Source organism: Dipteris shenzhenensis, chromosome 27 (genome assembly GCF_047967505.1).
Source record: "Dipteris shenzhenensis isolate YYH24624 ecotype China chromosome 27, Dip_SZ_1.0, whole genome shotgun sequence".
Classification (NCBI taxonomy): domain Eukaryota; kingdom Viridiplantae; phylum Streptophyta; class Polypodiopsida; order Gleicheniales; family Dipteridaceae; genus Dipteris; species Dipteris shenzhenensis.
Window position 1 is genome coordinate 2750839 of NC_141622.1, and position 131894 is coordinate 2882732.

Below are 131894 nucleotides of genomic sequence, written 5' to 3' on the forward strand. Positions count from 1 at the left end.
TGAAGTCAATATAAGCGAGAAGTATGTACAGACGGCCAAAGTAAGAAGGTGAGTGATCCCGATCAAAGCGTATATCGTGGTAGGTGGAGTAAGCCCTGAGTGGGGTGGAAGGTGTTGTGCGAGGGGAGGTGGAGATGCGAAAGAAAATGTATGTGTGATCAGCCCCTGGGGGGAGAGGTGCTACAGTGAAGTCAGTAATGCGAGATGTGAAGACAGGGGATCCCATGATGTAATCAACAACACTGGAGGCCCCCCCATGTGGAAAGCATGTGAAACCACCTGAAGCGGGCCATCTGTCAAGACCATTATAGATAATGAGATCATGTATTCTGCCCAGGTCTAACAGGGCCTGCCCATAGGATGAAAGTGGACCTCGCCTGTCAGCCGAAACCCATAGCATACTTGCCTCCTCAAGGTCAACATCTGCCAGCAGAGTGGAATCATCTCTGAAATCAAGAAGTGGTACGTGACGGGTCCTTGTCCTCGCATTGAAGTCCCCACTAGAAGGACTTCTCCGCGGCTAGAAAAGTCAACAATGGACTGATAAAGGACAGCAAATGGGGATGTCTCATCATCACCTCGAATATCTCTGGCAAACAAACAAATCCTGGCTATCCATGTGTCATATCCGGATCCAAAGAAATCTGGAATGTGTATCTCTCTGCTCTACTGAAATGATCCCCCGAAGTGTGAATCTAAAAAGGACTGCAACTCCACCTGAACCTCGAACTCCTCCTATACCCCTCGTCTCATCTCTGTAGGCAGACTCCCATGTATATCCGTTGACTATTGGGAGAGGGCGCTATGGACTCTTATGTGTCTCTGTATAGAAGACTATGTCGTGGCCTGTATAGGATTCCGAGAAGTTCCCTGGTTCTGACCATAAGGTACCATTACAGTTCCAAATGATGCAGGACAGGGTCTCGGATATCTGAGTCTCATAGGCCCCGCTTCCCTATGTAGGGGAGGGGACATGTGTCCTACGGGGGCCTGTAAGAAGTCGTCCCTCTCGTACCACTACCCACTTCCCCTCCTTTCGGGCCTGATCCCACTGCTGCAGCAAAGAGCGCCTCTCCTCAACCTATAGAGGTGTGAGATCCTCATCCATAGAGATCGCTGGCTGATCTCGAAGGACTGATCTGCGTCGTAGAGCTGAAAGTCGTGCCTGAGTGTCATGAAATCGTATGATCAGGGTTGCTCTCGGTTGGGATCTCTCCCCACCCGCCATGCCCTCTCTATCCTGTGCTCAGCCACACCCAAGGTAGCGATCACGAACGCAATCGCATCTACCATCGGTGTAGCCTCAGTGCGTGGGATCCCGCGTACTCTAATGTTGAGAGCCTTACTGGCTCTCTACTGCTGCTCCATGAGGGTAGCCGAAACGGTGACCCTTGCGGATTCCCGTTTGGCCACGTCAACCCATCTGGAAGTCTCCTCAATAGCAGATTGCATGCTCGCAATCTGTGCCTCGACCACCGGGGTACTCCCTGGGACACTGTGTATGACTGTGACCTCCTGTCGGAGCTGCATGATATCGTGTCTAAGTCCCTGAATAAGATCCGCCTGCTCCCGAATAGCCCTAGCCTGCTCCTGTATGATACGGCTCTACTCCTGTTTGAAGCGGACCTGCTCCCGCGCGAAGCGAGCCAGCTCCATCTCACGCTCACGAAAATTATGTATCTCTGTGAATAGGGTCTCACGCGCCTCTGGTGTGTCAGTCCACCCATGTCCATGCTGAAACTGTGGTACCTGTGGCATGAAAGAGTGGGACTGAGTCCGAAAACTGAACGGTGGCTGAGTGAGGAACGGAGATGACAGTGGAATGGGTGAGGCAGTCCCAACACGGTGTGGGAGGATGGGCTGACTGAGAGGGAGAGGGGAGAGTGAAGCATAATGCGGCACAGTGTATGACACCTCGGAAGTAGGTGTCAAAAGCTGTGTGAGAGTTGTAACAGGAGAAGAGAGAAAGGGAACGACAACCGGCGCCATGGACATGAGTATGTCACTGATCGTAGATGTAGATGGAGCTGAGACTAGTACTGGAGCTGGGCATGAAGCGGGGACTGAAGTCGAAGTAGAGATAGAGATAGAGGGAACTGAGGTTGGAGCTGAAAACAAAACTGACACTGTAGCGGGAGTTGAGATTGAGGTAGAGATAGATGCTGAAGAAGCTGAGGTGGGTCCTAACTTTGCCTTGCTATTTACCCCGAGTCCACTTCGGTTGTAACGTGTGTTCACATCCTCCAAATTCAGTTGTCGTTTGCTTTTTTTTTTTTTGTTATTTTCGTCTTTCTTGGCTTTGTCCCCCATTCTCTTGGGGTGCGGATGCAGATCGTAGTGTTAATGTTCAACCGAGAGCGGGAGCAGCAGTTTCCCCCCCCCCCATAATGGGAGGCACGTCCAGGCTTCCGCACTACCTCTCCACCATCTCGCACTGAAGTGGAGAGGCAGCCAAGAGGTGGTGGAGGAGGAGAGGCTTTTTTTTTTTTTTTGCCCCTTACGAAAAAGAGACTTTTAAAAAAAAAAGGGTAGCGGGGAGCGAAAGGGGGGGGTGCGGTTAGCTGCAACTGCAACAGCGCCCAAGCGAGGGGGGGCGGGGGGGGGTAGCGGAGGGCTGAGCGGGGGGTAGTGGGGGGGCTGAGCAGGGGGACTGAGAGCGGGGGGGGGGGAGGGGGGGGCTGAGCGAGAGGGTTGAGGGAGGGGGTGAGCAGAGGGGTGAGCGAGGGGCTGCGGGGGCTGAGTGGAGGGGTGCGAGGGGTAAGCGGGGGGGCTGAGTGAGGGGGTGAGCGGGAGGGTTGAGGGAGGGGGTGAGCGAGGGGGCTGAGTGGAGGGGTGAGAGGAGGGGTGCAAGGGGGTGAGCGGGAGGGCCAGGGCTGAGAGAGAGAGGAGGGGTCCAAGGGGTGAGCGGGGGGGCAACGGAGGGGTGAGAGGAGGGGTGCGATGAGGTGAGCGGGGGGGCTGAGCGAGGGGCTGCTGAGCGTAGGGTGCTAAGCGTAGGGAGGGGAGCGTAGGGAGCTGAGCGTACGAAGAGAGAGAGAGAGAGAGAGAGAGAGAGAGATTCCCTAATCATAGTACAATATATTTAGTTTAAAAACATGTGAAAAATGCCAAAACTTCCATCCAAGTCTTCCCTATCGCACTCCTTTATCAAGGGCGTGCTAATAAACATTGACAAAGGTAGGCATCAAGACACAAGTACGCAAAAGAAGATAAAGTTCAAGAACTTGAACTTGGCTAGTATCCCAAACATATGCTGTCATGTCAAACACAATCATCAACAATTTTCTCATAGGTGACTTCTTAAATACAAAGACTTTTCAAATTGCTAGTTTGAATGTATGAAAACATTCCATCAATATGAATTGTCCTAGAACATGACATAAAGGCGTTCACTAGTTAAAGGTAATGCCTCGAACTTCTAGGGCTGATTTAAAACTTTGTAGCTTTGAAAAATTGCTACAATTGTACATAAGCCTCATGAATTTCTCTCAGTTCTAATTCAAGGCCCATTATAATTGATAACCAAGTTGTACATTTGAAGCTACACCCATTGAGTAGGAACCTCTGTATGGAGCTCCTTGCTTTTGAAGTACAAGCATTAGGAGGTATCACAAAACTTCAAATGTACAACCATCAAACGCAATATGCAAAAGGCCAAAGCCCTTTTAGGAACCTTGCTATGAACATGCACCCATGAAACCCTACACAAATCGGACAAAAAAACAGAGTTAGACTTTAGACTTTAAGCATGCAACTAGACTCAAAATAATTTTGAAAAATGACCCAAATTCAAGAGGTAGAAAGCACATGTACATTCGTGAAGGGCATTCACACATATGAATCATATTCGCATATCAACAAAAGGTCTATATCAACAAACAGTCTTTATTCTCATATTCTAATTAGTCACTTGAAGAAACAAAAAAAATCATAATTCCAACTCTGACTATCTTTTGTAAAGAATGGTGGCTCATGCGGGTACGTAATGCTGTTAAGATAATTGAAAATATTATTGCTGAAATTACATAGGACCACATCCCTTTCATAAGCTTTTAAATTTTATGTTTCAGGTCACTCAGTTAGGAACACCAATCCACCCTAGCCCCAGATTCTACACAGCAAGTCTTACGATTTTGCGCTTTTGTATCAGCAGTTCATAGACTTGCCAATGTACTCTTAATAGCTAGTCCATATCGTTGGTGTTTCAGAAAAACCTATTACATAAAATAATTGAGCTTTGGAGCTAGGAAAAAAAGCATACGAATTTCAAAGACATTGTTCAGTCCATTTTCAGCAATTGTTTGCCCCATTCCGGATAAATGACATGCTTGAACATGCTTCTTCAGCATGCTCACGAGCTATTGCCAGATATGGATGTAAGAAAACATTTCCATGAGAGGTGGTCCATGCAGAAGCAACTTGATCAAACAGAACTTGGCCAACTAAAAAATACACAGTGAAAGACTATAAATCAACACCGAGTGGTCCAGCAGGAGATGGAGATACCAGACTACAGAAGGCTTATGCAGCTAGTATATTGATGTATGCAAGTTAAACGCCTCAAGAGGAGGATACTGAATTTATAGTGTTGCCCATACTAACACAGCTTTGATTTCCGCCAAATTCATTAAGCTGACATTGTTCAGGGGCCCTTTGAAATATAAGTAGTTCCTCTTTAACGTTTTCTCTGCAGCCTTAAATCACAAATCTTAAGATGATTGTCCAATCAGCCGTAGCTGTGGAATCATAATGATAGTACTCCTGCATTTGTTTGCATACTTCTTTTTGCTTTGCCATGTGCAGCTTGCATGTTATTTTTGGCACATTGCAAAGCACCAGACAAGGGGCTCACAATCCCCATCCCACAGCTGAGCATTAGCCCTCAGAGCTCCCAAAAGAGATCCCAGAGGGCGGATCCCTTCCACCATTATATCCAAAATTCACCAAGCTACCACTTTGTTTATGAGACAATTAGTCCCCAATGCCACATGTACACAACCATCTAAGGGCCCTAAGCCCCATTACATCAATTAAATAATAGACCCAAAAGGTACCCATATTTCCATGAGGAGTTGGGCCACACATGCTCCAGCAGCCCCCAATGGACTAACAAATTATTGCAAGTCATCCACACAGAGTCAAGCTCCAAATTCAAGTAAATTTGACCAACTATCCAACTGAAATTTTTGCTTGGCACAAACTCATGTAGATAAAGAGCTTAAACTTTAATGCGACACACGGAGTTGACATATTTGCAGACTTCACTCAAAGGGACCTGATCTTTGTTGGCACAAACTATACCCCGAATACTATTCAAAAGGTCTAATACTTTCATTCAAAAGTCTCCATCAAATTGCAATAAGTTGCCAAACTTGTTTTGCTTCTCACGGTACCCTGAAGGATGGGCTTTCAGGTCATCATTCCTTTAGTGGTGAAGATAGGGGACGTTTTCCATAAGAACCATTTAGTCTCCTTGTAAGTCACGTTAGGATGCCAACTCTAATGCTTAAAATCAACTGAACTATGCAAAATGAAGATACAATTTGAGATATGTCTACATATACAATTGACCTTGATGACATTTGCCTATTTGAAAGGGTTGATACAAGAATTCATATTGGAACCACCACACTCCACAAACAAACACCTATCTCATGAAACAAAAGATATTTTTCCCCTATAATAGTGATAAGGCTTGGCATTTCTACAAAGGGGAAGCAAAATTTTCTAACTTACAAAGCTAATATAAGACCTACTCTTAGACCCATCATATTCCTCGATAAAGGTAATGCCTGCAAGCAGCAAGAACAGAAAGTATTGCCAAACCTAGAGCAGCAATTTTTCACTTATCAGCCTGCTTAGAACGCTTTGCTCTTTTATGTCCATGACCACCATGACTTCTGGCTGCCTTCGCAGGTTTCTTGCTACCACTGCACACTCAACAAGAGGTACACAAGCTGAAACATTTACAAACACTCAAAATTAAGTTGCTTCTTCTTCAGCTATGTAACTTTGACTACCTTCTGACCTTGTAGAGAATTACTGACGGTGCTTTAAAAATTGAATTACTCACCCACAGAAGATAAGAAAAATAGCCATAACAGGCAGCACCAGTAAAGCTGAGACCTACAGTTCCCAATCGTCAACAGCTGTATCTTAGCATAGTTAACAAAAAGCAACTCATATCCGCAAAACATGGAATATTAAAGAGTATAAGCAGATTTGCAAATATGGCAATCCCTACCAAGAACCATACAAGCTCCTTGCTAGCCAATGGTGCTAGAAAATCCACGTTCTCTAGCCTTCCTTGAACTGAACCTTGAAGCTGTCAGATCAAAGAATTAACAATCAGACTACAAATGCTTTTGTTTGAAAAGAGAGAAGACAAAGGAGAACCATCGGCTGTCATGATGATTTTAGATAGTAAAGCAAGAGTCCGCTTGATAAATATATTAAAAGAAGTATCTTTCTAGCTGTTCAGCACAATGCTGCTTATGCCTTGATTTTTTCAATCTTTGCTCAGTGAATGGTTACATTGACTTCATTCCAGAAGGTCTTCGGGTTGGTGACCATTTTGACAGAATGCTAGCACATATTGACGGTAATAACAACAAACTGCTGCTTTCTTTTCCCAGAGAAAAGAACAGCCTAGTAGACAGCTTTTACAGACAATACAGATCCGCAATCCATGGGACCATTGGCCAATCTGAAAAGACGGAAGGCCGGGATCCTGTGAAGCAGGCTGCTATGCTGCATAGGATCCCAGCTAACTGCCTAGAGTATCCCAGAAACAGGTGCCACTCCCTCGCACGAAACATATTCAAATTCACTATCATTATGTCAGAGAGCGGTTAAATGTAGGGGTAATCAGCCTGATCTTTTGCTCGACACATCACCATGTGGCCAATTTGCTCACCAAGGCAATGATTCGAAAAAAGTTTGAGGAAGCTTTAAACCTGTTTCTATTTGGTGACTAAGATCACACCTTGTCCATAGATATTGTCACTTCAGGGGAGGAAAGGTTAGGAGCATTTCTTCCCCCATTGAGGCTTCTTTCCCTTAAATCATGATTAGTGGTTGAATTACTGTGTTAATATGGGTCCTAACACGCGATTTGGGTGTAATCTTGGGATTATAGCATTGTATACCCTTGTACCTCTTCTGTATTCTCATTTGCAATACAACAATTCAACGAGCATTTCTAATTATCTTTATGCACCTTGCCTCTATTTTCTCACACCTAGGGGAAGTCTTTGTCTAGGGTGTCATCCTCAACTGCTACCTAGATGGGCATGTCTTCTGTGGTTGCCCTCCAATGGGGCAATCCACGGAGTTTGTAACTGAAGAGGCTGTGGCACCTGACCCTAGAGCTGGTTCCTATCCCTCCTACCTCCTATTTGTTGGGATCAAGCCCCAGCTCATTTGTTCATGTGTGCACCAAGTATGTGTGAAATTCGCGTGCACCCAGTATGTATGCAATTCGTCTGTGTTTTACAAAGATATGAGAGATATAGTGTTTTGAGAGTTTCAAGGGTCAAGTGACCTTTGAGAATGGATACGATCATATAGATGATGAAGTATTAAGAGAGCTAAGAAATGATGCAAATTGAGGCCATCAGCAGAGGCGGTCAGGCGGGTATAGTTCCAGGGACGACACTTTCCGACCATGCGCCTGTGCTCTTATCATTAGACTCGGCAGCTCAGGCCCTTCCCCCCCGCTCATGCCGGATTCCCGACTCCATTTTCTCGAGGGAGGACATGCGCAGCAGTATATGCAGTCTTTGGGACAGAGACTGGGGCAAGTGCGTGGATCTGGTTGATTCGGTGGCGCAGGCTTTGCAGGAGTCCAGCCAGATCTGCCAGCTCGCAGCCCTACAGGTTCGACAGGAATGGTGGGGTAGAGAGAGAGCTCTTCGGAGGGACCTCGCCTCCATTCAGCGACTCCAGCAGGCATCCCCGGGCTCGGAGGAGCTTCGGATCCAGGCCCTTCGAGCCAGAGCCCTTCTTGAGGAGACACTCCAGTGTCGCTCAGACTTTTCCTATCACGCCTCTCTCTCCTTCTGGGCTCGGAAGGGTGACCGGATGTGCAGGGAGTTCTTCAGGACGCATGGCCAGAGAGCTGCAGGTGATCAGCTTCGGAGTCTCAGGACAGCGGAGGGACACATCGTTACGGATCCGGGAGAGGTCTTGGGGTTGGCCACCGACTTCTATAGGTCCCTTTTCCAGCAGGAGCCGCTTGCCCCTCGTACTCGACGTGCCCGTGAGGAGGTGTGGAGGCACATTCCATCCCTGGTCCAGCCTAGCATGCAGGCGACGTTGTTGGCACCGTTCACCACGGATGAGATGCTGGAGGCCTTGATGGCCATCAATGGGCAGAAATGCCCAGGTGAGGATGGGCTATCCCGGGCATTCTTCACCTCCTTCTGGGACCAGATCCATCAGCCCCTCCTAGCAGCTCTTCAGAGGATTTTCAGCAGCGGTTATATGCCAGAGAGCCTCTCCTCGGGACTGATTTGCCTCATCCCGAAGGGAGGAGATAGACAGGAGATCCGTCAGTGGCGACCGATCACTCTCCTTACCACTGCCTACAAAATCCTCGCCAAGATGATCAGCGCCAGAGTTCGGCCTCTACTCCCAGACCTCATTCATGACACTCAGACAGGCTTTGTCCAGGATCGCGGTATCCTGGATAATGTCTTCACCTTTTCAGAGGCGGCGGAGTGGGCTCAGCACAGCGGATCACGCCTTGCCATCCTACTTCTCGACTTTGAGAAGGCCTACGATCGAGTGGACTGGTCCTTTCTGGAGGGGACTCTGGAGCAACTAGGTTTCCCAGCAGGTTGGATTCAGGGTATTTCAACTTTGTACAAGACAGCTTCTAGCAGAGTCATCATTGGCGGCAGGATGGGTGAGCGTTTTAGCTTGGAGAGATCAGTGCGTCAGGGCTGCCCCCTTGCTCCTTACCTGTTTCTCTTCTTCACCGAGGCTATGACTTACTATCTTCGGGCGAGGTCTACAGGGATCAGGGGTGTTCGCCTTCCACTCCGGGAGGACACGGAGCTCTTGGACTCGGAGTACGTGAATGACACAGCCCTGTATGTCCAGGACGATGAGATGATGCTGGAGAGGGTGAGGATGGCCCTGCAGGTCTTCTGTTCGGCTGCTGGTGCGAAAATCAACTGGAACAAATCAGTTGGTTTTCTCACAGACCCCGGGGCGTGTTCTCAGTGGGGGAGGTTTTTGGGTTTCAGGTGATCCCACGGGGACAGACAGCTAGATACCTTGGTTTTCAGGTCGGCCTGGACATCACGCCAGCTCAGCAGTTTCTCCCGGTGCTAGATTCCATCCGACGGAAGCTGGCTTTCTGGAGCACTGCTAAGCTTTCCCTTGCAGGTCATGCCCTGGTAGTCAACCAGGTCCTAGCCACGGCTTGGTATGTGGCTTCCTGTTGGTGTTTCTCGAGATCCAGCGTGGCACAACTTAGGAGGCTGGTTCGAAACTTCCTTTGGTCCGGGGAGGATGGCCTCAGAGATACCAGAGCCAGGGTTGCTTGGCAGACAGTCATTCTTCCGCAGGCTGAGGGTGGCCTGGGGGTCATCGATCCAGAGCTTCAGAGTCAGGCCTTGTTAGGCAAGCTAGTCATCCGCGGTTTGACCCCAGGGGGGCAGACGTGGAAGATGCTACTTCAGCAGGGGGTCGGTTCTTGTGTCCCGCGCCGAGGTGGAGAGTGGCTCCCGTCCCTCAGGTGGATCTTCACTTCCGCCCCGCTCACTCAGCCCCGTTCCCCACTCATTCGTAGCCTCCTCATGGTTTGGAGGCGGCTCCGCCTCAGTCTCATTCAGTCCCCTCCTAGCTGTCAGGAGGAGATCGATCGCCAGTCGCTTATCTGGAATGATCAGGTCAGAGATGCCGAGGGCCTTCAGTTGCGGGAGAGATCACATATCAGGTGGGATGGCTGGATGAGGGAGCCAGCCCGGTCCCTTCGAGTTTGGAGCGACACGTACAGACATTTGGAGACGGCTGATCTCGCAGACGCAGCTGGAGGTGCACGTGGAGCCCAGGCGAGACGCACGGAGATCGACGGCGCGATCCCAGCTGATTGGTTGGTTCCACCTGAGCTTCAGATCCTCATGCCTGGAGACGACCGTTGGCTGGGACAGTTCACCCCCCGTGGCATCCCACTGGTGGTCGCAGGACGTTTGGACGACTCCTCTATTTCCTTCTTCGCGGTTATGGGGGATGGACGACTCAGGAGAGAGGATGCGCTCATCGACCCCCTCCTCCCATGGCAGAGGGTTCGGGTCGTAGGCCTTTTGGGGAAGGTCTCGCGTACCGATCCTAGCATTGAGCAGGATCAGATGCAGCTTTGGCGACTCTGGCTCTGGGAGGGGCGGGCCTTGTCAGAGCTTGATTGGGACCCAGGAGAGTGGAGATGGCTAGAGATTGTGACGGGCGGACGGAGGAGAGGAGCTAGCAGGGAGCAGCGAACAAGGCAACAAACTGCACTATTATCACGATAGTCTAAAAAAACAATGAAGAGGTAAAAATGGTATGGTGCCATATGATTGTTCTGTTAACAAAGGGAATACAACACCTGCAGGGTCGAAAACCTCCCATAAAGTGTCCCTTGGACATAAAATGATCAAAATACTTTCACTTTCAACCTCTCAAGCTACAATTTCAGAAACACCATGGAGCTTAAATAGATTAAGAGAACCTCATTATGGTACTTTGTGGCAGATGACAAAACGTTCTTGTATGTCTTGCATGCCCTTTCAGTATACGGTCCTGTAATTGTTTGAATTCGCTTGAAATGTGGCCGCACAAGACCAGCAACTTCTTCCACATAAGGTCCGCATGTCTCCCTTGCAACCTACTTTTCATCCAGAATTTTATTAGACCTAGAATCTGTCAAAAAGATACATTGCATGAGAAATACGGAAAAGGGCATTCATAAAGGAAAACCAGATGCTATTATGAGAAAGCTCCTATTATACCAGATGCATTCCTTTCTCTCATTTTTCATTGGAGGAGTGAATTCAACTATTACATATAAAGAAAAGCTGGCAAAAGGAAAGGACAATAGTGCCAAAGCCACACAATACCCAGACATCATCCCTTTGGTTAAGCAATCTTCAACTGCAAAAGAAAATTGGTATTAGATATGAAGAGGAGAGACACAAAGGTTAAAGACCTGAAAAAAGGCCAAGCCTTCAATCTCGATCTTTGTTGGCTAAGATCTAGACCTCGATGGACTACACTTTCTCAAGGCAGGAGGTTAACTTATTACACAACAAATGCAAGTTTTTGCAAATGCTTAGATCTTATTCCTCTGGGTAATTTACATTTACAGATTGCTATCTAGGATAAACAGAAACAACATGAATAATTGCTCTTGCTCTTGCTCTTGCTCTTCCTCCTCCTCCTCCTCCTCCTCTTCTCCCTCCTCCTCCTCTTGCTTTTAGTGCTTCTCTTACTGCTCCTACTTCTCCTGCTCTTACCCCTCTCTTACTGCTCCTACTTCTCCTGCTCTTACCCCTCCTCCTCTTGCTCCTAGTGCTGCCCCAAATTCTCCTTTTCTCCCGCTGCTGCTTCTGCTTCTCCTTGCTGCTGTGCTGCTCTTGTTCACACTCCTGTTCGTGCTGCTGCTCCTCCTGCATCTGCCTCCTGCTCGTCTGGCATCTGCTTCTGCTTCTCCTCCTCGTGCTGCCGCTGCTTCTTCCTCCTCCTCCTCTTTCTCCTTAGCTTCCTCTTCTTCTTCCTCCTCCACTTCCCATGCCACCTGATGTTTCTCGCTCTCCCTCTCTTCCTCCTCCTCCTCCTCTTGCTTCTCATTCTCCGTCTCTCTCCTCTGCTTCTTCTTCTCCTTCTCCTTGTCCTCCTATTCCTCCTCTTCCTTCTCCTTCTTTTCCTTCACGTTATTACTCTCTTGCTTCTCCTTATTCTTGTTGCGTATTTTTGGAGCTTTTCATGTCAACAAGGTTATAGCTTTATGTGTCACTGTTAAAGAGGTTTTAGCTTTGTGACATGTTTGGTAGGTGTAAGTGGTTTGGTGTGTGTCACATCATCTATGATATCCATGAAATTCTTTCAGCTCACATCATCAGTGATATATGTGTATGTGTGTATGATATCCATGAGATTCTTTCGATCACATCATCTACGAGGCTCCCTCTGCCTACAAAAAGAGGCCCCCTTGCACTTGCAATTATCTCAATCTATTCAGTACTTTGCCTCCATAATTGTGACCATTGTGTAGCCTCACCATTCCCAACATGGTATCAGAATTCTTTTAAGTAGCTGGACATTTTTCTTCTCCATCAGTGCCACCACTTCCACTTAGCAGACAAAAGTGCAATTACTTCTCATGCAAGAATGACTCTAGGAAGTTGTCATCGAAGAAGCACAGTCAGGAGAACACCAGAAAATATGGAAACAAAACAACTAAGGAACCATAGCTGTCATAGGGCTTGGACTTGCAGACTCACTAGTGCATCGTGTCGACTTCAAGTCCATAGCAAAGAAAATCTGGGAAAGAGTGGAATGTATTCTCAGGAATAAGATCACTAATTCTAAGGTTTTCTTAAAGCTTAAATTCCATGAACTTAAAATGAGCGATGGTGAAGAGCTAAGTGATCATCACTTATCAAAGTTTGGATCCTAATTCAATAACTAGCCAATCTCAAGTAAACCTAATGATGACGACAAGCTAGGAGTACTCATCAAGAGTATGTGAGGGATTCGTTGCTTAGAGCAAACTATGAAAATCCTTCGTGTAGTCAGTATTGCCTTTGAAGAACTGATGGCTTCGCTACTTGAAAAGGACAAAAGAAACAAGGAAGAACAACAAGACAGCAACAATCCGTTTTAGGAGCACAAAAGTAGAGGACCCATACGAAGCATCAATGCAGATATTGTAAGAAATAGGGCATAAAGAGGCCAAGAGGCCAATGCTTCAAAATGCTCTAGCAAAAGCAAGAGAAACATCATGCAAATACTGTTGTTGAGGACAAAGAAAAACCCACCGTTGTGGAGGAAATAGTTGCACGGACAGCCCAAGTTCACCTGGAGGAGGTAAACGAAGAGTCTGCATTCTAGCTACCTTTAAGCTGTCAGTCCATAAGGGTTCTCTATCTTGGGTAGTCCCCTTAAAATGATTGTATTTGTGTTTGGTGTGTACGCCTTGGTTCTATGAAAGGGATCTAGATTTATCTAATACCCAAATAGGAGCCACAGAGGTGACTAAAGTGTAGGCATTGCGATCTCGGTTTTGCGGTGTCTACTTAGAAGACTATCATGAGACGATAGTTTTGCATGATGAAATGGCTTTGACACATCTGCCATGAGACTAGTAGATAGTATCTTTGCAATGGGCAGATTGGAGGAAGGGGATAGAATTGGCCAGAGGGACAGGGAGGAAGGGGGAGAAGAAGTGACAAGCACAGAGAGGAAGAGAGAGAGAAGGGTGATGGAATCAGAGAGAGGGGGAGAGAGTGTGTACGCAGCACGCAGGAGGAATGAAAATGGAGTAGATAGGATTAGATGTCACATCAAAAGTACAAAATGAGGGGTGGATGGGGACTTCTATAGTCCCTCCCTAATTCCTACCTAAAGGACCACTAACATAGCCCTTTTCCCCTTTCATTACAGTGATCCCTTCCCATAGAATTTTGCCCTCAAAATTACATGTATTGGCTGCTATGCAAGGGTGTTGAGACATCCAAGTAATGCAGCCCGCTAAAAGATAGGGGTACCCCTAGACATACTCTCTAGCCGCCACGACTGTTCATTCTATGGGAGCCCTTTCCATCTTATGAGGTACTCAATCTATACATATTGGGGAGTACTCCATCTCTAAACATTTAAACATCATTGATGTTTATAATGCAATATTTTGGGTTACATTTCTTGTTTTTCATTATCATGCACATGCACCTTACACCCTTTCTATGTTGTAGTCTTGTTAATGAAAATGGGCACAACCAACACCATGTGTATCTCCCGGTTGTAACTTGCATTTCTCACCGGTCCAAGATTCTTATTGGCAACCCACCCACATTACCCTCTATCTCTTGCAACATACCAACATCCTCGATAAGCGAGTCATCTTTCCTTTAGAAATTGTGTTAACGAGTAACATGAAACGTAGGATGCTCCTTACAATGATGTGGCAATTCTATTTTATAGGCTACCTTGCCTTTTTTTTTTGGAACCAACAATGGCCCATAAAATCAGCAAATGAATCAACACATTGTCCTATTGTTGACGACTCTGTGTGAAGGCACTCTGGAAAAAAAAATATCCTTCCTTTAATTCTCTAAAAGATCTTTTCAAGGTTTTACTCCAACTTGCGTTAGATTTGTTGGTCTAAACTCATAACTCAACTGAAATGGGTCCAACCTTGTGGATGAATGTTTTCTATCATTATAGATAAAATTCTAGTAATGCTAACCACTTGTTCATGTACCTTGCCTTAACAAAACATATGCTCTCAACATATCTTGCAGAGTTTGCTTGACACTCTGCGTCTAACCATCCATTTCAGGATCACTCGTTAGTTACAAAAATAGCAAGCTCAACATCTGCATAAAACTATGAACCATGTGGTGCCTCCTTGCTTTCAACACATGAATCCCAACATACAACTCTTGCTCATGAGTTGGCCAATCATGTTACAGCGAGAAATATCTTGCTTTCAAAGGCTACTAGCCTTCTTTTTGAAGTAAAGCCACTCCTACCGCATGGCCACTTTAAGAAAAACGGTTTATGCAGATTAACAAATCTTAATAGAGATCCTTTAGCATCTAACTTTTTTTACTCATCAAAGATTTCATTGATTATTTTTCCAAATGAAACGCATTTTATCTAAGGTCAACTCAATTAGTAGCCACACAATATCAAAATATCATTTGATATGTTTTCGACAAAATTAAACAAATTTTAAGAATGATCACAATAATGTTACAATCTAAGCGACTAGTCATACTAATATAGTAGCCACTTTGTTTGGATCCATTTCTTGGAGTAATAATGAAACCCAACCATGCATAGCATGGTTTTCTTACGATAAACAAAAACACTAGCCTTTCTCAACGTATAAAACAAACACTTTTCATAAGTTTTTACGATGCACATCAACCATTCTTTGCTTTAAAATCACAAAAGATTAGAAACTAGGTTGCTTCTGTCCCAACTTAAGCTGTTTTTCTAGTTATCTTTGCACTGTAATCTCTTTTCTAAAACTAAACCTATAAGGTCGCCTGTTTATAGGTTCTACTCTAGGTATAAGGTTAATTTTACGTTGAACATTTGTTTTTGGAGGTAACTCAAAACATAACCCGTCCTTAAAACGATCAAAAAACTAATCATGAATTTGATCAGCTTTTTAGCCCATCTCCCTATCTTGCATAGCCGAAGAGCATTCTCGAATGACTCTACTTACATACTGCAAAGAGACAAAACCTTGCCTAGGGTTTTCAAATCTTGAGAGTCAAAATCAAAGGACCCTAAGGTAAGTTCTTTTTTCTCAGAGAACATAGAACACATCATTTAATTTGAATTGATATATGTGTTTCAACCAATCAATGACTTTTTTCTTACAATGCCAAGCCATTCAAGAGATACATTTGTGCAACTAGCTTGGGCATTTAAAAACCCAACTTCTCTATGTAGTTTTGGATGCGAAGTTCCAACTATGTGATCCTTTAGTCCCAAACCTCTATTGGACTTCCACCTACCATCTTGATCCTATATGCATGATCGGATGGACTAGTTTAAGTCTCGGTCTTTTTACTCGCTTGGAATTAATAGCATTGTGCATCACTGCGAAGTCAACAACACAATTACCTCATGATTGGCTACTTGTCATTGTATCTTTATTAATTCCCTTTTAGCGAAGATTGAATATCCCGTTGCTGTGGGCTTTAAAAGAATATCATAAAATGGATCTTCTACTTTCTTAGAAACAAAGAAACATATATATTAGATTCTCACCCAAACGAAGGCTGTGCTAGCTAGATTTGAAGCTCATCAATCCAACGATTTTCCTCCATATCTGCATTGTATTCCGAGATTACCATCTCAACCATGTACGAATCCTTATTTTTTGGGCAATCTTTTCACGGATGTAGCTGAAGATACACAAAACACAAATCTTCTCTACTTGCTTTATCTTCTGTTCATAAGTAAGAGAGAATTTTGACTAAGACTCTACTATCATAAGTAAAATTTTCCACTCCTATGGTGGTATTTGATTGGGACCCACTACCCATTAGCTTAACAAACTTGGCTTGACTATTGGTTTACTAGATGTTTCCTTTCTTCGTAAACCTCATCTAAAAGACCACATTGAGATGTTGGATGCATAAAATCCCCCGGTTTGCCTCTTACACTCTCAATGTTTAATACAATGGCAATCGGGTCATCCAAAGTGTTGTTGTACTTGCCTCTAGTTTCCATCTAGTCTTCAGAGGACGATAATATATTCTTCTTCTTCTTCTTCTTCTCTCTCTCTCTCTCTCCATGTTTCTTTTTTTTTTTAATGCTAAAAATACCCTTTTCCAATATTGGAAGAACAAAACCATTGCAAAATAGACCCAAACTATAAAGCAAAGATAAACAACTCCAAAACTAGCTACGATGAAAGAAAAGGGAAGAAGACTCCCTAAATCCAAATGGATGCTCTTTTCCTGCTTGTCTATCTCAGTGCTTCCCTTTGCAGCCTAAAGGTCCCTTGATTCTTCTTGTTTACCATAAATCCCCTTTTTTTTGTGCTTCTTATTACGTTATGATGATGAAACTTGGTTACATCTCTTCGTCTTGTGCATTGTATAGGCTTTGCTAGTGCCCCATTCTTTTTTTATTGATTTTAAGACACATTAAGACTCGACACATAAGACATGCTTCAAACACCATTGTCTAAAGTGTCTTCAAGATAAGATACTTAAGACACCTCATTTTATTTATGATTACAAATATTTAATTTAAAAATATGTATAAAAGGATACAAGTAAATGTAAGAAAACAATACAACGTCTGTGCTCAACAGATAACAGGATCTCGTATGCAAGAGATAAAAGCTGATAGTATGGAGAATCAAAAATTTCATTACTGTAAAATTGATACAATAGATGGCGTTGCCTCCCAACCGTGCGCTCCTGTGTGAGAAGCTTCGATGGCGTGCTGGAAACAGTAGAGGACGGAGGCTGGATGCTAAGGAATCAGGGTTGTTGTAGCCAGTGATGATTATGGGCTTCACGGGCTTGCTCTTATATAGCCACCAGTCGTAGTCGGTTAGGCCCAATTGGGAGACCGACCCAGTCGGCCCAAAACGGCCAACTGGAGGTCAGTCCCGAAATAGGCCACCGACCACACGTTAGAACCGTGGCGCAAAACAGAGCAACTAACCTATGATTTCGTTCGGCCCAGGGCCATCCGGGATCATCTGGGGCTCCAAACGGCCCCGCAGTTCGAGAGTGGACTGCCCCGAAAAATGCTCCGTTTACCCTCAGTGCGGTCAGTCATGGGATGCTTTCCCGCACTTGCATGTAGCCTAGTTGGCAGTGTGCCAACTCTATCTGAAGCCGTCCAGCCATCAGGCCACACATGGCCCCCATCTGGTGTCCAAACCAGGACCTACCGGATAACCTAGCTACTCAAATGCCTTCTCCTCATATGGGGGGCTTACAAGTAGAGTTAGCTGGTTCCCGCGTAGTTACACGAGAGTGGAGCATTGATATCTAACAGTAAATAGCTTTGGACCTTGGTTACTAGCATAGCTAAGCATTGTAATTAAAAGTCAAGACTCGAGACGTCAAAGTTAAGAGCTTACAAACTTTAAAATTAAAACTAAGAATTCATATTCAAAAATACAGATAACAACTTAACAAGAGCAAGGCTACATAGATGATGCATCAATAGTCACAGTAATCATGCCAAAAATCTGTGAGTCATATTTGACATGAATAAAATCTTATACATGTCATTCAAATGAGAATTTCGACTCTCAAGAGTCAAGTCTCTCAAGACACATCCTGCTTTGAATCCGCTACGTCATGCCAGTGCTGGATCCAAAATCATCATCAGTATTAGCGTTACCCTCACTATCATACTGTGGCTCCTCAAGCTCCTCCTCCTGCTCCTCCAAGTCTGCCCACATAGGTCTATCTTGAGAGATACAAGCCACAACCACGGCTCTTCTAGTGCCATATCGGATGGTACAACCACAACCTCGCGTCCACTGCATTTGCCTCTACCTCTGTCTATACCCTCGCCTATGTCCCTCAATACAAAAATAGCAATAGCTCACATGCGACATAAACAAGTAGCTCGTCTATCTATGGTCTCAAGCTCTCTATGTAGCTGTGCATATCTCTTCTCCTCAATAACTTCAACTCTAGCAGAAGTGGTCAGCTTGTTATGTCGATGCTTGTAGAATCCACCTTGTTTGATGTTGTGATTCTTATATATGTTTATTAGACCTGGCGAGTTTTTCAGCTTTCTTATAAGCCTTAAGTTTGCACATCAATATACTAAGCGCTCGAGCTGCTTGCATAACTTGTTCCTTATTTTCGTATGGATCAAGGAGTAGGAAGTCCAATTCCTCTCACATGCTCGTGTTGGCACATTCCTTTGGTTCCAAATCTCGATTGGCAATTACAAATCAAGATTTAGGGAGTAAGATCAATCATCATGTATGTTTACCAGATGTGAAATGTCAAAGACACACATCTCGACTCTCACCTAAGATAAAATCCTAACGTCCAATCTCAAGGAGTGGAGTAGCCATATGTCTCCCACCACTTAATCAGCTTTACAAATCTCTTTCCTTCTAGACGTGTCTGGAAAAGGAAAGGCCCACACTATCTTAGTACTAAGAAACTATCACCTCCAGATTGATTAGTCATCTTCAGTATGACTATTCTACTTTACCATCTTCAGCATGGTGTTGGACCTAGAGACCTTATTTCTTGCAACCTACATATTAACATAATAGATATAAACGATGGACATATGATTCATTATTCATTAATATAATAGACATGGATGAGAAATATTTACAAATTATCATTTGTACTTACCAGTCAGATGACATGTACTTAACGAAACGGGCAGCTATTCCATGAAATGATGGACCAGTGCAACTATTACATGGAGTGATGGATCAAGCCAAGAGTACTCCACTCCATATCTGTCACCCGTAAGATAGCGAATAAAGGAAGGAGAGCTTTCAATATAGCCTCCATGTCACTCCAAAATGAGTGATCTAAGCACATTCTTTGTACTATCATGTTCTCTGATCTGGTAGAGTCAAACCACTCTAACCACATCTGAGACACCACTGCCTATCAAAGAGCTGCATGCATTGCAAGAAGGCGCTCCAAAACAATATGCATGTATGCAAAGCGTGTCTTCAATGGTCAAACGATTTTCAAATAGCTGGCTGATGTCCTCCATGAGGAGGTCTAGGCGATGTGAAGCACGAGGAGTCCATACAATGGTAGGAAACTCTACCTCCACAAGCTCTCCCATCCTCATGCAATTACTTGCCTTGTCTATAACAACAAGGCCATAAGCTCAGGCCCTATCTCAATGATAGCCACTCAGATATGCTGAAAAATGAATTCACTTGTAATGCTAGCACCTTTACCTATATTAACAGCTTTCAAAAAATAGGTAACAAGCCATAAGAATACCAATAGTTAATGATGCCCCTCCATTCATCAGAGAGAATGCTGCAGTCAAGTTTCCTCCACCCCTCCTTGATAGGATCAAGAGTTCTATTAATTCATCCTCTAGGACAATGTCCAAATCGCAGCATACATCACGCCTGTCCATGTATTTGTAGGTCCCACAGCTGCCTGTACCTTGATCGTCCTCTTCTATTGTGATGTTTGCAGGACATTGAAAGCAAACTTGTATTCAAGCACAGTCCCTCCAATTCCAATATGTGCCACACACTATCGTTCTTTCTGCTAAGACTGTGTGGACAATGTACAAACCCTTTTCCTTGCATGAGATGCTACCAGCAATAGCACTAGAATCAGTATCCACAGCATCATCAAGGATGAGAGTGTGGGACCCCCACAAATCCTCCTCTTGCAAGGCGGCAACCACAGTACTACACTCACCGTAGTGTTTTGCATTCTCTCTTATAACAACAGCAGCAATCTCAATAGGAACAGAAGGACATGAACCAATTTCCCTATCACAAAGACCAAACACGTGGAGAATAAGATGTGTCTTTGAGCTCACAAACACCTCACCACAGTATTTGCACTTCCACTCTTTGTTTCTTGACACTGATGACACTGTGGGGTTAAATCATAGTGGTAAGGATCCCCCAAAGTCGACTTGGAGGTTTAGGTATGGTGAATCTCAGTTTGAACTGCAGATTCTGGACTCTGCTATGCTTCAATTCTCTGCTCTGCTGCTGTTACCTGTGACCTGTGAATCTCAGTTTGAACTGTAGATTCTAGACTCTGCTATCTGCTGCAGCCTGGGGCCTACTGTTATGTGATAATTCTCCACTCAGTGCTGCTGTGACCTGTACTGTTCATCTGGCATGCCCACGAATAAAATTCAACAGGTATTTAGGGCATGCTACATAACCTTGGTACATGCAAAATCGCAGAAACAGAACTTACAGAAGTACAGACTAGCTTCTCATTCCAAGCAGCAAGAAGAAACAAGTTCACGCAAGGTCCAACTTCCAAGAAAGTTTGCACTATGCAGGAGGAAATTGGAAGGCAATGGTTCAATGAAGTAGGACTCAGGAAACCTGAGCTGCAGGCTGTCAGCAACCAGCAATTCACAGCAACAGTGCAACCCAGCAACACAGCAACAGACTATCTATATAACCGGGCCGTACTGTTGTATGTCAGATTTGAAGCCTATATGGCAAGTACAGCCTCAGGTAGCACTAAAGTTTGAACAGCAACACCTCAGATGCTAGCAGCCAGGGTGCCCAAAAATCGAGAATAAGGAAGGCCAAGAAAGCTCTATGCTGTACGGGCTGCACGGCTGCTACTATGGCAGATTTTGAATAGAGGTCCAGATTTAAAGGATTGCTATGAGCGTCATGTCAGCTTTGGAGCAGCAGAACGTGTACGGAAGATTGTGACGTCAAACTTCAAAGGCTCAAAGTCACTTTTAGGGCTTTTAGTCATTTTTGAAGCGTGTCTAAACCTGTCTTATAGGTATGTACATGTCGAATGCATCTTAGCGTAAGACACGTAAACCTTAAATTCACCCTCCATGGAATAGGCACGCCCCTTCAACTGTCATTAAAATCTATCACTTTACCACACGCTGCCCACTCTTGCTCTACAGAATCACCTGATCGATGTCAAAGTAGCTGCAACACGCAATCGGTCCAACAGAACCCAATAACCAACAATTACATTTGCTTGTTGGTTCCAACATGCATCAACAAATTATCATTGAAGACCACCTTTCCGTCTGCAACCTATTCGTTCCTCGCTCATAACTGCTTCATCAAAACAAGACAATCGCTTGAGCGTCACTTCAACAAATATAAGGCTTCTAGTCTTCCACCTCAACTGCTCACAAACCTTTGCTTCAGGCTTGTCCCATTACTGTGTTTGCCATTTACTGCTGAAACTCAGCCTTGAAGTCGGCAATATGCTAAGTAGAAGATCCATTCAAAAGCACATCATCAACATGTAGAATTACAATCAGGAAGTCTGCTTCATGTTTGCAGACATAAGAGCCCTCTCTGTAGGACTGTTCTGAAAACCAAGTCTGAGGCAATGAGCATGTCTTGCCTGAGAACGCAGCGGAAAATGAATTGTACCATGTTAGAACACAGCAGAAAATGAATCGTACACAAATCATACCTGAGAACTCTAGATCCTACTCAGGATGTGCACACATACATGTAAATCTAAACCATGCTCACATCTGGAATAGACAGCAAGATATGACAACCAAGATTTGAAAAATAACATCCAAGAGAGGATGCAAAATGTATTACCAAAAGGTGCACTCACAAACTACACTACGTGGACAGCGGGATGCTGCCCACTAGTATTGGATCTGAGGCAACACCGTGTTGCCCTAATCCTTTTGCTGCACACCTCTGACGAGGACTTGAGTGAGGAGCCCAAAACTCTTTAGTATTTACCAGCCAGCACCCTTTCTGCCAAGAGATGGTCTGCTCCCCGGATGAGCTCTCTAGGCAAGCTAAGGCTCCTACTCCTGCTGTTGTTGCCGGTGCCTCTAGCTACTCCTGCTGTTGTTGCTGGTGCCTCTAATAAACCCTGCTGCATACCTCTGTCCCCACCTGCTCTAGTGCTCTGATGCACTCCTGCTGAATGGAACATCAGCCGGATCCACTGCCTTGCTGCTGCTGCCTTAAACTGCTTCCTCTAGTGTCTGCTGTACACTTCGGAAGGACTGGAACATAGCCTGAAGATGAGTTGGACTGAATGCATATGCTCCCCACAATGGGGACTTTATATGGAGGCTGGAATGCCCCTAAAACTGACTGATAGGGCCTCGTCAACTAGTATGCAGGTCTGCCAACCTCGCAGCCTGCTGTACACCCGACCAGCTCCCTTTGCTACACCCTGCTGCTACCTCTGTCTCCACCTGCTCTAGTGCTCTGCTGCACTCCTGCTGACTGGAACATCAGCCGGATCCACTGCCTGGCTGCTGCTGCCTTAAACTGCCTCCTCTAGTGTCTGCTGTACACTTCGGAAGGGCTGGAACATAGCCTGCAGATACTTGGACTGAATGCATATGCCCCCCACAATGGGGACTTTATAGAGAGGCTGGAATGCCCCTAAAACTGACTGATAGGGCCTTGTACTCGTCAACTAGTAAGCAGGTCTGCCAACCTGGCAGCCTGCTGTACACCCGACCAGCTCCCTTTGCTATCCAACCAGCCTAGCCTTCTGGCAGATCAGACCAGGGTTTTCTGGGGCCTATAAAACCCCCACTTGCTATGTCCTCTGTGCCTAGGTCCAGGACATAAGGCAGGCCCTTATGCCCTTCCAATGGAGCCTCCAATTTGCTACAGACCTGCCCTAAACTAGGGCCCATGGGTGGCCCAATGAGTGGCCGACACCAAGGTTGTGTGTACCAGGACAGATCTGCCCTGAAGGGTGGGTCAAAAGTAGCCCTAAGGACACCTGTATGCTGCCCACATGACAGCCTATGTGCTGCCCCATGTTGCAGCCTTTTCATCCATTCCCTCGGCTATATTTCTCTGCAGGTGTCACTCCCCCATGCTCTCCTCATTTGGGATCTTACAAACAAGGAGTTCACCCTATTCTCTGACAGTAATCGGTGCAATCTACTTTGCAAGTCGCCCCGAAGTTGGCCAAAGGCATGTGTGAAGCCATCAGATCTGAAGAAACTGAAAAGATGGACTAAAATTGGAACCCCACTTGACAATTGGAAGACTTGTCTGGCTCAGAGTCACCTTCCTCCACGCAAAGGTTTTCGTCGTTCAAATGTTGGAGTGAATCTCCCACGACCCTCTAGCTGAATCGAAGTCACCTTCCTCTCAAGCAAAGGTCTTCAACCTCACACAAATATCACCAGATCCCTTGGGCTCTTATCCCATTTTGGAGTCTCTTATCACATACAATGCCAGATCAACAAAAGGAACTCTCTTCTCAAGCCCTAAATGCAGCCCAAGCTTATGTTGCCTAGGATCACACAATGCCTCAGATCCTACACGAATGCACAAAATAGACAATTTAGACAGCACAATAGATAGCCAAAATACATGAATAGATTGGGTCCAAAATAAACACAAGTACCTCACTTAAATCACTTACATCCCAGCTTTTAGAGCTTACAGCACTAATAAACCAAGGCTGTTGTATGGCACCATGGGTAGTGTTTCCCAGGCTAGGAAAGGAGTATTCCTTCTATTCTGGAATTCATTGTATTGTCGGGAGAAAGCGAGCGGGAAAGTACCCATGGCAAACTCACATGTCACAAGACTTCCAAAGTGGCTAATTAATTTGGAATTGAAGTGGCTAATTTTCTGTTGAAACCTCACACAGCTACCCTTGATTTCCCCCAAAACCAGAAATATCAAGAAATAGATCAAAATTCCACATGGGCACATGGAGTCAACTGTATGTCCAATACAAGCAAGGGCATGGCACATTCCAGATCATACAAAATCACAGCCAACAGTTACAACAATGTTGTCAATTATTTGCTACCATGGCGTCAGATGAGCAGGAAAGAGAAATGGAAAGACAAGAGGATGCTCCCATCAATCCAAACCAAGTTGCAAAGTGTCAAGACTGAAATTATTAAGCTCAAGGAAAGCATGGCAGAACAAATGCAGCAAGTAGAGCTCCAAGTTTTCCACCTTAAAAACAAAATGATCCCAGTAAAAAGGTATCCGAATTCTAAGGCAAAACACCGTATGAGTTCTGCTGGAAGGACTATAAATACAAATTTAGAATCGAATATCAACACCGGGTGTGAAAATTAAATGGCTGGTATATTTCTAAAGTGGCCATTTACAATGCCTTGAGCTACTATTACACTAGGACAAGCAAGCTTCACATTAGCCATTTGCACACAAAAAATACCTGTAAATATGGTCCCAAATTTCCTTGTACATTTTCCAGCTGGGCTAATAGAAGATCCTTAGAAGCCTTAAAGCCTTCAGACACCTTGCATTTCACTGTCTCAAAATGTGGAGAAATGGTGGCAGACACTTTTGTCAGACTTTGTTTGATGACAGGATTCCACTTCTGCTGCACATGCTGGCCATGCAAGCCAATCAGAACATTACTAAGTACAAAGAAAACCAAATACTGGGGCACCATTAGCTCCAATTTAACTGTCAAAAGAGGTTCAGAATACCTACTGTCTTCACAAAATCAACATGAGGATTTGACCATTTCTGAAATGCTGTTGCTTTTTCTGATGCCTGCACAACATGGTCAGACCCAATCGTCCTCTGAAGCAGAAAGAGAGTGATAAAAATCTGTTTAGTGATGCCAGTTCTCATATAACTAGCAATGATAATAGCAGTCAGCGTTCATAAATTGCTTTGCATGCTAGAACACCAGTGTGCATCATCACTTTCAAGCCACAAAGCAAATCCGCTCTGAAAGTAGATTTGCAGTCTAAGCTGACAGACTTACCTTTTCTAAAGCCATATGTAAAAGAGGTTCAGCATATTTGGTCCAATATTCTGATATAGATGCCTGTATCGGCAATTCATAATATGAGAAAGTTCTCTGTCTTCCAAGAAATCCTATTCAAGAAACAGGCACTGGCACTGCGATTTTACCTGCATTTCAACTATCCGACCTGAAGTCCAAGGAGGCAGCCAGCCACCATGAACCTAAATCATGTAATCATTGATTATGTCAGAAAAGAGCTTATCATTTACCAAGCCTTTAAATAATACAAAAAGCAATGATATTCAAATTCCATTTGCCTTCTTCAAGACTGTGTTTCATGAGAACTTACCATACCGTTTGCTTACAGCTATTAAAGAAAACAGACAAAAAAACACTAAAACGATTCAATGTTGTAATTGTCATGATAACTAGCACATATGACTTGAATCAGAATGCCCTACATATTATAGTCATGATATACATTTATAAGACTAGAATTCATTGCTTACAGGATAAATGCCCTAGCCCCGATGTGCTCTTCAATGAAGCGGTTTGTACAGGCTTTCTACCACTTGAGTCTTGGACCCTTAACACCATCACCCCCATATACAAGGCAAGAGATCCCATGAGCCCAGAAAACTAATGGATCCTTATGATTGGACACGTCATGTCCACGATCTACGCCTTAGTACTCGACACAAAGGTTAGCCTGATTGCAAAGCTTCGAGGATTTAGAGCAAGTGGGCAAGCAGGCTTCCGTGTAGATCAGGGCACTATGGATCATATCATTACCCTCAAGGCGGTTATCAAGGAAGCTAGGGCATGGAGACAGAGGGTCTATTGCTGCTTTGTGGATTTCCCGCACGGCTTTTGACACAGTGCTGAGAGCCCGACTCATCATACGTTCGCCAAAGTTGGGGTATGATCAGGAGATCACTTGGGCAATCATGGCACTTTATGAGAGAGTATCGGGTAGGGTTTGGATTGCAAAGCTTCGAGTATCCTAATTGCAAAGCTTCGAGGATTTAGAACAAGGGGGCAAGCAAGCTTCCGTGTAGATCAGGGCACTATGGATCATATCATTACCCTCAAGGCGGTTATCGAGGAAGCCAGGGCATGGAGACAGAGGGTCTATTGCTGCTTTGTGGATTTCCCGCACGGCTTTTGACACAGTGCTGAGAGCCCGACTCATCATACGTTCGCCAGAGTTGGGGTATGATCAGGAGATCACTTGGGCAATCATGGCACTTTATGAGAGAGTATCGGGTAGGGTTTGGATAGGCGCAAGATGGACAGGGGAGATCATGAGCACCATTGGGGTCAAACAAGGTTGTCCACTATCACCAGCCTTGTTTGGTCTCTACATTGATGGACTTGAGACTTTTACTCGGACCCTTGCAAGGGCTAGTTGCTCTCTAGCTGGATCCTTGCTTTAGATTCTCCTTTACGTAGATGACGCGGTCTTACTATCCTCCTCAACTGAGGGCCTTTAGCGACACTTAGATGCACTCCACACCTTCTATGAGGCACATGACTTGAAGGTCAACCAAGGTAAACCAAGGTCACGATCTTCAACACGTCTCAGGCAGTCATGCACAGAGAGCACTTTACCTTGAATGGTTGCCTCCTACACATACCCGAGGGTCCTGTTCTCCATGCCGATCTTTACGATGAGACCATCCTTATAGGCTCCATTGAGCAGGGGATATGCTGCACTGGCAGACTCAAGCGACAGTGCTTTCATTCTCATTTTCAGGACCCTCAGACCAAGACTCTTCTCTTTGACTATTTGGTGAGACCAGCACGTATGTATGGGAGCCCGTGTTGGGGACCAGATCTAAGAGAGACAGATTGGGCCCATGTTGAGAGACTTCAAGTTCTTTTGCTTTCACAAATGATTCGCAGTAAGCATTCAGTCCCACATCACATAGTTTTGGTTGAGTTAGGAGCATCCCCACTACAACTTGATGCAGCATTCCAAGTCATCACATATCTTTATCGCATTAGACAGCATGGATCCCACACCACAGGGCGACATAGGCTTCCTTGCTTGGCCTTGTCCTCCTCCATGGTATAAGCAGCACAGGGTGACCAGAGGTGCTAGTATGCACGTACATGTAGATGGTTTGAGAGCCTGAGACTCTAGATAGATAGGCTGCCTCCCTTCCAGTACAGTGTTAAGGCCCCCTCTATCCCGCTCACCTACAACGAGGTGAACCAGGTCATCAGATAGGATCTCTTGCAGCTACACACATTCGGGACTTGGTTGGCACCTCGTGAGCGTCCTGTGAAGCTCTGCTTCTATAGAGACCACTGCCTACAGATTTCGACGGAGGGCTTCCAAGGTATACATAGATTTACCTACCTCACTCCTTCAAGATATCAATAGGCCAGTTCCGGGTCTCGTCACATCGACTCCATATTGAGAGTGTTCGAGCAAAGAGCATACCTAGAGAGTGTTTCTCAAGAGATTGAATCAAAGGAGCACTTAGCATTCAGATGCCCTGTGTACTATGAGATCAGAGGTCGCTACTACTGCCCTTTCAGAGATCGTCTTGGCTCCCTATCAAGTTTCCTATCCTACCCAGACTAGAGATGCCTGGTGGCCTTTCACCATGAGGTTGTCCGACACAAGGAGCGGTTGCTCACAACACGTAGGCGTGATCACGGCACAATGCGAGACCCCACGGAGAGCATGATCATTGAGTTTTTCCAACCAGACAGCACCGATCGGCACGACCCACGGAGATGGCGACCTCGAGGACCTTCCCTCCATGCTCACTGGATTGGGGGGCTAGCCCACAAGAGTGGCAGGTGGCACTTCTTCGCCGCAGGGCTATAGCCAGGAGACCATAGCGGACCCCAAAGGTAGATAGTCACCAGCGAACTATCACAAGTTACATGCCATCACATCAGCTTTGCACAACGATGCCCCCTCCCAGAGTTGATGCCCCTTATGGCTCCCATTTCGAGAGCTTGGAGAGTCTCTTTCTAGATACCGATGCTGTTATGTTCAGGACTTTTGGTTTCCATTTGTATTCGTCGTCGGTATTGGTTCCCGTAGAGTGGCTCCACCCTCAACTCATTATATCAGTTTCTGTCTAGTCTCATAGACCCTTTGGTCTCCAAAGACTTTTAATAAACTCTCTCTCTCTCTCTCTCTCTCTCTCTCTCTCTCTCTCTCTCTCTCTCTCTCACCCCTCCTCCCGGGCTGCCGCCCCCTCCTCGACAGCCCCCCCTCGCCCTCGACAGCCCCCTCGCCATCGCCCTCGACAGCCCCTTGCCATCATCCCGCCATCGCCCTTGACGCCACCTGTGCCATACCTCTCTCGCCCGCCATCGCCCTCGACGCCACCTCGCCCGCGACCTCTCGCCCGCCATCGACCTCGACGCCACCTGCGCCATCAGCCCGCCGTCAGCCTGCTCGCCATCAGTCCCGCCACCGACCTGCTCCACCAGTCCGCCCTCGCCGTGCTCCATCAACCCACCACTCACCATGCTCGCTATCAACCTGCCATCGCCCTACCCGCCATCAGCCCGTCACCGACCTACCTCGCCACCTGCGCCACCATCTACTCGACCTCTCTTGCGCCATCTGCTGCTCAACCCTCGAATACCTGCTGCTTTTCCCCCTGGCCGCCTGTTGCCTCTTCCACTCTAATCTGATCTGTAGGCCACAGCGAGCTGCAAGCTTTGGCTTGCCACTGGCCCTGCACAGGCCTGCGCACCCTACAGCAATGAAAAACGCGCCCTGCCTCTGCAGGAACCTATCGTGCACCTAAACTGGCCCACAAACCCAAACAATCTCCGAAGCCAATTGTGGGAGACCTCGCAAAGCGTATTTCCAAGAGTGGGCTAGCAATTGATAGCCAGCCAGTCCTGAAAACATCAGGTGCCATGGGCACCAATGTAGTTCTTTCTACCGCAGCTATAAGCTCGACTCCGATCACTGCTTCCCCTACCAGTGTACCCACTACCCCGTTACCACCGCCCTCAGCCTGCCCCCCATAGGAGAGGGTCACAGTTCCTCACTCCCCACACAGCTCCCTTTTTTCTCCACCACTCTTATGTCCCCTCTACCTCTCACTCAGCAGCCTTTCTCTACTCCCCTGCCCTATACAGCCAACATATCCCCCATGCCCCCCCAGCCATACGCCATGTCCCAATTCGCATCCACCCGGATCCCACCTGAGACGCTTGATTACATCTTTATGGAGCTGCATCGGCTACGGAATCGTACCGTAGCACAAGACCAACTTATCCAGAGCATGAGCCAGGAGATCACTCACCTCCGTCAGGAGGTGGTCTCCCTCACCGCTACAGTCACAGCGGTCCCGTGCACCACACCAGAGGTGGAGGAGCGGATCGCCACCATCCAGACCGCTATTGAGGAGACTACCAGATGGGTAGATGTTGCGAGACGGGCACCCAAAGCAGTAGTTTCAGCCACCATCACCGAGCAGGAACAGAGGGCCAGTAAGGCTCTCAACATCCGAGTTCGAGGTATCCCCCGAGCAGATTCACTTACCCCCCTCGTGGACGCGACTGCTTTCGTGACCTCTACCCTCGGCCGAGTTCCTGTAATCTAGCAGGTAGACTTCTAGAATAAGTCTCTACCTGTTGCACTGGCAATCTTGCAAACAATTGGGCGCAAGGATTTCAAGCTGAGAAGTATTGGTCAAGATGATGGAGGGAACCAGTTGGCTCGTACCTTCCAACAGTTTTGGTATGAAGGAGGGAGCCTTGTTTTTATCTTGAAGGGGCGGCAAGAATTGTTGATCTGATTATGCATAGGGAAGTTTTGGAGGACGCAGATTCAGAGGAAGAGGAAGAGGAAGAAGGGATCGAGCAATGGAAATCCCATAGCGATCGTGATGGTGGAGAGGAAGAAAAAGGACTGTCTTCTATCTCAGGGACCCATCATCTTGTGCAAGATCATCTTGATTAGACCGTAGGCTCCCCCCCCCAAATAGGGAGACATGGTCTATGAGATTCAGACTCAGCACACAGTACCCTTGGCATGCACCATATGGAACTATAATGGTACCCTATGGTCTGACCCTGGGAATTTCTCAGAGTCATACACTGGACGTGACATAGTTTTCTATACAGAGACACACCAGAGCCCCGAGCGCCCTCTCCCCTCGGTCAGTGGCTATACCTGGGAGTCAGTATTCCGTGAGGAGACCAGAGATACAAGGGGGGTCCGAGGCTTAGGCGGAGTTGCAGTACTCTTCCGTTCAGCACTCATTAGTCTGATATCCGTGGTCAGACGGGATGTTCACGCCCGTTACCTATGGCTCCGCTTACGACGCCCTTCCACACGCGACCTTTTTATTGCAGTCTGCTACTTCCCCCCTGAGACGTCACACTTCGCACGGGTGCTACGCGAGGATACGGGGATATCCCCCTATTTAGATCTCCACCCAGACATTGTGGAGTTTTCCAGACGCGGAGAGGTCCTCCTAGTTGGGGATTTCAACGCACGGACAGGCACACATCAAACATCCCTCCTAGATTTCCACTCAGATCCGGTCCTATTACCTGAGATGGACATAGAGGACTTGGGCTTCCCCCACTCCTCGACCGACAGTCGAGCCCCCGTCACTGCATATGGGCAGGCTCTTTTGGATCTTGGACGTATACATGATCTGGTTATCTACAATGGACTAGATCGGTGGCCCACCTCCTCTGGTTTCACATGTTTCCCACATGGCGGAGGAGCCAGTGTCGTCGACTACATTTTGGGATCTCCTGCTTTAGCCTCACAGATCACTGACTTCCGTACCGCACCCTTACCCCTAGGAGCCGACCACACTTACCTTTTCTTTCATCTCCTTACGCCTCGAGCCCCTTCCAGCCACACTCCGCACTACACCACCTATCATGATATACACTTTGATCATAACCTCTCACCTGACTACTCAGCCCACGTAGCCTCTCTCCTTAAACACATAGACACCATACCCTCTCTAGATCACCGAGCCGCCCTCATCACCCACTCTCTCCACAATGCAGCCCGCCACATCTTTCCTTACACTACTCGGTCTACCCGCCGCCCACCCGTTGGCTCCACCCCTTGCAATAGCTAGTATGATGACGAATGTAAAGCCTTACGCCGCACACTCCGACTCACGACCCAACGAAATGCTAGGGCTGACCCACACCTCACCCGGGAATATCGCCGCCTAGTCCGTCGCAAGAAGCTAGCCTTCCTGCGCCAGAATGAGGATACGCTACTAAACATCCTGTTCAGTAGCAACTCCAAGGATTTTTGGAGGAAATTTCTAGAACGCTGATCCCCTACCCCCCTCACAGACACTTCCCTCTGGCACTCCTACGCACGCACACTCTATGATATCCCTGATCAGCCCCCTCCTGACCTCTCCGCCACCCCCCGCCCCACATCTTGCACCCTTTTCACAACCGAGGGAGTCACCCACGCAGCGCACAAGCTTCACAACGGCCGAGCCAAGGATCATGAGGGCCTATGCACAAAGTTTGTCGCCTATGGTATCAAAACTCTAGCCCCCATCCTGGCAACGTTGTTCAATGAAGCTGTCTGCCACGGATTCCCTAGAGCCTGGACCCTGAACACTATTACACCCATCCACAAAGCAGGAAATCCCATGGATCCAGGGAATTACAGGACCATCATGATTGGACATGTTATGTCCAGGATCTATGCATCAGTGTTAGATGGTGAGGTCAGCACTCACGCAGAGATACGAGGCCTCAGGGCATCTCGACAAGCCGGTTTCAGGATGGATCACTCGACTTACGATCACATTTTTACACTTCGAGGAATCATTGAGGAGGCCAGACACAGGAGACAGAGGGTATATTGTTGCTTTGTGGGTTTCCGCAAGGCATTCGACACTATTCCTCGGGCCCACCTTGTCAGACGCTTGCAAGAGTTAGGTTACGACTCGGAGGTTATATGGGCAGTAGTAGCTCTCTATGAGAGGGTGATGGGCTGGGTCAGGATTGGTACCAACTGGACCACAGAGATCACCAGCACTATAGGGATCAAACAAGGATGTCCCTTGTCACCGACTCTATTTGGCCTCTACATCGACGAGCTCAAGACCACCATCAGGACACTCGGAGGTGCAGGCTGCTCTCTTGCGGAGGCTGTCATCCAGATTCTCTTATACGCAGACGATGTAGTACTATCCTCCTCTGCTGGTGGTCTTCAGCAACACCTGGATGGACTTCAGATCTTCTGTGATACCCACGACTTGAAGGTCAACCTTGGGAAAACCAAGGTCATGATCTTCAACACCTCCCGACCCGCTATGCACCGAGAGCAGTTCCTCTTCGCCAGCGACCCTGTTGAGATAGTCGACTCTTATACATACCTGGGCGTTGTATTCTCAGGCCCGATCTTCACGATGCGCCCGGCCATGCGAGCCAAGATCAGCCCAGGCTATGCCGCTCTTGCCAGACTGGAGCGACAGTGCTACCACTCTCACTTTCAGGACCCGCGGGCCAAGTCTCTTCTTTTTGATTCCTTGGTCCGCCCAACAGGCATGTACGGCAGCCCATGGTGGAGGGCCGACCTTTTAGACACAGAGTGGGCGCGTCGAGCGCCTACAGATACTGATGTTTGCTCGGATGATCCGCAGCAAACCATCGGTACCTCATTAGATCATCTTAGCAGAATTCGACGCCTCACCAATACAACTTGATGCGGCCTTCCAGGCTATCACTTATCTACACAGGGTCAGGGACTTCAGCTCCTCTTCCGACGGTCGCTTCCACCTACCCTGGCTAGCCCTATCCTCCTCTATGGCCTTATCCGTTGATGGGACCAGCGATGTTGGTATAGACGCCTTTCCAGTTGGTTCACCCGACTGGGCCTCGACATGGACCGGTTGCCTCCTTTTCAATATAGCCTCGACGCTCCACCATCCCCTTTCTCCCCCACTGACCAGGAGGTCAACCAGATCATCCGAGAGGACCTGCTCCAGCTTCACACCTAGAGGACTTGGTTTCTTCATCCCGAGCTTCCTGTGAAGCTCGATTGCTATCGCCGACACTGCCTCCAGATCTCACAGGAGGGTTCCATCACGCCCCCGGGCTATACACAGATTCATCTACCACATGTGCTCCGGATTTCACTCGGCCAGTTTAGGGTTTCGTCACACCGATTACGGATCGAGAGTGGACGAGCAGAGGGTATCCTACGAGAGGGCCGCATATGCCCACTTTGCGACCTGCAGGAGATCGAGTCGCAGGAGCACTTTGCTTTTAGATGCCCTGTCTATTATGCCATCCGAGGCCGGTACCACTACCTATTCCGCGACGGATTCCGCCCCCTCACACGCATGCTGCAGTTCCCGGACCAACGGTGCCTAGCCGCTTTCTTACATGAGATGACCAGCCACCGAGATGCATCTCTCCGGGCACGACAGCATGCGTAGCCCACACAGCGTGAGGACACTCAGCGACCCATCACTGATTTCTTCCAATCACGAGATACCTCTCCTCAGTCTAGCCGACGACGCGGACGTGAGCGAGAGCCAGAGCCACGACAGCTACGGACAGACTCACACATCCGGGTCCATGACATCCCTTCTATGCTCTCAGCACGCCCTACCGGGTCACCGTCGCTCTCGTTCTTCAACATAGGGCCTCCCGCCGCCCCCGACGACCGATTAAGAGAAGCATGGAGGAGTTGAAGGCTCACGCCCTTAGGCGGAGGAGGACTCTTCAGGAGCGTGAGCGGGCTTTGAGGAGAGACCTCGACTCCATGGAGCGGCTCAAGGAGCACGACCCTGGTTCTCAGTGGCTTAGCAATAGGTTCGAGAGCGCTCGCCATGAGCTCCAGGACATAGAGATTCAGCAGGCTGAGTTCTCCTATCACTCCTCCCGGGCCCGGTGGTTAGAGCAAGGGGACAGGATGACGAAGCAATTTTTTCAGACCACTGGGCCCCGATCGACAGGCACACAGTTGCAGCGTCTCCATGATTCACAGGGCATCATGCACATTGACCCACACGAGATTTTAGACCTGACCACAGGTTTTTACAGCCAACTCTTTCAAACGCACAGGATAACCCCAACTAGTCTTTTGGCTCGGGATGTAGTTTGGGATCACGTTCCGATAGTAGTCTCGCAGGATTTATGCAGCAGACTGGAGGAGCCTTTCACAGATGAGGAGCTTTGGGAAGCCCTCAAGGCTCTCCCGACCCAGAAGTGTCCGAGTGAGGATGGCTTGACTTCGGCCTTTTTCCGGAACTTCTTGGAGATTATCTCCACCCCTTTCCATTTAGCTTGCCAGAAGATTTTTGACACAAGCTCCCTCCCTCAGTCCTTGAGTAGGGGGTGGATTTGTTTGATCCCGAAAGGGGGAGATAGGTCAAACATTCGACAGTGGAGACCGATCACTCTACTTGATACTACATACAAGATCCTCGTCAAGGTCTTGAGCTTGCGGTTACGGCCCCATCTTACCGATATCATTCACCACACACAGACTGGGTTCGTCTAGGAGCGTAGCATCCTGGACAACATCTTCACGTTCTGGGAGGCAGTGGAGTGGTCCAGGGAGGAGTCACAACCGCTGGCCATTCTTCTCTTGGATTTTGAGAAGGCCTGCGACAGGGTGGAGTGGTCCTTCCTGGAGGGCACTATGCGGAGATTGGGTTTCTAAGACAGATGGGTAAGAGGAGTTTATGCGCTTTATGCGGGGACCTCTAGTTAGATGCTTATCGGAGGACACACGGGCGAGGCCTTTCCTCTCTTCGCTCGGTCCGACAAGGTTGCCCACTGGCTCCCTTCCTCTTCTTGTTTGTGGTGGAGTCTTTGGGCTATTACTTGAGATCACAGGTGGCGGGCCTCACAGAGTAGAGGATCCCAATCAGACAAGAGGAGAAGCTACTTGACTCGGAGTTTGCACATGACACGGCCTTGAATGTTAAGGGCACCACAGCGAGTCTGGAGAGAGTAAGGGGCGCCTTGACAATCTACTGCGAGGCTTTGGGTGCACGGATCAACTGGACAAAATCCATAGGTTTCTTCACAGGCTTTAAGGAGACACAAGAGATCCGTGAGTGGGGGATTGACTTTAGCTTTAGATGGATACCGCGACAGCGAGATACCTCGAATGCCAGATTGGCTAGGTGGAATTCTCTGAGACTCTTACATGCAGAAACAATATACCTTCATATGCCTAGAATACAAATTTGTTGGAATTCAGAGCTTATAGTACTTACTTAACTTACAATTGAATAGTGTGATGCTCACATGAATATAAGAAGCCTTGAGAGTCTTCGGCACAAGCTTCTCTACTGGAGCTCGGCCATACTCTCTCTAGCAGGGCACGCCTTAGTGGCAAACCACGTCCTTCTGCTTGGTATATCGCCTTCTGTTGATGCTTTCACAAAGGATGCATTGGGAAGCTCCGATGGTTGGTTCGAAACTTTTTCTGGGCAGGTCCGGACGGCACGAGGAACAATAGAGCCCGGGTAGCTCGGCAAATGGTGAGCCACAGGCACTGGGAGGCTTGGATATCATTGATCCGGAGATGCAAAGCAAAGCCCTCCTAGGCAAGTTGGTTGTTCCCGGCCTCACCTCAGGTATAGAGCCTTGGAAGCTCCTCTATGCAGAGTCTTCAGAGAGACTACACCTTGGGGATGGTGGCTTGGTTGACCGAGGGAGGACACGCGTTTTAGATTGACGAGATCTCCCCAGCCTATCGGATACAGGGTCAGAGCATCTAGAGGCTAACACTCCAAGAGGCAATCCCTCCTCACAGCCTAGCTCCTCCTCCTCCAGGGAGGACAGCGTTTGGGAGGTGGTCGCCAACATCACGGCGTGGAACATTTGGGTGGCTCGTTGCAGTCTCGTGATGGGTGAGCACCCGGTTCCACCCTTGGCTACCCTAGTCGCCCTCTGGGAGGACATCATATACACACTAGAAATCAAACTGTCTTTAACACATTTAGATATAAAAGCAGTGTGAGAGTGAAGGAGCAAAATACAAGAATGAGAGCAAGAGCAAAACGTTAATGTGCACTAGAAAAAGATAAGATGAGTACAATTTGAGCATAGTTTTATCCAAGCGACAAAACTATACTCACCCACTAACTGTGGTTAGGGAAAAAAAACCTCCTAGTGAGGGAAAAGTGCCCTGAACTCATTAATTACATTGGCCACCGCCTAGAATATGCCACTAACTCTAACACCCCCATGCAGTGCTAATGTGATGTATAAGGAAGTGATCAATCACCAAAAGGAGATAAGTTCAAGGCACTGCGAAATGCCTCAAACTTCTCACTTCGAAGTGCTTTGGTGAAGATGTCTGCAACATTGTCATGTGTTGACACATAGATCATATTGATCTCCTCTGCATGCAACTTCTCTCTAACATAATGATAATGAACCTTAATGTGCTTCGTGCAAGCATGAAACACAGGATTCTTTGCCACTGCTATAGCACTCTAACTATCAGTGAGAATTGGAGAAGGACCCTCCAATAAGAGATGAAGAACGACACAGCCAAACACATTCAACAGTCGCTGTGAAAGCTGCCCTATACTCAGCTTCACATGAGGAAGTAGCCACTGTAGATTGTTTCTTGCTCAGCCAAGAAATGCAAGCTTTTCCCAATAAGAAACGATTGCCTAATGTCATAGTCTCCAACTGAATCTGAGTCACTATAAGCATGCATCTACAAGTCACCCCCTTGGGAAACATCAAGCCATAAGACTTTGTGCCTTGCAAATAACGGAAGATGCGTTTTACAGCCTGCCAATGTGTTGTCTTTGGGCTGTGCATATACCTGCTCATCTAAGATACCGCATACTGAATATCAGGCCGTGTATTGCACAAATAAATGAGGCATCCAACAGCCTGGCTGTAAAGTGTGACATCCACTGATTCACTTGGATCATACATAGTAAGCTTCAGCCCCGGCGCCATGGGAGTTGCTATAGACTTACAATCTTGCATGTTGAATCTATCCAACAGCTTTTGCACACACTTGGATTGAGACATAACAATTTAACATGCCCAAATCTATCATGTCAAATTCAGCTTTCAACTCAGCTTTGAAATCTGCAATTATTTCCTCATTTGAACCTGTGAGCAGCATGTCATCTACATAAAGAATAATGACCAAAATATTCCCCCCATCCTTCTTGATGTAGAGGGTGCTTTCCGTGGGACTATTGTCAGCCCAAGAAGGCATCAATCTTGGCATACCATGCACGTGGGGCTTGTTTCAGCCCATATAAAGCTTTATTCAGCTTGCAAACTTGAAGTGCATTGCCTGAAAGTTCAAATCCAAGAGGCTGTTTGACATTAACCTCTTCTTGCAAGTCCCCATTAAGGAAAGCTGTTTTTTTGTCCAACTGATGGACATTCCAAACAAAATTTGCAGCCATGGCAATAACTGACCTTATGGTGGTCATCCGGGATGTAGGAGCAAAAGTCTCCTCATAATCTGCCCTTTTTCTGAGAATAGCCTTTGACAACCAGCCATGCCTTGTACGTATCAATGGACCCATCTGGCTTTCTTTTCACTTTGAAAACCCATTTGGTACCAATGGCATGTTTCCCTGGTGGCAAATCCACAACATCCCAAGTCTGATTTTTATCAATGGACTGCAATTCATTGTGCATGGCATGCATCCAATGCACATTATCCTTGGCTTCTTCAAAAGAGTGTCAGGTTCTTCTTCATCAAGAAGAGTACCCGCATAAGCTGTCTACACATAAAGAATTCCCCCTGTGTGCCTTATTGCACTACGAGTCCTGCCAGGCAAAGGTGCCTCAAGCCTACTCTCCCTGAGAGTCTGTAGCAACCAATTCGGAACTGTTTTGGCTGTGCGTGAATCTCTTGAATCTCTTGCCTGACAACTTTATCCACACCCTATGGAGGAACAAAATCAGCATGTGGAATCAGCAAACAGCTCCTGGAAAGGCCCTGATGGATTGCGATTTGATCAAATAGCTCCTGGGAAAGGCGCTTTTACAAGCTGGGACCTCGCAAGGCTCCTGGCTGGTAGCAAATCAACGAAACAGACTCTTGGAAAGTGTGGACAGCTGGGGAGCGAGAAAAACGAGATTCTCATCTGAAATTGAGCAGAACCAGCCCTGGCTTAGCCCCCAATCCACTTGAGCCAAGAATAGATGACTTTGCCTTGCCTTGCAAGTTTACCCCTCTCTAACCCTTAAATCCTTTGCCTTGGCCCATGGAATTAATTGCGCCAAGTCAGTCACTGTAATTCCTAAAAATTAGGAATTCACGTCCCCGTGACATATTCCTATGGAGACATTCCTCAGGTTTAGCTTGCAGGGACTAGCTGAGTGGAAACATACATGAACAAACAAGGAGAACTCAAGCAAGAGAGATACAAGAGATCTAACTAGCTATAGTACATTGCTTTATTTATACATAGTTGCCAAATTGGCATACAAACTGTGCTGAGACCACTCCAACTACGACATGCGGGACATGGAACTATACTGCGGAACTAGGACACCCAAACCTCGCTCATACGCTAGCTGGAAGCGCTGCTAGAGGCTTGGAGCTGAGTCCTGAACTGAGAAAGGCTGAGTGCGTGAAAAGAGGGGCTGAAGGCCCTTAAATAGGGCTGGGAACCAGCCAACCTTGGGCCAGCACAACCAACTGGCTGGTCGGTTTTGGCCGACCAGGCTCGGTTTTGTTGTTGGCCCTTGCCTATAAAACCAGGCCCTTTTGGACCATTTCAGGAAGGCCTTGGGGCTGCCTATGCAGGGTACCCCTCTTGCCCTCTGTCCACACTGTGTGCTGCCCTTGGGAACCCCCAAAGCTTGCCAAATATGCTGCGATTTTGCTGACTAGGCAGCCAGTTGTCACTGCCACCTGGGCTTGACCCTGGTGCATGTGACATCAGGCCCAGTCGGAAGTCTTTTATTACTGTTTCTAGTTTTGAGTAGTAGCTGTCCTACATTGGACAGCTATGAATGTATATTTTTCTGAATTAAATATCCCTTTTACAAAAATAAATTTCCAAATATGCTGCGATTTTGCTGACTAGGCAGCCAGTTGTCGCTGCCACCTGGGCTTGACCCTGGTGCATGTGACATCAGGCCCAGTCGGAAGTCTTTTATTACTGTTTCTATTTGAGTAGTAGCTGTCCTACATTGGACAGCTATGAATGTATATTTTTCTGAATTAAATATCCCTTTTACAAAAATAAATGTGTGTGTGTGTGTGTGTGAGAGAGAGAAGTGTGTGTGTGTGTGTGCGCGCGCGTGCGCGAAGTGGTGTGAGAGTGTGTGAGTGGTGTGGCGATGGAGCTCTCTTCCTCTGCGCAGCCAGCTTCGTCTCCCTCTCTGTTTCCGTCTGTACAGCCCCCCTCCATGACCTTGCTGCCTACCCGTTCTTCCGTACAGCTGTCGTCAGCTGTACGGCCCTCCGTACCCCTTTCGTGCAGTTCCCTGACTCCCGTACAGCGTCCCCTGCAACCTCCAGTACCGCACCCTGTACAGCCCTTCGTACAGCCCGTACAGCATCCCGTACAGCCCGTACAGCTTTCCCTGCAGCCTCCCGTATGTTTCCCATGCTCTGTGGCGCTCCCTGTACAGCCCTTCATCCCTGCTGTACGGCCTTCCGTACAAGTTGTACGGTCGACCGTACAGCCCGTACGGAAGACCGTACAGCCTGAGCAGTCCCCTGCGCAGCCTCCTTCCCCCTTTGTTTTCTCCGCCTCAGCACCTTGCCTCTGCTCCTACTCGCGTTTTTCTTCGGCGAAAGCATGGTGGTCTGCCTGTTTCCCCTTTCATCAAATCGGCAAAGCTGGATGATTCTGATGGCCCCTCTTCTTCCCTCCAGCTGGATCTTCTTCGCCAATTGTGCTCTGCCTCTGTCACAGAAGTCCCTTCATCGAGTTTCCCGCTTGTTCGTTCCTTGGATTCTGCCCTTTTGGTTTCTGGTCTTCGACAGGCTCAGAAATTTGGAGTCTGCCTCTATTTCATGGGCAGGATTTTATCTTCACCTCAGCTCCATCATTGGGCTGATGTTGCAGTGGGTCTGGACTGTATTTCTTCCTTTGTTTTTTAGGTAAAGGATTTTACTATGCCCACTGCTCTTCGACTGAGGTGGTAGAGCGCCTTGTTAATGATGCCGGTGTTCCTGGAGCTGGTTTCTTCGCATATGTTATGCCTTGGGATCCACTTTTCGATCCTTCTGCAACACTTCTGACTCATTGTCCAAATTGGATTACTCTCAAAGCGCTGCCTGTGCCTCTTCTTCAGCATCTTCCAACCCTTGCAGCTTTTTTGGGAAGGCCTCTCCATGTTCCGAAACAGGAGTTCTTGCAAGCCTCCCGTGATGTTCGTCTTTGCATTCTGTGGGATATGACGCAGCCCGTGCCATCTACTTTGGATCTTGATTTGGGATTTGCTCATCCGATGCGCATCAGGCTCCATTTTGCATCTTTTCCCACTGCATGTTATCGGTGTTTGCCATCCTTCTATAAATTCTTCATTTTGTGCATGAATGTTGTCTATTGCCAAAGCCATAGGGGTCACCACTTCTTTCCTTTTTTCTAATTCAAATGGTCTTAAGTGGATCGAGCAAGGTTACTCTCCCTTCTCCTCCGGTTTCTGCTATGGTTTCTTTGGCGAAGCCCTCTACTGCTCCGAAGCACTAATGGAGGAAAGTTGATAAATCACAAGCAAATCCCCCTCTTGCTCAAGAAGCTCAGGATTGCAACCTTGTTGAGCACCATCAATCTCCTTCTACTCAAGATATGGATGTACCCCTTGCAGAGAGCAATTTACAGGATGATATGTATGCTCTCTCTCAAGATACTGCCCCTGCTCTTATTCAGACTGATCCTCCGAATGAAGCTCAAATGCTGAATCCTACTTCATCAAATGCAACTTTTTCCTCGGAAGATACAGATGTTGATTTAGCTTCTACGCCTTTGATGTCTGTGCCAGAGTTTTCTTCTGTTAGGGATGCAGAAGTACCTTTTTTACTGGAATCTTTTCATCCCATGTTACAACAGGTTTTTGTCCCTCTGATTCAAAAATTTCGAGTACCAAGCTATATCAAGAAGAATCACAAGAGCAAAAAACAGCTTGTTTTTATTGATGGTGTGGTTTCATCACTCCATCAGTTTTTACAAAGCAACAATTTGAAGCTGGAGGATGCTGTGTTTGATTCTCCTCCAGCTTGATATGTAACTTTTTACTTGGCTACCTCATGACTTTTGCTCAGAGGTTTTACTTGTAAAACTTTTTCCTTGTACTTATTGGTGGGTTTTTACCTCTTTGAGGTTTCCCACACAGAAATATAAAGATTTCACTTTTTTTTTTTTTAAAGTGTGTGAGAGAGAGAGAGAGAAGGTGGTGACGGTGTGTACTGATGTGCGCGCTGCTGTGGTGTCCAGAAGGTGGTGACAGTGTGTGCTGCTGTGTGTGCCTCTTGCAGAGCCTTCGCAACGCGGAACCTTTCGACCCATCATCAAAAGCATTCCACCACTGAGTTGCGCTAGGTCCCGGCTGCCCACAATATTCCTGCAAGTCCCGTGCCCTTCTGTCAAGGTCCCGTGCCCAGCTTTCCTTGCTGCAAGTCCGGTGCTCCGGAACTCACTTATAAAATGAAGTTGCCTTCTCTTGTGCATCCTCTGAAGCAGATCTCTCATAGTGCAGTCATCATCTTTTTCCCTGGGAAATTACCATCGGCTAATGATGTGGGACAATGGGTAAATTCCCTATTAGGTGGCTGTTATGTGGAAGGAGTATATTTTGCATCTCGAGGGTTTTATGAAGTTCATCTCTTGGATGCCTTGACAAAAAAAAAAATGCTTGAAATGTCCCCTTTATTTTTTGGCTGTCAGATGGTACATATCATGCCTTGGTCTCCTAATAAGGACTATCAGAATCTCATCAAGCGCCATTGCCTAGTATGGGTTGAAGTGGTTGATTTCCCAAATTACATGAGGACGGAGCTTCCTGGCTTAGCAATGACATTGGGACAAGTGATCTGTCCCCCTCGTCCCACAAGTAATAAAAATCGCTTTTGCATCTTATGGGATACTGATAGACCAACCCCTCCTTCTATTGCTGTTGAGATTGAGGGTGTTAACTTGGGAAAGAAATATTTCGCTTTGAAATGGGAAATTTTTGCCGGTGCTTGTTTTCCTTGTCACAAGTTTGCACACCTAGCTTCTGAGTGTCCCTCTATCCTTCATCCTCCTCCTCCAGCTGCCATTCCCCAGCCATCTAATAAAGGAGGTCAGAAGATTTATGTGGAAAAGACAGAAGCCAAAGGGGCAAAGCCTTCAATTCATACAGGGAGTCAAGTTATTTCACCTCAAAATAAGGATAAAGGAAAGGGCAAGCAAGTAGAAAACAACTCATCTTCTCATGAGGGTTGGCAGACTGCAAAGAAGACAGTGCCTCTCAAACAAAGACCTCTCCAATCCCGTAATTGGGATGCTTCTGCTCCTTCTCCTGGACAACCATCCACCTCTTCTGATAACCCAATCTCAAAGGCATGGGTCAATGCAGTCAAGAAGGGTATTCCACTTTGTGAAGAAGATGATCTTGTCAGGGAATTGGATTCTGAGGGTCAGCAAGACCCTGAGGCAATGGCAGAGGCCTAATGCCTCCCTTTCTTTTTTAGGATTACTCATTTCTTGTACATATTTTCATGCGTGCTTCTCTTAAATGTGTTTCTTATAATATACAGGGCCTCTGCAACCCGAATAAATGGAGACTCCTTTGGCACTATATAAATACAACTCATCTAGATGTTGTGTGTCTGCAAAGAGCATAATCAGTATTCTTTTGCTGGCCAACATGGGTTCTTTTCAGGATATGATATATTTTATGCAAGCTCTGATCAATTCTCTGGGGTGTGCATTCTAGCCAGACATGATTTGCAGCCCTATGTAGCATATAATGATCTTTGTGGCCAATGGATAATTATCCAATGCATGATCAATGGAGAGATTCTTGAAATTGGTTCCTTGTATGCCTCTCAAACTTCAGCTAGTAGAGCTTGGATGTGGGATTCCATAAAGCAATATCCTTGGTCTAATAATGCTATACTTTGTGGTGATTTCAATAATTCTCCTCACTGGAAGGACAATACTACTCATAAATCCCATATGCTACCCTTTGAAATTCAGCAATGGGAAGATATGATTTCATCACTTCATATCGCAGATTTATGGACAGCAACTCACCGCTCAGTTTTGGGCTTTACATATCATCATAACGCTTTTACAGAGTATTGGGCGAGGCTTGACAGATTGTATCTTATTCATGCTCAGCAATATGATGATTATACATGTCAAATGTGGACTGACTATTCTCAACAATTGTCTGATCACACTCCTCTTTGGCTGAACCTTTCATTTGGTATGCCTCTGGATGATATGCTGCTCTCTCCAGTCAGACACTTACAAGTCAATCAATTATATATTTCTCAAGAAAAATTCTAGCAAATGATTCGATTGGCTTGCAAGCCATTGTTATCACATGCTTGAGAGGACATTGACTTTGCTTGGAACTCTTTTGTGCATCGCATCCAAAATGTCATTAAGGAATATGGAAGATGGTACATGGCAGAAACCAGGCATCATATCCAGTGGGCAAAATCACAAAAGCAGTCCTTGGTACAGATTAGTCATCAAAGGTTCCTTTCTGCTTCTGAACAGAGTTCATTGTCTTCTGCTACTTCCATAATTGATGCCAATGATAAACGTAAGCTTTCCAAATGGCAGACAAGGGCTACAGTTAAGCCATTGCTAGATGTTAGAAAATACCCAACAGAGGGTACACGCAACGGAAGACTTATAGTAATGCCCAGGAGCTCACACAGTGTGCGGTGTGGGAGTGGAATCACAGACTTCTTTACTTATGTGCATACAATAGGTGTGCAGACTCATCAATAGACAATGAACCAACCAGATAGAGAAACCACCAAAATATATATTTCCGTCCACAACTATGGACACAATACAAGAGAGACAGATCCAGAGTCCCACCAATGGTGTGGTCCTCTGATCTTACCACAAGGTCCTTCTCCTATCTGCTGGCTATCTCTAGACTCGAGCCCGCGTGCTCCACCTCGAGCGTGAGTAGACTTTCCATCTAGAATGATCCTCTCCACCTTGCTGTCTGAAAACCAGCCTAGGTGGGCAACCTCCTACTAGCTAGGTCTGCAGCACAAGGTACTTCTTTCTCCTCCTGACTATAGGCCCAAAGGTAGCCCTGCTGCTGCTCCTTCTGCTGGTGGATTTGCTGCTCCAGATGATGAGTGATGAGGGCACAAAGGCCCTCCTTATATAGGCCCAAGAGCCTGGCCAGCCAACCGACCCAGCAGCCCTAGAAAGGGCCGACTGCTGGTCGGTTCAGCCCCCTGCCCCTGGCCGACCAAACCGACCCCACAGCTCCCCATTTATGGGACTGTGGGCTGCCCTTTTGGGGCTCTCATTACAAGGGCCCTTGGCCCACCTTTCAAGGGCAGATGCCCTACTATATATACAGGGTCCAGCCCAGCCTCTGCTCCCCCGCCTTGCCACGTGGCCCTGCGCCACTGTTTGCCTCCATGTGAGGCCTGTTCCAGCCTGCTGTGCTGACCTGCTGTCATTGCGCCTTGTCCAGGGCTTGCTGCAGGTCGAGATCCTGCCTGCAACCCTTGCCATCCGGGTCGCCTATTACGTGACTGCATCCTGCCATGAAGGCGCCTTGAGCTGCCTCTGCCAGGCCCTTCACTAGCACTTGGGTACCATGCTTTTGTGCTTAGGTTCACCCCCCCCACGCTCTCCTCATATGGGGGCTTACAGATGGGGAGGTGACCTTTCCAACACTAGATAAGGACTGTTCCTCAAAATCTTTTTTTCGGAATTTACATGCATATAGACAAAGTCAATCTATCACAAGAGTCAAAGAATCAGATGGTATTTGGACCCAGACTTAATCTCAGTTAGAAAAAAAATGTCTAGATCATTTTCAGCTTCTCTTTTCTCAGACATCTTCTTCTACTTCTCATGTTAAATTGGCTTGGAGCAAATTTATTGATCTTGTCTCTCCTATTGTTTCTTTGCCAGAAGCTTCATTGCTGGAAGTGTCTTTTTCAGATATTGAATTGGATGATGCTCTCAAACATTTGGGTTAACATAAATCCCCTGGCTGGGATGGTTTGACGATTGAATTTTTTGTTGCCTTCTGGGCTGAATTAAAGGGTCCAATCTTGCAGCTCATTAATGTCGCTTGGCAGCGTCAACATCTTCCTTCAGCTTGGAAGTATGGTCTCGTCAAGCTTGTGCCCAAGAAACTATTATGTGAGACTATGGCTGACTGGAGGCCCATCACTTTGATGCCTGTTATATATAAACTTATTGCCAAAATGTTGGTTCACCGGATAAAGGATATTCTTCATGATGGTCTTCATCCTAGACAATATGGTTTTGTTCCAAGAAGGCATATACATGATACTATCTCGAATACTCTCATTGCAATGGAATATGCTAAATATTCAGCACAAGATGTTTTGGTCATGCAGGTGGATGTGGCAAAGGCATTTGATACTATACAGTGGGATTATGTCTCTCAAATCATGTCTAGGCTTGGTTTTGGCCCAAAGCTAGTTAATGTCATTTATTGGCTTTACTCAGATTCCACTGCTCAATGCTTTATAAGGAATCATTTGTCTGAGTCCTGGACTCTGGGACAGTCAGTTCGACAAGGATACCCTCTCAATGCTTTGCTCTATGCTATTGCTTCTCATCCTTTGCTTCTTTATATGGATCATCTGGTAGATACTGGACAGCTTGTGGGGCTTCAAATTCCTGGATCACGGCCTTTCATTGCACAGGCTTATGCAGATGATTCTTTTTTCATGCCAAAAAATTGTCCTCTGGAGCTTCGCTTATTGATGGATACCCTTCTGATTTTGGATTGGCAGCTGGTCTAAATATTAATGTTCAAAAATCAAAACTCTTGCCTTTCAAGCATTGTGACCGGCATGCTCTTCTTTGGCCAGGTCAGATTATTCATCCTGAGAACATAGTAAGACATTTGGGTTACCCAATTGGCTGGAAAATCACCAATAAGCAACAGATGTCTTGGGTATTCAACAAAATTCACGACAAATTAGAATATTGGAAGATCTCCACTTGGCCTTTGCATGTGCGGCTTCGAATTGTCCAGTCCATTGTTTTAGCTTATGTCTGGTTTTACCTGCCTTTACTACACTGGTCATCTCGAGATCTCTCTTCTTTTATGTATCAAGCTATGGAGATTTTTTGGAAAACAAAGCTTCATAAAAAAGCTGAGGTTGCTCAAAATGGACCTGCATGGAGGTTTGAATATTATAAACATCAAATTTCATGTGTTGGCAAGAAAGGTCACTATGCTAAAGGGTTTTTTTCAGCAAGAGCAGCCATGGTCTATTATGTTGGCATTTTTGTGTGGCCAGATGCGCACAAATGCTTATGGGCATTGGTTTGATGATACATGGGAAGTAGTACTTGGCAAGTTTCAAGGTAAAATACCTGGTTGTCCATTTTCTACTGCCTTGATTCAGGATTGGAAGCAGGTGCTCTCTCGTATCAAATGGTCTCCCCATCCTGCTTCTATAGCTTCATCTCTTCGACTGGAAAGCCTTCACTGGAGTGCTGTTTTTTGCTCTCCTCTTGCTGTACAACAACCAATCAGGGCCTACAATCTCATGAAGTTCGGCATCCGGATCATTGATGATGTGGTAGATATTCACGGGCATATTCTCTCTTTTCCGGCAGCTTGTCAACAATACAATCTTGGGATGCATCATAGGTCTATATGGAAAGTTATTGCAGATCTCTTACTCCCTCTTGTTCCGATTCCACCATTGGAAGTAAGTGACAGGCTTCAAGATTGGCATCTTCAGTCTTTAAGTCCAAGCTTATCCTCTCAACCTTTGCATTTATTGACTTCCATACAGGCTTATAGATTGATATTACCTCCTCCATGGATTGCTCATCATGCAAATTCTCTTTGGCATCTGAATAAATCTTTATCTTGGTGGAAAGCAAAATTGAAATTGACATGGAAGTTGAAAATGCCATTAAAGCAGAGACTCTTTTTTTGAAAATGCATTGTTGGAATGTTTCCAGTGGGAGTGAAATTGGCTCAAAGAAGGATTGCTTCTTCTCTTTGTCCAAGATGTCATCATGTTCCTGAGAGTATTCAGCACTTATTGTGGTTTTGTTCATATTCCAGAGACCTTCTAGACAAGATATCCTATTTCTTATCTCTCAGATTTCCAGCACACAGGTTCTCCAGGTTATTCTAGATGTTTGGCACCTTATCAGCTTCTTTGTCTCAGTATTCTATTTTCTTCCATTGGATCAAATACTGGGCATTATGGACCCTATGGCTTCAGCGAAATCATGCAGTTTTTAATTCATCTCTTCAACACCCTTATGAGTTCTTCCGGGCCTCATTGCGCCAGTCCTTATATGATGCCCTGCATGAGGAGGATTTGGATGTCTCTTGTATTGAGCTTTTCTTTTATTGTTTCTGATGGATAGGCATTGGCTCTTTTTTGGAGCACTGCCCTGTTGTAAAATGGATGTTTCATAATATAATGTTCTTAGTTTCACCAAAAAAAAAAGTGTGTGTGAGTTGGAAGGGAGGGGGGTGTATATAGGGGGGGGGGGGGAGAGGCACTTTGGAGTCCGCTTGCTGCCCCAGCCTCATCTAGGTTCCCCTCAGCCACCACCCGCGTTCCTGCAACCTGTGTACGGTCACTTGTACAAACCATACGATCGTTTCATCTAGGCTTTTCCTTCCGTACAGGTGCTCGTGTGTAGTACGGTCGTTTCTGCACAGTCTCCCTCTGCAATTCCATACAATTTCGCCTGATGTACGATTTTTGTACCAGCTGTACGGTTTTCGTACTCGCCGTACAGGTCCTGATGCGCCACTTGCTACTGCACAGTTCCTTTCGCGCTTGGTCGCCAGCCCTCCTCTACTCTCCTTTTTTTCACTTCCTTTATCTTTTCCTCCCTAGTCCTGAGTGTGCTTTTGCTCTTCGCCTTTTCTTGTGTTTCTTTCCTTGTCATGTGCATATTTCTTTCCGTCTGCTATCATTTTCCTCTCCTTTTGGGTTTTCCTTTCTTGCTGTCTTTTATCTTCAGCTCGCCTTTTGTCATGGCTTTAGTGAAGACTTACTCGCACAAGAAGCAAAAGCAACATTTGGGTCAGGATGACCCTGCGCATGCCTCACTTGAGGCTCAATTGGTTTTTGATGTTATGCATGAGGGATGTGAAGATACCCGTAAAGATTGGAGAGACTCCGCTCCCACTGTTGGGATAATGGTGGAGGTTGATATTGTGGATCCGATGCGAGAATATGCTAAGCACGCAGTGATTATTTTCTTTCCAGGCCGTTTGCCAATTGCAACTGATTTGGGTAATTGGTTGACTAGCACTTTAGGTCATCGTTTTGTTTGCAAAGTGTATTATGCAGCCAGGGGCTTCTTTGAAGTTATTATGGTGGATGAGCAGCATAAACAAATGCTTTTGGAACACTCTGCACTTTTCTATGGACAGCAAATGGTTCATGTTCTTCCATGGTCACCCACCAAGGACTATCAAGCTTTGATTAGACATCGTTGTCCAATGCCTGGCTTCTTTGTTGCCAAAAATTGCAGCCTCTTTGGGCAAGGTGGTGTGACCACCACGGCCAAATAGCAATTCCAATGGGTTTTGTATTTTGTGGGACACCGATAACCCCACTCCAAAATCTTATTCTATTACTGTCAATCATGTTGCTATGGGCAGTGCCTTTTATAAGCTTAAATGGGGATTATTTGCAGGAGCTTGCTTTGAATGTAAGAAGTTCGGACACATGGCCTCGCAATGCCCTCTGGTTTTACACAAAATGCCTCCAGATGCAATGCCTGCTCAGATGTCAAATAAGGATACAGGTAGCTCTTTAGGGTCAAAAATAAGAGCAATAAACCAGTTATTGCATATCCCAAGATAAGGGGGAAACACAGATTGTTTCGAATGGGAATGTTTCTACTTTGATGCCTTCCACATCTCAATCAAAAGGAAAGGAAAAAACATTGCAGGAAGCTAGGCAGACTCCAAGGAAAATTGTCTCAGTTAGAAAACCTTTCATGGAATGGTACTTCATCTAATGGTCATACCCCTGAAGAAAATTCAGGTGTTGGCATTACTTGGGCTGCTGTGACAGCCAGTCATACTCTTTTCCCTGAAGAAGAATTGTGGGTTTGTTGTCTTCTCAATAAGCGCCTGTGTCACCTCAAGGTAGAGGCCCTCATCTTGAGGTGGATATGCAGCCTTGATTGAGCTTTACTTCAGCTGTATATAAACTGTAAATATGCTGTCACAAATCAATGTCTAACACTTAATGTGTAGGGGTTGTGTGATGCTAAGAATTGGAAGCTAGTTTGGGCGTATCTCAATAACCTGCAACCTAATATAGTTGCTCTACAAGAGCACAATCAGCATATGCATGTGGGACAACATGGTCATTTTGCTGGCTATGACATCGTTTATTATGGAGAGTATTCTTTCTCAGGTGTTGTCTTTTTGGCAAAGCGTGATCTCCAGCCAACTGTTGCCTTTATTTGATACTCAAGGCAGATGGATTATTATTCAGTGCCTTCTTCAAGGCGAGAATTTTGAAGTTGCTTCAGTTTATGCCCCACAATCGTCTCGTGGTAGAGGTATGATTTGGGATGATATGCAGCGATATCCCTGGAGACATCGTGCTTTCTCCTGTGGAGACCTCAATAGTGCCCCTCCACAGGGAGATGGTCATACTCATATCCTGGCCTTTGCAAGGTGAAAGGCATCTTTGGTCTCAATTATTGCTTCAGCTCAGCCTGGCTGATCTTTGGAAGGAATTGCAAATCTTCGCGAGTTGGAAGAATTTTATTACTGTTTCCCTCCGAACCTATTGCCCCTCTTATAAACTTGTGCACGCAGGGGGAGCACGCAGGCTTAGAGATCTAGAAGTGCTTGGCATCTAGTAGTAGAACCTATTGGTATTGTATCCTGTCCTACTTTGTGGACGGATGGAGATATAAAGAGTTGCTTCTATATTTGTCTCTGAGCATTGTCTATTTACTGGATTGCACATCTATGCACATAAGTTAAGAAGTTTGTGATTCCACACCCCACACGCACACTATGAGAGCTCCTGGGCATTACTATCAGCCTTCCGCTGTGCATACCCTCTGTTGCGTAATTTCTAACTTGGTATCAGAGCCCAAGTAGGAGGCTCACAGGTGTTGGAGCCTGAAGGCAGAGACCTTGCTGAAGGACGACCCTGATTCAGACGCTCTTGGGAATTGACTTCCATGACTGGAGGATTGTGCCCTTGCGAGAAGGAGGGTGACTCAGGTTCAGTCAGGTGCGTTCAGAGTTATGGTCTACTGAAAATTGAGTTCGGTTGACCTTGCTGTGTGGTATAACAGCAGAGATGCCGACCGCTACAGCCTCTTTAGCCCTCTTTAGCCCCTGCTCTCCCTTCCTCCTCCCGCAGTTTTCTCTCATTCACTATCCCTAAATTCGGAGAGTTTGGGAAACTAGACGGGACCAACTACCCGATCTGGAAGGTGAAAATCAAGAGCCATTTAGTGGCTCGGAAGTTATGGAAGCTGACAGCGGGAGTGGAGGCGAAGCCGGAGGACGTGGTCTACTAAAAATTGAGTTTGGTTGACTTTGATGTGTGGTATAACAGCAGAGATGCCGACCGCTACAACCTCTTGAGCCCCTGCTCTCCCTTCCTCCTCCCCAGTTTTCTTTCATTCACTATCCCTAACTTCTAAGAGTCTGGGAAACTAGACGGGACCAGCTACCTGATCTGGAAGGTGAAAATCCGAAGCCATTTAGTGGCTTGGAAGTTGTGGAAGCTGACAACGGGAGTGGAGGCGAAGCCAGAGGACATGGTGGACAGGCAAGGGAAGATACTCATGGCAGTTGACAGAGAGGAGCTTGAAGCTTGGGAAGACAGAGATGCCCATGCCCTAGCATTGATCATAGGGACTACGGCGGACTCTGTTCTTCCACATATCCATATGGTCGAGACGTCAGTAGAGGCGTGGGTCACTCTGAAGGATCTATACAAGACGGACAACACCTCTCAGATTTTGCTTCTTCAGCATCAACTCTACAATCTTGATATGGAAGGAGATACGGTACATAGCCACTTGACGAAGGTCAAGGTGGTGAGGGATCAACTAGCGGCAGTTGGTCAGAAGACAGACTCATGCCATTTGGCCTTGATGGTACTGAGAAGGCTACCTCGGAGTTTCAAGAGCTTTGCTACGATCGTGACAGCAGGATAGAGAACCAAACCTTTGACGTTTGAGGAGTTGGGTCCATTGCTGCTACGGAAGGAAGCTCGGGAGAAGCTCTACAACGACTACAAAGACGACAAGGCGCTGCTAGCGAAGGATTACGCTGGCAAGGGAAAGGGCAAGCCTAACGGTGGCAAGTCCAAGAAAGACGACTCTAATACGAGGAGACTTCCAAGAGAAAGCAGAAGAAGAAATGCTTCTACTGTGATACGCCAAGACATATTGCAAAGGACTACAGAAAGAAAAAGGCGGATCAGAAAAACAAAAGGAAGGAGTCCGACTCAAATTCAGAGGGAGAGGCCAAAGCAAATGTGGTAATCGAAGAGTTGTTCTTGGTGACATCACCAAGTGTTACCGAGGTCAGATATGTTGACCAAGAAATCACAATGAGGATGCCTGACATAGAGATGTCGCTCGACGAGGAGCCAGATGCCTTTGTGAAGATGAAGGACAGAATGGAGCGCTTGGTACCTTCCAGGTGTGTGGTTGTCGACACTGACACGAGGGTAGATTCCATGGAGGGCCCTGGGATCTCATGGTCAAATGGATGCTGTATTTCAGAAGGGGACAGCACAAGATTACACAAGCTTTTGGTGGGTGCCTCGATGAGATACACGGTTTTCTTTCAGAGCAAACACACGGGCAGTACAACAGTCTGGTCTGTACTTCATGTTCTGCATTTGAGCCTTTATAGCATGCTGTGGAGAGACTCTACTCTTCATTTGTCTCAGGTGATACGAGATTGGAAGGAATGGGCCTTCTTCGAAGGCAAAAGGGGAAGTATTGGTGCTTCTTCAAATCTCGGACGCAGATTGCTAAAAGGTGATGGACAAAGAGTACTGAAGCCAGAAGAGTACCTGCTCAAGAACTCAGCAAGAGTTCATGGTCCAGGTTATCTAGAAATATTCATTGGTTGCAGACCTTGCCAAAGGAAGGACAAGTTGAAACAGACCCTCAGAGCATGGTGCCTGGAAGACTCCAGGTTGTTCACTCATCATGAGGGGGACAACTGGAAGATTGTGATGGCTGGATTGCTTGAGTTTGAAGGCAGGGAACGTGACTGAAGAGAGTGGTGCCAGGATATAGAGAAACGATAGGGTTTGCAGTGGAGCGATCAAAAAGTAGACAATACTCAGACACAACTAAAGAACGGAACTCAGAAAACATAGTGCCCGTCGGTAATATGAAAAACTGAATACAAGAACCTCAAGCTGTCGTGTCTCAAGGACCGTGGCTGAGGTGAATCAGAAAGATGATTCCATGTAGAGAAACTGTAGAAAAGATAGCAGCAGAGGGAGCGTAACGCAGTCCTCCGTGTAGCTCGATGATGATGAAGATAAGGAGCAGATCTGGAGCAGGAGGGGACAGATCTGGAACAGAGGAACAAAAGAGACAGATCTGGAGCAGGATGGGACAGATCTGGAGCAGACGAAACAGAGCTGAAGCAGAGGAGCAGAGGAGCAGAAGTTGGGGCAGATCTGGAGGAGAAGATGGAGCAGCCAGGAGGTAGGAAGGAGAGGAGCTGATCTGAAGAGGAGAGGTAGAAGTGGAGCAGGCGGGGCTGCAGCAAAGCATGGAGGAGAAGAGGAGCAGCTGCAGGTCCTGTCCTGAGGTAGGAGTGTGGAGGCTTGTGCCTTTATAGGCCAGACCTAGCTAGTGTGGAGGCTTGTGCCTTTATAGGCCAGACCTAGCTGGTCGGCCAGTTGGTCGGTGGGCTTGCCAGCTGGTCGGTGGGCCTGCCAGCTGGTCGGCCAACTGGTCGGCCAGTTCTGGTCGGCCAGACCAGGTAGTCTTTCTGGCCACTTGTTTGGCTGAGGTGGCTGGCCTTTTGACTGGCCTGTGAGCTCTTAGATTGCCCCAGAAATTGGGGATTGTTAGTGGCTTAATACCCCCTCTCAATTGCCAATTTGGAGGGGCATACATTGTGTGCTTGGAGCTTCGTGTAGGGATGTCGATGGTGGTGCTAGCTATCCCTGTGAAATGCCCAAGAGGTGATCACTAGAGGAGTGCCCTTGCAAGGGAATTGTTCACTTCCTCAAGTGTCGGAGTTGCACGTATGATACCATATAGAAATAAGAACACTGTGAAGCTTGAGAGAATAAGCCACCCCCTCTCAACGCCGAAAGGTGGAGGGAAAAGCAAAGGTAAAGAACAAATATGTCGAAGCAGCACTGATAATCCAGAGATGGTAGGATTTCACCAAAGGAAGAGGTCGTAGCTGAACAGTGATCCAATGTGTGCCCGATCTTGAACCTCGGGAGAGAGGAGTCTATCCCCGCCTCCATGAATGTAGAAGACCTCGAAACAACAGTCATCAAGACACATCTGAACAGAAAGGGTCCCGCCTAGGGAGAACTTGTAGATCCTAGAAGTCGATGCCGATGGTGGTAGAGGTGAAGGATCATGACCCCCTCTTTCGAAGGAATGGGGAGTGTCAAGCCGGAAACCGAAAAGGGAGTTAGGGATGGGAGTAAAAGATGGAGTTTTGAAAGGGAGGGAGGGATGGGAGTAGAAGATGGAGTTCTCTCCCTTAGTGCGCAGCGGAATGAAGAGGAAACTGATATGTTCATAGGAGTGATGCTCCCTGTACCTATGGCCTCCATGAAGAAGTAGGATCTTTAGATCACCAGAGATCTGGGGTCTTTAGCTCACCATGGCTCTGATACCATATAGAGAAACGATAGGGTCTGCAGTGGAGCAATCAAAAAGTAGACAATACTCAGACACAACTGAAGAACGGAACTCAGAAAACATAGTGCCTATCGGTAATATGAAAAACTGAATACAAGAACCTCAAGCTGTCGTGTCTCAAGGACCGTGGCTGAGGTGAATCAGAAAGATGATTCCATGTAGAGAAATTGTAGAAAAGATAGCAGCAGAGGGAGCATAACGCAGTCCTCCGTGTAGCTCGATGATGATGAAGATAAGGAGCAGATCTGGAGCAGGAGGGGACAGATCTGGAGCACAGGAACAAAAGAGACAGATCTGGAGCAGGATGGGACAGATCTGGAGCAAACGGAACAGAGCTGAAGCAGAGGAGCAGATCTGGAGCAGAGGAGCAGAAGTTGGGGCAGATCTGGAGGAGAAGATGGAGCAGCCAGGAGGTAGGAAGGAGAGGAGCAGATCTGAAGAGGAGAGGTAGAAGTGGAGCAGGCGGGGCTGCAGCAAAGCATGGAGGAGAAGAGGAGCAGCTGCAGGTCCTGTCCTGAGGTAGGAGTGTGGAGGCTTGTGCCTTTATAGGCCAGACCTAGCTGGTCGGCCAGATGGTCGGTGGGCCTGCCAGCTGGTCGGTGGGCCTGCCAGCTGGTCGGCCAGTTCTGGTCGGCCAGACCAGCTGGTCTTTCTGGCCACTTCTTTGGCTGAGGTGGCTGGCCTTTTGACTGGCCTGTGAGCTGTTAGATTGCCCCAGAAATTGGGGATTGTTAGTGGCTTAATACAGGAGGTGCTACCAAAGATGGACCTGTGTACCAGGATGGTGTGCGGAAGCGGAACCAAACCTGGTGGAGCAAGAGCCACTGCATGAAAAGCCAGGAAAAGATTTCGACATCAGAGAGTTCCAAAGGACTATGACCCAGGAGTCACTGGAGCATCATCATCGACGTGTTGGCAATGGAGCCTAGATGTGTCGGTGAGAGGGAGTGTTGGAATGGTCACCTCCCCATCTGTAAGCCCCCATATGAGGAGAGCATGGGGGAGGTAGACCTGGAAATATTGGGGCTGCCACATGGGCAGCACATGAGCTGCCATGTGGGCAGCTGTCAAGACAAAGGGCAGGCCATGTACCTGCAATTGGAGGCGCAGCATGGCGACCTGTTTGAGCAGGCTTGTGTGCAGGGTTATTGCCTGCAGCAGGTCATGAACAGGGCGCAGACCTGTATGGCTGCAGTACGGCTGCATGGCGGGGGTCTATGGGCAGTCATAAGGCCTGCAAACAGGCCTGCAATGGGCGCAGGAATGGGCAAAGGCAGCAGCCCAAAAGGGGCTGCCAAAGGCCCTTATATAGGGCTGGTTGGACCAGCCAACCAGGTCGGCCAGCAAGCAGACTGGTCGGCCAGGATGAGGCTGTCTGGTCAGTCCATTCAAGGGGGCCTTGTGCCCTATAAAAGGAGGGCTTCCATGCCCTCATTGCACATCAATTGGAGCAGCCCTCAACCAGCAGATAGGAGCAGCAGAAGGACCTACCTTGGGCCTGAATTCAGGAGGTGAAGGTGACCCAGAACAAGCTGCAGACTAAGCTAGAGGTGCTGCCCACCTAGGCTGGCTTCCGGACAGCAAGGTGGAAGGGATCTAGATAGAGAGTCTACATATGCTCGAGGTGGAGCATGCGGGCTCAGAGCTCTCGAAGTGCTTGGCATCTAGTAGGAGAACCTGTTGGTATTGTATCCTGTCCTACTTTGTGGACAGATGGAAGTATAAAGAGTTGCTTCTATATTTGTCTCTGAGCATTGTCTATTTACTGGCTTGCACATCTATGCACATAAGTTAAGAAGTTTGTGATTCCACATCCCACACACACACTGTGTGAGCTCCTAGGCATTACTATCAGTCTTCCGCTATGCGTACCCTCTGTTGGGTAATTTCTAACAAGGCATCCTTAGATAGCATTGAGAGTCTCAAGTTTCTTATGTGTACCAACTACCACTTGATCGTGAGTGACCTTAATAAAATCACGTGCAGTCCAGAATCAAGATTTTGAGGGATGCGGTACCTCAAAGGTACATCCAGCTATGGGATCCCGTATCGCACTGAGAGTGAGCTTGCACGATTCTGTGATGCAGATTGGGCTAGAAGTCGGGATACATGGTGCTTGAAGTTAGGATATTACTTCATGCTTGCATCAGATGCGATATCACGGCTTAGCAAGAGGCAACTGACAGTTGCACTCTCTTCTATAAAGGTAGAATATAGAGCAGCATGCGAGTTTGTTTGGCTCAATGGATACTAAAGGACATGGGATTTCTTTATGAGGAGGTGACAATTATCATGTGTGACAATAGGAATTACATAGCGATTGCAAAGAACCTAGTATTTCATGCTCGTACAAAGTATATCTAGGTTTTGTACATATACCTAGATGAATCTACGCCCAACAGTGGGTATAGACCATAGTATAAAAATATGCTCTCACACATACAAATCCACACACCCACACATACTTTAGCATCCATTTATACAAAGGCATGTACGTGAGCCGTTGTAGGGTTTGACAATGGTTTTTGTGGAGGACGTGCTTCATCATGCAACACTCCTTCCATGGGTGCTCTAGATTTTTTTGTATTTGTGGATGAGAAAGAGGAAAGCTTTGGCTTGGGCTGTGTAGGAAGAGAAGGAGGAATTCTGCATAAGACAAAATTCTCACCCAATGGTGAGTCAAGAAGTGTAGACAAAGACAATGGTTGACGTAGATGGATAAACAAGAGCGTGGGCCAGCAAACCACAAAGAGGCTGAATGGGAGTGCTTGAGAGGTAGGCAAAACATGGTATAGATGCAAAGTTGAAGAAAGAGAGATTCACCCATATGCAAAGATTGCATATGGGTTAATTGGCACCTTTACAGGCAAGAAACACTTGCATGTGTGTCGCATATTCATGGCCTGCATACGTATCACATATACATGCCTGCTTTCCAGCACACAGGTTCTCATCAATGAACATATTTTCTTCTCATTCCCTCACAAACCATGCTTTTTATTTTGCCTCAAGGAAGCAAGCTCTCTTCCACAATAACATAACATGGAAATTGACATATCGTTGATTCCATGACTGTGGTAGAAGGATTTGTGCCAATGCATTGAATCACACTTTTGCACCACACCAAGAGGGCACATGAAGTTCACACAAGCGGATGTCCGCAAACGTGATGTGAATCACCCTAATTTTGGCAATAGGAGCTTGATACCAAATGAAATGTGCACCTAGTTCTGGGATAGCAACCCCAAAAGGGCATTATCGAGCACCATCCTCCAAGCGCCTACCTGCAAAACCACCAATCATTATAAGGACTAATTGGCAGGAGATTGACAGCTCTCCACCCAACCATAGATTGACTATAAAGGACCACCCTTCGAGCCTATGGTTAGTCAAGCACAAAACCACGTCTTTGGCTACAACCCTTGTGTCCACAGAGGTCCACCAATCTAGGTGTTCGGCTAGACTAAGCATAGGCCTCCTCTAGATCCCGAACTCCCCCTAGGATTCCACCTTGTCCACAAATGAGCCCTCAACTCATATGAGTAGACCTACCCAGGGGTGTCCCTAACTTTAAGGCACTTGTACACTTAGCATAGACATAAAGCTACATTTGATCCTTTGTAAAGGGTCTTGTGCTTGGACCTAATCTCATTACAATGCCAGCTCATGCTATGAACTTTGTGGTCATAACAGCTGGCTACTTAGTAGACTTAATATGCTAGTCTAATTTTTAAGTAAGTCGACGAGGTTTGACCAATGTCAAGCCTATTGATTTAAATTACTTTGAATATTCTTCCATGATGTTTCATTCAAGCTCGTAGCTGAAACTACGATGTAGTTTGTGGATGTGTTTGTAGGACGGTCACCTATTGCTTTAATTGCTTCTTTTTTGGGCAAGTTGGCTCATTCATGTGTGTATTTGTGTCTTCTTTTTTTGATGGAGATTTGTACAATGTGTAGCTCCTTGCATTTTGTGGGGCCTACTATGCATCTGATGAGAAGAATAAAAAGTTTATGCAACAATGCGATATTGGGTTGCCTGATGAATTTAGTTCAAACCAAAAGCGGCTTTTGTCGAGGATGGTCAGGATTTCTAAGATCTTGGGATAAATTGCTTCCAGAACTAGTAAGCATGTATGGTTGCTTTGTTACCAAATAAACACATGTGAAAAGAATCCAAGCCAAGATGATGTAATGTAGAGAGGCAAGCATAGTGTGAAGAGATGAGAGTGCATTGCTACGATGATCCTTCAAAATTTTACAACATCTCTTTAAGCAGTCAAACCCTAAACGAGACTAGGGAAATACTTTTCCTCGTAGACAAAGGAAATAAAACCAACTTACCATGTCAGTAGTGTCGGATCTCGAGACTCGACCAACCCCCAAATGCACGAGAGAAATTGAGCACTGAGGGCCTTGATCTTCAATAGACTTCTCTCTAATGCAACACTCAACTGTTGCTGCGACTAGACTCTTGAGCATGATGCATGCGCAGAAACAAACAAATGTGAGATCCAACACTAGTACACCAAATGACTCCTTGATTACACAAGGCTATCAAGTGCTTCACACAAGTCCGACCCAATCAGAATGTATAGCAATTGATGGATTGCAAGCATGAGATGCTGGTTGGGATGCCACTGCCTCCTCAAAGGTCTTCAAAAAAATCCTATTTGTGCTCACTTAGGCAACAGTAGCAACTACATTAGTATCTTCTAACTGGGAATACATTTGCCTTATCAAGTTGACTGTCCCTCACAGTTGAGCTACAAACCTGTACACAGTCATGGACATGGCGGAGGTGTCAGTTCCTAGCAAACTCTTGGAATCAATCCATTATTGCTACCCAGATGTTACTGAGATATACTTCTAACCTCTAGCAATAAGGTCAACCTTGAATCCATGCTCTAACTCATCTCAAGGTTGTACTTCCTGTCATCTGGTCTCGCTCGAGGAATCCTACTCTCCCGAAACCCGTTCGGAGAGACCTGTAAGTTTACCTATGATCTAGGTCCAACCCTAGACTACAGCCTTTTGGAGCCCAATCTAGGATTACGTACTCGAATGTAGTCTGGGTTATATTTGGAACCCGATCCCGATTCCCATCCAGATCCTTGTGCGGTTTACATCGGGATCCCTGTCCGGGTTAACCTCCGCTATTCTGACTCCACCATGAAGTCCGGATCCCATCACTTGCAACCTTGTTCTCCTCATATGGGGTTCACATGTGGGGCAATGATCTCCAACAAAGTGCAAGGGGCTGATAACTTATCCCTACAATATGACTTAGGCTGGAGGCTCCTCCATGTGGAAAACATGTGAACCCAATCTAAGGAGGGCCAGCAATGCAAGCCATTATATATGATAATGCAGGCCATTATATATGATAAGATCATGTATCCTGGCCATGTCTAATAGTGCATGCCCATAAGATGTGACTAGTGCCCATCTATCTGCGAAAACTCGAGAAATCCCAGCCTCTTCTATATCAACATTTGGTAGTAAGATAGAGTTGTCATGAAAATCCACAAGAGATACCTGGTGTGTACCTGTCAATGAAGCATGGAGTACTTTACTTACCTAAATGCTGCGTGGATCATGGAAAATTGACGATTTCTACATTAAAATTTCAGTAAACCATAGTTGAAACATCTCCTTTCTTTGTTCAGCTAGTCTACATTCAGCCCCCCGTTCAGCCTCCCTCCATATAATAGAAGTTCGAACTTTTAATCTAGTCTCTCTACTATTTATTGGCCACACAGTGACATTCAAATTTTGCTTCTAAGAATCCCAGCTTGTTGCTCCACAGATTTAGATCAATTAGATCTCAAGTATCATGATGGTGTCCAAGTCAGCCTGTGTGAATGAGTGAGACTCATCATCATCGAGAACATACAACAGATTTGCCGCATTTGCACTTTCTTTCTGTTGCTGCAACGAGGCTGATCTCCACTCCATTACTGCAATTAAGAACATCTTGGATTTCGGCATGCTGCCTGGTTTCAAATACAATTTTGACAAAACTCTTCAGCCCTCTTTCTAAGGCTCTTTCTGCTGCTGCTATGCTTTCTGAGCTGGCTGAGTTTGGTGTTCTGCAAAACTATCCAATGACTATGGCATAGAGAGTCATCCCCATCTTGCTATGTCTCATTGCCCCCAAAATCTCAGTGCATTTTTTAGACTGCAAAGTGGGGCTGGCTAATCTCAGTGCATTTTTTAAACTGCAACGTGCAGAGCTGGCCTTGGAGGTGTTTTGCAGGGAGAGAGGCCTGACAGTTAACCTTGGAAAGACCAAGGCTATGATCTTTAACACCTCACGGCCAGCCTACACAAACATAATTTCACATACTGAGGGGAGCAGGAGGAGAGTGTACATGCATACACTTACTTATGGCCAGTGTCTACCAGGCCAGCATTCAATTCATGCAGCCAAGGTAAAACTCACACAGGGTCAGGGAGCTCTAGCACGGATGGAGAGACTGCTTTTAGGCACGTTTTCAGGACCCCCTGAGAAAGAGGTGGCTGTTTGATACCCTGGTGCAACTGACAGCAAATGGATACAGGGCTAATCTGGACGAGTGATGTCTTGCCAGCTGAGTGGAGGACATTTGAGAGGCTACAAGTGATTATACTATTCAAGATGATTTTAAGTAAGCCCTCAATTCCTCACCAGATAGTACAGGCAAAGTTTGCTACGACACCACTTCAATGGTTGTGGAGTGATAATAATGTTTCTCTAACATTTGCAGCAAATACTATCAGCAAAAGTAGTACAAAAACTTGCTCCTTTCACAACTCAAGTAATATGGTAAATACCTCAAGAAGTTCTCGATCTTTAACATCTGCTTCTGCTTGCAACTTCAGCAAGGTTGCCTACCAGATACTTTCAATCAATCAATCAATATGTCTTCATTGCTAAATTCATAGACTCCTTAAATGTAAACAAACATCCAAGGTTTCTAGACCACATTCAAACGACTCACCTCAGCCGCACGAAGTGCATGTTCTGCTGTTCCAATATAGTCTTCTTGTTGAGTCACCAACTTCTCCAACTGCCACACAAGTCAACAAACACATGCATGGCATGATACAAAAAACCATAGAAAGTAAAATCATCTGGCATACTATAACCAAAATCATACTTAGGAAATAAACCACATAGAACAGATTCATTTATGTAGGATGAGCTCTCAACAGAAAGAAGCGCAAAGTAAAACCATTGTGCTAAACTATGTCACTATTCAAATAAGGCTTTATAGGAAGATATAACGCCAAAGCCGACTATGAGGCAAAATGAGTTTTTCCCCCTTAACATTATTACTTGAACGTAGAGGACACTCTTAGACATAGTTCACCGCCCAATGGTGGGTGTAGATCATAGCATAAACATACACTCGCACATACATACCCACACATACTTGTGTAGATCATAGCATAAACATATGCTCACACATACATATCTTTGAGCATTTATTTATCCAAAGGCTGTTGTACTAAGTTTATGTCAGCACTCCGAAGGTGAACAAATAACTCGGCCGTGACAAAGGCTAGCACTAAAAGAGAAGGCTAATCAAAAAGTAGTCCAAATTCTCTTCATTAAAGCTACAACCACTTGTGAAGACTGTACAATTTCATTTATTTTTGTCACTCTCAAACGAGCATTTCTATGCAAAAGTTGATTAGACAATCTTGATGGGATATCTCAAGGTGTATGCCCAAGGCACACCTTGGTTTCTATGTGTGTGTGCTAGAGGCACAGTTAGGTGCCCATAAGCACTGTTAGGTGGTGGTAGAAGCCACATAGGATGATTGAGAGAATCTAGGAGCAGATTGAGGAGATGATTGTGGAGCTCAGAGGTCATCAGTGATGTCAGTGATCATGTAAGAGGTGCCTACTTAAGGACCTCACCTTTCTTCATTCCATAAACAAGAATTCTCAGTTTGTGTTCACTCCATGCTTTCCTTTCAGTTTTCCAACATGGTATCACAGCCCTTTGATCCTCCTTGAGCCCATTTGTGCCACATCATCTTCTTCTTCTCCATCTTCTTCTTCTTCATCTTCACCATTTCTTCCCTTTCTTCCCAAATCTTGCTAAAGCTTGTTCTCCCTCAGTTCTCCGCCATTCTCTGAGCCCTTCCTGCTGGAGATACCCCTCGAATGGGCGAACCTTCACCTACAAGGAATTGAAGAATCAACGTCGCTGCTGGTCGCCATTCCACGAAAATCGTCGAATCTCTGTTCTGCGTTTTCTCTGTGCCTGCTCCACCCTTCTCTAATTCCTTTCAGGGGAAGCTTCTCCATACCTTGGGTTATCTTGTGTTGAAATCTAAGCAGAAATGGCTGCATATTCAAGGAGAAAACAAGCAAAAACCAGTCGATTTTGACGATGCTCCAGCCAGCAACATCGCGCGAAATTCTGTCTAACCTCTGCACCAGAAATTCGCCTATAATGTGAGCTTTCTTTTGCTTCAGAAAGCCCCTTTTTCTTTGCTTTGGAGAGTGAGATACAAGCCCTCCAAGTTCAAGCCTCTGTTTTGGACAGTTTTGACAAGGTTGTGAGTGTGATGCTACATTAGATGCTACTTTAGCATTTCTAATGTTTTAAAGTGTTAAATAGCATCAGTACAACTGTGGCTACAGCTTTGCTTGAGTTGCTACACCTGGATTTGCTTGGAAAGCTTTCATTTAGCCACCTCTATGAAGCATGCAAGTGAAAGCATCATTGATTTGTAGTATGAAATTTGGTCACAAGTCTTTGCTACATTAAATGCTTATACTTGGAAGCTTTTCAGTTGTTTTTCTAGCCTTGTAAGAGAGAAGACACTGCCCAATTCTTGGGTTAGACCCTCTCATGGCTACCATCTTGAATATGGATAAGTTCAAGGTAAGGGCTTTCACACATGGCAGATGAAGGTTAAGTTTACATTGATGAGGGAAAACCTCTGGGGGCTTGTCAAACCGGCTTCAACTTCTTCTTCAACAGCCTCCAATGCTGGAGAATCCTCAACTCCGACACGCCCGGCAAGAGATCCTGCTAGAGAGGAGAAAGCCTATGGCATCATTGCTCTTGCCTTAGGAGATGACTATATTCATCACATCTCTGATTTGGAGTCTCCTTCAGAAGCTTGGCAGAAGCTTGACATTATTTTTTGTGCTAGCTCTCACATCTCAAAATTGTCACTTAATATTACTTTCTTTGAATTGAAGATGGTTAGTGGCACTCCTTTGGCTACCGATGTCAATTACATGCAGAGTCTCATGACTCAACTTGCTTCTATCAACTCTCCTATCACTACAGATGATGCAATGGCAGTGTTGCTAAAGAGTATGCCTCAAGATTATGATCATGTTGTTACCACTTTGAAAAATCTTCCTAATCCTAATCTTGAAGGTCTTATCTCTGCTCTTCAAGAAGAAGAAAGGCACATGGAACTCCGGAAAGGCAATGACACAGCCTATGCCATAAAAATCCACAAGGGCAAGTTTTCACCTTGCAATCATTGTGGGAAGACTAATCACCTCTCAAGAGACTACTTCAAGATCAATCCATGCAAACACTGTGGCAAAAACAATCATCATGAAAAGTTTTGTAGAGCCAAAAAGAAAGCAACTTCAAAGTCAGAAACTGCCAATCTACTTTCAGTTGATGTGCCTCCACAAGATGAGACATCCTATGAAGATTATGCTTTTCGAATCATCTCCATGTATGCTCCAGATCTCTCTTTTGTTGAGTCAAGGTACTCAACCTAGATAGTCCTCCAAAATGAATGAAATAAACTATTGTGTGTTTTGTAAACACCTCTGGTCACCATATGATGTAGGCCATGTGTATGTGTTTTTGCTCCATGGTACCTCCTGCAGACATTGTGTGCATGTACATGCAGGGGAGATAACCATTGGAAGGTCTTTTATATCCCTTTTGTTTACTTCACACCCTTGGGAACCCGTTGCTAGCATGAGAACCTAGCCATAGATTTATCCTTGACCACCATGAGATGGCATGAGAAACTATGAGACTAGATGTATCCTTGACATAGCCTGAGGCATTCCCTTGAGGGGGGGTATGAGAGGATATCTCAAGGTGTATGCCCCAGGCACACCTTGGTTTCTATGTGTGTGTGCTAGAGGCACAGTTAGGTGCCGATAAGCAATGTTAAGTGGTGGTAGAAGCCACATAGGATGATTGATAGAATCTAGGAGCAGATTGAGGAGATGATTGTGGAGCTCAGAGGTCATCAGTGATGTCAGTGATCATGTAAGAGGTTCCTACTTAAGGACCTCACCTTTCTTCATTCCATAAGCAAGAATTCTCAGTTTGTGCTCACTCCATGCTTTCCTTTCAGTTTTCCAACAAATCTAGTGGGGCAACGTACTTCTTATCATAGGAAAGATCGCAATATCAGCAAGCTGCAAGATGGATAAAACCTAGAAGGGTGATGACCCAAACACTCTTAAGCAGATGCTCCAAACTAAAAGGCAACCCGACTAGCTACCCAAATGCCTAATTTGGATAAGTGATAAGCAAGCTTTGGCATTTTCTAGGCCAAGCAAACAAAAAAGAGTTTCAACTAAAGATGACGTACCACTCCAAAATAACCTACATAAGCTCTCCAAAAACAAGTACTACTTTATGATTGCCTAGCTTGAAACTTTCTTCAAGTGGAGCTATAGAGTGCACAAACGAGCATTGCTATCTTGAACACTCCCTCTCAATGTCCATTTGTCATGTCAATCACAAAAGAGCACCTTGCAAATTCTTGTGTGTCGAGCAATATTGAAACCCTATGTACTACGAGTACATTGCCACGTACAATAGTATTACACAACAATGTGCTTTGTCCATGTATAAGCCAAACAGCCGAATAGATGGTTAAGCATGTTGCCCTTCCTCTTGGAGATTCATTTCACAAATGTGAATTGCATATCCATCCCCTACGCTAGCCATCACTAATGTCTAACTAGGGCAATGAATCAATTGATCATGGTCATCCTAGCCATCAGAGCATGAGTCATAAGATGCTTCCATTTTTTGAGCATATCTAGTCTAGGCTTACATTTACCGAGACCCCCATCATATCTCTTTGCCTATAAAGCCAATTCGTTCCAATAAAAACCTCGATGTCTTCTTTCTCAACCAACTCCCTCACGATGGGTTCTTGTTCACGAAGCTGTACCTTGTAATGAAGGGGGAGAAAGGGCTATATTAGAGGGCCTGTTAGATGGGAAATGTGGAGGGACTATATCAGTCTCCATCCACCACTCTTTGTACACTTTTGATGTAACATCTAATCCAATCTACTCCCTCCTCCTTCCTCCTACGTGCTGCCTACACTCTCTCCCCAATCTCTCTCTATCTCTCTCTTCCTCTCCCTCTACCCCCTTTCCTCACTTCTCACTCCTTCTCCCCCTTTCTCTCTCTCCCTCCTACCAAGTCTATCCCCTTACTGCCCCTGCCTTCTTCCCTATGTTGGTATCAAACCTTTGCTTCTGTTTCCTTGCACTCTTCATCCCGCATTCTTCAAGCGCCAAGTCCCTTCCTTAGGCTTTATACCTTTCCCTCACCAAGAGCTTTGATGCCCATGACACAACACAGCAAAGAAGAAATAAGTTTTGAGCCATAGCAATCCGCACACAAAAGGAGACTCAACGTACTAGTCGGAATGGCTGCAGCGACAAGAACAGGTCATTCCCAACTGGTCAAACATCCACAGACTTGGTTAGCAATGAACAATAGCATTCGAGGGAAAGAACACATTGTTCAAGGGCTCCTACGATGCATGTAGCTTGAAGACACAGATTAGCTATGGGCTCCTTGATGAACGGGCTTGAAGAAATTGGGGGCCAGCACCTAACGTACACGGGCGGTAACTACTAGGCGACGACTGTAGGATCAAGTAGACGACGCTCACCAATCCAAACTAAGATTTAAGCTTCATATTCTGTATCCAACACAAAATGCAACACGACTCCGAACTACGAAGAGCACACCAGCGCAATGCCTGACGAACAACCCAAGACCGACCGGGCCTCACTACCAAACGACCAACTAGCTCTCCATCACGCCTCATCAATTGACGGTTTGCTTGTTTGCCACCCGGACGGGCCAGCAACCCAAGCCCATGCAACGATGCAGTACCGTATCGCGCCCGATACGAGTTCGTAGCCACAATATGAGTTCACCGCCACCGGCACTATGTCGCTCGCCTTCACCTTGCCCTGCAAAACTTAGCCTACAAAGTCTTACTCCCTAGGTTAGACTAACTGGGGCTAGCTAGGTTAGGTGTAGTTAGTTGGGTCAATTAACTAATATTAGGTTAGTGCCAACTAACTTTAAAGGTTGGGTTAGGCTAGCCTAAGTCAATGTCCTAACAGTCCTAGGTGACTTAGGGACCCCCCAAAAAAAAGGGGGGGGGGGGGGGGGGGGGGAGAAAAGAGGCCTTTTTTCACAGCCTCTTTTGAAGTCCTTCCATAGCTCCATTTCGGCTCATTGGGACCCCGTTTCGAAGCCTCTTCGACAACCTTCCTCCTGAGCTTCTCCATCGGCATCAGTGGTTCTCAGGTGCTCATAACAGCAAATTCTGATGTCTCTTTCTCTGAGTCAACTTCATTTCTTTGCCTGCATTCGTACTTGCTTGTTGAGGTATCCGTGTCTATCAAATTGGGAAATTCTTTGCAGGAAAATCCATACATTCGGGCTTCCTATCTCTTCCATGACACTCACCATTGCACCCAAGCGTGCCCCTCGTGAGTCACTTCATGACAGTGATGAGGCTGCTCAGTATGAGCAATTGCCTATCACATCCACTAGTGGTACAGAAGTTCCTACCACTCAACCTCTCTCTCCTACATCTCGAGAAGCACAGGTATCACATGCACAGTTTTTAGATGCCCTTGCTTCTATGCTCTAGAGTGCTTTCCACCAAATTGGACAGCAGTTACAGCCAGTAGCTTCCCACAGCCATGACTATGCAGGATACCGCTCTTGCCCAGATGGGACAGTAGATTGGTCAGCAGATCACATCCGCCATTGCGGATAAGGGTAAGCAGGCCGCACCCCAGCATGGGGATCAATTAGATAGCAATGATAGAGTTTTCGGGCCCACACAGAGGGTTTATGGGTGAGGCACGCCATGCCCATCAGCACCTGTTTTCTGGACACTTGCATGCACCCCAGCTTGGGGATTATATTGACTTGGGTGATGCCTTTTCTTTGCCACAGAGCACTTCTTGACAGACCTTTCAGTTCACAGTTTTCTGCTTCTACGCAAGCTGAGCCATCTATACTGGGCCGACCTACGGGTATGCATCCGTTCAGTACTGCACCCGTGAGTATGCTTGGATCTGGTTTTGGGTTACAAGGCAGCTGGGAGGTCAGTCCTCTTCTCAGGCTTTTACTGCGCCTCTTTTCAGAGGAATGCCTTTGGGAGCCAGACTCAGCCATGGCTCCAACAGTGAACATTATTAGCCAAACACAGAGTGCTGGAAATGGGCAGCAAGTGACCACGGATGATATGCTTTCAGATGCATTATGCTCTTACCAGGCCTAGCCTAAGGATGTGCGTGCTGAAATGCCTTTTTCTCAATATGTTAGTCTTCAGCGTGAGGATGCCTGATATTTTGGAGGGTACAACAAGAACTATGCAGCCAAGGACGTGAAGGATAAGATCTCAGTCCATAAGTTCAAAGGGGACACTCGCACTCAAGGAGTGGCTCACGAAGCTAGAAGATTATTTCCGCTTCTACCCCAAGACCAATGAGCACATCATCTTGCATAAGTATTTGAGCAGCCATCTTGAGAGGGCAGCCATCTTGCATAAGTATTTGAGCCAAAGTATGCCAGCAAGTATAGAATGTAATGAGCAGCATGCATGGTACTGCATATGAGGCTGAGAAGAAGCCTAAGCTGAGTGATTGGAATGATAAGAAATCTGCAGCAGCACCCTTTTCACGGTTTGCTACTTTTCACGGAGTAAGATGCCCTATGCCAAGCCATAAAGGCCGGCGTAAGATGCCCTATGCCAAGCCATAAAGGCCATCAGTTGCCAAGCCAAGAGCCAAGCCTACTACTTGAAATGTAAAATCAGAAATTCAGCAGAATACCAGGGCCATAATGGACAGTAGCAAGAAAGCAAACTTGTGCTTAAAGTGTGGGGAGAAATGGACCCACGAGCCTTTGGATGTGTATAAGATGCGGAACACTGGTTCAGCCAAGCTTAGCATGATCATTGAACTCTCTGATGAGGACGATTTGGTTGATGCCACAAATTCCTCGGATGCCTCTCATGATGAGACAACTAGAACACAGGATGGGGATGAGGCTCCTACAACAACTTCACAATCAAGAAAAAGCCAGCATCAGGTTATCCAAAATCCCAATAAGTAGAACCAGAGAAGTAAAATTCAGTGAAGGAGAGAATCATCACAGCGCCTGTGTGCTAGAAACCAAGGATAGAGTGCACGTTTTCAAATTCTACCTACTTTAATTGATTTGGAAGGGTCCAAACCTTCAATTCACATCTCCAATCATGTTTCCATCAGGACCTTGTGTGTGGACATTTTCCAAAGAGGGTGTGACATGACGAAGTTTTTCTCAAAGTTTTGACAAAGTAAAGAGAATGCCTCTCTGTTTGACACGTGTTGATTTTTTAGCTCGTTTCTCTTTACAAAGGTTTAAAAGTTGGTCAAAGAGAGTATTGACTTTAGGGTGGTGCTACTAATCATGATATTCATGGTATGCATTCAGCCAACTCGTGGCATGCGAGGTCGTAGACCTAGATCTTTTCTTGTGGAGCATAAGGTTGCTATGCCTTTATGCACGTGAGGATGCTTGTGGTAATGTTCATGTGGATGAAGAGGAAATTCATTGGGATACCCAGCCAACACTCTATGCCATCTCTCTTCATGCTTTGATGGGTGCCAAAAGTGCTGAAACTATCAGATTGAAAGGGATGATGAATGGCAAGACTGTTCACGTGTTGGTGGACAACCGTAGCACTCACAGTTTTATTAATTTCAAAACCTTACAGAAGGTGGGACAGATTGCTACTGAAATACACCATGGGCTGAGAGTAGAGGTGGCAAATGGGCAGCATATGATCAGCAGATATGGTTGCTAGGATGCAAGGATCAAGTTCTCTTATGATTATGAATTTGTGGGTGATCTCTTGGCATTGGATATGGGCCCAATAAATGCTGTCTCGGGATGTGATTGGTTGAAATCATTGGGCAAAATTAGCATGGATTTAAATGCTTTGTCACTCAGCTTTGTCCACAGGGATAGGTCTGTAGCATTGCATGGTATTGAAACCCCTAAATTGCAGGTCATTTCAGCAAGGCAGCTGGCCAAAGAGCTCAAGAGGGAGTGTGCCATGTATGCACTAAATGTGTCAGTATCTCAAGAGGGTGGCATACCCCGTGTTGAGGATTGTGATATGCAAAAATTGCTCTCAGCATTTGTAGATGCATTTGCTGATATGCCGTCACAGTTGCACCCAAGGAGAGATGTTGATCATGCCATAATACTAGAGCCTGGCAACCAGCCAAATAAGTCCCTATACCATCTCTCTCAAGTAGAACAAGAAGAAGTGGCAACACAGGTGCGAGAATTGCTTGAGAAGAATTTGATCTCTCATAGCACTTCTCCTTTTGTATCCCCAGTACTCTGGTGAAGAAGAAAGACGGTTCATACTGCATGTGCATTGACTACAAAGCCTTGGATAGGGCCACTATCAAGAACAGAAACCCGATCCCCAGGATAAATAACATATTGGATGAACTCAAGGGTGCTCAATTCTTCACTAAAATTGACTTGAGGTCAGGCTACCATTAAATCAGAATGAAAGACGGAGATGAGCACAAGACAGCCTTTCGCACTGAGAGAGGTTTACAAGAGTTCAAAGTGATGCCTTTTGGATTGACCATTGCACCAGCTACCTTCCACACACTCATTAACAAGATCTTGCAGCCTCTTCTTTACAAATGTGTGCTAGTATTTTTTAATGGCATCCTCATTTATAGCAAGGATAAGCACAAACACATCAGACATGTCAAGCAGGTGCTGGAAATTTTGAGGTTGCATCAACTTTATGCTAAAGCCAGCAAGCGCACTTTCATGGCAGAAGAGGTTGAGTATCTTGGTCATATTTTGAGTAGGGAAGCAATTCAGGTGGATCCACAAGGATGGAATTCGTGCGGATCTAGCCAAGGTCAAATGCATACGGGAGTGGCCACAGCCACAGAATCCCACAAATCATATCTAACATGTTCCTTCAAGTAAATGATACAATCTAATGAATCTTGTCGTGGTTGCAATGTAACTACTCAAAGGTTTTTTGGGTCTTGCTTCTTTTTACAGGAAATTTATTGAGCAAATGCAAAAGGCAAAGGCCTAGGGGCTGTTCTGGAACGAGCATGGAGTTATAGCTTTCGAGAGCAAGAAATTGGAGGCCAAGGAAATGGACTATCATGTTTAAGATCAAGAAATGTGGCTATCCTACATGCTTTCGAGAAATGGCACCACTATCTTCACGGTGGCAAGATTAAGGTTAAGATAGATGACAATACGCAGAGCAATTTATCCATGAAGCAGCAGAAGAGGTGGTTGGCTGCAGGTCACTCCTATGCTTTCAACATTGAGTACAAGAAGGGGAAAGAAAATGTGGTTCCCAAATCCTTGTCTAGAATGTGGGCTTGTAGTTTATCTACCATTTCTACCATCTATCAAGAGTGGATTCGTGGGATTCATGAAGAATATATGCAGAATTTAAAGGCAGCTCCCATATTTTTAGAGTTACAGGAGCCTTCAAGCCAAGGGCACACTGAATTTAAGCTGCATAAACTGCAAGGACAAAATCTATCCTGTGCTAGATTCACAGTATAGGCTGCTGGTTTTGCATGAAATGCAATCATCTCCTAGGCAAGACATGCGGGTATTACTAAGACATATGAAAAGATCAAACATAGCTTCATTTGGGATGGCATGTGGCACGATGTGGTTAAATATGTCATTGAATGCTTGCCTTGACAATAGAATAAGGTGGACAGCCAGCTACCCACAGGTCTCTTACAGCCATTATCTATTCTAGAAGGCAAATGGACTCACATAGCTATGGATTTCATCACAAGGTTGCCTTCTACACAGAGCGGATGGGATAGCATTTATGTGGTGGTGGATAGAATGACAAAACAGGCTAATTTCATACCCACTAAGACCTAGTATTGAGCATCACAAGCTGCTTGGCAATTTATTGAGCATGTTTTTAAGCATCATGGCTTCCCTTGGGAAATTGTCAGTGACAAAGATGCAAAATTTATGGGTCACTTTGGGCAAGAGTTATTCACAACAGTGGGTACTCTCCTCACACCTAGCACTACTTACCACCTTGAGACGGATGAACAGTTAGAAAGGGTGAACAAATGGGTGGAGGAATATTTGAGGCACTTTTGTCATGATACACAGAAGTCCTAGGATAAGTGGTTGGCTCTTGCTGAATTTTGTTACAACAATACCAAGCATCTTTCTATTGGCATGATCCCTTTTGAAGCAATGTATGGATGCAAGGTTGGGATGCCGCTTTTAATTGCAAACATGGCTGTGAAAAATCAGCAAGCAAGAATTGACTCGGAAAGAATGGATGCCTTTTGCAATTGGCTAAGAAGAATATGCAGTATGCCCAAGCCAAGCAGCGGAAGTATGCGGAAGAAAACAGGTATCTGTCTTCTGAAGAAGGACATTATGTGCATTTACACCTTCATAAGAACCGCTATGCCTCGCTGAAAGGTGACACCAACACGAAGCTCACAGGTATTACGGTCCCTACAAGATCATCCGCAAAGTTGGAGAGGTGGCAGATGAGTTGGAGCTACCCAGTATCTCCAAGATTCATAAAGTTTTCCACGTGTCCTTACTGAAGCCGCATGTAGGACAGCATGTCCAAGTTCTTCCTGAGCTACCACCTATCGATAAGGAGGGTCACATCCTCTATGTTCCGGAGCACATCACGGGTTTCAGAGACCATTTGCTCCGAAACAGGGTCTACATAGAGTGTCTTATCAACTGGCAGGGACTCCCTGAGGATAAGAATTCATGGCAACCAGAAAGCATTGTCCAGGACTACCCCTATCTCCTACCAGGCTGATTAGTAGTTGCTGTTTGCTGCACTTTTTTGGACAGCCAGCATGTCAAATTTTGAGGGCAAAATTCTATGGGAAGGGATGGTTGTAATCAAGGGGGGGAAAGGACTATTTTAGAGGCCCTTTAGAGGCCTTTTAGGTGGGAAATGTGAAGCGACTATACAAGTCTCATCCACCACTCATTGTACACTTTTGTTGTGACATCTAATCCAATCTACTCCCTCCTCCTTCCTCCTACATGCTGCTCTCCCCCAATCTCTATGATTATGGCTGATTACTTTTTCAGACTATGATGTAGGTATTCTAAATAATTGGGGTTGCTTTTGTACTCCATGGGAGCTGCCATGTGCCCTCCCTAAAGCAGATGTACTAGACGGTTTTTTGCTGTCCCATAGACCTGTTGGTCTCCCGTGGACATTAATAGACTTTCTTTCTTTAACTTCCTCTCACCCTTCTCTCTATCTTCCTCTGCCTCTACCCCCTTTCCTCACTTCTTACTCCTCCCCCTTTCTCTCTCTCCCTCCTGCCAATTCTATCCCCTTCCTCCAATCTGCCCCTGCCCCCTTGCCTACATAGCTTTTGTGTCTCCTTTGTGATAACCACATATGCTATACAACCCTGCTCGTTGGAGCCTCTCAAATCTCTTGAGAGCACATTTGCTAAACAAAGAGATATCATGCATGTACCATCTTTATAAACATTTCTTCTGTGGTACAGACGCTAGGACCATTAAGATTACCTTCCCACAAAGTTGGAGATGGGAAGGCACTTTGCATGCTAAAGTAAAAGACTGAATTCAGAAGCAACTGACGTGCGACAAAAAGCAAAGTGGAAGTACCTCTTCTGCCACAAAGGCCGCACTGAATTGCTGCTCACCTTGATGCAGGTCTTCATCTTGGACAGCAAATCAGAGACCCTTGCTAGGGTACAAACCATGGCTGTGTTTAGGAGTAACACGAGGAGACAAGGTGACCCCTTTAGCTTCCTGTAGACGCCTTCCTCGGGAACTCTATAGTGAACAAGCTTCTTTGATACCATTTAACAGACTCATTATACACATATGTGAAACTGTGAGCAGTTAACACAAGACTAGTTCGGAGGATGAACAAGGACAAAGGAGATCGCACAGGCAGCATCATCATGCCAGCATGTCCACATTTTGGTAGCTATGACGCATATTATATTCCCTTCTGCTTTTTGTTACACCAGCTCAGTTATTCTTTGTTTTTACATCGACGGTTGCACTTAGGTAAACTTCTCCATTATCCCCTGTTTTTGTGCGAGTCATTTAGCTTTCCACTATGCCATCTATTCAGCCTTCCATCTGATTAAATGTGCTCAGCATCTGTTACAAAAGCTCATTTATATATCTAGAAACATGCCCAAACTCACCCCTCTAAAAACACAACACATAGTGCAGTTTCAATCTCATGATAGTCACTCCATCACGCATAGCAGGGACTAGCTACTATCTGCACTGACGTCATCAGCGCCCAGATGAAAGATTAATTGGAGCCTGGAGGGACATCAAAAAATTAGGCAGAGGTATGGGAGTAAAAGCATCCCTGTTTATATATAGGTATATGCATATGTGGAGAAAGGATCAGGTGCTCACTGTTCCACTCTATAGACGACTACCTAGATCTAGATGCATAACATGTAAGAGCAGTGAGCAATAGGATAAGGCAGGTGGTTATGGACATGCAATGCATGGCATGGCAGTGCAAGGCATTTGGGGTTCATGAATGACCCCGGATTTGCAAGATCCAAGGATGCCTATATCACAGCCACACGTCAGCCATGTGTTGGGTGATGATGTTATTGGTGGTGCCATGTGGCACATCATCAGCGCCCCAATATGGGCACATGAATATGCTACAAGAGATGTCATGTGGGTAGTTTAGGCTGCCACATGGGCCATGTGTATCAGAAGCCACATGGGCTGTGAGAGATTGTGCAGTATTATGCAAGGAGCAGCCATGTGTATCAGAAGCCACATGGGCTGTGAGAGATTGTGCAGTATTATGATATGGAACTGGCTCTTCGAGAGTGCAAATCTGATGCAAGAGAGGCACCAGCCTTTGGGCAATTAGAGGCCAGTAATGGAGAAGGAAGGGGCATATTTATAACCCCCAGACCTGATCCACCTGCAGCAGCCAGCAGGTTGGCCATAACAGAAAGGTCTGTGGGAGCCAAGATAGGGGAGCAGGATCTAGGTCGGCCAGATCTAGTGTTGATCAGCCATATGCAGAAAAGTTTTTTTTTGTGTGTGTGTGTGTGGGGGAAGGGGGGGGGGGGGGGGGGGGGGGGGGGGAGCATCAGCCCTCACGTCCATAGGGGGTCTAGTCTGACCAGGTATATGAGCTGGTTCTGTGACTCTCCATTTAGGCACTGAAGCTCCAGGAAGAGCACACAGCAGAGGGAGAAGAACCAGCAGGAGTTGGAGAAGATAATCACCCATCCAGGGGTGCAGCACACTTGGCTGCAGATGTGAGGTACCCTCTGAAAGTTATTTTGTGACAACTTGTAGGTTTGTGTAAGCTTTATACACATTATTGTTTTGCTTCCGACACGCTGAGTATATCTCTCTATGTCTGTGAGTCTTTATGGTTGCAATACCTCTGTATACATGTCTTCCATTGGTATGATCCTGACTGCTACTGATTCTGGTTATAATTCTGCTGCAGTCAGGAGGCATCTACAGCCTGTGAGCATCTTGTGGCATTAGGCTAGCCACAAGGGTTGCCTCCAGCAGTAGCAAGCAGCGACAAATTGCCACATGGACAGACAAGTCCATGCAGGACTGCCCCACAGTGACAAAAGTAGACCGTCCAAAAACCCCCACATTGGAGTGAATGTGTACAGGTGGGCTATCAGGGCTAACAGCAGTAGCAGGTCTACTGTGTTGGCAGCTGAGTGCTTGCCTGGCCGAACCCAGTAAGCCGTCTCTTGCACATCAGCCACTATGGAAAAGGAGCAGTGAAACACTCCAACCAGGTCTCTTGCACATCAGCCACTATGGAAAAGGAGCAGTGAAACACCTCCAACCAGGTCACGTCGCTTCTAGCCTTCATAGGGCGTCGCCCTTGACCTAGAACCTTTACTAACCAAGACATGGAGTAGGAACCCATAAGGGTTAAGCTAGCAGCCCATCTCCCAGCTGTTAGGCTCACTATGTTGGGTCACCTCCGAGTCTAAGGTCTAGAGCACCACATGACCTTTCTCAGGCTACTGCTCTCGCCAACAAGGTCTACATCCACATGACACCTGTTTCCAAGATGGCCCCAATACCAAGTCCTCGTCTTGTATTTATAAGCCTAGCTTAGCTATTTTTAGCAGCTAACTCTAACTTGTGCTTCATGCATAAAGTAGCCCCTGCTTTTCCCAAAATCACTTACTTTACTTGCATCAGCTCTATCCATAGCTCTAGTCCCAAACTTAGTAACCACGGGTTAGAATGCACCTTAACCCCAGATTCAATCCTAGAGCTTAGGCTAGCCTAGCCTAACCCTAGGTAATCCAATCATGGTTAGGCCCTAGTTAGTCCGGTTAAGACATAACGTTCTCCCCACTTTAAACTAGAATTACACTGGCACAAATCAAGGTAGGGAATTTAATCAAGACTCACAAAATGTGTTTCTCATCTCGGACTAGGTTCCCAAGGTCACATCTGTAATATAGTATCTGTGAAGATCTTCGAATCTATTCAAATACAACCAAGGTATGATGAGAAGTATCTGTCTAGAAACCTGTAAGAAGACTCAAAAATTGATTACAACTTGTTTACTCAATTCTCATCTGAAGTAGTAGACAATACACCCTTGTTAAATATCTTAATTCTGATGGAATACAGGAATTGTATGGCTTGGTCCTATAAATAAATGAAAGGGATGTCCTTCAAAGTTGCAGTACATACCATACCTATTAGGGAAGGTTCCAAACTCAAGGTATGTGGAGCCTACAATACAAATCTAAAGTGGCATATTTTACAATGATCATCTAGTCAATCAACCAGGATAACCAAATGGTTTTTACTACTATAAGAATTCAATTTCAAAATAGTTGTGCGAAAGGGAGCCAGATGGAGTAGAAGATGACTTGCCAGATGCAGCACCGTTTTAAATAGATGTCCTCCCTGACTGGTATGCAGATTTCATTGGCTATTTAATGCCTGGAAGACGATCTCCTGAACTGAGACCAGTGGATGCAAGAAATTGATTCTAAACATTGCTCCCTAGCAGCCAATTGCAGGTCAACTATATAACATAGGCAGACATTAGATTGGAAGAAGATGTGTTATGCCGCCTGAGATCATGCCAATCATCACAGAAGTCCATGAAGGCATAGCAAGAGGACACTTTGTCAGTGAAGCCACATCAAGAAAAATCCTCTAGCACGATATTGGTAGCCAAAACTTTTACACCTTTGACTATGTAAAGAGATGTGATGTCTGCCAAAGAATGATTAAACCCCAACACAAGGATTTCAACCCCCTGACAATAGTTCTTGCTCACAAACCATTTGAAAAATGGGCGATTGTTTTTGTGGGACCCATACATCCAGCTGCTAAGGGATCCGGGAACAAAGGCGTGCTACATCATTGTGCATCATCATTTACTTGAGGCATTCAATCCTACGTGAGCACAAATTTGATTGAAAAACATCTATCTTCTGATCCCATTTGTGAACTGTGACAGAAACAAGAGGTGGGGCAGTGGGTGGGGCTCGCAAATTGGACTTTGTGTGCCTATGATAGGCTCATGTCTGTCTCCATGCTGAGCCACTTTTACATTCCAGCTAGAAGGTTGACATAACTTTGCACGTACTGGACAATCATACCAGAATATCCCTACCTGAATTTTTTAGAGAAACATAGTCTAGTATTCTTCTCACACCATTTCAAACGAAGGGATCACGACTGAGAAACGAACGTTGATGCCATTCAAAAGATGAAAGAGTCGAACAATGTCAAGCAAGTTTTCTCATTCGTAGGATTCCAAAGTTCTACCATAGCACCGATACCTTGATAGTGACTCCAAGCGGCGGAATTATATTGTGTATGGAATGGAAGAATCTAAGAACCAAAGGAAACACTGTAATTCAAACAATATGTGTGCACAAGCAGACAGAAAGAGCACGTAAGATCTGGAAGATAACACGCAGTATAACAGATGAAATCCTCATGTATAGACAGATGAATCAAATACAAAATCGGCACTTCCTTAAGTCACTACTTGCTGTCTGGTACAGCCAAGTATGGCACTCCCTTGTGCACTGGTAGCTGCTCCTACTGCTGTAGACCTCCTCCCCGATCAACATGTGCCCCTTTGATAGGCTTCAAGAGCTTGCTCTAGGGTGACCTCTTCAGGCTGCTCCCTCCTGCACACGTTTGTGCTCTCAACACAGCCCATATGTCTTCCCTGATCCAGGGCTTACAGTCAGCCCTGATTGCTGGACTGTGTTGCCACCCACGTGGCACCCTATAGTGCTCCCCATCTAGCTGCCCTGTGGATGTCTTCTCCTCCCATGTGCCATCTGTATCTGATGTTCACACAGCAGCCTCTCACAATATAATTCTTAGATTCTTCCATTGCATACACAATATAATTCCGCCCCGTCTAAGCAGGCACCCAACAATGATTGCAGGCCTATGCTCAACCTTACAACAGGGTTAGTCTGAACAAAAACAAAAACTTAAACTTTTGAGGGCAATAATGTTTCCACAATAGGGTTGAAATCAGTAGACCACATAAAATGACTAGGTTCTTTGACATCATGTATCAGTTGGCTCAGCTTTCTACAATCTTGGTTGAGCCTCAGCAGTGTGCCCGTGCTAACTTTACACAAATACTGTTGCCAATTAATATTACTAAGCTCCTGGCACTTCTGAAAACTGAAAATTTCTGTGCACCATGAAATATACAAGACCAAAACATGGTCCGTCTTGCATATCACATACTAGGAATGAAAATAGACGATCAACACCTAAATCACAATTACTTGATCTATCAGACAGAGTCTTGACAAGCTTTCTTGCTTCGATCTATGCTTGGAAAACAGAAGATTGACCTGTAACTCGCACCTCAATAGACCTGAGCATCGTAGATGTAAAGCACTTACCTCTATAATCTTGGAAGAACGTTGTGCTTCGGCTGCTTCAAGAGTCTTCACTCGATCCTTAAATTCTTGGAGCTCTAAGTCTTTCATTTGTACCTCAACCTCGAGCTGACTAACCTAAAACCCTCCCAAACTGAGATGTTAAAAAAGAGCTGATAACTATTTTACAAGATCACTCTGACGGAAGCATACATATGTTCATTATTCTGGCTTGGAATAAGCACAGTTAGTGTTGGCACAGAAAAATCAATTAGCCTGAAAGACAAGTAACCGACGACATGACCAAGAACCCACCATTTCAACAAAGTAATAAGATAGTCTTCTACCTTAGCCTCCAATTCCTTCAGCTCTGTATGTGCCATTTTGAGACTAGCTTCCAGCTGCCCACCTTCTGCTTTCTGCATGTGAGCAAAAGGGAGTACACACGTAAATATGTTTTTCCATAGCTGGTTTTTTTTACAACACGAATCCCCCGTTGCGGATTCTTCCACATCCTATCAAACTCGTTTTGCAAATAGTGGGGATAGTGAATATAATGCTAACTGCAATTTCACTGCTGCAAACTAAAAGACTCCCAACTGTCGCTACGATACAATGTCTTTGCTATGCGGGGAAGAGATACGTCCACTCCGTGCTTCCCAAGTCCAATTCCAACTTGTAAAGGCACAAGATAAGGATGGACGCTGCCGGTTGATCACGTTCTACTGGGCATATGAGTTCAACTAACAACCTTGTGATTTTCCAACTCTGCTTGGAGAGAGACGATCGCCTTCTCCTTCTCCTGCAAGCTTGAATCCTTCTCCGACAAACTCTGTTCTGCACGATGATTCGGAGGCACAAATGGCCACATTATAAGTCGGAAAACGTTGCACGATCAAAAATCCGAATCTCCAACATCGATGATCTGACCAGGCACACGGCACGCACCAAAAGTGTGTAGCTGGTTCTTTGCATGCTCCAACTCCTTGAGAAGGGCAACGGTAGGGGGTTCGTCCTGTGACGTCGCTGGTACAGAGGCGTCAAAGGATTGTGGATCGGGATCTGGATGAACGCCTACATCACTCAGTGCGAGCCGCGGAACTAAGGCAGTAAGGAGCAAGGGCAGAAGAAGAAGCGCAGCCATCGGGCTTGAGAGAAGTAGCGAGAGTGTGTGTGCGTGAGAGAGAGAGAGAGAGAGAGAGAGAACTTGGGGGAGAGGGAGGGGGCATCACTTATAAGTAGATGCTTGGTCGCGGAAGCGACATGGCACTTCAAATCAACGATGGTCAAAACATCGGTTTTGACGTGCATGTGAACACACCCCCATGCTCAATTTTAGCATTTCAGGTTATTTCTTATCCTTTTTGACTCCCCGATTTACACCGCTTATAAGTGTACTACCTTTCCTTCGTATGTTTGACTTTTCCAACTTTTATGCTTTAATAGATATATGTATGAATATGATGTCGTTGAATTATTTTCCTCCAATTTTATATAGCCTACCATGTACTAAAAGTAGGGAGTTTGAGATCAATTCTATGATTAAAGTTTCTCTTCCACCATTATGTCCCCCTATGGAACAAGTATTCAAATTTCAAAGTGGATGCCGCGACAACATAGTGGAAGGGCATGTGCGACGACTTGCATTCGAACCTTGCTGCGTGTAGTGTAGGTCTAGGGCAAACACCCTTGATAGGGATATTAATAGGTCCCCACTACATTGAAAAAATAGGAGAGGTGAAAAGGAAGCATGATTAAACTAGGAGAGAATGATGCGAATGTTCACAATCTGTAGTCACACTAGGTTGTGACTCTAGATAGCATGGGACCAATGTGTTTCGTGCATTTCTAACTAGTGTGCAACTTTACAACTTGCATCCGATGACAACGTATGCAAGCCTTGGGGCATGACATCTTGTGGTATCACTTTCTAGTCATTACTGACCTTTTATGCTTAGAAAATCTTATGGCAATGGCCATTGCTCGTGTCTAGTTTACGGTGTGATTGCTAGAATGTGCGTCCTTTGTATGCCTACCAAGCCCCATACTCAATGAGAGTAGAACTCTCGAAGGAGTAGATTCAACTACCATATATGTCCACCTGGTGCAAGTACTCTTGCTACAAGTGGTGACAACTTGGTGTAGTGGACTGCTGTGAGTCACTCCTCTAGATGGTTGGTTGCCATTACATTGTAGCATTGGTCGTTGGAGTTGCCTTCTATTAGACATTGCAATATAATTTTCAATTTTAGCAAGACAAGGCTATTAGCCCTAAGGTATTTCATGTCACTAAGGTTTATATCAATGGGCCCAAAGGGCTCAATCTTCATTGCATCAACAGCGATGTATGGTACAAGGGGATATTACAATATCCTATAATAGAACCATTATATTTTATTTTTTTATTATAAATAAATAAATCCTAGTCTGTGTCACCCCCAAAAGGGACCAATACACAATTGGGCCAACTCCAGAAAGTGCACATTTTGTGCATGTTATAATTATCATTCTAAATACTTCTATGCATTGATATGTCAAAAGCGATATCATAAGTTGATTGTTTGCTCGCTCCACTACTTCTTGATTTTGTGCGCTGATTGCTCCTTATGATTGGAAGAATTGATTTCATGTTTTTTTTTGTGTGTGTTTAATGATGCTTATATATATTTTGTATGCATCATGCCATGTGTTGTGTATACTCAGAATACATTTCTCAAAGTCCTTGAATGGCAAGTAGAGCAAGAAATTATCATGGTAGAATCACGTATGATCCTTGTGTTGATTGAAGTTGACAAAGCATATGATTTGTGCGTTCTTAAGCTTTATGTGTATGCTTTTGTTTGCGACACATATTTGGCCAAGCAAAGGTTAACTAATGCTAGCTAGTGCTTTGAAATTTTTTGTATGGTATTTTCAAAGAAAACATTCATGTCATGGTTGTCCAAGGCTTGCAGAGCTGCTTTGTGTTTTAGCAATAGCATTCTATCTTCCGCGTGATTAGCATTGATAAAGGTAAATTGGTGCGAGCGCAATATAAATAGCTTGTTGTGAGCTTAGCTGTTGAGTGTCTATGAGTGTATTTCCAAGCTTTCTGAAGCACTTGAATTGTGTTAAGATTATTTCTTATGCAATACTCGAATGCCTCCTTCATTGCCTTGCTCATTTTTGTCTCTACTTTTGTGATATAAGACATACAATATGCTATTGCAGTGTGTGGATTTATAATAAATTGGACATCAATGTTCGCATCCCAGAGACGAGATGACTTTAGGTTGAAGTTGTTGATATAGATGTCCTTTGGCTGTCTTTTCATGAAGATTGTTGGCTTGTTAATAGAGTATCTTAGTGCTTCAATGTACGTAGGTTCTATTGCCTTAAGGAATACTAGCCACTCATCGAACAAAATCATTGTGTCATGACCAAGATCATGGAGTCGGTTGCCCATTCTCTTTGCCAGTAGAGCTAAGTTTTTGAATAGCTATATTGAATCTCAGGATCAATCAGTTTCAAGATGCACGTTTCATGCAATTGTGGCTTAGGGAAGCCATATGTGCATTCCTTTGTGATTTCGTGCACCCTTGATGATGATGATGCATTTGAGCATCACCCAAATATGAGGGCAGCAGGTCACTAGATATGTTTTCCTTAATAAATGCAATTGTGTTTGTTGTGTTTGAGCTTGCAAGGGTAGGAGCATCTTTGATACATAGGAATCCATGGTCATGCTGACTACCTCCATGCTGAAACTCCTTGATGAAGAAGAAGTTAGAGAGCTTGCCAACAATCATCTCATCTCTTTTTAGGTCTTTATTGATTGCATTGAATTAATACACATATTATATAGCTGTAGTCAGAGCGATCAACCGGCAGCGTCCATCCTTATTTTGTGCCTTATGTTACAAATATGATGCCTCACTCTCATGGTCACATGGCTTAATATTTGGGTTGAGATTTTCCAAACATTTTAGCAAGCTTAGCCATTGTCTCTCACCACACGAGAATGTCACAAAGAATGTTGGCAATCCAAGTTGTCGGATCATTGAAAACATTTTTTCCCAACTTGTCTTTATAGTGCATCGAAGTCTTTACACTCAATCCTTGATTTGAGGAGCTTCTTAATGTTTGTGTCATCTTGAATATCCTTTGCATCAGGTTGTTGGCCTTGTAGTTTTCCCTTCCATAGCCTGACCCAACTAGAAGATAGAATCTTAGAGATCATTATTTTGACTGTTTTGAAGAAAATATTTTCTATACGTGTTCCAAATATTCTATCTTCATTAATTAATTCCCATTTTGTATTTCTTTGGTAGCTCTTCTTAGCTAGGTGGCAATATGCTATTCTGTGCCCGAAGTACAAATCTGGGAAAGATAGCTCCTCACAAAAATTATCCTTAAACAAACCAAGCAGTGGATAGTCTTTTGATGGCGTAACATGTACAATAGAATCATTTTATGGTCAACAATTTGCTATGATGCATACAATCCATGTAGTAATGGTGTTTGGATTAGATAATGTAACACTTATATTATCAATAACGGCCACACAACCCCCGTCATGTAACATGGTTTGTATGCAAGTCTTTGCTTAATGCCAACCACAAGACATGTGTTGTCATCTAAAAAACTTGGCAAAATTTTTTGTGCTTTTTGCAGATTTGCCATCATGTTAAGCACATTAACACATAACCCATATTGACCCTCATATTTCAGTTCACAATTCTACACAAATGGAATTCATATGGAGACCAAGCATGCCTTAATTGGATTAAGGTTTAGTTTTTACATCGATTAAATTGGCACTTTCATCTTGAATATTGAGCTTCCAAATAATCTTGGTAGCATCCCTTGGTTCAAACTCACTGTGCATCTCTTGCAAGCCCTTTTTTGGTCCAAATTGGAATCACTAGTAGCAATGTCCAAAACGGAATCATAAGTCGAAGCACCAATCTCACTCAACCCTTGTAACTGTCTCCTAAACATTAGACTCCCACAACAACAGGAATGGTTTGAGGGTGTGCCTAAAACATCATTGACATATCTTTGATTTCTTGTTTGGCTCGATTTACTTTGATGAGCAAGTTGGGTGCATGGAAGTTCCATTTCTTTTTTATTTTGATGCAATTTGTAGATCTTGCCTTGGAATTGCTTGTTCGAGAATGTTGTTGTTGGACAAAGTAGCTTGAACTCATGGATGAGCGTGAGAGGAGGAGCACTAATTTAAGCCTCAATGAGGTCTCGTAGGCAAGTGCTCCTCTTCTAGAAGCTAGCATGTCTAGACTTCTCTTCCCTGAGTAGAAATCCTTCTAATAGCCATTGATTGAACATGTACTAGAGACAAACCATTGTTTGCTAAGTATGCTAGCACATGAGCAAATCTTTATCAAAAGGAAATAGCTGCCAAAAGGCATAGTCTATTTAAAAAGCAATTATTTGCTCATGTCAACATATTCCCCAAGTAATTGTCTATGTGACTTTCCCACATGTCACCAAGGATTATAACGACTATGCTTAAGACTCAGCAAAAGATTACACATTCCCTAAAGGAAGCGAAAAATGGCACCCAAACGGTTAGGCCTTGCCTCTCACAAGGCCTAAAGTAGCTGAATAAACCTCTCATAAAAACACCTTTTGGCAAAACTTTGCTCATAATGAGCATTACGGTGTAATTGCAATAAGAGCTATGAAACGGCAAGGTTGAAGCAAGGGGAGAAGAGTAACTAGGATTTGATACCATGAATAAAACTAGACGAGTGCTCAAGTGGGAGGATGCTCACTAGAGAGGGAGGGAGAGATAGAAATGAAGGACCACACAATAGGAGCCAACACATCAAAATTGTATTAGCTACTATCACTTTGCAAAATGGAAGGCTAGGATGATCCACACCACACAAGGGGGGGTGACCACTGGCTAGAATGATCCACACCATACAAGGGGGGGTGACCATCCATTATATAGGAACCCTCGTCCTCTAATCCTATCCCATTCATCCACATTCGCCAATCATATGAATGTAGATTCTAACCTTTTTAATCATTGTGATGTCCAAATCTCAACACTTAAATATGTGACTATGTGATTTAGTACTAAACTTACAGCTTTGGATATTGCTAGCTATCCCACTCTGTCTACAAGCATTGCTCATAATTGGCATTGTTTGCTTAGGCTTTTGCTATGGAGTCACGCTTTTCGATATCATCGATTCCATTTGATGGTGATTCATCCTTTTCATTGTGTTGACACTTGATATCCCTGAATCATCTTATTATTTTGCTTTAAGAATAGGGCGGGGTTTTCATTTCTTTATTTTTAATTCTTGCCAATAAGGCTATGCTACTCAACTTCTTGATTCCCTTCTTTGTCTTTTGTTTTTCCCAATAGTGATCATGAAGTTGGGTTAAAGTCGGAGTGTTCACTCTATATGAAGGCATGGACAAAGTTATCCCATGAATTGAGTAACATTTTTTGAAGAAGGTCAACTACTTGTTGAGATGGCATCTTCTCACTAGGCACAAATAGCTGATTTTTGAATAAAATATAAACATCCCACAAAAGTTGACATTTTATGATCAACTTATGTCATAAATAGCACATCACTAAATACTAAAGGATATGATGAGTGTTAATCAAGGTTGACGCATGCATAGTAAGCATAGCTAAGCAACTTGCCATTAACCATCTTTTCCTTCACGTGGAGGAATTGATACTTTGGTCAAGTTGAGGCTTAGAATTTGGAGGGGAATAAATGCTAGGTGCCAAGTAGGATGGCATATGCTCTTCATTGTATATTGTTTGGCAATAAATTATAGGCGTGTAGATGTGAACAAAGGGGCAACAAATGAAAAATATATATCTTCTTTATATATTGTATGGCAATCTTTTATAGGCATATGCTTGTTGATGTGAACAAAGGGACAAGAAATATAAAACCTAAACTTAGCACAATACCAAGGAAATGGTTGAGAAGGTGCTTGCATCATTGAATAAGATGGTTAAACTATTATTTTCTCTCTCTTACGATGCACAAACTAAAGGGAGCCCAAAAGCATAAGAGGGGCGATAAGATGCCTCTATAACATATGATAAATTGTGTCACCTTTATGAGGAGCCCTGTGACACAATAATGGAAGTGTAACTAATATGTTACAAGAGCACATGGGGTTAATGGAAATAATAATGACCACTCAACCACCAATGGATTCAATATGTATAGGGTATCTAGTATGTGTTATTCTAGTACATGGAGATAGAAACAAAGACCATATGGAGCCTTAGTATGATACAATAGGCCCCCTTGTAACACACACATGACCAACTACAAGGGGTGTACTGCCTATGCCTATGCTGACAGGTAGTAGAGGTTACGAGAGAGGAAATCAAATGTGGGCAGCCAACTTAGGTGGATGAATGCCCAAACTGCTTGAGTTGCCGTTGCTTTGCTTAGAATAGGATAAGTGTTTTAAGAGCATAAGTAGGTAATGAAAATGAGTGAATGTGACTCAACCACCGTTGAATTCAACATGTCTTATGCTTATTATAGTACTCAGAGATTTAAGAAAATTAATTAATGCCATAATGAAGCAACTTGAATCACCTTAACAATTTGTCTTTGGCCTTGTATAGCAAAGCAAATAACGTACCAGATTTATATTTTACTCTTTGGTCTTTGCTTCATCATGCTTCTTGTGGTGTCAAGTTGTGGTGCTCTTTAATCAAATAAAAATATATATTATCCCAAATGCACACATAAAGCGAGCCCTGTCATTCATGCGTTAACATACTTTTTGGCTTGCCACTTGTTATGTGGTAGCCTAAGTAAAGGTGGAAATTAGTTTGTAGGGCTTTTTTGGCAATTTCGATATTCCACGTTTTTTTGGGTACTTTTTGGTTCTTTTCCCGTATCCACCATAGTACCCGAACTTTAATTACTTTCCATTTTTTCGTATCTTCTACATATCCCCTCTTTTATAACTTTCAACGTTTTGCCCCTATTTTTATTTACGCCTTATTTTTTTAAATTAATTTATTTATCCCTATTTCAAAAACTCTTAATGTTTAAATCCCCCCCCCCCCCCCCCAGTTTACATTTTTGGCCTGCCGAAAGGAAGGACTAAGCGACAACAAAGCGAAAATAGCAATTTTCAATTTCCAAAAAATCTTTAATGATTTTATAATCCACTTGGTATTATTCCCTCTCCACATGCTATTTTTCATTGTAGAATCCTCTACATTTTTAGGCCCCCTCCCTTCCCCCCCCCCCCCCCCCCCCTCTCGCTTGCTTTCAATTCATTATCTCCGCCCTCTTTTCCACACTGCACATCTTCCTCACTATTTTGAATCTAGGGCAGGCCTTGTGAATGATTTATAATCATTCAACTTGTTATGGTAGGCAACCTAGGGAGATGTTTGGGTTTTATCACACCCCCTTGAGCCACTTGTCATGAATGTAATCTCTTCATCCGATTTCATCTTATGCCCTTGATTTCGTTTGATGTAAAAGCTAAGCTTTTGACTAAAGCACTAAAAGCATATAGGTGCTTTTCAAAATAGAAAGACTTTTGATGTAAAAGCTAAGCTTTTGACTAGAGCACTAAAAGCATATAGGTGCTGTTCAAAATAAAAAGACTATATAAATGTTTTAAACCTATTCGATTTGAAGAGATGGTCTACTTGATTTGCAAATTTGGGCTTATTGGCATGTGAAGGTTTCGAGAGCCCTACTCTCACAAGCCTAAAAGCTCGACTTACTACATTGATCAAACTCCCATTTTCTTGAGGTTGGAGAGGCACTTAAGGCTGCCTGAGTGGAGAGTGATAATGTTATGTGCTCTACCTCGGACTTCCTCTAATGATAGTTGCCTTTTTGTGCTATCTAGAGTGTACTGAACGATCTGAACGTTGGAATCATCCTGCTTAAGGACTCACACAGATCCTCTCAGGGTCACATTGACAAGTTTTCGGGAATCGTCTCTTGATGTTCAACTATGATTACAACTAGTGACATTTAGGTAATATGCCAGTTTCTTATCCATTCGCAAGACTTATCCTTGACGCTAATATTCTCAGCGTTATCTCGACACCCAAGGAAGAGCTCGTTCCCTGGACGAGGGCTTAGAAAATGAAAACTTCCTTCTAGGCTGCCTACCGTAAAAAAGAGAATGAAGTAAAATTTTGGACATGAGACGCAAACATATAACTCTTTGGGGAAGGAAGCGCATCGCCTCCCCGCCCACACTATGTGTGGTTATCATAATTATATATATTATATTATAATATAAATATTTTTAATTACTGATCCATTCAAAATTTATTGTTTTCAATTTGAATTCTTACAACATTGCTCTCGTTTAATGCATGTTATTGATGTGAGGGAGTAAGGAAATCCAAGATGGATGCAAGATTGAAGGATGCCTACACCTTTATTGATATGGTTGTAGTCCATGTGACAATATTGAAAAAACTGCAATGAGGATCAATTATTGTATCGCCTTATTCATGTATTTGTTGGACTTTAGCTTCCAAAATATGGACATCACAAAATTAATAATAAATCAACACCTCTGACATTTGCAGGGAGGATCGGGTCCTAATGGACCCAAGCCATGTGTCGTGATTATAGGCGTTGATCTTTATGACGATCCAAGGGATTGAAACGTGCTTTCTAGAAAAGCAAACTTTTGTGAGGTCTCCTTAAGCCACATGTACAATTTTAGGCCCTTGATTTTAGATTGATCTAAGGGACTAAAATACTCCTTCCAAATTTGATCCAAAAGCATACTTTTTTATTCATTCTTCCCGCAAATTTATTATATAAGGAGGGAGATAATTGCATGTTTTCTTTCTTGTTATCACTTGATTGAGTAATTGTTGGACAAAGCTCACTACCTTGCTACTAAAACTCCAATTGGATAATAGTGAGGATTCAGGACCAATTTGGAGTTAGAGCCATGACGGAAAGGCTACCTAGTGCAACCTAGTTCCTTAAACAATTGATAAAATAGTAGGATTCAGCTTCAATTTCGTGTTAGTAGTTACTTGCTTCATGATGGAAAGATTGCCTAGTATTCTTTTTCGTTGAACTCGTGCACCCATTCACTCACCCTTTTTGGCCCTATCGGCTTGAAGAGTTGCGCGGCCCCCCCCCCGGGGCTGTGACACTTGGAGTGTGGGACGTTTTGAAGTTTGAAAAGCCCTTGTTACCGTGAAGGGGGGGTAGATTTAACGGGTACTCCGTCGCTCCTTTTTTTGTGGAAGTGCCGTTCCTTAACGGAAACACTCTCACAGTGCCTCAGCTCTCTGCTGCAACTTAAGTTGCTGATTCCATAAGAGCCACCTTTTGCAGCAGTAACCGCACAGCAAAGACCGAAGGGAGCATGATCAGTGGGAGGATCGGATATTGTTGCGCATAATGTAACTACGTGTACCCGTAACTCCTAGCATATCCTGTACAACAAATGATGCCCGCTTAGCTGAGTAGGCAGAACGTCTGCGCAAGTTCGTTATTGCGATTCCCTGTCCCGCGATCGAACCTTTGTTCTCGAAGGCGACATATCTGTTTCAGTAGCAAGGCGAATGTGATTCCTGTCACTGTCGTTACTTTGCGGAATTTGCGAACGCATTCCCTCTCCTCGTTCCAGGTTATTGCTGGAAACTTCTGCGACGCTGTCTGTAAATTTCTTGAGCTTTTGATACCCTTAATGTCCTTTGATCCTCGGAGTCTGCGACAGGCCCCGCGAATGACATGGAAATTTTGATATCAAGGTTAAAATAATTTTCTCAACGCATGTGAACCTCGCGTTCTGCTGAATGTTAGCATTTCTATTTTTGGCAGCCAATGGGAAAGTTGCGTAAATCCAAAGAAGATTTGTCTTTGGAGTTTAAAGCAGCTGGGGATGAGGACGACGCAAAATGGATTGTGGAAAGAGCATGCAACTACTTGAACAAGGGGAATTTTGCGAAGGCTTTATCGCTGGTGCAAAAGGCTGAAAGGCTTTATCCAAACGCTAAAGGCCTTCCTGAGATCGTAGCTGTCGCTGAAGTTTGTTATATGGCAAGTTGGAACCCTTGTGCTTGTTCACTGAACCCAGCGCAGCAGAAGAGTCCAGAATGGTACCAAATTCTGAAAGTAATTTCTTGACTCGCTTGTAAATTTCACGTTCCACTCTTTCTTCATCCTCCCGCAGACTGGCCCATAGAATTTGCCTTCTTACAAGTTTCTCTTCTTAAACAATGTTTGTTGAATCCGAAGTAATCCTTATATTGTTGTTTGTCCCCTTCTTCATTCTAAATGCTGAAAGAGTATAAAAGTTGTAAGTTGTGATGCGTGGCGGAGCAGAACCAGGACATATAGCATTGTTTGTCCATGGCAAATTTCCCACGGGCTAAATGTATCCAAATATTCTCGATGTTTTAAATGTCCCAAATGGAATCATTACAGACAGGAAGCGTGTACAGATTTTATTTATGTCTAAGAGAATTACAAGCCGTTCCAATTTTCCATGTAGCACAAGAAACGGTGCCAAACTTGTTGCTGCAAACAGTTGTTATTTTAAGTGAAGCATTGATCATGTAAACAGCTTTGCAATTCAAGATGCCTACATGTGTCAGCCCACTATCTTTGCAACAGCCCATGGGAATGTAGGCACAAGGAAAGCCTAAAAAGGTTGATCCAAAAGACACCGTACATACCGTCTTCATCTTTTCCTGTATTCATTGCATGACCTTTCATGCAAGAGCAGTTATTGCTTTAGTAAACCGTTTTAAAGAGACCTGCAACCTTGGTCATTTCCATTAAGCAAAATATAGCATCAACTGACGAAAAGTCTTGCGCTCTTTCTTTCATAAGGACTGATCCAAGCAGCTCCAAGGTTGAAATCTGCCCTTACTGAAAATTCAAAATACAACTGGATTACAAAACATAATCCCTTTCTTCTCTACCATTGCTCACTAAATTGAATGAATACAGGAAAAGATGAAGACGGTATGTACAGTGTCTTTGCTTTAGTAAACCGTTTTAAAGAGACCTGCAACCTTGGTCATTTCCATTAAGCAAAATATAGCATCAACTGACGAAAAGTCTTGGGCTCTTTCTTTCATAAGGACTGATCCAAGCAGCTCCAAGGTTGAAATCTGCCCTTACTGAAATACAACTGGATTACAAAACATAATTTCTTTCTTCTCTACCATTGCTCACTAAATTGAGCAGCGCATGTGCAGCTGTAGGTGCAGATGTACAACATCTTACACAATGCTTGTTAGGCTGCCCATCATTGACAACTTACAGTATGAATATGTTGCTTATGCTATTCATCTTATTTTTTAGAGTTGGGGTCTTTACCAATCTTAAGTCCTTCTACCATGCCAACAGCCAAAGCAATGTAGCTAACACTTAGCAATGTATGCTTGCTGAAAAGGGTGGTGAACGACAAGGATTGTTTAGATCCAATGTCGATTGAACACTTCAGATGTGACATTTCGGTGAGTAAATCTTACAATTCTTGTTTGTATAAAAAAGCATGCATGGTAAGTGAACCCTGATCACCATAGAAGAAGGCTAAATCTTGAGTGCCTCTGAGATTCTGAAGACTCTCTTCACTGCCTGCCAATGCTGTGAATTGGGTATGTGCATGAACCTGCTGAGCTGGGATATTGGATACTGTAAGTCAGGTTTGGTGTGGCACAAGTAAATGAGACATTCAACAGCCTGTTGGTAAGAGTGATATCACATGGTGGGCTCCCATCATGAGCTGAAAATTTTAAGCCAGGGTCCACTAGAGTAGAGATTGGCTTGCAATCCTCAAACTGAAAACGATCAAGGAGCTGTCCAATATACTTGGACTGTGACATCATAATACCCCCCTCAACATGAGCAAACTGAATGCCCAAATAATAGTGCAGCTGTCCCATGTTAGACATTTCAAAAGCTTGCTGCAAACCAGCCTTGAAAGCTGCAATATGCTGAGTATCAGGGTCAGTGATCAGCATGTCATCCACATATAAAATCAGCACTAAAAAATCCCACGGACATAAAGAGTGGGCTCTGTTGGGCTATTATGAAAACCAAGGGATAGTAAGTGTGCATGAATTTTAGCATACCATGCCGTGGGGGCCTACTTCAAGCCATAAAGGGCTTTTCTCAGCCGGCATACCTTGTTTTCAGAGCCAACAACCTCAAAACCAGGAGGTTGTGTCACATAAACTTCTTCCTGCAGATCCCCATGAAGAAAGGCAATCTTGATGTCAAGTTGGTGCACTTGCCAATGTTGATTGGCTGCAATGGCAATGACACATCTGATAGTATTAATCCTGGAAGTGGGAGCAAAGGTCTCCTCAAAGTCAATGCCTTGTTGTTGGGCATACCCTCTTGCAACAAGATGGGCTTTATGTCGATCTATGCTGCAATCAAATTTCCTTTTTAATTTGTAGATCCACCGGGTACCAATGGCATGCTTGCCAGGAGGTAGATCTACTAATTCCCATGTGTCATTTTTGGCAATAGATTTTAGCTCAGCTCTCATTGCATCCCTCCACTCTTTGCTATCAAAAGCATCTTTATGGCACAAAGGCTCTTCATTGCAAGCTGTAGCAAGGAGTGCAAAATCAAGAAAGTGACCATGCATCTGTCTATTCCTTGATCTTGTCTGGGCAGCAAGAGGTTGATCTTGTTTGCTGCCCCTCAATGTGTCAAGAAGCCATCTGGGAACTTGCCAAAACTGTCTATTGACAGCTCTTTCTTCAATCGCTGCATCATGAATATTGGGATCATTTTGTGCTGGAAGAGGAACCTGCAAATCAGCATGGGTATATGACTAAATAGACCAATCTGACTGCTAGAGATAGCAAATGTCAGACTCTCTCACTCAAATTGAGGAAAAAAGTACGCCAAAGGCCTTGTCCTTTGCAAAATGGAAGCTCAATGTAAAAAGTCCCAATTTCTAAAGGGCAAATTGCAGCCAAAGAAGGCTAATTGAGGAAAGGCTCCAAAAATTGCTGCAAATTGGCAATATTACATCAAAGCACTCAAAAACCCCAAATTTGGAATGAAATTGAGCCAACGAAGGGCAAATACTGCAAAAGCCGGCAAGCCCCAAATTTGACGACTGTTGCTATGCTGATTGCATAGTATGACGATTTGCAAGCAAGGATAACACCTGTACGACATGTTTCATGTAGAAATCGTCAACAGGCTGTTGTATGGTGACTTGCACAGAGATGGTGTCGATGCTTGCACAGAGATGGTTGAAACTCACGCTTGTGTGCAATGGTTGAAACTAACGATTGCTAACGGCATTGTGTACATACATGCATAAACGATGACTAACGAAGACACAATGCTGTTGGCAACAGAAGTGTCGATGAGTTGTTCCTTTGTGTGTGGCACTGGGCAACGTGAAGTAGTTGATGCAAATCTGTACCTTGGCAACAAAATTGTACGAGCAAGAGTGAACGTGTTGTATTGCGTCTATTATACGGAGTGTACCCTAGAAGCGTGTATGGATGACCAACGCTGAGCCACGAATCTGTATGACACTTCCACGCAGGGATGCAGATTTGCAACAGATTTGTACGTAGGGTTGTACGAGCTGCCGTGGTACAATTGACGCAGGTACATTGTACGTCTACGGATGACTACTGTCGCAGATGGAGTACGTACAGGGATGTATGGCGTGAACTTGAAGAGCAGCAGGGGTCGAGGCAAAGTAAGGGGAGCAGGTGCCTAGAGCAATGAATGTGCTTAGATACCACTGTAGGCTTAAGGAAGCGGAAGGAGATACAAACGTGGAGCAGAACCTCACATCAACTACTAACAAATGAAAGTACAAAGTACAAAATAAAGGAGAACCCTAGGACAGTGTCAAGCTACATGGCACATACCAGGGCCGAGAGGGCATCAATACGACTGGGAGATGATTTCCTACAAAGTAGGCTCAGGATTTGGGACAGCATCTGTTGGCTGTTTTGTACGCTCATCTCTTGAGCTTTTGTTAGCCCACTATTGTGGAGGAATATATCAGAATTTTGCTCTCTCTCTCCGTCTCTTTTAGTGTTGTTTGAGCTAGATCAGGAGTGTGAGGTGTGAGTGATTCTAACCTCTATTTCCAACAGTTCTGGAGACTACGTCCAACTCTCAGGTTTAGACTATGCAAGCTCATCATGTCTTCGTAAAAAATCCAACATTAATGGCTTGACAACTAAGGCTCACCCTCTATGCCTATTCTGAAGGTACTAGGAACTGTAGGCCCTATAAATGGTACAAAATCCCTTTGGATGTGTAGAGCATCTCAATTTGTTGAGGCCTGTTGAAAGTCAGAGGGTTATCTGGTAGGTAAAATCATTATACCAAATCCTACGGACCTACACAACCTTATGGGTCTTACAATTATATGATGTTGAGTCTCCCTTGTGGACTAGCGCCTAACATTTTACCGGAATGTGGTTGGTTGCTATACCTTTTATAAAGTGTTAGATATGGCTACTTTTACGGAAGGCATCACGACCATAGTAGGTTGGTATAGTTTCGTGGTGTATAAACCATGCCAAGTAAGAACTCATGCATAGATGTTAGAATGTTAAGGATCACTGACCCACATGTGGGCCCCATATGAGGATAGTGCGTAGTAGATCTAGGATTATTGGCAGGTTAGTGGGCAAGTACCTATAGGCCACTAGTGCAGGCCTCAGTGAGAGGCATGCTACACATGTACAAGCTGCATATAGGCAGCTAGAGGGAAGACAATCTCGCCATTTGTGAGGTTTGTTTCGGGCTTGATTTGGTGACCTGGGACAGGTCCAAATCTGTCCTAGGTTAGGTGCGTGTAGCTATAGTAAGGTCCCCAAGCCACAGTCTCAGCTTGGGATGTTATACCCTTCACATCGTCAATTCCTACGCTAGTGCAGTCACGGGTGATGGCACCTCATTTTTCCACCCAGCCAAACTCTCAGGATAAGATTCGTCATATTACGTACCTTTCTTCGTTATTATTTTTTTCATCCTTATCCCTGAGACCCACAATTCCCTAGATAGTTCCTGGCCACATGTCTACATTTTAGGCCCTTACTTAGATGCATCCATTTTCACCCCTCTCTTGGAGTTCCTTTTAAAACAATTGCCCCTTGGCAATTTGCACATTTAGATGCACCTAGGCCCTAGCCCTATTAGAACTATCTAGTCAATGCCATTACGCCCTCACCTAGGACCTTGGCAGTTACTTCTCTTGACCATTTAATTACGCACATTAATTATTACAAAAGTTGGTCATCTAAGAGAAAATGCCCACCGATCTATCCGAGGTCATGCTATCTCGGCTAGAGCATAACATTCCTTCCCTCTTCAAGCATCAGCGTCCTCGATGATGAAATCTGGGAATGCTCTCCGCAACTGGTATACGGATTCCCAGGTAGCTTCCGATAGAGGCTGACCATGCCATGCAACCAACACCGTGGGTATCTTCCGATTTCGTATCTGCATTGTTCCTCGGTCCAGGATTCTTGTTGGTTTGCGCCTTGCAATATCCTCTATCTCCTGAAACAAAACCACACCTTCGATTAGTGAGTCACCAGCATGTAAAAATTTCTTTAAACGTGAAACATGAAAAACCGGGTGCACCTTACACCCCTGTGGCAATTCTAATTTATAGGCTACACTGCCTATTCTCTTTAGAATTAACCACGGCCCACAGTATCGAGGTGATAATTTAGCACACTCTCCTGAAGTCAACGACTTCGAGTGCGAAGGAATTCTGAGAAAAACTTTTTCTCCTTCTTCAAATACTCTTATAGACCGATTTTCATCCGCATACACCTTGGCTCTATCCATAGCCTGGCGGATGTTAGCTCTCGCAAGTGCTAGCATCTCCCGCATCTGAACTACAAAGTTCGCGGCACTAGGCACTTTCTGAGGTACTCCAACTATAGTCGGATTGGCTGGTCTATAACCATAGTTCAGCTCAAACGGACTGAACCCGGTAGATGAATGTTTCCTATCATTGTAGGCAAACTCCAACAATGGCAACCACTTGTCCCATGTATGTTGCCTCAATGACACATATGCCCTCAGCATATCCTCTAAAGTCTGGTTGACTCTCTCCGTCTGACCATCCGTCTCAGGATGATCCCCACTACTCATTCCCAACTCAGTCCTTAGTGTCTCAAATACCGCTGTCCAAAAGTGACCGGTAAACTTGACATCTCTGTCTGACACTATGGATCTAGGCAATCCATGCAGACGAAATATATGTCTAATAAACAACTCCGCTACTTGCGGGGCACTAATAGACTCTCTAGTCGGAATGAAATGAGCCATCTTGGTTAGACGATCAACCACCACAAGGATAGAATTATACCCTCCTTGTGTTGCAGGTAGTCCTACAATAAAATCCATGGAAATGCTCTCCCACTTACTTAGTGGTATTTCCAAGGGCTGTAAAAGTCCGGGTGGCTTCACCCGCTCGGCCTTACTTACCTGACACGAGAAACACCGTGTCACATATTCATGAATATGTTTTTTCATCTTTGGCCAAAAGAAATCTCGCTTCACGAGATCATATGTCTTCTCGACACCTGGATGTCCCGCACACGGGCTATCATGGCACTGTCGAATGACTCTCTGCCTGAGATCATTCTGACCAGGTACTACAACCTTGCCATTTCTAACTAGCATACCATCCCTTATGGTATATCTTGCATAAGTTTGGCCTTTTCTGGATGCCAGGTCATCCTTTTCATTTTCCCCGGGTTTTAACACATGAGCCTTAGGCCATAAGCTCTGGACAAACTCGTCCACTTTTTGAATTTCTCTGATCTCGGTCATTAGAGCACTCTCTAATACCGTGAAACTCAGGTTGTGCATAATGCGAGACAACGCATCAGCTACCTTATTGTCTTTTCCTCTTCGGTACCGAATCGTTAGATTAAACTCCTGCATGAGCTCTGCCCACCTAGCTTGGCGGCCCCTCAAGTCAGGCTGTTTACAGAAATGTTTCAGAGTATCATGATCCACATCCACATAAAACTCTGAACCATACAGATAATGCCTCCATGTTTTCAAAGCATGGATAACAGCATACAACTCCAATTCATGAGTTGGCCAATTCCTTTGAGAGGGAGAAAGCTTCTTGCTTTCAAAGGCTACTGGCCTTCCCTCTTGAAGGAGGACTGCTCCTACCGCAATGCCACTTGCATCGGTTTCTAGGAACAACGGTTTCTGGGGATCAACTATTTTTAACACCGGTCCTGAGACCACAGCTTGTTTTATGGTGTTAAAACTTTCTTGTTGATTCTGTCCCCAAATAAAAGGTACTTTATCTGAGGTCAGATCAGTCAATGGCGATACTATTTCGGAATATCCTTTGATATGCCTTCTATAAAACTGGACAAATCCCAAGAATGATCGCAACGCGGTCAGACTCTGAGGGATTGGCCAAGTTAGTATCGCAGCCACTTTCTTCGGATCCATTTCTACCCCCTGTGGAGTAATTATGAACCCTAAGTACTCAAGCCTAACCATACACAGTATAGTTTTCTTTTTATTCACATAAAGACTGGCTTTCCTCAAAGTACTGAACACTATCCTTAAGTGTTCACAATGCTCAGTAACACTTTTACTGAATATCAAGATATCGTCAATAAAATGTACTACGAACTTTCCGATTTTATCAGATGTCTCCGAATTACAGAAGGTCCTGCTACCGATTATCCCACGTCTTCATCTGATTCGCCGTAGATCGTGCACGCCGCTCAATCCCGTATCGCGTTCCTACGCTTCATAGGCCATCTTGGATCTCCTTCGACGCTGGTCTATTCTAGAAGCTGCGCCTGGTTCTTTCCCATCGCTCCAATACAAAGCGTGATCTATACCCTTCAGGAACCGCGCTCTGACCTCGCTCTAAATTCCAGGCTCAACGACTTCCTTTCCCGCACAGCCTTGGTCTAGGTGAGGATGAGCCCGTCAGTTTTTTTCGTCGATCTATTTCTTGCTTTCATCTGTCTCGTGAAGGTCACGATCCCTATATCATCGTCACTATCCACGTATCCCTCGAACTCTAATCGGCTCTGATTTAAAATGTTATACCCTTCACATCGTCAATTCCTACGCTAGTGCAGTCACGGGCGATGGCACCTCATTTTTCCACCCAGCCAAACTCTCAGGATAAGATTCGTCATATTACGTACCTTTCTTCGTTATTTTTTTTTCATCCTTATCCCTGAGACCCACAATTCCCTAGATAGTTCCTGGCCACATGTCTACATTTTAGGCCCTTACTTAGATGCATCCATTTTCACCCCTCTCTTGGAGTTCCTTTTAAAACAATTGCCCCTTGGCAATTTGCACATTTAGATGCACCTAGGCCCTAGCCCTATTAGAACTATCTAGTCAATGCCATTACGCCCTCACCTAGGACCTTGGCAGTTACTTCTCTTGACCATTTAATTATGCACATTAATTATTACAAAAGTTGGTCATCTAAGAGAAAATGCCCACCGATCTATCCGAGGTCATGCTATCTCGGCTAGAGCATAACATGGGAAAATTAGGGTTAGGGTTGACGGGTCAAACTTGTTAGGCTCTTCGGTTGGTGAAAGGTTGACCAATCAAAGTCAAAATTGGTAGGCTGGGCGGTTGGCAAAGTTTCACTGCTCGAACTTTGATCCAATTGGGCTGTTGGCTGATTGGTTTGCCACCCCCAAGCTCCTTCTCCTGCCCTACAAAAGAGGGCTCCCACTCTTTCCACTGCATTGAAGACCTCCTTCACAGAGGCACGCAGGAGCAAAGCAAGCCACCTTCACCATCTTCCAAAGATTAAGCAGATCTGCACTAGTAGAGTCCGCCATGTTTTGGCCTCCATCAGGAGCCTGCTTCCCCACACTTTTTGGACGAATTTACTGAGTATTATTTGGAGCATCTTTGCTTTTCTTTATCTACTGCTCATTCAGTTGTACACTATCTGTGTTTCTACTACGTGTATTGTGTTTTGTGAGTATTGGAGAGTTGTTTTCTAATATTTAACTGCGTATAGGTGCTACAGCAAGTATCTTGAGTTCTGACATGGTATCAGAGCCTCATCATCAACTCTCGTGACACCCTCAGCCTTGAAGGAAGGAGTTCCATTCATTGGAGACTTTGGTTCAGCAACACATTGTTTTCTAAAGGTCATCACTTTATTGATTCCCCTAGCCGTTCATCTCCTCTGCCGAGAAAGTTCCCATTCCCAGCATCGGGGAAATTGGATCGCACAACTATCTATTTTGGGAAGATGGAAATTCAACACCTGCCAATCTGGTTGCAATGAACGATTGGGTTCTACGAGATGCAGAAGCCCTGGCCATTGTAATTGGCACTACTGATACTTTAGTCCTCTGCACATTCAGCTTGCGGATAAGGCATTTGGAGCTTGGAAAGTGTTTCAAAACATGTATGAGCTCAAAGCGTGGCTCGAATCCTGGACCTTAAAATAGAGTTATACAACATGAAGATGAAAGAGGGGCACTTGGTCCAAGAGCATGTCACAAAGATGATGATAGTTTGTGATCAACTAGCGGCAGTTGGTCAGACAACAGAGTCTTCGCGAATTGCTCATCTCCTTCTAGGTATGCTTCCTCAAGTTTCATTGCGAAACGAAAGATTGTAGGACAACATGCAAGGCCAATCACTTTTGAAGAGTTGGTGGATTTGCTTCTGTAAGAAGAAAGAAGTCTGAACAGCCAGTGACAAGGCCTTCCTTGTGAAAGGCAAAGGCAAAGGCAAGCTTGAAAAAGGTAAGCCTGGAGAAGACTCCAAGGACAACAAGACGTGGGATTCCAAGAAGAAGAAAAAGTGCTTCTATTACAAAAAGCTTGGCATTTCGGCAAGGATTGTCAGGCTGATAAAAAGGAAAAGGATTCCAGCAAGTCAAAGGAGGATACAAAATTAGAAACAAAGACAGAGAGTGCCAATCTCATGAAAAAGTTGTTTGTCATCATAGAAGAATGTTCAAAACTTTCTGTGAATGATGGAAGTGATGTTGGAAAGGTCACCTCCCCATCTGTAAGCCCCCAAATGAGGAGAGCGTGGGGGAGGGAGACCTAGGGCAAAAGATGCCCAAAGAAGAGAGAGAGAGGGGGCTACCACATGGGCAGCACCTCACAAAAGAAGAAGACTGCAACAGATGGCGCCAGGTACAAAGCTTAGAAAAGGTTTGGAAGGAGGCAGATCTGGAGCAGCAGGAAGGGGACAGGAGCGCCTGGGATGCGCCGGCCTATGGGTAGGAAAGAAGCCTACAGGAGGGCCTGGCAGAAGCAAAGGGAGGGGCTGCAAAAGGGCAGAACCATGCCCTTATAAAAGGCCATGGAGCTGGCTGGTCGGCCAGATCTGGTCTGCCATATGGCCAAGCCCACAGCCGTATATATAGGGGGGAGTGGAGGGGGCCAGCCACTCAGCCGGCACACAAAACAAGGGGGCTGGGCTCCCGCTTTAATGCAGAGGGCACACAGCCCAAGGAGAGCTGCCCACATCCCAAATAAATAGGGCTTGGTGGGGGCGGTTTTGGGACAGACTGAGTCGGCCAGGAGGCCTGCTCCAGTCGGTCATTTCAGAAGGCCTTTGGGCCTATAAAAGGGAGGCCTATTGTCTCATTCACAGCATCCAGCACACCAGCAGGAGCAGCAGTGCACACATCTTCAGGTCTACTTCTAGGAGGCAGAAGAGTGCAATAGAGGCTGCAGACTGAGCTCTACTAGGGCTGGGACTTGACTGTCTTCTAGGGCGGCAAGAAACTGAGATCACTGGGATGGAGAAGTCTACATATGCTCGAGGTGGAGCACGCAGGCTTAAGTTCTAGAGATATTCGGTAGATAGTAGAGGTATGTGGTACTAAGATCAAAGGACCACGCTCTGGTTGGACTTTGGATCTCTCTCTCTCTCTCTCTCTCTCTGTATCATGTCCATAGTTTTGGACGGAAATATATTCTTTTGGTAGCTTCTACATATGGCTGGATTATTGTCTATTGACGAGTCTGCACATCTATTTGATGCACATAACTTTAAGAAGTTTGTGATTCCACTCCCCACACGCACCGTGTGAGCTCTTGGGCTATTCTATCAGTCTTCCACTGTGCGTACCCTCTGTTGGTTGATTTGGGATGCAGACAAAGTTGCTTCTAGCACATGACAAAAACAAAGGAGTGTTTCAAGAACTTTAAGAAAGTCCACTGTAAATCAGTTGAGACAGTTGGAGACAATAGAATTTGCCCAATCAACAATATTGGAAGTGTTCCCTTCTTGACCGGAGTTGGTGAGGAGCGGCTGTTACATGAGGTACTTCTTGTTCAGACTTGTGCAAAAGCTTGCTTTCTCTGTCTCAACTTGCAAGAATGGGATTGAAGGTTGTTTTCAATGAAAACTTAGTCATCATTTAATCCAAATCAATGGAGGAGGAGATAGCACGGGGAGTTCTGTCTCACTATCCCCAATTGATGAAGACTTTGCTATGCATGAAGACTTTGACATGGTAGTTTGGACATATTAGCATTAGTATGCTTGACGCGATGAAGAAGGCCAAAAATGGTGGATGGGCTTCCACAACTCTCTTTCAGTCAAGAGATCTGCAATGCTTGCATAGAAGGCAAGCAACACCAGAACTGTTTTCCCGACGGAGGCCACTAAACTATTAGAGTTGGTTCATTCAGACATTTGTGGGCGCACGCCTACAAAGTCATTATTAGGGTCTGCCTACTTCCTCACATTCATTGATGATTTCAGCAGGGTGATTTGGGTCTTCTGGATTTGGAAGAAGTCTCAAGCCTTCAACGAATTCAAGGAATGCATTGCTTGTGCAAGAAACATAGGATAAAGAGGCAACTCACCACATCACGTACTTCCCAACAGAACGGGGTGGCTGAAAAAACCGATCCATTGTTGAGATGGGTTTGGGTACGTTGAGAGCAATAGTTTTGCAGCCAATGGTGAGGCACAAGGTTCACTATTTCCAGGCCTCCTTGCTGCTAAAACCGCAACCACCTCCAGAGCGCTCCATTGGGATAGTTTTCAGATTTCCACAGTTGTGCAGAAAAACTTCCGGTGTAGGCTCTGGAAATCCCTTTGGAATAGAAAGATCACTCTTTTCTTTTGGCTTTCTATTCATGGAGGGATTGTAGTGAACTTGTGGAGATCCAGGTTCGGGGCTGACCCTACTCGTCCTCGTCTTGTCACATTGCACTTGAGTCAGTACAGCATTGCCTTTGGGAGTGCAGACAGGCGAGGACGATCTGAAAAGGTGTTGCTAGGATTTTCAGTATCTTTCATACATCACCTTTCTATATGATCTAGGGTTCAGTGGCTTGGTTATCTCTTACTGGTCCTTAGGTGTTTTTCGAGGGACATGATCTAGATCCAGATGTCATTGTACGGCGACACTCAGTGGAGTCTTATTCCCTCCAAGATGTTCCCTTCACTCCAGAGCTAGTAGACACGTCTTGGGAGATTCTGGCTAGCATTGCAGCTTGGCATATTTGGAGAGCCAGGTGTACAGAGGCGATGGAGGGTATCCAGGTTCACCCTTCCCAGGCTATGGCCAGTATTTGGACTGACACAGTACACACTCTGATGGCCATATGGGCGAGCATACAGGGATGTAGATCCAGATGTCATTGTACGGCGACACTCAGTGGAGTCTTATTCCCTCCAAGATGTTCCCTTCACTCCAGAGCTAGTAGACACGTCTTGGGAGATTATGGCTAGCATTGCAGCTTGGCATATTTGGAGAGCCAGGTGTACAGAGGCGATGGAGGGTATCCAGGTTCACCCTTCCCAGGCTATGGCCAGTATTTGGACTGACACAGTACACACTCTGATGGCCATATGGGCGAGCATACAGGGATGTAGATCCAGATGTCATTGTACGGCGACACTCAGTGGAGTCTTATTCCCTCCAAGATGTTCCCTTCACTCCAGAGCTAGTAGACACGTCTTGGGAGATTCTGGCTAGCATTGCAGCTTGGCATATTTGGAGAGCCAGGTGTACAGAGGCGATGGAGGGTATCCAGGTTCACCCTTCCCAGGCTATGGCCAGTATTTGGACTGACACAGTACACACTCTGATGGCCATATGGGCGAGCATACAGGGATCCTCCAGAGCAGCCACTGCTAGGAGAGTTACTTTTTTCAGAGTTTGGAGAGGATCTCCTTTCTTCTCCGAGTCTCTGCCTTGGTTTTTTATTAGCTCACTTTGAGGGTTGAGATGGCATTTTCAGCCTCCGCCTTGCTTAGCTTACTCTGTCTCGACCTCCCCCATCGTGCATAGTCTACAAACCCGCTGCTCTCTAGGTATGCCAGCCGCTCTCTCGGCCTCAATCTGCAACTGGTGGGACGAGACTCATCTCTGTCCGATAGCAATCCGCAAGGCGTGTGAGACTCCCCTATCCTTGAGGTACTGGGGTTGGATGATGAAGCCATGTTCTGGTATCCTCAGAAAGTGGTCATGGTAGAACTGGATCTTGGTGGGGAACTCTTGATCCCCCCCCCCCCCCCCAAGCCCGAGCTGAGAAGGTCTAATCGTATGATACGGTTAATCTCATCATGTGGAAGGAGCTCCGGTGGTGCATCCATACTGTACTGAAAGGGGGGGAGCCTATCCATTTGGATACCCTGGCTATCAAACCATGTGGACACCCGCGCATACCATGCTGTATCAAAGCCTCTCTGCAAGTCGCCGGGATGACTCCAGTGCCAATCTCGGTAATCTCCAGTGAGGTAGGGCCCAAACTCTGTGGAGAAAGATCATGGTTTGGAAGAGGGCATCCACCTAGAGTGGTGTCATGGCGAACTTTGTCTGGATGATCTGATGGGGAACTGAAGGCTTACTCTGAATCATCCTAGATCCCATGATCACCTGTAGCCTCTCAAATCCCTTCCAGTTAGTAGTTGAAAGGTCACTCTCCCAAAAAGGTGCTGCATACATGGCAGTCGGTCTTACGAGAGTGTCAAAGAGCCAGCTCTTCGTCGGTGGATCTTGGAAATGCGCCTGGAAGCACTGTCTCTGTAATCGGGCCAGGGCACCCTTCCCACGTGTGAGTTGTGCTCTGGCAGCATGGGTCATCGTGAAGCCTGGTCCCGTGAATACTGCCCCTAGGTATGTGTAGAGGACTGCCGTATCTCCACTGGCTCCTCTCGGTAAGTGAAACTATGTCGGCGTCGATGTTGATGAAGCACTGCTTGGGATGTGTTGAAGATCATAATCTTGGTTTTCCCAAGATTGACTATTAGGTCCCTCTCTCTGCAGAACATCTCCAAGGCCTCCAAGTGTTTCTGCAGTCCCTCGACTGAGGATGAAATGAGGACTATGCCATGTGCGTATAGTAGTATCTGTACCATCAGATCAGCCAATAGGGAGCCCTCTCCTCCTAGGCGATCAACAAAGGATGTGATCTCATCAATGTATAGCCCGAAGAGAGTTGGTGAGAGGGGGCGCCCTCGCCTCACCCTATGGTGCTTTCAACCCAATCTGATAGCCCCCCAGGAGCACGGACTCGCCTTTTGAGGGACTCATATAGACTCATCACTCCCTAGATCATGACCTCTGGGAGATGCAGCTTCTGTAGTCGCCTGATCAGGCGAGAGCGAGGGATTGTGTCGAAAGCCTTCGAAAGTCCACGAAGCAAGTGTAAACCTTCTGGTGCCTCGACTTCGCTTCCTTGATGATGGCTCTCAGGGTAAAAATATGATCCCGTGTGGAGTGCTGTCTCCGAAAGCCTGCGTGCCCAAGGGCTCGCTGTCCATGATCCTCTGTATGGCTACTGATCGTCCTCTCCAATACCGATCCTTAAATCTTAGCCACAGTGTGGCCAATCATGAGAATGCGGTAATTCCCAGTATCCATGGGGTCCCCTGCCTTATGTATCGGTACAATGGTGGTGGTGCTCCAAGTAGATGGGAATCCATGGCATACGGCATGGTTGAACATCTGTGCTAGGACTAGGGCTAGGACCTCCTGCCCATGTGCAAAGTGCTCAATGTGTAGCCCCTCATGATCCGGTGATCTCCAGTTATGGAGTCGCAGGAGCGCCTTGCGTATGTTCTTTGTAGTGAACAGATGACATGTGGTGGGCCTGGGTATGTCTGACATATTTGGGAGTGCCTGGCCTTGGACATCATAAAGAGCATATTGTGCTAGACACCTGGTTCTGTGATAGGAATAGGCGTCTTTCCTTCTATGAGGAGCCCCTAGTCGATAGTGGGATCACCTCCTTGAAAGGATCTGATCACCTCATCCATCCTGCGTGTGAGAAAAGCCCGCTTCTTCCGTCGCGTCATACGACGTGAGACCTGCTCTGCCTTGAGTGGTGTCATGTGTCCCAAAACTCGCTCACGTATGAGGTGAGCTCTCGTCTCTTTGCACTCCTCATCAAACCAAGAGTTCTGCGGCATCTTCCCATTTGGGACTTTCGAGGACTGAGTCGTGGGGAAAGATCGGATCGCTGCAGCCTGTCACCAAGGTATCTGAGGCATGGGTGGGGTCCATGTCATGTCTAAGTAGGGCTGGGAGCTCAGAGGTCAGGTGGCTCACATAGACGGGGTCGAGCGTGCATTCAAAGTGGATCTGGACACGAGTAGGTGTAGGAGGAGATCTCTCAACAACTAGCATGGTGATCGAGATGCCGAAGGCCAAGTATGTATGGTTAGCACCAAGAGGGGGGGCGGGCACAGAGAGATCGAGTATCCGTAAAATAAAAGCTAGTGGGCCTATCAGGTAGTCCACTGTGCTTGACCCTCCGCCATGTGGAAAACATGTGAGGCCTCCAGATGAGGGCCACCTCTCGAGGCCATTATATATAATCAGGTCATGGACAGCTCCCATCTCAAGCAAATATGACGCCCATATCCTGTCACATGTGATGTATCTGCTGAGTGCCTCACTATGCCAAACTTTGCTGGGTCCAACTCTGGTACAATAAGGGAGTTAGATGCAAAATCTAGTAGATCCACTTGCTTGCCACTTCTGCGTGTGCGTGCATTGAAGTCACCGAGGAGGAGGATGTCTCCTTGCTGGGAGAACTCCTTGATGTCATCGAAGATCGTCTCATATTGGCTATGACCCTCTGTGGTAACCTCGTACGCATAGGAAGAGGTATCTGGGGGAAAGTAGCACACTGCAATGAAAAGAGGTTGTGTCTCAAAAATGGAGCCATATCCACATGTGTTGTGCATGTTCCTCTCTCTGTATTACAGATATGAGCAGTCTCAGGTGTAGTTTGAAGAGGGCTGCCACTCCGCCAGAAGCTGTAGTTCTGCTGTCCCCTCTCATTTCTTTCCTGTGTGCTGACTCCCAAGCATACCCTGTCACTGTAGGCAGCCCTCTCTCATTGAAACTGCACAATGGCTGAGCTAAGGATCATGAGGGGCTATGCACTGAGTTTATCCCCGATCCTAGCAAAGCTATTCAATGACGCTGTTTGCCTTGGCTTCCCCTGCACTTGGACACTCAACACCATCACCCCCATCCACAAGGCAGGGGATCCCATGGACCCGAGTAACTACAGGACTATCATGATTGGACATGTGATGTCCAAGATCTATGCAGCAGTATTCGATGCGTCGGTCAGCCTGTTCGCAAAGATGAGAGGGCTCAGAGCAGAGGGTCAGGCCGGTTTCAGGCGAGACCATGGGACTATGGATCACATACTCACACTCAAGAGTGTCGTTGAGGAGGTAAGATCACGGAAGGAGAGGGTATATTGCTGCTTTGTGGATTCCCGCAAAGCCTTTGACATAGTACCTCGAGCTCGTCTCATCACACGCCTATAGACACTGGGATTTGATTAGGAGATCATCTGGGCAGTCATGGCACTTTATGAGAGAGTCTCAGGCCGAGTTCGGATAGGCGTAGGTTGGACAGATGAGATCTTGAGTACCATAGGGGTCGAACAGGGTTATCCCTTATCACCAACCCTGTTTGGCCTCTATATTGATGAGCTTGAGACTTTCGGGGGGACTTCCGGAGGGACCGGCGGTTGCTCACTTGCCAAATTCATCATCAGGATTCTTCTTTATGCAGATGACGTGGCACTCTTGTCGTTCACACCGGAGGGGCTCCAGCGACACCTGGATGCACAACCTGGATGCACAGCAGGCTTTTTGTTTATCCCATGATTTGGAGGTCAACCTTGGCAAGAACAAGGTCATGATCTTTAACACCTCTCGAGCAAACATGCAATGAAAGCAGTTCACTTTCGGTGGGTCACCAGTTGAGATTGTATCCTCATACAGTTACTTGGGGGTCATCTTCTCTGGCCCGATCTTCACGATGAGACCAGCGATGCAGGCCAGACTGAGTAGGGGATACGCCTCAGTGGCTCGGCTAGAGAGACAATGCTTCCACTCCCACTTCCAGGACCCTCGGACCAAGGCTCTTCTCTTCGACTCCTTGGTCCGACTAGCCGGTATGTATGGCAGTCCTTGTTGGGGACCTGACATGTCAGACATAGAGTGGACACGGGTGGAGCGCCTGCAGATTCTCATGCTCTCACGGATGATCCGGGGGAAACCATCTGTATCACATCACATCATTCAGGCCGAGTTTGGTGCTTCTCCACTCCAGCTAGATGCAGCCTTTCAGACCATCACATATCTACACCGGGTTAGATCATATGGGGACTGCACATTAGGGAGACAGAGGTTGCCATGGTTGGCTCTCGATTCTTCCATGAGGTTGGCAGTAGAGGGAGACGAGCGATGCTGGTATGCACGGACTCACAGATGGTTTGTGAGACTAGGGTTTCACATCGATAGGATACCTCCTTTTCAGTACAGTTTAGATGCCCCTCCGGTACTCCCACCCACCATCCTGATCGGGCCACACACCAACTAGGTCATTCGAGAGGATCTCTTGTAGCTGCCAGCTACACACCTTTAGGACCCGGTTGGAGGCGAGGGAGCTTCTAGTGAAGTTGAGTTTCTACAGAGATTACTGTCTTCGTATTTCAGAGGAGGGATTCATCACACCACCGGGGTACATTGAGCTTCATATGCCTCACTCACTACGGATCTCCATCGGATAGTTTCGGGTATCATCACACCGCCTCCGCATAGAGAGCGGCAGAGCAGAGGGGATCCCTAGGGAGCATCGCATATGCATATTGTGTGATTGTCAGGAGGTTGAGTCGGAGGAGCATTTTATTTTCAGGTGCCCAGTGTACTACGAGATCCGAGGTTGCTACCACTGTCTCTTTAAAGACAGCTCCGGGCTCCTTTCCAGATTCCTCGCCTACCTAGGTCACAGATGCCTCACGGCCTTCATTCACGAGGGGGTCCGACACAGAGAGTACTTACTCAGGTGACGGGGCTTGGCCACACCATCAGACACCTCCCAACGACCGCAGCACGACACACGAGACATCGAGGGGACACACAGATCACTCTGGGGGACCTCCCTTCATCGTTTAGACCCGGGATACGTCCCACGGGAGTCACGGTGGCTCTGGTCTTGTGTCGAGCCTCCTCCAGGAGACCGAGACGCACGGCACCTCTTGACGGACGCTAGCGTCCCATCACCGGCTATGCACCAGCCAGGGCGACATGACATACGGAGGATTCCGTTCCGCTCCAATCTTTTTTCTTTTCATTGTCACACCTAGATGTATTTGATTATGATCAGACTTAGGATTCAACACGGGTGATGATGCTCGTTTTAGTAGCTCCACCCTTGCTGTGATTTGTATTAGGTTTTCTTTCAGTCTCATAGACCCATCGGTCTTCCGAAGACTCTAATAAAATTTCTTTCTTTCTTTCTCATGTGTCTCAGTATAAAAAATCAGGTCTCTATCAATGTAGGTCTCCAAGAAGCCCCCCCGGGTTAGACCAGAGAGTGCCATTACAGTTTCATACTGCCATTTTCAGCATGTTTTGTGCTCTCACCTTAGGAGGCAGACACCGTCATGTGCTGTTTTCTGCTCTCCCTTCTCTCTCTCCATTTTCTGCATTTTCTGCCCTCTCTCGAATAATCACCTTCCCGTCCTTGTAAGCTGCCCACTTCCCTTCTTGCCTTGCTGCCATAACTCGCACCATTCCCGCCCTCCTATGCTCTTGTTGTAGGTGTGTGAGGTCATCATCTAAAAAGATTCTGGTGCCCTTCAGTGCAGCTCTCATATCCATGAGGGTGGATCTGTCAATAACTGTCTGCATCTTTATCACCATGGGCCTAGCTGGCACATCAGCTTTACCTACCCTCCAGGCCCATTTTCTCAAACAGCGCCTTGGCATCTGACATAGGGGTGTCACCCACTATTAGGCCTCTTACCAAAACATTCATGGCTTTGCTGCTGCATCTTTTTTCCTCCTCTAGAGTCTCGGATATGAGCTCTTTTTTAGGAGCTACTGTGCCCTTTTTAAGTACATCCTTCCATGCAAGCATGTCCGCCTTTCCTTTTGTGATTTGCTGTGTGAACTCAGCATGTTTCCCTTGCATGGTGACCCGTAGCGCGGACATTTCCCTCTTAAGCTGTTCATTCTCATATTTCAGCTCATCAATGAGCTTGCATCCCTCTTCCGAGGTCCCCTTGGCATCCTTAAACTGTTCAATCTGTTCTTCAAGAAGAATCAGCTCTTCCTTTATAGGTGGTTGAATCTCCCCTTCCTCCTAGTGTGAGCCTGCTTTCTACTTCTCATTCTCCTCTTTCAGGATGACAATTTGGTCTTCTAGTGTCTTGATTTGCGAGGCAAGGGAGTTAGTTTTCTCATTCAGCATGCGGGTGATTTCTTTGGCGCATTTCATTTGCATTTCAGTTTGCCATTTTCTCATGTCCTCTTGTAGTTGAGTATGTATATTTGAGAGCACATCGTCCTTGTTCTCTCCCATTTTCTTTTGTAAGCCTTCTAGCTCAGCATCCTGCATTTTGCACACCTCCTTGACTGAGGATATGCATGCTTTAATGTTGTTGTCCTCTATTTTATCCACTTTGGCCCAAATAACACTGTATTTGCTCTCTTTCTCGCCCCTTGTTTTCTGATCTGATGGACTGCCTACTGTCCCCATTTGATTGATTTGGCACCTTTTTTTCCCCTTCTTTTTAATTCAAAACTGCAGGTTTACTGGTCCACGGGCATCAATGGATGTGTGAGGGCTTAGACAGCCCCCTGAGCACCAGCAGTCCAAGTTGCTCCTGCGAGAATGCCGCTGCAGATTCATGGCCTTTGGAGGCCTCAAAGATTCATGACCTTTGGAGGCCAGTGGAGATAGATTGGGGGACCTGTTTTTGCAGGTGTCTGTGCGCCAGGAGGGGAGACGGGGGCTAGGACACCCAGGGCGGGCCTATGAGAGCCCGTTACGGGCTGTGCTTGGTGGTGCAGAGGTGCAAGGGCCTGGAGGCCCTTCGAGGCAGTATGGCGCAGTAGCAGCAGCCTTGTGGGCTCCAGATGGCCCCGCAATAGTGTTCAGGAGGCCCGCGACAGCACAGCACAGCCCTCTGCATGGTAGGTGAGCTGAGGGGTAGCGAGGATGGGCTGAGGTGTGGCGTGGGGGGGTCTGAGGGGCGTCACGACAGGCTAGGGGGTGGGCAGGGTGGTATGACGGAAGGAGGGCTGAGGGGTGACGGAGAGGGAGGCTGAGGGGTGACTGAGTGATGGAGAGGTGACGACGGAGCAGGAGGAGGGGTGACGACGGAGCAGCAGTGGTGAAGGGCGGTGTAGGGGGTGACAGACAGAGCAGGAGGGTGACGGACGGAGCAGGAGGGGTGACGCGTGCGAGAGAGAGAGAGAGAGAGAGAGAGAGAGAGAGAGAGAGGAGCATTTTGCCCCATTTTGCCCTTTGCTGGCCTCACCCGAATGCCAACATCTTGGGAGCTTCAATAATCCCATTTACCGGATTTTCTCTCATCCTTTTCTGTCCGTATGATGTCCATGTAATGGTGGTGCTAGAGCTTGCTCACTTTCACGTTCAAGCTCAAGGTGTTGTAGTTTGCCTACATTGCAAGCAGCCACAGTTCGCAGTGAAGGTTCACTTTCTCCTCGAGCTCCCTTTTGGCACACTGGTCTGTGCTGGGCTGTGTGGCTTTTGGATGGTGTAGGCGGGTGGCTTGCAGACCCAAGTGTGAACACGAAGGGCTGCTCTGTCAGCCTCTTTTATTTCTTCACATTGGCATTGGTTTGTCTTTGCATTTACCCTAGTCAAATTTCAGCATATGTATTGCTTTCAGACCTTGCTTGGCTTAATTTTCAATTTTCATGTCTGTTTGCACTGGCAGGTAAGTGAGAAAGCCGATCTCAGTACTATAAAGAAGAGATATCGACAACTTGGTATGCACTGTTACTTGTTTTCATAAGCTATATGTTCATGTATGAATGTGTGTGTTTTCCTGGGCCAATCTTGTATTTATACCATTATGTTGGTTGTGTGCAGCATTACTACTTCATCCAGACAAAAACAAACATGCTCGGGCTGAGGAGGCATTCAAACTTGTTTCTGAGGCATGCATGTGGATCCTCACTTTTATGATTTTAAGCATAACAGCTGCTTTTTATGAAAGATTTCTTGTGATTGTGGATTTGGTGGTGTTTTTTAGTGCACGATGACTTCCTTTATGCTCTTTGAGGTCTCTTAGTCTGGTTGCTTCTTGAAGTTGTTCTTTTTGTTAGATTGCATCATGACTGCTTTTACTCTTTGGGTGTTCACTGTTTCCAAACGTTCTCTATGGCAGTCCTCTTGGTAAAAGCAGTTAACCTACTTTTTGAACCTTTGAGATTGATTGCTTCACATGAATGCTGCCTTTATCGTGCAGGCCTATGCCCACCTTTCAGAAAAAAGTAAGCGTACTGTCTTTGATCTGGAGAGATTGAAAAGACGCTGCAAAAGGTGCTCCTCAGTTTCTGAGTCACCAATAGACAATCGGGATTTCATGGAAAGCTACAGAGAGTGTTTGAAAGGGAAAAATCAGATCAACTCCCAGAGATGTTACTTTGGCAGCAATTTTCATAGTGCTGAATGGAATATGGAGCATGAAAAACTCAAGATCTTTCGAGAGCGGTCTCAGGCAAAGGTGGATGCATTGGCTCAGATTCTGAGAGAGAGAAGGTCAAGGTGGAATGAAGAAGTGGGAACAGTAAGGGGCAAATATCAAGCTATGAAGTATGGTAAGAAGACATCCTTATCTAGTTTTGAAAAAGAGGATGATAAGACTGAATTACAAGGGCACCTTCGCCGATGTAATAAAGCTAGAAATGAAAATGGAAAAGAGGCAGATGGTAACTTTCAAAGCTCAGCTTATCCAAGGCTCTCTATTATGGATGAGGGAAGTTTCTCAGTTGTGGCAAAAGACTTGCTTGAACAACTTCGAAGCAAAAAACAAATGCAGAAAGAAACACCTCAACTTCTGCAAAGCCTTGATGGATTGTTGGGAATTTTACGAGAAGAAATAGGAGGAAATTCTAGCACTGCGAGGAGGGGGGAACATTTGGAAGCCTATGCTAAACAAGAAAAAAGGAAGAAGTCTAATTTAGATGAAGAAGATGGAGCTTACACTGAATTCTTGCAAAAGTGCCATGGACCTTCTGGAGTAAGTGATTTTAGAGCTACAGGTGATTCTAGAGACAAGCTTGATAATGAATTGAGGGTGATAGATGATTTCCTTGCTGGGCTTAGTGACTTCCTTCCAGAGAACAATCAGAGATCAATTGCTACCACAGGTATGGAGTCACCTCAATGAGGTTCTCAGTCACTTGTTATTGCAGCAGCATAAGCAGTTTATTAATTATGTAAACTTAGATTCTCATCAATGTCCTGAAAGATCAAAAGGAATCTGGGCAATCACTGATACTGATGATGTTTAAATTTTGCAGATCAGAGTCCATTTTTGGCAAAGTGTACAGGATCAGACAAGGAACACACAACGAAGCTTTCCAATGTGAAATGCGAATCGTCTATGAAGATGTCTGGGACTTGTCTGTTATCTGTAAGAAAGCCCAAAGATATATTTACATCTCAGAGAGAAACTAAAGAGAATTTCTCACAGCCTGCTCCTGTCTTGGACACACATGCATCTGGAAACGTCTTTTGTGAAAGTCTATGGCAGCAAGAGAATTCAACTCAGTCAGATGAGATTGGTAAAGATCTCGTGGAACATTCAGCTGCAAAGCAGAGTATCACAACAAATTTTTCAGCTGTTCCGCATCTTAAGAGCTCTATCCAGGAGTCAAAGTTGTCATTGAGGTCTGCAGCATGGGTAGAAAAAGACACTGGTAACAGAGTTTTATCTGAGGGAAGTGTTTCTGGGAAGGTTTCCAAAGTGCAACATAATGGTTATGGAGGTGGGAAAGAGAATTTGAACACCTGGAAAGAAAATATAAACGCGGAAAACATAATACAGAGTCAAAAGAAGGCAAGTTGTGAGACGATTCCTTTTTTTTTGTTGTTTTTCAACATAAGTTAAATATTCAGCAATGAAAACTGCCTGCATTCTGGCCTCCGTATGCTGGATGCTGCCCATTTGATGCCAAAATCCATGCAACTTGGTTGATTTTTATATTCATGATAAGTTTGCCTCTTTAACACATTGCTTAAAGATACAACACGTGTATTCATGTGTAGGATGACTTCAATCAATGAACATTGGTCTGAAGTCAGCTTTAAATGTCTTACCAGAAATCAGAGCAACTGCTGAAGACGCTGGAGCGTTTAAGAGAGGAGACCAGGTCAGTTGCTGCAACTTTAGAAAAGCTGAAGGACAGCGTTGGATCACATCCACGCCAGAAAGGCAGCATCTTTCCTGATAACTGTCGTGTACCAGCCACTGCATCCATGGTAGCCACGTGAAAATATTATACATAAAGTAGCTTTACAGTCTGATGTATGCCGGCCTGCTCGTGTTCCCTTCAATCTCAGAGCATGTTAAGTTTCTGTCACTTGGCTGGGACAGTAGTCTTGGCTATGATAAAATTGGGCTTGGTTTTACTTGGGTGCTACACTCCTTTGCAAGCTGGAAAAGGAGAGAGACGGGATGCTTGAACCTTGAGGAAACATGAAAGCTGCATCCAGGTGGCTATGATAAAAGGAAATGCCCTCAGGGCAGTCAATTTTGTAGCAACAAGGATGCAAGTATCCTTTTGTATGGGCATCATCTCTTGGAGAAAATATGAATCCGCCACACCAGGGGATAAATATCAGCAAAAGCTGGTAGTTAGACCTGTGAGGCATACTAAGTATGTTGGGAATAGAAGGATCTCCACAGCAAATCATGGATGTATTCTATATCGAGATGCTTCACTCTGAATAAAATGCTCCTTTCTTTGGCTATGCTTTTAGTCTATAAGAACTCAACTTCGCCTTTCATGCAATTTCACATCTGGTTTATTAGAAGGAACCAGATTATTGTTCTACAATGGCAATGGAGGATGCTTTTGGACTTCGGACAAAGATTGAATGTGCCACAAACCTTCAGTTAACAAACTAGAAACAAAGCAAGACCGACATGAAACTGCTTTGTAGAGAATATCTTATTACATGCTTGTGTTTCTTGTTGTTGTTTGTCTTCCTGCACCTCCACAGCCAGCCCTCCTCACAACACTCAACTCACACTCCACTCTGAGTACTTGCCATCCACAAATTTTCCTGTTTGCTGGTAGCAATCTGCGGTATCAGCTCATGGTAACTGGAATGAGTACCTTGCAGTGCACATCACACATTATTCTGTGATGCGGAGGTTTGAGCTGTGGTCTTGCACTGGTATCTCAAGCATCAGAGTCTCACATGCACATTTGTTGATTGGTGACATACATGCAAAGCAGCCAATGAAGAAGTCCAACATGTGGGCATCATGGCCTCAATATCCGTACTCATAAATGCTAGAATGTGTCCTTTGGCGAGACCTCACATAAGTAGGCCTCCACAGTCGTGTCTCTCTGTCTCTTAAGGGTATTTTGGTGGTCTCCGTCCGAATCAGCAGCAGCAGTGCGAGCTCATTGGTTGACTCAGCCGGACAGCTCACCAATACCTGTTGAGGCATTTCGTACAGTTGCTCACCCCTGCTAGAGGAGGCAGTGCGAGCTCATTGGTTGACTCAGCGGGACAGCTCACCGATACCTGTTGAGGCATTTCGTACAGTTGCTCACCCCTGCTAGAGGAGGCAATTCTCGCAAAAGACGTTCAAGACAACTTTGTTCTAGGCTCTAGCCATCAGCACTAATCTCCATTGTGCTCTCTTCCAGTTTTGTATACATTGTAGTCTCTCATTCCGCGTGTAATAAAGCCAGTCCTTTGAATCCATATCTATTAGTGATTTGTTGAGGCACGCTGCGTTTTTTTTTCAATGAAAGGCACGTTGCATTTGGTGGAGATGATGATGAAACTTGGTGTGACAACCATTATCTCACAAGACCCATAAAAGGTTCAGTCAGCCTTTTTTCACTCCAGCATTGATCCAAATCAAGTTCCTAACCAAGACACAAAGAAAGAATGGCAATGTCAAAATCAACTTGATCCCAGTCGGCAAGCATACATAAGTGGAAGCTTATCAATTTCACAAGATTTGGTGGATCAAAGTAGCTTAGTCTTAAATTTCTAATTGCACAAGCCTGTTTCAATCCTGATTCTGAACAATGGATCCATAGTGCGAATCAAATTAGCCTAAACATGCAATGCTTGACTGCAGTGGCTTCTCAATCACAGAACAAGACTGGCGGCTCAATGACTGACAATTAAGCTAGCACCATTCAAAGGCCTGCCAACAGAAGATGTTTACAATTGGCTAGATCAATTCATGTTGTTTGGAATACCACACATTGACGCTTGAATGAAGTCAAGATCGCTCTGCAAACCTGGTACGTTCAATTACAATGAGAGACTGACTGGCAAACTTTTACCAACCAACTCATCAAAGCCATTCGGAAACTGATACTTTCACAATTATACTTTCACAATCAGTGACCATCGAAATGAAACCCTGAAGCATTCTCCTCTAGAAACAAGTCAGTGAAATCGCTATCAAATTGAATTACTTGCTATTACACATTGACTCCCAACATGGCTGAAGACGTTAAACCTCATTTTCTAAAACCTAGTGGCTCATGTCCCCGAGTTGGGACCAAAAACATTCACAGAAGCAATCCAAACAATTCAGCGAATTGAAATGAAACAATGTTTGAAAAATCAACGTAGGCCTGGTGCAAAAGCCGTCATTAGGAATCCTCCCAATTCCAAGTTCCAACTGTCGATGAAGCGGTCTGTATTCTGTTCATAATGTCCAATTTCAGAAAGCAAAGAGATTTGAATTTAGTTAATCGTAACAGATTTCCAACCGGAGAAGTGTAACAATTTGGACATGTAGCTTAATCCTACAGATCAACAAATGCCTCAAGCAACAGATATGTCGGGAAGCGGATGACCAGTTAGCTCTTGGAGGAAAATCAATTGTGTATTGTTCAAACCTTTTGAACAGCAACAATATTCAATTGTCCAATAAAAGCGCAATTCAAATTCTTGTAGATTCCGAAAGTTCCATTACCTCATCTGTGATTAAACTCCTCGCCCATCATAATAAATAGCTCTGAAAGTCCATATTAGCTACTGACTAAAAGCCACACGATATCAACTTTCTCACTAAAATGCTGCATATTCACTATCCAATTATTCCCTGTAATTTTAATTTAATTGGCTAGTAAGTACTTTGCACGCTTTGTGATTTCAGACATTGTTGCCTCATAATACCAAATACACCACCTCTTATTGGTCTAATCTTAAAGTTCTCTCCCTCAGTCCAGCTCCGTTAGACCTTAGAACAACAAGTCACAAAAGAAACTTTTTTCTCTGGGCGACTCTCTTCTACAATAGTTCTGTAAGTTGCTTGCAGAACCACTAAACTCCACAACCACGTTTGCACCAATCTCCCAACCGAATCCACACTATTTCTGGTAAACCCATCAAAATGGCCATCAGAAGGTGCTTTCCTCAGGAAATTTAGCAGATTCAGAAACGTGTATTAAAAATGGTACAATAAAGAGTGATTGAACCGTCAAGAAGCCCTTTGGGTAGCTGAACCTCACATGGTCAAATTTTTTTAAAACCATTTATTACTGATCCTTGAATATGACTTCTTCCACCACCTATTGGCCCAATGCGATTTGTTTCTACCACACAAAATCCCGGAACAAGTTTTCTTAAAAACAATAGCGTTCCTTGAACAACTTGGGAGTCCCTCTTTTTGCAATCTAGGAGAGACTCAAGGGACCTATGTGTTTGACGAATTCCTGCATGAAAATGGTATATCACAATAATGCTTGATGCCACAATATTGATAATTGAACCTTGGTGTGAACTATGTAGCGACATTACACAGAAAAACTTCTCAGTCACATTCTGGTTGTAGGGTCGTGAAAGAGTGGTTAATTTTGTGCAAGAGGAGAGGAAAAGTGCTCGAATGTCACGATGCTAGTATAATTGCAAAAAATAACCATAATGAGTCCCCCAATCTTTGTTGGTGAAAGAATGCAGGGTGCATACTACATGCAACAGAAATGATATGTTGAAGGAAAGCAAACTTCTGGTATTAATTAGCTTGGTTAGCCTAAAATGGGGCTAAGCACTAAGCAGTCAATGCAGAGTTTTGGCTAACATCTCTTGCACACAGTCCAAAAGCTCTTGCTCCTGTCTCAAGGGCAATCTTAGACGCTCAGCTGCTCGGTGAGCTCCCCCCCTCTGCCTGCGGCAGCCTGTTTGCTCTTCCGCTGCCCGCCCTGCCCTCCTTGCCTCGCCCTCGCCCTTGCCCTTGCCCTCGCTCCCGCCTCACCCCTCCTCCCTCTCCGCTCCGCCCTGCCTCCCCCGCTCCACCTCTGCCCATCTCCACCCCCCACTCTGCCTCCGCCCGCTCTGCCTCCCCCCGCTCCACCTCCACCCTCGCCCTTACCCTCTGCCCTCTCTGCCTCCCCCCGCTCCACCTCCGCTCCGCCTCCCCCCACTCCACCTCCGCCCACCTCCGCCGCCCACTCCGCCGTGCCTCCCCCGCTCCTCCTCCCTCCCCACCTCCGCCATCTCCCCTGCTCCACCTCCGCCCCCCACCCGCTGCCTTCCCCACTCCACCCCCCCCTTGCTGCTCCCCCGCCCCCCCTCCTTCCGCCTCCTCGCCTCCCCTCCTTGCCCCCTCGCACCTCTTCCCACCCTTCGGCCCTCCCGCCAACGCGCCTTCCTCCGCCATTCTGCCTCCTCCCACCTTCTTCTCCTCTTCTCCCGCCTCTCCCACCTCCTTCCCTTCCTCCTCCTCCTCCCCTTGCTCCCTCCTTCCTCCCTTGCCCTCTCCTTCTCTCTCCTCCGCCTCTCCGCTTCGTCCCTTTTTCATTTTCCTCCCTGCAACGGGAGCACTCGTGTTTGCTACGGTGAAAGAAAATCTTGGTGGTGACCTTTGGTCTGGCCAGAGGGGCTCTATGGCAGCACCCTCGACTCCCACAACCATTAAGGTTCTTCTTTCCCCAGTTGACAAGCAACAGGTACAGCAAGCAGTCCAGTCCCTCCAGGACAAGGCGCTTGTGGGCAGAATTGTGGGTCTCATGCCTACACGGGACAGGTGCGAGAGTGGATCCAAGCGAGCTTGACATTAGAGGGCGACCACATCCAAGAGGTCACCATCTATGGACGAGATGTTTCCTCATCCAGTTGAGCTCCCCTGACACCGCCTCGACACTTGTGGAGCAGAGCCCCATTCTCCTTGGCCCGCACCTTGTCTACCTCTTTCCTTGGTATCATGGGTTCACAGTGGAGGACATGGATACGACATACCATGTTCCACGGTTTTTGGTTACACTCCGCTTCCCAAGGCTCCCCAAGGAGTATCGAGCCATCCTCCCTTCCATTGGCCGAGCATTTGGCACAGTGCTCGAGTCCCCGCCAGAGACGGCCGCCTCTGTCCTAGCAGATGATGGAGTCCCCAGGATCAGACCGGTGGTGGAGAGCCTGGAGTCCCTCCTAGAGCTGATCCTTCTCGTGACCCTGGAAGGGGGCACACTTCGCCAAAGGGTGGAGATCTCCGAGCTACCTGGCTAGTGTCTTCGTTCTAGACAGATGGGTCACCTCGCCAGAGATTGCCCCCGTGGCCACCCTCGTGCACCTCCCTCCCCTCCTCCACAGAGTAGGCAGAGTCAGCATGTCTGAGTTCAGCGCCCTCTAAGGTAGGAGCAGCAGGAGTCCCAGACCCCATGGGTTACCCCCTCAGAAGGGAATTGGACACAAGTTAAAAAGAAAAAGAAACCAAGCAAGCAGGCGCGCAAATGCCGCAAACAGAGGGCCAACCGCAGGGAGAGGGACAGGGTTGACCGAAAGGCCTCGAAAGAGGAACAGTAGGAGTTACCTCCCCGAGCAGCAGAGGCCACTGTCCATCCAATCGATCCTCCAGCTTCGGAAGTTCAGCCTCCGCACCCACCCTTGCAGCAGCAGAGAGCCCCAAGAGCTCCAGATGCGGCAATGGCGGAAGCCGCCTACATTAGCCTGATGAGGGCCGTGAAGGAGCCGATTCAGAGCCCCGGCAAGCCTGATCAGCAGGGGGGCTTGTGGTTGCACTTTTCCCTCCTCCTCCCCCTCCCCCCCCTCCCCCAGACCTCTCCCCCTCCTCCTCTTCACTTCCCCCTCCCTCCCCATGGTTCCCCCTGCCCCATGGCCCCCCCTTCTATGGTCACCCTCATTACCCGCCCCTTCCCTCTGTCCCCCGCGTCCCTACCTCTCACTCTCCCGCCGCCCCCCTCCGCTTCAATAGCAACCTCTTCCGCTTCGACACACTTGCCATCAGGCAAGGGAATGACGACGCCCCCTTCTGCTTCCTCATCGCAGCAGCAGGTCCGCTCAGAGAGGGATCCTGAGGGACGAGGCTCGTCTTCCCGGCCAGCAGCTCCCAACTTCCAACCTAGGCGTCCCTTACCGTGGGACTTCTGGAGGTTAGGACCTTGGAACTATCTAGAGATTCCGGACTCATACCCTTTACCATTGGAGGTCATGCTCATGGTCCTTCAGCCTCGAAAGGGGGGTTTGATCAGTGCAGTGAGATCTCAGACACACCCCGTTTGGAGATTTCCGTTTGCCTCCACATGGTTGGAGAAGTTCCCGGAGGTGTTTGATGCTATTTTGGGTAATCAGATTATGCTCATGATGGACGAGTGGATGGGACCACAAGGACTAGATCTTTGGTACGCCCATGGCGCGGAGGTGAACTTTCAACTGAGCTTCACGCGCGAGGAGCCGGTGTGTGGTTTGGCGACAGGAGTTATCAGATTGCCGATGGAGGCAAAGGTGGAGCAGGCACACTTATGGCCCCTCCACACGTGCGTTGAGTTGCTCGGGGTGGAAGCCTCCTTCATGATGAAGTGGGCACAGGAGATCGGTATTGAGCCGGTATCCACCCTAGTACGACATCGCACAGACACTGACTACTCGCCCTTCAAACCCCTGGGAAAATCACACAAGGCAGTCTTTCTAGGATAGGCAGCCACTCACAGTTAGTCAGCCGCAGTACCTGTTGCTCTGGCAGGAGTTGCAGAGGGCAGTGGTAGGGCGGACAGTGGACATCCTTATGATTCAGGAGCACATGTTTTCAGCAGCAGACATTAGACGACGCCATCACCTTCTCCCAGGGAGAGGTCCAGAGGAGTGGTCTCCCGCAGTACGACGGAGCGGAGGGGTCTACATCTCAGTCTCATTCCAGGACGGGCATTCCAGGACGGGCCCATTCCAGGACGGGCAGTTTGGATGGGAGTTCGGACGGGAGAGTCCAGGATTGGAATCGTGAACGTGTATGCCCCAACGTGTAGACAGCATGGCTCGGCCTTTTGGAGGAGGCTATCAGAGTGTCTTCCGGATGTTGATTCCTGGATTGTTGGAGGGGACTTCAACAACTTGGAGCTTGGGGAAGACAAGCAGGGCAGCTCCGCCTTCTCAGAGATGCCAGCAGCAGAGCGTAACAGAAAAGACTTCGCAATGGGAGGCCAAGAATGATAAAGCGCACTTGGGGGCAAATATAATCACCATCTTGACCTTTCGAAGCTTGCCAGTGGGTAAAAATGATATCTACATTATGGGATGAAGAACATCGACATGCAGTTACACCGTATGAAGACCAACGGTAAGAACAAGTTAAACAAAAAGGAAAATCGCGATCAGTCCAAGTGTTCATCTATGGAAAACTAGGTCATAAAGAGGAAATCTGCTTCAAGAAACGTGGTGATACTGAAAAAAAGTACAACAGCAACAAACTTGGTCGCAGACGAATATGCAGGACTTTGTGTTGCAGGACCAGATAATTGATGACGACTTTGCTTTCTAGAGAATTTGATTATCACTGTCGTGATTGCTACACATGACTAGTGTTCTCGTCTTCTATATTATGGCACATTGTTGTTGTAAGCTACGACACTTGGATTCACCATGTAATCCTCCAAAAAGCCCCTACGGATGACGAGGTTCAGCCATGTAGTCTTTCGTTGGCCTTCATTTGGAATATAGATTAATAGAGTTTTCATACAGAGTTGTCAAATTTGAGTACTTTGCCTTCATGATGAAGACCCATTTGATTGATTCCCAATTGGTGCAAAGTGACGCACATCTTATGATGGGGCCTTCTTTTTGACTTGTAATTCGAAAGACACATGAATTTATACCTTGAGGAAATGCAAAAAGAGAATGATGAGAAATAATGTAATTTCATTTGACTAAATGTTGGTAATGACCTCTTCCCAACTCCAAACTTTGGAATGGAATTTGAATCATTACTCCCATATCTATTTTGAAGACCATGTGGAGAAATAAGAGACTTCATGTTGGAAGTAGATATACAAGTCAATGCTTTTGCTATGGTGACTCCTCTTGATTGCCATCAGCTTGATTCAATAACCAGAGTTCCAATTTTGAAATTATTGCCTTTTGACTATTTATCTTTGTGCATCTCTCTTTGTACTTACCATATATGGAGGTATGAGAAAGTTGTAATGTCTCTCAGTATCACCCCTTGGCCATCCTCATATTGTACAATTAAGTGTGGAGGCTATGCAGCAAATGCTCAAAGAAGGCTTTAGCCGAGCACGTTGCATACGCCACAAAACTAAACGAGGAACAATTTGATCTAGCCATAGATGTTTTAACATCACAACACTTATCAACACTCCTCATCTGCCATACCCTTCCTCTAATATTAACCGCTTGCCTGCTTCTCCCCTAATGTCATATGAGAACGTGCTAGTGTCTGTTGGGAACGATGCATTGAATGCATGTTAATCCCACCATCTTAGGACGCATGCAAGGTATCATGCCCATCAGATATGGTTTTCATGAGATCGAGGATGCATTATACCTTGCTTTTCACCAAGTGTCATGCATGCAAAATATTGTGCACACCGGATATAGTTTGCATTGTCGAAATCACATTATCCCATGTTTTTCACCAAATATGTTGCATTATCGTAAAAAAATGCGCTCTACGGTGTCTTATTCAAACGCGCATGTATCCCATGCACACAATAGTTTGCACGCGTGTCAAATCCAATTTATCTTGAGTTATGTGCAAAGTATCATGCCCATCAAATATGGTTTGCATGATCAAGGATGCATTATACCATGTTTTCTTCGAAGTACATGTAGCTATATCATATGCATTTCTCTCTCTCTCTCTCTCATTCTTCACTTTTATCGTGACCAACACTTTGCCACATTGTTCAACTCTATGAAAATTTAATAGGACAGATAGATCAAGGCCATCCATTTCAAAGGACAAAGATGGGTGGCACTTATCTGAAAGGATGCTCAGAATGATCAATGGTTCTTTACAAGTAAAATTCAGATCATGCAACTACATAAAACTCAATCGGGATTTCCTAATACAGTACACTCATTACTACATGTTTTGTACATGATTGGTGAGCACATTCACGACTGAGTTCGATTGTGTCATGGATATATTTTCTAGATGTAGGTTGTTGTGAAGAGTTTACAAGGATATGTTCCACCATTATGTAGGCATTGAAAATGACATGCATCTTGTAGACCTTGCCCTTTGTGACATCCCCATTGAATAATAGTGCACACATCTTCTCCACATATGTACAATTTCAAATAAAATAGTTTTGAATGCATCAACCTTTTGTAGCTCTTTTTGGTCCGTCCAAGTTCCAATAAAAAATTGCAAGAAAAAAACATTGTGTTAGTGCAACTTTAGAATTCATTGCTTGACTAGGAAATCATTTTGCATTCTACACCCAGATGGCACACCTTGCCAACCTCTTGCGTCCACCCTCACAAGCAAGAATCATGTCTGACCACTTTTTGCAAAACTAAAAATACGAAGTGTGTCTTGCATTAATGTAGATAATGCATTGTTAAGGTAGTGTGAACAAAAAACTTTCTTGCCCCTTGCGCGCTTGTCTTAATACTTTGTGTATTGAATTGCATTAATGCATTTAAGGATGGCATGCCCTCATTTTGTCATACAAGACCTCTGGAGTCTAGTCTGCATTAATGCAGTCGCATTGCATCATGCTTGGATCCAATTATCACCACCTCCGATTAGCAGATCATTCCTCAGCATGAGGATATTAGTGTAGTCCTGCCCCAATGTAGTCGACATCATTAGGTTCAGCCATAACACAACCCGAGGGACATCAGCATTTCAGCATGCACTTATGGCTATCGTATATAGTTCATACTTGATACAGATTAGTGGCTAGATCTAGGATTACAGATCTATCCCGACATCAGCATTTGGCACCTTGTATACCTCAAGGATGTCTTATGTTTTCTCAGTTGTATTCTAGGTTCTAGTACTTTATACTGTCAGCTCCTTCTTGATGAGCCGGGATAATTCCAATTCTCGTAACAAAGATAGAGGCAGATGATATTTGAAGTCGTAAGCAAAGAAAGAGTGAGAGAGAGTGATTGTAATTCAAACTGCCATGTTTTTGAATTGAGCGGGATGTGTGTGTGTGTGTGTGTGTGAGAGAGAGAGAGAGAGAGAGAGAGAGAGAGAGAGAGAGAGAGAGAGAGAGAGAGAGAGAGGAGAGAGAGAGAGAGATCAATATGATACTGAAGTACTTTGAAATATCTTTTTGTTTGTCAAGGGGTAGGCTACCTCTTTCTTTGATGCCTCATCTTGGATCACCCCGAAGTACCCTGACCATTGCATGGCTGGCTTGCTTTTTGCTCCATAAGTAATACTTGCCAAACCTATGAATAGCCTTTTGCAAAGAGATATAGATAATTGGCGAACATATCCAAGTATTAGAGCTCCTCACTACCAGATAAAGAGTCACTAAGAAGTTTTTCATTACATTGGCATCATTCAATGTGCTCCACATTCTCCACTTGAAGAGTCACTATAGGATCCTCTTGCACCATTCCCTTGCGACTCCTCCCGATCAACACCAAAACAAAGACCAAAGGCCACTCCTTCCACCTCGCCCTCTGAGTTGGACTCTTGGAAGCTATACCTTGCCTCTTCTTCATTGGTTAAGTCAAAACTTGAACTCTATGAGGTTGACAACTCCTCCTTGACAACTTTCTTCTTGTGGCTCTTGATGTTGTACCACACCTTCTTATCTTTCCCCTGCAAAATCAATTCCCCAGTATCTCACTTTTGGACTTCTTCCACCTTGCATAACCAAGGCCTTCTCGGAATCAATGGATAGGCTGTGCATCTGGCTTGGTAGGGATCACTTGAAAAGTGGTTGGCATAGGATTTCCACACACATCTACTTCTAGATTCTTCACAACTCCCAAGGTCTTTACTCTACTATTGTTAGCCAATTTGATACGATAAGAAGAGATAATACTATAGTATTTAAAGTCCACATCGTGCATGTTCTCCTCACTCATGATATTAATTGATTCACCCCCATAAATGTAAACATTAGAATTATTTGACCACCAATGATCACACCAACCATGGGCACATCATCACTAACGCATATAGACTCTACCACCACTGATTCCCATGTCTTAGTAGAAAAAATTTGCCCTACCTTCTACAAGCCAATCCATCTTGAGTCGACCTTGAAATTTAGTTGGATGAGAAATGAGAGAGAATGAGAGGACTGTGATAGTTGGATGGGAGGATTTAGTTTCAGGACAAATGGTGCACTTTTGGTTGACAAACTACGTTTTTTAGTTTAGTTACAGTGGACATTAGATTTATTATGACAAGATTAAAATGTGGAGGAATGGCCATTTCCTTTTTGAAACCAAGCGACTTCATGCTCTTTTTTCTCTTTTGGGTTTACGAAAAGTAAGTATTCAAAGATTGTCAATTACAAAAAGTAAGTATTCAAAGATTTTTTATTTTTAACAAAGTATGTCCTCATCAAAATCTTCTTAGTTGGATGGCCAAACAAAGCAGACTAATCAAACCATAGAAGACATGCTCAAAGCATATATCTTGAAGTAATAATATGAGTGGAAAAGGCATTGCCATAGATTGATTTAATTAATAACAATAAATAGCATTCTCCCACAAGGTTTGGCCCCTCTATGCTTATATAAGGGTATTGCCATTGATTGAGTTTACTTATAACAATAATAAGCATTCTCTCACAAGGTTGATGGATATCCATCAAGGTCACCCTATGGCATCAAACTAAAAATAAGTAGAAAGAACTAATTTGCTTTGACACATGCATGAAATGTTGCATCATGCTAAGAAAAGTGCGAGGAGTGCTCAAGATATAGCATCGTTTGATGCTAACCAAAAAAAGGCGTAGTGTCTTGCACAGCCCCGGTGAGTGTATTAGCGAAAGAGCACAACGAAATCAAGTTGAGGGAGCGATTCAAGCAGACCCTTCAGAGACCAACTAGAGAAGCACCAGGGAAGGCCCAAAAACGACGACACCCATGCCCATACCTTCACATTCCAAGCATAGTTGTCATCAGGGTGGCATCCCATGTGGTTTCGAAGGTCGAAGCTAGCTAAAATACCTCCTAGATCAAGTGATAGACTCTTAGATCTCAATACAGTCTCCCCCCGTGTAGAGGAAGGAGTTGTTTTGTTGTTTTTGTTAATGTGAAAAACTCGTTTATCTTCTTGACCTTATAATATAAACTTGCATTTTACCCCCCCAAAACAAGAGCACATTGTTTCATGCTAGAACAAAACACATTAAATAAATAAATGGAGAGACTAACATGTAGAATGTGTGTATGCGCGCGTGCACGTACATGCACGCACATGATGTGCATGTGAATTACACAAAAAAAAAAGTGTGTGCATGTGCATGTGTGCACGCACGCATGCATGCATGCGTGCGTGTGCATACGTACGTACATGCATGCATGCGTGCACAAATTTGTGCTTTTAGGTTTTACATCAAAAGCCCATCTGAACTAATTCTATTTAGGAGAAATATTAAAACATCATGCAAACGAAATGCCTGAAATTATTACCAGGCTGAACTTACAAACTGTTGGAAATTAGGGTCCCTTGTCCCACCTGTAAGCCCCCGGGCCCCAAGGAGAGCATGGAACCAAGAGAGAATTCAGGGGTTTGAAAGACTATGGATGCCACATGGGCAGATCAAGGTGAAAGGAGACAATCCACATGGCTACCCCGTTAGAGGCCACAACAGAGAGAGCTCTGATATAATTGCGATGAGGTCAGCAAACTGCAGACCTGCACAGCAAGCAGGAGCAACTTGGAGGGTTCTACTGGTCAAAACAGACTGTAGCCAGACAACAAAAGGGAGGGGACATCAGGGCTACCACATGGCAACCAGGTGGCAATTTTACAGAAAAGCGCCTTTTATAGGGCATGGACAGGTCAGCAAATTCACAGGTTGGTTTGGCCCAGTCTGTGGCTTTTGGGTTGGTTGGTTCACAGACCAAGTCGGCCAGTCTAGGGGGCTTTTGGCCCTCTATACAAATACCCCAGCCTTGGGGTGACTCTATCCATTTATTCTAGGAGTTAGGCCTCACAATAGGCTGTCCAGAAGTGCAGCAAGGAGGTCAACATCTATAGTAGGTAGTCCAGAGAATGCACAACAGTTTGCAAAAGCAAGAAGGAACACCAGAGGATCACGAGTTCAAACTAGAAGCAGCGCTTACCTGTGGGAGAAGTTCATGGTGCATACCTACAGCCAGTACATTCGCACAAGTCTGTGGGAGAGTGTTGTCCAAGGAACCAGCAATATTGAAGCTCACTGAGGAGCTAGCAGCCATAAGAGTGCAAGGAAAAAAGTAGGAGCAAAGTTTGTTCTCACCATAGAGCATCCAGAGCAACAGATTGCTGCAAAGGCATTTTGTGAACTACTTTACCATTGTTGAGCTCTGTCTTGTGGAGACATAGTCAAAAGTTCTGACAAAAAGGTCAGTGTATGTGTAAGAATTTTCCTTCAAGTAAAAAATCATTGGGTGTGACAGGTATGCTAGATGGGACAAACTACCCAATGTGGAAGAGCAAGATCAGGAGTCACATGGTTGCATGTGGATTGTGGGATGTAACTGGGTTGGCCCAGTCTGTGGCTGTTGGGTTGGCTGACTGGGTCAGTTGGTTCACAGCCCACTGGCCACTCTAGGGGGCTTCCAGCCTTCTTGCATTCATTCCAGGTATTGGCCTGGGCTGTCCAGAAGTGCAGCAAGGAGGTCAACATGCACAGGAGGTGGTCCAGAGAATGCACACCAGTCTGCAGCAGCACGAAATCATGATTTCAGACTGGAAGCAGTCCTTACCTTGGGGAGCAGTTCATGGTGCATACCTATAGCCAGTAGGGTAGCACAAGTCTGCAAGAGGGTGCTGTCCAAGGAACCAGCACAACACGAGGTCACTAAAGCTCAATGAGGAGCAAGGACAGTAGTAGGAGCAAAGTTTGCGGTCACCACAGAGCATCCAGGTCAGCGGATTGCTGCAGGTTTTTGGGATCTCTGGTGAAGCTTGTTTGACTCAGATTTCTGCAAAATATTCTGCGATGTGAACTACTCTACCATTGTCTCTCTTTCTCGAGTTTGGTATTTTGTGAGTCTTATCCTAGTCAAAAGTTTTGAATTACAGCATTCTCTTTCTCCTCTCTAAATTCATCCATTGCACACACTTTAACCATCTACTATATTCTGCTTCAAGGAGAAACTAGCCTCAAAGACTAAGTTTTTCTAATATAAACACACAAAAAACCAGGTGTCTTCACTTTGAGAGATCCCTTTGGCCTTGCCATGCAAAGCATAACAAATTACTTGGACATCTCAGAAGTCTGTTCTTATTTAGAATGCCAATAGCTCACTAGGTGTGGTTCACAATGCATATATTCACTTCCAAGAGAGCCCACTTTCAAACCATGCATAGCACAGGAAAACAATTTGAACATCCCATTAAGTACATGTAATTCACATGCCGATAAATAGGTCCACTTTGGTACTCAATACATTTTCAGCACAACCTGCTGAGTTTCTAGACTTGTCTGGAGGCAAGGGCAGAAATGATGCCGGATATAGCATACTAGAGCAAACTTGAGAGAATCACCCTGTTTCCCATCATATAATACCTTCAATGTGTTTCAGTACATTGCAACCAAACAATTCTACCTGATGCAAACGCTCTTGATGCTATTTCTTATGAATACTAACAAACCTGATCAACAGCCTACATAATCTAAAGCGTATCAGAAATGTCATCACTATCCATATTAGGAGAAGGGCCTCTGAGCTCATGAGCAGGTGTAGTAAACGGTTCCCCTATAAAATATGGATGTTTCAATGCATCAACAGCAGTCAAGCGGGATGCAGGGTCGTAAGTAATGAGCCTTTCCAACAATTTGTGCGCTTCTTCTGAGCCTTCTTTTATATACTGATGTAGAGAGACACAGGCTCTATCATCAGCAAAGGAGATCTTCCCATAATCAGGTAATTGGGAAACACCTGGCCAATTATCCTCATTTGGGTTGCCTAGCACTCTCACAATCCTGCTGAGCTGGTCAATATCAGAAACACCAGGGAAAACAGATTGTCCTAGCAGCAATTCACCAAACATGCAACCTACAGCCCACATATCCACTCCTGTACCATAAATTGTGGCACCATAGAGAAGCTCTGGAGCCCTGTACCATCTCGTACCCACACAGCCTGTATATGCAGAGCCCACATCTTCCCGGTAAAAGCCTACATCACCATTGAAAAATTCTGCACTTCTTTCAGACGCACTGTCATGACTGTGTTCACTCCCCAGATCCCACTCGTGCTTGTTATCAAATGTAGCTGCCCATCTCTGATCTGCATGAGGTTCCACCCATGTTTTGTAGCCTTGCTGCCTAAATTCAACATCTTCTTCTACCATTTCAGAGGAATGTCCCCCACCAAGGGCTTCTGAATCATCAGAATTCTCTTCCTGAGAAACGATCTTGCTTCTGTGGATATCATGCTCGTTCGTAAATCCCTCTATTTTAGTAAATATGTATGATTTATTTTCATTTTGCACTTGTTGCTCTGCTCTTGATTCCATGTCTTCATCCGTTAAAGCATCTGCCATTGGCACTGATTTGACGTCCTCGCCTGTGAAGCTCCCATCGATGGCCATTTCGCCATTTGCAGTCCGCCTGATCCTCTTCTTAGAAAGCGCTTTCTCAGTAGCAGACCGTCGAGTTTCCAGAGATTCACACCCTGGCGTCACAGAACAAACATGTTCTTCGTGAGAGGCTCTCCAGAACAGCGGGTTTAGAGCACATGTAGAACATTTCAACAAACTGCTGGCCTTATTCAGAAAGAAAAGTGCACACTTTTGCTCGCAATATAATCCACGTGATCACATCAAGCAGACTGTACTGCTCCTCCATAAGAGAGAATTCCGAATAAGCCACACTCCATTGCTGACATGATTTGCTAGCGCCCACAGCCTATGTCTGACTATCTGCTAATCGGTCTCACTCAAATGCTCACCATCCATGTGAATTGCTTGATGGGCCTCGATAAGCGGTCGGCCAGGAAAATAATAGCGGTCTCCTGCTTCGGGCTTCTCTCCGCAGAAATCAGCTACCGGCGACGCCCCTCTCTGCCCCTCTCCCATTTCAAGTGCATCAGGTTCTATGCTTTCATATGACGCCAATGGCTGAGTAGAAACCACCGGCCTTTGCGAGGGAAAGTCCAGTGAGCCGTCGTTGAGAGCTTCTGAGCTCTGGGCATCGACCTCTTGCGCATCATCCGCAGTGACAATGCGGTCCTGCAGGAATTCGTGCCCTGGAGGTGCTGAACCTTCTCCATGATGCTGCAAGGGGTCTCGCTCCAAGATGCGAGCCTGTCCAAAATCGGCAATTTTAAGGACTCCCGATGCTGATATCAATAAATTGGAGGGCTTGAGGTCTCGGTGCAGCACGGACGTGGCGTGACAGGCAGCTACGCCCTGGAGAAGCTGGAACATCCAAGCCTTGATCTCAGCATCAGAGAGACCCTTGGGCTGCCGTGTGCTGTGGGCTTCCTGAATCACGGCGGCCAGATCGGAGGGGAGGTATTCCAGCACAAGCACGGCGTCGTCATCCAGCCAGAAGTATTCGAAGAGATGGATGACATGCGGTTGATTTCGGAGGCGGAGAAGGGCGTGGATCTCTCTACAGGAGCTCTGATAATCATGAATTTCCTTGAGAGCAACAATCAAGTCGTCGGACCTCCTCCTTGCGCGGTAGACATCGGCGTAGGAACCCGATCCGATGCGTTCCAGGATGACATAGCTGCTGCCCAGCCCCTTGTGATCGTGGAGGCTCCAGCACCCCATCCGAGCTCCTTCAACCGCCGGCTGCTAACATGGAAATAAACTCATTGGATTCACAGCTCTCACTTGCAAATCCTCGGGTGTCTTCCTAGGTCTTGAATGGCTTTGTTACAACACCTTGCAAGCAGAAATATCCATAAGGTCAAAAGAGCTAAAGTGGATAGTGCCTATGTCGACAACTCTATCAAGTGTGAATCATACAGCTCATCACGGAGAAGCACAAGTTGTGGTTGATCTCGCATTGTAGCTCGATCAAGGTGTAGAGGCATTGCAGGTTGAACATGTTCTATTGGTGCTTGGTGGTGGTGCTGGCGAGGCTCTAGGTGTAGGTGCAGGCGAGTGAGGGAGAAGGATCGTGCAATGGGCGGTATGAAGGATCGTGCAAGTATGCAATGAATGCAGAATTGTATGGTTGGTGTGCGTGTAATGAAAGACGGTCAACAAATGGACCGTATGGTTGGCGGGGATGTGATGGAGGACGTGCAACAAATATAGTAACCGAAAGAGAGCCTGTGGTGGGTGCAATTGTGGTTGTGGAGGAAATTGGTGCTCTTGAGGTTGTGGAGGACATTAGTGCTCTTGTGGTTATGGTGGATGTGGGTGCACTTGCAAAATGGAGGATGTGCTAGCTCCTTTTCCTTTGAAGGTACACCATGCTCTCACTTCAACATTTAGACCCTCCTATTTTGTGTCGCAAGTGGTGATGTCTTGATCTATTTGACCAAGACATCATCAACTCTCAAGCGCAAAGTGGTGCAAGTATTGGTCTTTAGATTCACTACAGAAGATATCTGGAAACCCTTCTTGTAGGACCCTCTTCAATCCATGCTCTTTCATGGTTTGAACGAGATGTTGCATGTCGATTTCGCCATTGTTTAAATCCCTCTCAATGATATCTTGGTCGATAACTTCTCATTTTTCAAGACTTTCTTTTAAGGTCGTGTGAGCTATGGATGCTCTCAACCTACTTCCTCGTCTCACCCACACAAGCCATCTTGAAATGTTGGAAGGTGTCAACAACAAACAGAATTTGAATTGGATTCAGTATTAGTTATGGCATATAAACATGCAAGCAATTTCATAATTTCACAAGCACTGATTACAACACACTAATCTTGCCCAAGTCGAGTGTTAGCCCTCTCAAAGTTTCAACATTTTGATTCAGATTGTAACACACAACTCTAGAGAGAGATGATGCTAGCTTGGGTCTTTAAAAACATAAAGCAAGGCTAAACAAACACATTTACAACTTAACTCAGACTATGCACATAACTGGAGAGAGAGATGAGTGCCAGCTTGGATCTTAAAAAACTAAAAACAAAACTAGTCAACACTTTCTAAATTTTAACTCAGATTGCAACACACAACGAGAGAGAGAGAGAGAGAGAGAGATAAGTGCTAGCCTGGGTGTTTAAAAACTAAAAATGAAACCATCAAAACACAACTACAACTTAAACGAAGACTATAACACACATACACAACTCGAGAGAGAGACGAGTGCCAGCCTGGGTGTTTAAAAACTAAAAATGACACCATGCAAACACAATCACAACTTAAATGAAGACTATAACACACACACACACACACGAGTGCTAGCTGGGTTTTTCAAAACTTAAAAAAGGGCTATCCAAACACAATTACAATTTACCTTAGACTGTAAAGACAGAGAGAGGTGAGTGCCAATTTGATCTTTGTAACTTAAAACAAATGTGCAATGTACAACTCTCTAGAGAGATATGAGTGCCATTTGGGAATGAAGAAAATGCAAGACATGTGCATAAACTCACCTATAACATTCTAAGAAACTAAAAAAGAAGTGAAGTGGTAGGAGGTGTGCAAATCGGTTCCAATGAGGAAAGGCTAAAGGAAGG

The 131894-nt window shown here is 45.5% G+C and overlaps 3 protein-coding genes and 1 pseudogene across 7 annotated transcripts; 2 read left to right on the plus strand and 2 right to left on the minus strand.

Moving 5' to 3' along the window:
• Window positions 1–3267: 3267 nt before the first annotated feature.
• LOC147883736 (uncharacterized) lies at window positions 3268–79636 on the minus strand. 3 transcript variants are annotated; one of them, XM_087399159.1, is made up of 15 exons: window positions 79326–79636; window positions 79129–79214; window positions 78725–78796; window positions 78402–78515; window positions 61132–61200; window positions 60965–61021; window positions 25292–25345; window positions 25143–25205; window positions 24863–24925; window positions 24582–24746; window positions 10718–10873; window positions 6245–6325; window positions 6074–6126; window positions 5827–5930; window positions 3268–3701 (listed from the first exon to the last, which is right to left on the minus strand). In XM_087399159.1, exons 1-14 carry the CDS (start codon window positions 79519–79521, stop codon window positions 5843–5845), a joined length of 1317 nt encoding a protein of 438 aa, XP_087255285.1. In that variant the 5' UTR covers window positions 79522–79636; the 3' UTR covers window positions 3268–3701; window positions 5827–5842. The 3 variants fall into 3 exon arrangements, with proteins under 3 accessions (XP_087255285.1, XP_087255284.1, XP_087255283.1); XM_087399158.1 differs by having other exon boundaries at window positions 24582–24749; XM_087399157.1 differs by having other exon boundaries at window positions 3270–3701; window positions 24582–24758; window positions 79326–79635.
• Window positions 30104–46053, plus strand: LOC147883737 (uncharacterized; annotated as a pseudogene).
• An 8954-nt stretch (window positions 79637–88590) lies between the features above and the next one.
• On the plus strand, window positions 88591–113546 carry LOC147883738 (uncharacterized). 3 transcript variants are annotated; one of them, XM_087398079.1, is made up of 7 exons: window positions 88591–89012; window positions 89207–89500; window positions 110584–110635; window positions 110739–110806; window positions 111118–112021; window positions 112175–112713; window positions 112977–113546. In XM_087398079.1, the coding sequence occupies exons 2-7, from the start codon at window positions 89210–89212 to the stop codon at window positions 113145–113147; spliced, it is 2025 nt and encodes a 674-aa protein (XP_087254205.1). In that variant the 5' UTR covers window positions 88591–89012; window positions 89207–89209; the 3' UTR covers window positions 113148–113546. The 3 variants fall into 3 exon arrangements, with proteins under 3 accessions (XP_087254205.1, XP_087254206.1, XP_087254207.1); XM_087398080.1 differs by having other exon boundaries at window positions 88591–88785; XM_087398081.1 differs by lacking the exons at window positions 110584–110635; window positions 110739–110806.
• A 14074-nt stretch (window positions 113547–127620) lies between these two features.
• Window positions 127621–130264, minus strand: CAK1AT (CDK-activating kinase 1AT). The gene is made up of 2 exons (XM_087398922.1): window positions 129198–130264; window positions 127621–128921 (listed from the first exon to the last, which is right to left on the minus strand). The coding sequence occupies exons 1-2, from the start codon at window positions 130024–130026 to the stop codon at window positions 127918–127920; spliced, it is 1833 nt and encodes a 610-aa protein (XP_087255048.1). The 5' UTR covers window positions 130027–130264; the 3' UTR covers window positions 127621–127917.
• Window positions 130265–131894: the final 1630 nt, after the last annotated feature.

Bases quoted from the DNA above. Each gene is read 5' to 3' on its own strand.
- LOC147883736 (XM_087399157.1), bottom strand. From the start codon at position 79,521: ATGGCTGCGCTTCTTCTTCTGCCCTTGCTCCTTACTGCCTTAGTTCCG. The intron at 78,797-79,128 runs GTTGTTAGTTGA...GCTCACATGCAG, and splicing joins CAGAGTTGGAAAATCACAAG to AAAGCAGAAGGTGGGCAGCT. The intron at 25,346-60,964 runs GTATTTACCATA...TACATGATTTAG, and splicing joins AAGATCGAGAACTTCTTGAG to GTTCATGGTGGCTGGCTGCC.
- LOC147883738 (XM_087398079.1), top strand. From the start codon at position 89,210: ATGGGAAAGTTGCGTAAATCCAAAGAAGATTTGTCTTTGGAGTTTAAA. The intron at 110,636-110,738 runs GTATGCACTGTT...GGTTGTGTGCAG, and splicing joins GAAGAGATATCGACAACTTG to CATTACTACTTCATCCAGAC. The intron at 112,714-112,976 runs GCAAGTTGTGAG...ATGTCTTACCAG, and splicing joins TAATACAGAGTCAAAAGAAG to AAATCAGAGCAACTGCTGAA.
- CAK1AT (XM_087398922.1), bottom strand. From the start codon at position 130,026: ATGGGGTGCTGGAGCCTCCACGATCACAAGGGGCTGGGCAGCAGCTAT. The intron at 128,922-129,197 runs GTGAGCATTTGA...CTGTGACGCCAG, and splicing joins TCAAGCAATTCACATGGATG to GGTGTGAATCTCTGGAAACT.